The sequence below is a fragment of the Prionailurus bengalensis genome, chromosome D1 (assembly GCF_016509475.1).
Source record: "Prionailurus bengalensis isolate Pbe53 chromosome D1, Fcat_Pben_1.1_paternal_pri, whole genome shotgun sequence".
NCBI classification, from domain to species: domain Eukaryota; kingdom Metazoa; phylum Chordata; class Mammalia; order Carnivora; family Felidae; genus Prionailurus; species Prionailurus bengalensis.
The window spans coordinates 87,081,023-87,205,319 of NC_057346.1; the positions used below are offsets into that span (position 1 = coordinate 87,081,023).

The 124,297-nt window shown below is 44.1% G+C and overlaps 1 protein-coding gene and 1 long non-coding RNA gene across 7 annotated transcripts; one reads left to right on the top strand and one right to left on the bottom strand.

Annotated features, from left to right (window-relative positions):
* Positions 1-10,841: 10,841 nt before the first annotated feature.
* WT1 (WT1 transcription factor) lies at positions 10,842-60,893 on the bottom strand. 6 transcript variants are annotated; one of them, XM_043580881.1, is made up of 10 exons: positions 56,567-56,732; positions 54,668-54,790; positions 54,091-54,193; positions 43,607-43,684; positions 42,475-42,525; positions 22,233-22,329; positions 19,130-19,280; positions 15,349-15,438; positions 14,670-14,753; positions 10,842-12,214 (listed from the first exon to the last, which is right to left on the bottom strand). In XM_043580881.1, exons 1-10 carry the CDS (start codon positions 56,574-56,576, stop codon positions 12,093-12,095), a joined length of 909 nt encoding a protein of 302 aa, XP_043436816.1. In that variant the 5' UTR covers positions 56,577-56,732; the 3' UTR covers positions 10,842-12,092. The 6 variants fall into 6 exon arrangements, with proteins under 6 accessions (XP_043436816.1, XP_043436815.1, XP_043436814.1 ...); XM_043580880.1 differs by having other exon boundaries at positions 14,661-14,753; positions 56,567-56,727; XM_043580879.1 differs by lacking the exons at positions 42,475-42,525; positions 56,567-56,732 and adding an exon at positions 60,328-60,893 and having other exon boundaries at positions 14,661-14,753.
* Positions 60,894-61,325: 432 nt separating this feature from the next.
* On the top strand, positions 61,326-121,137 carry LOC122483666. Its single transcript, XR_006297436.1, has 4 exons — positions 61,326-61,465; positions 91,140-91,292; positions 109,996-110,045; positions 118,970-121,137. It is a non-coding gene; the product is annotated as an uncharacterized LOC122483666 (long non-coding RNA).
* The last annotated feature ends 3,160 nt before the right edge of the window (positions 121,138-124,297 follow it).

Consider the following 124,297-nt stretch of genomic DNA (forward strand, 5'->3'; position numbering starts at 1 on the left):
AACCTATGAGGTGAGCACTGTTGTTATCCATATTTTGCAGGTTCAGAGAGATTCAAGCGTGGAAGCAATAAAGCCACAGCCACAAGTCCTCTCCCAAGAAGGGTCACTGAGCTTTTCCTCACCTAATGAATACACTCCAAATAGGGTCCAGCTGAAGAATGTAGGGAGATCCATCATTGAGGGTTTTTTTTTTAGTCAGGATCAGACTCCACTAACCAAATGAGGATAAGGCAGTGGGTGGGAGTAGTCAGGAGTACAGTGAGAGCTGAAGCAGAGGGAAAAAGGCCTTAAACATCAAAGCCAGGCCCCTTCCACACATGGTCTAGTTGAGTTCTTATAGCAACCACGTGAGGTGAGCTTGTCCCTCCCATGACACAGATGAGGAAAATGAGTTTCTGAGAAGTGAAGTGACATGTATACACTTACCACCACTGGCCACCAGCAAAGCTGTGATCTGAACATGTCTTGTTTGATTCCTTCCATCACACTACATCGAGACGATTGATTGTGGCCAGAGATTTCGGGGCCTGAGCAACCAGATACAGATTTATCAAGGCCAAGGCTGTGTCAACAATGAAATAACTGGTTGATTTAGTGAAAAGGAAGAAAAAACAATGTTTGTTTAAAAAGTCAGTCCTTTCCTGGGCTGCCAGGGTGGCTCAGTGGGTTAAGCGTCCAACCTCAGCTCAGGTCATGATCTCATGGTTTGTGAGTTTGAGCTCCGCATCAGGCTCTGTGCTGACAGCTCAGAACCTGGAGCCTGCTTCAGATTTTGTGTCTCCCTCTCTCTCTATGCCCCTCCCCCACTTGTGTTCTGTCTGTCTCTCTCTCTCTCTCAAAAATAAAGAAACATTAAAAAAATTTTTAAAAAGTCAGTCTTTTCTTGACAATGGTGCCCAGCCGAGATCTGCATCTGAGGCCCAGTCCCCCTGCAGGAGCTCTTTCTGAACAAGAAGGAGGAAATCAGGGCCTGTGACTGATCCCAGTGGGGCTGACTTTAGGTTGGGCCCCAACGAGGCTTTAGAGCAGGCATGTGGGAGGAGGTAGAAGGATATGGTGTGAGGCAGGCACCTGGCCTGCACAAACGAAGCCGTCTTCAAAACAAAAAGAATCGGATTGTTGTTCTACTTGTCTCTTGACCCCATCTTTGAAGACCAGATGCTTAAGAAGAACCACAGCAGGGCCTTCCTGGAAAAGGGGAATAACTGACTTTGAGTATGAAGACATGTTGTGCAGTCTCTCTTGGGATGTAACTATGCACCAGAGGAGCCTACAGGAAGTGGTATGGGCCCAACTGGCTCTCCAGAAAACAAACCAACAAAAGCAGTCAGTCCCGTTTTGTAGCACTTGCCAATGTCTATGGTATAAATACTCCCCATCCAAGCTACTCAGGTTTTAGCAACTGGCTTGCAAAATTCTAACTATGTAATAACTGGCTCACAAGCGAGTGGAAGCCAGCTGCATGCACCACTGGTAACCAGATCTGAGGGCACACCATCCTGGGAAAGCAGGAGTCTTTTTGAACAATGGCCTGGTTCCCTCCTTCCCCACTATGGCTTTAGGTACAGTAAGATATTTGCCATCCTTTTCATTCTTGCAGTCCCCTCTGAATGTTCTTCCCTCCTCTTCCTTCTCAGAAACTCCTATGCATCCTTCAAGACCAGGCTGAAAAACATTCTATTATTCCCAAGCCCCTTTAAGCAAAGCTCATTCTTGATCTTTTGCCCAAGCTTGTACATCTGTTTAAGTTTTTGCCTGCCCCACGGGACTTCTGAGGCCCCAGGGGAGAAGGCCACACTTGCTTCATCTCTGAACTGGGGGTCAGACACATAGAAGGCTCACAATATGTGTTTGCTAAATAAATAAAGTTATAAGCTTACCTCTGATTTCAAACTCAGCAGTGAATAACATCACTCCTTAACCTAGATTAAATGTCTGCATCTCCAGAAGACCCATGAAGGCAGTTCTAATGGTAGTCACTGGGCAACAGTGACTGGTATTGGCCATTCTCTGGCTATGAGCAGGAACTGACCCCTGCAGGGGACAGAGCTCCTCTGGCCAATCCCAGTTCTGAAGGGATGTTCTGGGAAGACCCAGACTGCTACAGTTTACCTTAAACATTTTGGTGATAAAAAAAAAAAGTGGGGGACTTTAAGGTTGGAAGTTGGTCTTTCTCTTAAGTTCACCTCAAACCTATAAGCCTTCTACAAGGATCCACTGCAAGCAAGAAGAGAGTCCTTCAGGGTGTCCCCTCAGGACTGCCATGAAAACCCAAGCATCAGAGGGAAGGGCTATCTCAGACCGACTATCTCAAACTGGGAACTTCCAACCTGCAAGAAGAAAGTAGAAGGAAAAAATGGACAGAGAGAGAGTGATATAGAAAGGAAGAGAACAACAGTGACAAGAGAGGACGCCTGGATGGCTCAGTCGGTTAAGTGGCCAACTCTTGATTTCGGCTCAGGTCATGATATCACAGTTCGTGGGTTCGAGCCCTGCGTCAGGCTCTGTGCTGACAGCAAGGAGCCTGCTTGGGATTCTCTCTCCTTCTCTCTCTCTGTCCCTCCCTTGCACATGCACTCTTTCTCTCTCTCTTAGAATAAATAATAAGCTTTAAAAAACAACAACAGTGACAGGAGAGAGTAGCATCATTCTCTCCATGAACAGGTGATAAAAGTGGGTAACAGCAATGATAAAATTAAGAAAATAAAAACACTGCTCTGAAGATTTATTGACCAGCTAACACAGGGCTAACTCGGCAATAATTCGGGCTGATAATGTTGCAGCAGCCACATAAACATCCCATCCACTTCAATGCTTCCGTGTACCTTATGATGACTCTGTTGACACCACATGGTCCCCATGACCCCGGGCACCAGGAGTGGTGGCTAACTCAGGAGACAGGTTGTGCAGGGTTGACGCTGATGAGGAAGTTTTTCAGAAAGACAAGCTACCCTTGACTGGATACAGATGGCCCGGTGAAAAATGAAATCTGCCAGCAGAGGCTGCCTTTATCAGCTAGAGAGGTTCAGCAGGGACAGGACTTCCCCATCCCTGGCTCGCCTGAGCGAGCCTCCGGTTTCAGCACCATATCACAGACTGTCCTAATGAGTTCTTCTGACGGGTGGGAGCCTACACATATCTGCTTCTAGGAGTGCATCCTGGCAGTCCGGGGCATGGTACCGAACTCGCCTGGTGTTTGCATTCCGTCTCCTGGAATCGGTAAGGAATGCCTGCAAGCAGGAAAAGGCCCGCGACTCACCAGGACTGAATGCCCTGCCTATACCGGGCCATCTTGCCATTATCCTGGTCACCTCATTAACTTTCAGCTTGGAGACAGTGCCCAGGAAAGGCCAAGCGGTTCCCCAGGACATGCTAACCCAGATACCCGATACCCAGTGGGTATCCACAGTGTCAAAGACAAAACAACAAGAGCAAGTGTTGCTGTTTATTAACTCCCCACGATGTCCCAAGCACCGCACCAGGCGCTTTCCCCATTTAACCCGTACACCTGTTCTACGAGGTCAGTGTTATAGTCCCACCTTACAGATGAGCGAGATGAGGGTCAAGTCAACCGGTCCAGAGTCACAGGGCTGGTAAGTGGCAGATCTGGGGAATGAAACCGAGTTCCATCTATTCATAGAGACTGTGATCCTAAAAGGACAAGTGTGGGGGAAAGTAGGCAGAGTGAAATGACGTTTCTGGCGACTGGGACAGCAGATGGTCAGATAAACCAGAGAAGGTTTCTGTTTCATCCAGGTTTGGTGGCATCATGCAGATGATCATAATTGGAGAGACGAATCTACTATTATGGATTAAACACACACACGCCATAAATTCATCTCGGAACCCAGCACCAGAAGTTTTTAATCACTGCTGCTTTGGGTCGGTGGAGCCACCGTTCTGCTCGTTTTGGGGCGCCTCGCCAAGCCATGCAGCCAGCAACTTAACTCAGGAGGCAAGGTATCTGCTAACGGGCCTGCAAACTGAGACCTAACTGAGACCTGAGACCTCCTGACTCCCAAACTGGCCTGCCAACCGGGACCCGTGGAATTCCCAGTTTCCTGACACCGTCCCCCCTGCAGGCACACTCCCAGGGAAAAAGCTGCACCTGTGCCAAGTCTTCTGAATGCTTTTTCCCTCTCGTCTGGGAAGTTGGACCAGCAGGAGACACTCTGATGGGTTCAGAGAGGACCTTTACAAGAAGGAGGCCGTAGGACACCCGGTGAGGGTGGGTCCCCGCCACTCCCACCTGACAACACCCTCCTCTCTGAGGTGACTGATAGGCGGGGAAGTGACCTTGTATCCCCAGTCCCTTCAACCTACTGACTTGGGCAGGCCAAAGGAGGAAGATGGAGACAACTGTGTGACAAGAGGAGTTTGGCCAGCTTCGTCCAGTGCAACCCACCTCCTTCTGTGCCATGGGGCAGGACCCTGGTCCACCGGCAGGGGGTGGAGGGGTACCCAGAGCCTGTTGGAGGCACAGCCAGAGACCTGGCTGCCCTTGACGGAGGGTACGTGGGCTAAGCATCCCCTTCCATCTTCTGGACAAGCCCTGGAGGTGAACAATTTTGTTATGAGTGGATACTCTGAGGTTAAGGTGTTTGCTGTCTCACGGGTGTGATGGCAGGGCCTGTGCTCTTAGTGGCTATGTCACACGGCTGGGAGGTTCCTGCCTCCTGGAGGACGTGCTCACCCCATGGCCTGCTTCGACAGTCCTCATCCTTTGCTCTGGGGTTTTCTAGGCTGCTCTCGTCAGAGGGGAACGGAGGAGGGACTGGCCAGTGGCTGGATCAGCAAACAGAACCACGGTGTTGCCACTAGTGTTGGAGGTTGGAATGGGGGAATCTTTCAAAATTCACATTTCTTCAGCTGCTTCCCCTGGGGCCTGGGGGTCCCTGTCTAAAAGTGGTGGCAGCTTGTCTCCAGAGGGCAGCATCACAACACACGTTGTGTTACCCACCCACTGAATTCAAAGGCATCTTTGTCAAGAAGTCTCGGAGAAGAGGTAAATCCTGCTTCACTCAGCCTACCGCTGGGATGCAGGCAGATGCTGACCCATGCGGTCCCACGTGGTTATCTTCCCCCATGAGATCTCCGTAAGCTCTGACCAGGGATCGCCATGCCTTCCCCCTCTGCTAAAGGAACAGTTTGCGAGGGTGGGGGCTGGAAGTAAAGCTGTGCCCAAATTGAGTGACAAAGGCCACTGACATGGGTCATTATATTTTTAGACCTCAGAAAAATTGGGACAGGAGACATCTGTGACAGGCTCCCTGGCCCTCTTCACTTGGAGAGTAAGGACCCAATGACATCTTAGAAAAATGGAGGATGCCTGATGCTGAGACCAGGGGAGAGTCCTCTCTGTGGGACACATCCCCAAGATTCCCCCTCACCCACAATCACGAGACGCGACAGCTTCCTCCTCAGCCTGTTCCCTCTGACATGCAGCTCCTTGGGAAAGCAGGATGCTGCTTTTTAAAAGCACTCATTGACCTTGAACTTTAAAATGTATTTCTCAATTTTCCCCTTTTATCACTGTCCGGCTAGCATTATGCTATGTCATTTCTTAAGTTCCGGTATTTAATATAAAATACTGAATGAAAACATATTTTACAAAACAGCTCTACAATCGGATATGTGGGGAGAGAACACTTTGCCAATCGTTCCTAGCCTTTCTCTGGGCACTAGACAAACATTCCCAGTATCCAAACAAACAAGCAGGCAAGGTATTGCTGTTGTTCCTCCGGTTTGTGGGGCCAACAGGCCCTGAGGCAGGAGAATAAATATGGTACAATGCAGGCGTTAAGAGTCAGAGTTGGGGGGGACTGGGTGGTTCAGTCGGTTAAGCATCCAACTTTGGCTCAGGTCATGATCTCACGGTTTGTGAGTTCGAGCCCCACGTTGGGCTCTGTGCTGACAGCTCAGAGCCTGGAGCCTGCTTCGGATTCTGTGTCTTTCTCTCTGCCCTCCTCTGCTAATGCTTTCTCTCTCTCTCTCTCTCTCTCTCTCTCTCAAAAATGAATAAACATTAAAAAAAAAAAAAGAATCAGAATTGGGGGCGCCTGGGTGGCTCAGTCGGTTAAGCGTACAACTCTTGGTTTCAGCTCAGGCCATGATCTCATGGTTCGTGAGTTCCAGCCCTGCATCAGGCTCTGTGCTGACAGTGCATAGCCTGCTTGGGATTCTGTCTCCTCTCTCTGCCCCTTCCCTGCTCACTCTCTCTCACTCTCTCTCTCTAATGTTTCTAAACATCAGCAAAAAAATAACTTTTTTAAAAAGAGAGAGTTGGGTTAGAATCTCAACTCTGCCATATACAAGGTGTATGACCCCCAGTAACATACTTTCTAGAACCTCGGGTTCTGCATCTGTAAAATGGGAACATTCTCAATAGGAAAATGTGGACTAGTCCACACACAAAGGTCCGATAAATGGCATACATTATTAGCCCTTGCATGTTAGCACGTGAGCATCTCCCATGTGGGACAGCCTGGGTGTGTGTTAACAGAGCTGGCGTAGGTTCACATGGGGGTCAGGCCCTGTCAGACAGAAGTCCCTTCTTCCCGTCAGACCTCCCTGACATCCACACTTCATTCCTCATCTGTCTCATCTTTCTTCCCAGAGTTTTCTGCCTCCCTCTTTCCATCTCTCCTTCTTCTTTCTCCTGGAGTCCAGCTGCCTCCTCAGTGGCCCTCAGAAGCCCTGCCTTGTCAGGCAATCCTTCTTACCCAGTGTCAACATCACCAATGCTCCTGGGACGCTTCGAGGGGAAAAGCCAGCCAACCCACCCTCTGCATTTATCTCAGCCCCATCTCCCCCGGACCAGCCTTCAATCTCCCCTGCTCCACAAAAATATCTTGTTATCTCTTAAACTCGCATTTGCTAATTTCATCTGCCTTAGCTGCTTCCATCAGCAATCTCTCCGTCTGAGACTTCCACTCATACCTGGATGAGTTTCAGTCTGACACAAAAGGCACCGACTCTCCAGAGTCTTAGGTTTTCAGCAGTGTGTTCTCTTCTATTCCTGAAAACCAACCTTTTCCAGGACCTGACTACACTGGCTGGGCTGTCTGCTGGCTGTCTGCTGGCTGGGCTGGTGGGTTTTTACCCCCTTCCTGTGATGTCTGGCTCTCTCATTCCTTCTCAAGGCCAGTTCAAGAACTAACAGAGTCAGGGGGTTGCTTGAAAAATGGAGAAAAGCCCAGAGGCCTCCACTAAAGCAGCTACTTTCTCAGTGCAAGAAATCAGACCAGGTGTGCTCTTCATCATCATAATCATTTAAATGTATTTATTAAGCTTTTTGGGGCACCTGGGTGGCTCAGTCGGTTGAGCGTCCGACTTCGGCTCAGGTCATGATCTCTTGGTTTGTGAGTTTGAGCCCCGCGCCGGGTTCCGTGCTGATAGCTCAGAGCCTGGAGCCTGCTTTGGATTCTGTGTCTCCCTCTCTCTCTGCCCCTCCCCCACTCATGCTCTGTCTCTCTGTCAAAAATAAATAAACATTAAAAAAATGTATTTATTAAGCTTTATACAGACTTCAATCACCCAATATATAAAATACTCTTTAGAAGCAAAGACCTAAATGAAAAGGACCAACACCTTTATATTTTCTTAGGTATTTTGTCTGCTTTACTGGAGAAGCTTACTTTCCTTTATGCACTTACCTGTGAGAAATTCTTTTTCTTAATGTTTATTTCTTTTTGGCGCGGGGTGGGGGAGGGGCAGAGAGATTGGGAGACAGAGGAGCTGAAGCAGGCTCCACAGTGCCAGACCAGAGCCGGTTGCGGGGCTCAAACTCATGAACCCGTAAGATCATGACCTGAACCGAAGTTGGACACCTAACCAACTGAGCCACCCAGGCGCCCCTACCTGTGAGAAATTCTTAGAAGCCACCCCGTCTGCTGCGAAGCTTTGAAGAAAAACGCCCCCAGTTGAGAACCACTGTTCCCCTCACATACACACCTCTCCCTGACACACCTATTGGTCCAAGACCAGAAGTGCAAATGTCCTGCAGGGAAGATAGGGTTTTAGAAGCCACTGCCTTTGCTTGCTGGTACCCAAGATGCTAAACAAGCGGTTCCTGGTAGGAGCAGGACATGGGGAATTCCTGCCTGCCAGCGAGGCTGGCCTCTCCAAAGCCACAGAATTCCAGTTTACAAGTGTGAGGGAGGTCGAGGCCTGCTGATGGGATGGGGACTGAGCAAAGTACAAGGGCTGGATGTGCAGGTGTGACCACAGGGCACACGTCACCTCGCTGAGGGTGGCCTCCCTGCTTGTGGGAGGCCACCAACAGAAGATGGGGAGGCTGTGTTGGAAAACAAGCTTCTCCGTGAACGGATTCACCAGGGCTAACACATGCAGTTCTTCTGGCCACGTTCAGGATGAACGCCCCCGCCCTCAGCCCCATGGGCCACCGCAGCACAGCCCTGGGCCATCTTCCCTGCCTGCTCTCTCAGGGCTGGAAAGGCTCAGTGTGGTCCCACGACTGGCAGGTGCAAATCTCATCAGTCACCGTTCAGCAAGTATTCATGGAGCCCACTCTTTAGGTCCTTGCTACATAAAGGGCAGCCCACAGCCCAGCTGGGAGCTTGGGAGAAATGAAGACTCTCAGGCCCTCAGATTCCTTTCAAATCTCAGCATGCCCCTTAGCAACTCTGCAGGTAACACGTGTGGTCACTTAAGGCTGCGAAGGCCTTTATTAAGTAACATGGAAGGGGAGATTTCTTCCTCCAGAAGTTCACACTCTGGGAAGATAGAATTTATAGATAGGAAACAACGCAGCAGAGTGCAAGTCAACATCATCAAACGTGATTTGGTGGACATAAAACATCAAGTCCTGCCTCAGCCACTTGCTGTCACCCAGCCTCAGCTTCCTCGCCCATTAAGTGGCAATAATACTTGCCTCGTCTACCTTACAGATTGTCCCAGGTGGGAAAGTGCTACACCCACATGAGGTACTATTTAATGTTCCATTCTTAGAGTGCTACACAAGTTCAGAGATGAGAGCGCTGAAGATGTCTGGAACAGTCTGGGAAGATCTGGCAAAGAGGAAAGGGGCCTTTAAGACACTGAACCACATACTGAACTAGATACTACAGTAACGCAAGATGGAAAAATGCACATTGTGACAAGTGCACCTAACAGAGCCTCTAGCCTGAGCCACAGAGAGCTCCCACTGACCAACTTTCACCAGCTTTCATCCTCACAGTTGACTGACGGTCAACTCCGTGGCTCTCAGAAGCACAAAGTCAGGGCCACCCAGTGCTTTGCAAAAGACATAAAGCTAGATGTCTCTGTGGGGATGCTGGCTAGAGCCCTATTGCTGCAAATCTTAACCCTGGTTGGGAGTATATGAAAACGGATTCGTCATTTTGCAGAGCTGTGAAGATGGCTGGATAGTGTGAGAGGAAGGCCTGGGTAGGGGGAGGTAAAGGAAATTAGCAGGTGAGTGCTTGGGTAATAGTTTTCCTAGGTAATGCTTATTAAGACTTTGCTATATTGTAGATGTTTTCTTTTCTTTCTGTTTTTTAAAACAATATTTACTTATTTATTTTGAGAGAGTGCAAGCGCACAAGTGGGGGTAGGAGCAGAGAGAGAAGGAGAGAGAGAATCCCAAGCAGGCTCCACACTGTCGGTACAGAGCCCAACTCGGGGCTCAGTCTCACACACTGTGAAATCATGACCTGAGCCAAAATCAAGAGTCGGATGCCCAACCCAATGAGACACCCAGGTGCCCCTCTTCTACTTTTTAAAATTTCATCTTCACAACAATCCTATCAGGCAGGGGAATCTTTTGCCCCCATCTTACAGATGAGGAAAGCTTTCCCAGCTTTCCAAAGCCCATGACCTTAACTGCAAGCTAAACCACTAAGGGCAGTGTGAGAATCTCTGGTCTTCCTCCTGCAGTTGAAACAATGTGGCTTTGCTTTTGTTGTGAAACCTGGCTCGCTCTGACTTGCTGACGTTTGCCATGCTTGTCCTGAGCTTCTCCAGAGAAATGCTGTCTTCTGGCAGGAAAAGATAAAAACGGCTGATACAAATGAGTCACCATACTCGCTATAATTAACAGTGATGCAAGAGCCAGATGCAAACGTAGAGGGGCCTCAGGACCTGACTTTTAGGCGGCCCAAGCTTTGAGCTGCTGAAAAGTCTTCATGGCTGAGCTGCTGTCTGCTCAAGATACATTTTAAATGAAGAAATGAAACCTGGATGCATGCAAACTCCAAGCTAATGGAGGTGAGAGGGGCAGCGCCAAATTAATCTCCTTATTTACAACTGAAAAACCGTACACTAGAACCAGAAAGGGAGTTTATAGATAATGTATAATGTATAATGTGCTTTTACACTTGGCTGCCCTGGAAAGTCTAAGCAGTTTTCAACCTGCTGAACTAATTTATGGCAACTACAGCTGGAAACTCCGTTGTGCTAGGTGTCCAACCTATAGCCTCCTGGTTGCAGTATATACCAGAAAGTCCTGGAAAATTCTGGAAAATGAACTTTCCAGAAAAGGCCAGTTATCAGTAGCATCCCTCTTCTCTTTTGCTGACTTGGAATAAAAAGTGATATAATAATAGCCTGATTAAAATAAACCCTCAAACACACTTCCGACCATGCCATCCACAAACCCATCTGACTGCAGCTTGAGCATGATCACTTTATGGTGCTGGCTGCTTCCAGAATGGATAATTGCCTCCTGAGGTTTGACAGACAGAAACAGATAATAGTCAGGACCAGGATAGACTACACTAGTGCTCGTGATTGTCCATGTCAGTAGCATCTTCTTACCTGTTTAAGACCGTCTCAACTGTCCTTAAGATTTGAACACAATACAGCCGATACAATCTTGCCACTTTCCTTTCGAATAGACTTTAATTAATTGAGAGCGAAGTGAAAAATGCAGGTTACATTTTTAGTGTTATCATTGATACGTTGTAAGATCAACACCAAAACAGTGATGCATCTAACATTTATACATTTTCTAACTTCAGTTGTCAAAGAGCAAATCATTATCAGTATTTTTATTTACACAATAAGTTCAAGCAACAGTAAATAACAAACACCCTCGTTTGCACACACACACACACACACGCACACATACACACACCCAACCAACTTTAAACAATGGATTTCCTCACACAAGTCTCATTTTTTTCACATACACTGGTAGACTCAAAGTTATCAGTGGAGATCCTGGACCAGCCCTATTTTCTTTCAGAGTCACTTTAATTTTTACAACTTGAAGCCACATAACCAGCGTGGTTGGTACACTCAAAGGACACCCCAAATGATAATAATGAATTCCACTTTTTTGGTGTGAGGAAATATGTACATCTCTGAAGATGCATAGGATTACCGCTCTAAAAAGTCAAAAATAAACAAAACCAAAATCTCAGATCTTCAAGCACAGTCTCTTAACAGCATTGTGCTAATGTTAACATTGTATCAACTGAACGGAAAAATTCTTTTAGGTTTCTCTACAGAGGTACTGGTTAGTTCGGATTCTTTTTTCAGCTGCTTGAAACACACGAAATTTTTAAAGTTGCATGGTAGTCCTACATCCTGCCTTCCAGGTTAGCGGCCTGTCTAACCTCCGGAATGTCGGACGGGACTCACCCCCGGTGCCTTGCTCTCTGATTTATTTCTTGCTGTTAGTAAATGGAAACCATGACAAAGTTTACATTAGCAGACACATACACATGCCCTGGCCTATAAATATTCTATGATGGAAAATGGTACAATGACTCCATTCCTAGTGAAAAGAGCATAAAAGGAGAAGAAGAGGGCGGGGGGACATTATCAACAATGGCTCTTCTTACAGTGAAAATCCAGACCAAATGGCAGAGATGGGCTTTTAACTAACTGGACATTGTTAGCCACTTCTCCAGGGCCTTCGAGCTGACTAAAAGCAGGCAAAGCAGAGCCCAACTCCTCCGGGCAAACCTGGTAGGATCCAGTGGTACAGGCATCTTGTCTTGGAAGCTGGATGAAGATCACCTGCCATTTCCTTCTTAGGTGAGTGTGGAGGAACTTTAAAGTCAGATTGGAAAGCAGTTCACACACTGTCCTGCCTGGGCCACAGAACTGTCCCCGGGTCGGACCCCTCAAAGCGCCAGCTGGAGTTTGGTCATGTTTCTCTGGTGCATGTTGTGATGGCGGACTAGTTCGTCTGACCGGGCAAACTTTTTCTGACAACTGGGCCACCGACAGCTGAAGGGCTTTTCACCTGTTGACACAATTGCCAGTCAGAGACACTTGCAGTGGAGAGCCTGGGCACAAGTTCAACTATCAAAGGCCCGAGTTAAATTATCCCAAGACACCCACTCCCGATTCCCTCTACCTCTTTCCCTAGGCTAACAAATCGGGCTCATTTCATAGGCAGCCTTGAAACGGCAGCACCTCTGGGCCCTTAAGGATTAAAAAACTGTAAAAAATTATAAAATATTATTCAGTCAGAAGACTGGGGAAATGGCAGAGAAGGAATGAGTCTTGTTAATGAAAGTGTCTGGGCAATTCATATGTCATCAAGGGGGAGAAACATTTGTTTCAGCCTCTGCTATTAGGCCATTTTGGGAATTGTGTAAATGCTTCCCCTCCACTGCCTCTTCAGGGAATTGAGCTCATCTGGGCTGCAGGGGCTCAGGATCATTACTCTGGATACTAACGGATCGATTGCCATCCAATAACAGAGCTATGACTGTAACTTTACTGTGTCTGTCTGTGTAGATATTCTGAATGGGCTGGATATTTTAAAATAAATCCCTGACACTAGTTTGCAGGATATTTGCTTCTTTAACATTAAAGTGTTACTCAGAGTATAATCCCTATCATAGTTTTAAGATTCTTAACAAGATTGCCAAAAGATTGAGACTTTTCCATCCAAGGAGCTCTCAGAAGTTCCTTCCAAGCTTCATTCTGGATAGGGAGGATAATGAGGGCCTTAAATTAAATATGCCCAGCCTTGTGCTAGGCATCATCTATATACATTACTTCATGTATTCCTTGCAACAGCCCTGTAACAGAAGCATCGTTATCCCCACTCTAGATATGAAGCTGGACATCTGGTGAGGGCAGACCCAAGCAGGACTTAAATCCAGGTCTGTCTATTCCAAGGTTCATGCACTTAGCAGTATCCCACCTCCCGGACCTGGCCATAATGGAAATAGAGCTGTGGCTTTATCCTAAGTAAAAATACTACAGGAGCCTATCTCTGGTCCACTAGGGAGATCTTTCCAGTTTGCCTCTCCTATGAGAACTATTGTTTGGGACAAGCACCAAGAAATGTCCCAGGGGAGGCACTGTCCCAGCGTCAGGACTGGGGGCTGATCAAACACAGGGTGAAACAGGCTGCCAGAGACACAGGTCATTTTGCACACATGCAGATATGCACAGGGTTCAGTGGATGGAATGGAGAAATGGGGCAGAAGGGGCAGGGTACAAGGGACGATAAGTTTCTCACCAAATTATGAGCTTGGGACTAAAAGAAGCAATACCAAAGGCACCTGAGTAGGGCAAAAATTATGCCCATCCCACCAACTCGGGGCACAGACGCCTTGACTCTGTAAATGCAGCCTATTTGGGCTGAGAATCTGGGACTCATGATCTCACGTTTTCCTTCGCCTCCCACTCACTGTTCCTCTGCTCTTCCTGATCTAGCTCCTGCCCCTCCACCTGACCTCCAGCCAGGCTGTCAAAGGTTATCTCCTAATAGACACATCCCAACCCTTTCTCTTGTTGGTCAGTCACTCTCCTCCGTCTCTCAATGGCATTCAGCTTTGCTGACATTGACTCTCTTCCTGATTTCTATATTCCCTGGGCTGTGAGATGAACCCATGCTCTTTCTCCAACAAAGAAGGCTGTGGCATATTGTGGGACTGGGAGCAGACAGAATTGGGTTTGCTACTTACTAGCTTTGGGACTGTAAACAAGTCATTTCATGACTATGTGCCTCAGTCTCCTGATCTGGAAAATGGGGATAAAACATGCCTACCCTCCTCTTCTTACAAGGATGTTGCAAAAATACAGTGAGATAACCCTAAGCCTTGGCCCTCCTCCCAAAGTTAGAAAATACATAACAAAGATGGAGCTATTTTCATTGTGAATCACACCAGTCTTGTGGAAAAGCAAAAACTTTCAGCAGCCAGGGAATAAATGTCTTATTCCCCTCTCTATACCAGTAGAAAGGAAATAGTAGCCGTATGCTGATACAAGTCTGGCAGAAACCATGACTACTCCTGGGACATTAACTTTTAGCACAGCAAGGATTTAGGTCTCTGAAAATTGTGTCATGAAATGTGAGCTCTCCAAAGAATAAATATCTGGCTTGGAAGAATTTCTGCTGTTTTTCTGTAAAGTTGATTATCCTATCAAACTGAGTAATGCAATGTGATGTGACAGAAAACTGGCTACTTCAACTCTTCCTTTTGTTCTGGACGCTCAGTAATAAGTTCTTTTCACATCTCCCTTTTGCTAGTAGTTCCCACCCCACCTCTTCTGAAACAATGTTATTATTTAAAGACAGCCATGCATTGTTCTTCCTCTCAACTGAGTCTAAACCTGCTCAGAACTTCTCCACTAGACTTTTCCAATCTCTCTCTCATCACAACTTCATTCAACAGTATTTTTTTTTAAAAAAAATAATGAAAAATAAATGTGAAGAAAAGTTTACGCACTTGTTTTACCTGTATGAGTCCTGGTGTGGGTCTTCAGGTGGTCAGACCGGGAGAACTTTCGCTGACAAGTTTTACACTGGAATGGTTTCACACCTAAACGGACAGAGAAGGTCTAGCCGCAGCCCTAACAATGTGGGAGCATAACGAGGCCCACAAGGCCTGCTTCCTGGTGGCCCGAAGAGCCGGGCATTTCCAGCCACCTGTGATGTCTGTCTCACCCTCAGATTTCCCCAGGTCCCCAGGCCTAGCATGAAACCACCTGATTCTGCAACAGTAATCCTTGAAGACCTGCTTGGTTTTTGGGAACAACTAGTCCTTAACCACAAACGTCCAGCTTCTCACCAACGTCCCAGCTGTGTCCGAGACTGAAAAAGTGAATCACACACTATAAATTGGATTATGCTCTCCACCACCCTGCTCTTCACTGCTGTTCAACGTGTCATCAGCAGATGGCTGGTGGGATCCCACTGTTCCGCGGTTTGCTGGAGAAATGTGGGATGTTTCCTTTTCTTTCTTTCTTTTTTTTTTTTAAGAACAGGAAAATCCCCAGATATTTGAGGGGAGGGAATTATTGGAAAAACTAAACAAATGGCTAACCCTCTCCCATCCATATTCAACAACAAAGAGAATCACAAAAGCAGCTGCAACCCAGAACATACTACCAGCAAGGAGAAGTGAGCCTACAAACCTGTGTGTCTCCTTTGGTGTCTTTTGAGCTGGTCTGAACGAGAAAACCTTCGCTCACAGTCCTTGAAGTCACATTGGTATGGTTTCTCACCTTGGGGAAGACACACATTCCATTTGAAAATGACACTGGAGATGGGGATGTCATTAAAGGCTACTTCTCCTCAGGGGACTGAAGGGATCCCAAAATGCCTAAGGCACTTGATGGACCTTGCTAGGGTGGTGAGGCCAACGGCAATGTGAGGCTAAAGGCCCACCTGTACTAAGCTGGGTGTAGAATGGGGAACTGGTTGATTGAGGATGGTCCCTAACCTGCAAGTTACAAGTGGACAGGAGCTCAGGTTCTGAAGTCTGACAGTAGGGTCACATCCAGCTCTGACACTTAAAGCTCTGGGTGAGGGGCTATTTCCTTATTGAGAAATGGGGCTGATAATCTGACAGCTTCAAAGGATTTATGAACAGATTAAACAAGACCATCCACATAAAGAGCTTAGCCCAGAGTACTGCTAAAAAAAATAAAAATAAATAAATAAAAATTAAAATAAAAATTAAATTAAATTAAATACTGGTAGAGAATCTTTAGATCAATAATAAACCAAAAAAGTGTTAACTCCTAAACTGAGTTGGAGGCAGAATTCTAGAATGGATATGCCTTGGAGCTGGCCTCATGAAATAAGTGTTTTATGTTTTATGGCCTAAAGATTTGGTGCTCTCCACTACTGACTTCTCATTCCTGAATCAAGCACAAAAAGCCCCATGGTTGTGAGACACCCAAGTTAAACCAGGAGCCAAAGTATTTAGAAAGATTCTGGTATCCCTTTATCCGAGAGACATCAGTAGTGGGATTACACAACCTTCTGCCTCAGAATGCAGAAGCCCCACCCCTGTCCTTGCTAGAGAAAGTTCAGCCAAATACTGGGAACTAAGCCCCATGAGTGCACTGAGAGACCTTGGGCCTTCCCACCTTCTTATGAGAATTCTGAGTCACCAGTGTTCTGGGATGGAGAGCAAGCTATCCCAGGACCAGTCAGTCTTTCTGTTGCAGGGCAGTCCTTAGTTGCCTTTCAGGCCTCATAACTTCCTCTATTCCCCCTGATTAGTCTGCATTCCTGCTATCCCAAAGCTCACCCTTCCCCAAATCTGCCTTGCACTTTGCTGACCCCAACCGCCATTTGTCCCTATCTCCATCCATGTTCCCACCCATCAAAAAGTCTGCCGTACATCCCTCTCTAATGCCCCTTGTTTCCTCTTCAATGCCTTCTTGGAAATTTCATGTTCAGATTGAAAGCCCTTCCTTCTCGCAGTACGGAACTGATCATAGAACACCTAACGTGGGAGGCTGCGTCCAGGGCTGCCTTTCACCGTGGGCTGGAAAATCCTGAGGGCAGGGGCCCCCCGTTAACTTTGTATTTACATCTGGCCTGGTGCCTTATACTTCAACAACACTACTCAGTCTAATATCTTTTCCCTGCCTTTCTGCTTCTGCTCCTTCTTGACTTCCTCTACCGTACCCTACCAACCCTCTGATGGTTAGCTTAAGCCCTTCCTCCTTCTGGGATGACTTTAGCTCAAATCAGCAACTCTCCTCAAATTCCTCCAGCCTCTGTTCTAGTACATTATCCTATGCTCTCTTCATCTCTTTTCATTTGTGTGTAGCCTGGCTCCAAAATAGACTCTAAACTTTTGAGAAGGGAGTTTGTGACTTGGGAGTTAAAAGGCATGAGTTTGGGTCCTGCTTCCACTATATCCTACCCACCTGATAACTGTGCCGGTGTGTGAGGATTAAATGAAATAATGCATGTGGAAAGTCTGGCACATAAAAAGTATTTAATACAGAAGTACTTAACATTATTACATATAGATAAGATTGCATTCTTTCAAGAAAAGGGCTGCAGGACTGTTAAATACCAGGCTGCTGTCCTGTCTTCTGCCAAGAAGAGCTTCTTAGAGCCTCAGGTGGGTCTGAGGGTCTTGGTTAGCTTGTCCACTGCTTTCCCTTCACACAGACATCTCCCCTTTACTGCTTGCTAAGTGTCTCTTCCCCGTTAAAAGTTTCAACAACCATATTGCCTTCAATGCATTCTCTTGCATTTCTCCAGTCACAATTTTGCTCTATCATTTTCCTTATAACTTTAACAGATACTTCTCAAATGATCATATTGGGGGAAACATGTAGAAATATAACATCCCTAGTTCTCTCACCTTTAGCCCCAAAGCATGTGGTCTACTGAGTGCGAACGCACTCTCTTCTTCAGCTTCCCCAAAGCAAAATAAGCAGTAATAACAAAACAGTAAGGGTAGTTGTAACAATGAAGCTGTCCTTCCAGTTATGGGGAAAAAATGACACCAACCCCCCTGCAGGAAAGGCTGTGTTCCACACTCTTTCCCTGCAGCCGACACCCAACCACACTCCCATCCAGTGCCCACAAGGCCAACAGCAAACATCTGTGATCAATAATAAAATCACATCCAAGATGGCCAGGAACCAGACGAGGCCAATTCTCTTCCCTAGAGGGAGGCAAATCCCTTGACCTGTGGGAAAACCCAGCCTTCCTTGACACATCATCAAAAATCATGTTTGTTTGTTTTTTTAAGATTGAAAACAAAAATTAACCCTACAAATCCATTTTCCTATTCCTATCTGGTTGGTTATTACTAATCAAGCAGTTAAAAGTTTTTCTTTGGACCATCTCTCCTTAAGTCTTATGATGACCTTGCCCATCAATCCCTCAAACTGTCTTATTACCAAACTCCCAGAATAGGTCCTCTCTCTTTAGAGAGCCTAATAGAGAACCTCTCTCTTTAACAAAACAATAGTGACACTATTGTTTATTCAGGCCATTGACATAGCGTACTATACTACATGCTTCATATCTAATGCCTTTAATCCAATTTTCTTTTCTTTTTTTTTTTTTATTTTTTTTCAACGTTTATTTATTTTTGGGACAGAGAGAGACACAGCATGAACAGGGGAGGGGCAGAGAGAGAGGGAGACATAGAATCAGAAACAGGCTCCAGGCTCTGAGCCATCAGCCCAGAGCCTGACGCGGGGCTCGAACTCAAGGACCGCGAGATCGTGACCTGGCTGAAGTCGGACGCTTAACCGACTGCGCCACCCAGGCGCCCCCAATTTTATTTTCAAAGATAATCTAGTTTGGGGGCACCTGGGTAGCTCAGTTGGTTAAGCATCCGACTTCAGCTCAGGTCATGATCTCTTGGTTTGTGAGTTTGAGCCCCGCGTTGGGCTCTGTGCTGACAGCAAAGAGCCTGGAGCCTGCTTCAGATTCTGTGTCTCCCTCTCTCTCTGACCCTCCCCATCTCACACTCTGTCTCTCCTTCTCTCAAAAATAAATAAACATTACAAAAATTTTTTTAAAGTTAACCTAGTCTTAAAAATCATATAAGGTAGGCATTGTCATTTCCATCTTCCACAAGGCAAAATGAGGACCAAATGCTCAATGTCTCACCATTTGGTCGTGTAGCCTGAATTCAAAGACAAGTAAGTCTCTTTAGTTCTGTGGAATTCTCTTTCCATCACTCTGCTCAGCCCTTCCTGAAGACAGTTTACTGACTTTTTTATTAAAGGATGGACAGTCAGGATGCAAAATGCCCCTGCAACCTTTTTTTTTTTTTTATCACCTTGGCCAGACCTTTCAAAGCACTGCCTACTGTCAATCCAAGAAATCTCCTGTGTCCTTAGAGGTGTGACAGCCAGGAGGAGGAGCTCCTGAACCACCCTTGCCCAAAGGCCACCGGAAACAAGGCTGGACAGCGGACACACTTACCAGTGTGCTTCCGGCTGTGCATCTGTAAGTGTGACAACTTAAAATATCTCTTATTGCAGCCCGGGTAAGCACACATGAAGGGGCGTTTCTCACTGGTCTCTGATGCCGACCGGACAAGAGTCGGGGCAACTCCGGGCACACGTCGCACATCCTGTAGGCAGAGTGTAAGAGAAATGGAGGCTTTAAGCCACATGTGAACATTCGTGTCAGTCCTGAGGGAAAGTGAGCTTTAGATTAAACCTGAGGAAGGGATGGCAGATATTAAAACCTAAAACCACTCCCATGCATACCCCAGATACCCACAGCAAGCATCACTAATGGGTGACAGAGCAGGACATTCTACAATGCAATACTTCAACGTCATCACTATTGATCAACCAGAATCAGTACTTCATCTGTCTGTTTGGGGACGCTGATCCAGAGGATCTGGCAAAGAAATGCTGGTGCTACAAGAGCTCCCAATCCATCCCATCCCTCAGCTTCTCCACTTGAGGCAGTGAGGTCTGGAAGTCCAAAGTCCCAGGTTCTATTCTACTTCCTCCCATTTGGACACATGGCCACATGACCTCAGGCCCCACTTGCAACAGGTAGGGAAGTCCTTATTAGAGAGAAATATGGGATACTAAACGAACCCCAAGCTGACCACACTTTCCATGTGGGAGTAGATGACAAGGAAGGAGGAGCCCCTGAGATTTGAGGGTTCTCTTTGCGAAGGGGCTAAAACCACCAAAGGCCAATGGTGTAGCCAGTGTAAACATTTAGTAATACCACCAGAAAACACTGGCTGCCTTCTGTGCACTTTACATGTCCTTCATTGTTTATTCCCTTGATCTTGTGGGAGTGGGTAGGTGAATGGTCAGTCCTTCATGACAAGGTGCTAAAAGGCCACAGTGAGGCAAATTTTTCCTGCTCTCAGGATCAATGACCCTTAGACAGGAGCAGTGGGAGTGCCCCGGGGGCCACTGAATCCTCCTCACTCTCTTACAGATGTGCAAAAGTCAAGACCAAAGAACACATCTATGTTTTAAGACCTGGAACTGCCTCTGAGCTTAACCCATCCCCTGCTCTGTGCATTTTCCACACCATGCTTATGTTCTAGTTTCTATTTCACACTGCCTTGCACTGTGAGAGCTTCTTTTTTGAAGGAGAAGTACTTAGTGACATACAACTTTGCTGTTGACAGGCCACAGTGTCTCAAGGCAAATGGTGGCGTGAATTTAAATGGTGAGCCGGCTACGTTTGAACGGTAGACTCTAGGAGAAAATGAGTCGGTAGTGAAACAGCACCTGTGAGATCTGGAGTCTATCAGCAGCCATGACAGCGAGTCTGACAAACCGGGCTTTGTGGAAAGAAAGACAAATGGAGCTTCCTTCACTTCCTTTAATTCAATCTAGATGCAGCGCACACAGCACTGGGATATAAAACTGAGTTGTCAATGTCAGTCAAGGGTCCCGGTGGAGGATTCCGGTGGTATTTGTTGAAGGAGAGACTGGGATGACTCTTCCCATACTTCCATCAGATTTCCGTATTTCTGCAATCCTCGGCTTTATTCTCACCCCTGGAAGGTTTGGGCTGAGGGCACATGCTGTTCTGTCACCATGATGCTTCTGGAAACATCAGTCAGAACATCTCAGAGCTACCTGACCCACACGTCATGTGGGGACCTGGGTCACACACAACTTTTTCCTAGAGTACTGACTATGCTGGTGAAGTATAACCACAGTTACTCATGTTACAGCCACGGAGTCACAAGTGAAAGCCACACACGCAAACCCTTGGTCACTGCGTGTGGTTCTGACCTCCCCAAAGCGGCTCTGCTGAGGTGGCCTTCCATTGACTTCCCCGCATTCTCCAGAATGTTTACCTTTTTACTTTTCTTTCCTCACTCTCCTTGGAGACCCCTCTCCTCCAAACTGTTCACAGCCCCCTGTTTCCCTAAGCAATGCAACGTGGTAGTTAAAAACAGGGGCTCTGGAGTCAAGCAAAACTTGCTTTATAAGTAGTTATGTGATTGTGGACAAGCCACTTGTCTCTGGCCTTCAGTCTCCTCATCCATAAAGTGGAGATAATAATACCTACCTCATAGAGGTGCACTAAGGATTAAATGGAAAAAGAAAGTTTAAGTATAGAACCTTAAATGCCTACTGCTAAGTGGCAGAAGTGAGTCTGAACTGTGTGATTCCAACTATGTGACATTTGGGGGAAAGGTGAAACTATAGACACAATGAAAAGATCAGTGGCTGTCCGGGGGAGGGGAAGACGGGGGGACGGATGAGTAGGTAGAACATAGACATTTTTATTTTTAGGCAGTGAAACTATTCTGTGCAATAATGTAACGGTAGACCCGTGACATGACACATTTAACAAAACCCATGGAACCACACAGCACAAAAAGTCAACCCTAGTGTAAACTATGGACTTTCATTAACAATCACACACCAATACTGGCTCATCAATTGTAACAAGTGTACCACACCAATGCAAGATATTAACAATAGGGAAGACTGTGGGGGAGGGTGGGGATGAGGGAGAATATGGGAACTCTGTACTTTCTGCACAATTTTTCCTTAAACCTAAAACTGCTCCAAAAATTACGTCTATTAAGACAAAAAGCCCATTACAAAAGTCAGCACAGTGCCTGGCACATAGAAAGGGGGCAGCACCCACAGAGTGGGCGCCATTACCATCATTATGGTTAGTAGAACACTCGGCAAGGCAGAGCCTACCTTTGGGCACTTTACAATGCAGACCAATTCGAGGGTCTGACTTGGGAAGTCAGGAGTCCAGGTCATTAGTTACAAGAGCTGCAAGCCCACCTGGAGGAGTGAATTAAGCAGTGAAGGGGGAAGGGACAGGATTCTGTCAGAAGCATCTTGGTCTGAGTCAGGGAGATGACCGCGTTCACAATGACCTGTGGACAGGAGGCTGCCCTTTCTGCCCAGCGGAAGAGGAGAGGTCTTTATTGTCAGAGGAGCCTATAATTAAGAACAGACTTACCAGGGCCAAATGGCCATCAGCAAGCAAGTGAAAGGCCGTTGAGAAGGAAAAGAGGCATTGACGTCCCCTTCCAGCCAGCCCCCTTCCCCTCGACCCAAGTTCTCACCTGAATGCCCCTAAAGACGCCATGAGTGTGTATTCTGTACTGGGCACCGCAGAGGATGGGCGTGGTGTGGTTATCACTCTCATACCCTGTGCCGTGGCTGCAAACACAAAGAGGGAAGAACAAGGCTCAGGTCGGTCCACAGGCACCCTTTAGAAACGCGCGTCTGCAGCAGAAGAATGTTTTTAAAAAGCTCACAGGACAACAGCCATTGGTTTTTGCGTCTTCGCTGCTCTGGAAGCAGGGCTTTGTGAAGGGCAGGGGGCTCTTCAACCCTTGCATCACCACCACGCGGCCCTCCCTTGTGCTCAGGGAGGCCATCTGTGTCTATGCCTCTCAGACAAGCTGGGAAAAGTCACAATGGCTTTCATCCCCAGCAAGTTGTTTACCATCTAGCCAGCAGAACAGACAGCCGCGAATGTCTCCGGAATGAGCAGATACCTCAAGTTTCACATTAAGTTCAATGGATTTTTGTTGGCACCTCGTGACTCAGTTTTTACCAGATAGCCCCGAGAAAGTGATGACACAGAAGAAATGTCACATTCTCAGAAGTGGGGATTACACATCAGTGACCCTTCTCCCCTTAAGTTTTCCAGATCAACTTAACTCTTTGCAGCCAACCCGTGCCGTAAGCGGACACTGGATAATCTTCCCTAGCATTAGATTGCCTAGTCCTCTAGTTGGTGCTCAGGCTAATCCTGGCCTTCCCGCAAGGGCTGAGGGATGTGGAACATTGAAATGAACAACTTGAGAGAAGTGAATACTCTGAAAGTATTCTCTCCTTTAGGTCAAAGCTGGTATCTGTTCTGCAGTTACTGTACTTCCAAATGAGGCAGAGTAAAGATTCTTATCTACATGCAGGACATTATAATCACATCTAGAATCACCACAAGGAGCTTCTATGAAATATCTCTGTGAAATGGTGCAGCTGCTTTGGAAAACATCTGGCAGTTACTCAAAAGATTAGACATAAAGTTACAATCTGACCCAGAAATTCCACTTCTAGGTATATTCCCAGGAGACATGAAAACACGTATCTACACATAAACATGTACACATTGTGTACTAGCAGTATGATTCATAATAGCCAAAAGATGGAATCAACCCAAATGTCTCTCAGCTGATGAATGGATGAACGTAGTATATTCCTAAACTGGAATATTATTTGGCAATAAAAAGGTGGGAAGTACTGATACGTGATAATGTGGACAAGCCCTGAAAACATGCTAAGTAAAAGGAGCCAGCCACAAAGGGCACACCTATTGTGTGCATCCATTAAAATTTTTTTTAATGTTTTTGATTTATTTTTGAGACAGAGAGAGACAGAGCAGGGGAGGGGCAGAGAGAGAGGGAGACACAGAATCCGAAGCAGGCTCCAGGCTCTGAGCTGTCAGCACAGAGCCCGACACAGGGCTCAAACCCACAAACCAAGAGATCATGACCTGGGCCAAAGTTGGACGCTCAACCGACTGAGCCACCCAGGCGCCCCAGTGTGTGCATCCATTTAAACAAAATGTCCAGAATAGGCAAATTTATAGAGACAGAAAGTGGTTTGGTGATTGGCTGCCTAGGACTGGGGAAGCTGAGGGAAATGGGAGAGTGATTGCTGAAAATGTCCTAGAACTGTGGGAGCGGTTGTACAACTCTGTGAATATACTAAAAACCACTGATGTCTCTACTCCAAACTAGTGGACTGTATGGTATGTGGAATTTATAAAGCTGCTTTACAAAATTAGCTTGGGGAATAATGAGATCCATGCACAGTCTTTTTCCCCCTAAGCCGCCAGGTGTAATTAACTCGCTGTCAGGGCTGAGAGCCTCCACCCTCTGCCTGTGTTACTCTAGAGATGCCAGGGGTCCCAGTGTGGGAGGCAGGCAGCTTGGCTGATCAGCCCACTCCACCTGAGGGTGTGGGGAAAACCTGGGGCTGGCTCAACTCCCACTTCCACGGGGGAGAGAACTCCTGGAGAGAAAGGGTGTTTGCCAGGATGACTGATATGGTCCGCACATCCCACAGCCACAGCAGCTGTGGAAGTTCATGTTTCATTCTGGCTCCAAGCTTTTTAGAAAGAATTGCCTGTCTCCCTTGCATAGACAGTGAGAGCAGTTTCAGGAACTGGGTGGCAGTTTACAGTTATACTATAAAGGCAGTGGGGATGTAAGAACTGATGACAGTGGTGATGTGGTAGCAGAAAGAGGACAGGACAAGAATGATGTGGCCAGAACATTTTGCCTTGAAGGCCGTGAAGACATGCTGCCTCTGTGTGGCTTCATCCTCTGTATGGAGCCAAAATGTGACTTACACATTTTCTGGGGCTGAGGGCTCTCTAGGGACACAATAGAAATCTGAATTATTTTTAAGTTCTGCTATCAAAGAGGAAGAATTAGGAATCTGTTGTCTTAGCAGCTGATCTCTGGATGTTACTTGGGTTCCTGGAGGGTGTGAGAAATAGATTTTCCTCAAAATACTTGTTCCAGGAAATGAAGTGCTATACTACTCAAAGGTAACCTCATAGCCAGATATAAGCCAACACACCGAAGAAGCAACCAGAGAGGTGCCTGGGTGGCTCAGTCGGTAAAGTACCCAACTGTTATTTTCAGTTCAGGTCATGATCTCACGTTTGTGGATTCGAGCCCCGCCCCACATTGGGCTCCAGGCTGACAGCACAGAGCCCCTCTTGGGATTCCCTATCTCTGCCCCTCCCCCACTTGCACACTCCCTCTCTCTCTCTCTCTCTCAAAAATAAATAAATAAACTTAAGGGGGAAAAAAAAAAAAAGAAGCACCCAGAAACAAGACTCTACCTGCCAAATAAACCCCTAGGTTCTTCTATCAAGTCCATGAATAAAAACTACAGCTGGGTCTGCCTACTGGCTTTGGTGTTTCCAAAAGACAAACAACACATCAATGTAATTCCACACTGTGGAAACCCTACAAAGCTCTTCCCAGTGTGGTCTGCCCAGAACACTAAGTATAACGCACAGGTATTTACTATGGTGACAACTCTCTCTAGGTAAGTAAAGGAAATCAGGTCAGTGGTCTTGGGACTGTATACTAACAGAGGGAGAAAAGGTATCTACTCCAACCCTCATTTCAAAGCCCTTCTAGCTCATCAACAGTTGCACAACACGACTGGTGGCGAATTTTTAAAGAATCCCATTCCATTTGGGGAGTGCTTTAATTGTGAAGAAAGGCCTTTCTGAGCCAAGCAGAAATCTGCCGCCGCCTTTCTGAGCCAAGCAGAAATCTGCCGCCTCCTTTCTGTCTTCTGGAGAACCACAGAGTCTTAGTGTTTTACAGCCAACCCTGTGTGTCTCCTCTGCTCCATGGTAAACTTGGCCTTGAAAGCAGACCAGCTTGCCCCTCTCTGTATCCTCTCAGCTGGGTGACTGAAGTTAAGGCACAGAGTCCATAATGTCCCATGAGATGGACGGAATCTAACTCCTCTTCTACATGACATTCCTTCAAATATTTGAAGACAGCTTTCCAGGGTACAGAGCTGGGGTTCTCTCAATGATCATAACAAACTGGTATCCAATTCCTTTAGTGTCTGTATCATCCACCTCTTGATTCCCTTCCTTTTGTAACGTCTCTCTCAAAGCATGGGCTTAAAATGGATCCCAGTGCCCCCAGAAGAGTGGGGAAGGACCACCATCCATAAACACAAAAAGTTTAAGAATTATGAAAATAACATAAATGCGTAAGGCCAGAGAGTACATGCCTCAGCCAAAGAGATTCCATTGCAAATTTCTGAAAATCAGTATGCTAGTTAAACACAACACAATCAATGCGTTAGGCCCATAGGTTATCCGGACTCAATGAACGCATCTAAGGGGACATCGCTTCTAGCATTCAGGTCACAGTGGTCTTCCCCCCTCAAACAGAATCCTCATCGTCCACAACAGCAAGAACTGCAAGTAAGGCACATGTCTCCCACCTTGAGCTTGAAGACATGATTTTTTTAAATCCAGTTCAAAACTACAGCTATCCTTCAAATTCCATTTTATTTCTTTTAGGAAGTATTTCCAACTGTTGAAATCTTTTTGACTCAATTTGGCTTCCAAAACATTGGCTTTCCATCCCATTTCATATTTCCTCTACCTTTGAAAAATCACCTTTTCTGTGTTTCCACTTAAAAAAAAAGGATTGGGGTTCCTTGGTGGCTCAGTCAGTTAAGCATCTGACTTCGGCTCAGGTCATGATCTCACAGCTTGTGAGTTCAAGCCCCACATCAAGCTCTGAGCTGACAGCTCAGAGCCTGGAGTCTGCTTTGGATTCTTTGTCTCCCTCTCTCTGCCCCTTCCCAGCTCACACTCTGTGTTTCTCTCTCTCTCTCAAAAATAAATAAACATTAAATTATTTTTTAATTAAAAAAAAAGGATCTTCCTTATTGTTGTGGGGAACTATTATATTTACAATATATATACTATACTTGTTCTCTGGTATTCAGGAAATGATAAGATTGTAAAAGGTCTGTCCATGCAGCAACCTGAGGGAAGCCATCACAGAGAATCTAGTCATTTGGATGGGCAAATGTCATCAGTGGGAGTTAATCTGAGGCAGAAATGGAACAGTCACCACCATTAAGACCCAGCTGGTAGCTTAGATGGTCAGGTAACGCCAAGCTTTTCCCTGAGAGAATTAGCCTTAAAAAGTTCCAGTGACTAAGCCGTAAATGAACTAAATAGGAGTGAGGGTAGGGTTCTTAGAGATCTGGAGCCATAAAGTCTTCCAAGAAGAGCAAGGAGCTATCTGCCTAGTGAAGAGATTTCTGGAGCCAAAGATGCACCTTCCAAATAAAGCATTCACAAAGCCCTGGATAGTATGGGGTAAAAATTTATCGGGACTTGGAGACAAGAATGTTATCATTCATGGAGCAACTCCAGAGTGGAGAGTGAATCCCACCAGATCAAGCAATCGAGAGACCCAAATCTCTCATAGGGTAGAAATATATGCAGTGGCTAGACCTCCCCTCCAACCCAGACAGTGAGGAAGAAAGTAAGAACTCTGCTCTACCAGCCGAGGACTGGCAATCATACGAACCCAGTGTTTTCAGATATTTCCATTCTCCAGAAAGTCAGAAACCAAGATCCTCATGTGAGATCGTTTCAGTGTTAAATTCTGGCAAATAATTGAGATTTTACAGAATCACTGTCAGGTCAGACAAAAGATCTCTGGCCTCAGGGCCACCTGAGGTTTGCCACCTCAGCTTTAAAGGTTGTGCAGGAAGTTTAAGCTGCAAAATGGAAAATTCTGTCTTGATTTTGTTCTCTCCTTCCGTATGGCAACAAAGTAGGGGTGGGGATGCACCTGATTCTTGAAAGACTGAGCATTAAAACCTTCCAAACCCTTGAAAGTGTGAAAAGATGCTACACCTATACAGCAAGCTTGACCAGTGCCACGATGGCAAAATCCAGAAGCACTCGTCATCTACAGGTATCAGCGGTTTACCTCTAACCTTCACTGGCCCACTTGCAAGTAGCTTTAAGCACTGGAGCTATAGACAGAAGACTGTAAATTCTAGTGTATCAGTTTCCTACAGCTGCTGTAACAAATTATCACAAATCTGGGGTCTTGAAACACAAATTTACTCCCTTACAATTCTGCAGATCAGAAGTCTAAAATCAGCCTCGGTGTCCTAAAGGCAAGGTGTGGGCGGGGCTATTTTCTTCTAGAGGCTGAGGGGAAAAATCTCTTTCCTGGTCTTTCCTAGTTTCTAGAAATTACCTGCATTCCTTGATGTCTTCCTCACATCACTCTGACCTCTTGCTTCCTTTGTCACATCTCTAACAACTCCTCTGTAGCCAAATCTCCCTTCTGTCTTCTTCTTATAAGGACACTTAATTCCATTTGGAGCCAACCCAGATAATTCAGTATAATCTCCCCCATCTCAAGGTCCTTAACTTTATCCCACCTGCACAGTCACTTGTGCTACAAAAGGTATCATTCACAGGTTCCAGGAATCAGGACTTAGATATCTTTGGGGGTTCATTATTCAACCTACCATACCAAGGGAATCAGACTTACTCAGTTTCTTACAGATGGATACATTTGAAAGAGCTCAGTTAATCTGGATCCTTTATCTCCAGATGAATCTAGATGACTAGTCCTGAAGAAAAACATCACCTCCCCATCAGACCATTAAGGCATCAAATGAGACTAGGTAAATAAAGCACAGTGTTTGGCACATGGTATGCCCTCGGTAAATGTTTGCTATTACTTACCAGTAAGATCTGCATTTTGCAGCAAAAAATATTGAGATTTAAGAAGACATTGAATTATCTGCCCAAAGTCAGACAGATGGCAAGTGGCAGAGATGGGGCCAGAATGCAGGACAGCCCAGCTCTTCTTCCTTCAAAACTAGCTAGACAATTCTGGTGGTATAACCCCATCCTGGGTTCACGTCTATCATCATGACACTGGACTAATTCCCAGCTCTTTTCTCCAGTGGTATGAATGAAATCAGGCATGCTGAAGGCTTAAAAATGTTGTGGGAGTGGGTAAGATAAGAGAAGGGGAGTAGTGAGGAGGAACAAGTTTAAGATAGTCAGTCTTCAGTATACTCCAGCTTCTGCTCTGAGGCACTATTTTTATTATGGTATAAAGAAAGCACAAAGCTAACTACGATAGAAATGGCCTGCTTATATGTAACAGAGCAACCAAAACTGAGCACAATTGTTACAAAGAAAATTCTTTCCACATAACTGGGAAAGTACACTGAGCAGGAACAGTTATCAGTAGAGCATATACCTCGTGACTTTATTCTTGGAGGAGGTGTGGACTGTACATTTTCCTAAACAGCTTTAAAATGCATAAAAATGCATCCTGAGAAATTCTGCTTTTCCTAGACAGCTTTAAAGTATGTAAACATGTGTCCTTAGAAAGTTTACAAAAAGAGAAAAATGTCCCTCATAGAACACAAATTATGAACCCTCTTCATGCTAAAAACCTGTACGTTGAGGTTTGGCCCAGAAAAAACCGTAATGTTAGAAGAGTAGCTTCTTTAGAAATGATTAATTTTGATATTCCACAGGCACAAGAAGATTAATAAAAAGGAATAGAGGTTTTACAGATGAAGAAAACCAGAGCTGCCCTGAAATCCCTTATCAACAGAAGAGGTTTAAAAAAAAAGGGGGGGGGGGAGAAAAGAAAGAAAAGAGACTTTTGAAGGTAATTAACATTTGATATAAATATTCAAAAAGGGGAAACCTCCACCTGTGACTTCTCTCTTCCACCTCTAGTCCTTGGCCAGGTAGGCATCCCCCTATCTTCACCTCTGTCTTTGCACCTCTGCAAAGTTAATCAGGTTGAAGGAAAGCACCTGGGAAAACTTCAAACTCCTGCATATCCAGAAAATTGAATTTACCCATCAATCTCTGGTCTCTGTCCGTCCTTGATACTCAGGCTTATATACAAGATGCTTAAATGTGTGATTCTTTTTGGTGTTGAAAATAAACTTTGCTGCAAGCCTTGAGAACCATCACCCCTGTCCCATGTGCCACTTTTGAGGGAAAAGAGCACTGGAACCATGTTCAAAAAGTGTGCCTCTTTAAAGATTAGACACAAGAGATAAGGCTAAACGCACCAGTTTAAATTACTCTTGCTAAGAAAAAGAAGAAAGAAAAGAACCCAAATCTAATCAGGCCTCTAGATCTAACTACCTATTTATATAGGAAATACAGGGGATGGAGGTCTAAAGTTAAAAAACTGTAAAAGAAAGCAATCTGCTGAATCCAGGTTGTGAGATATTTTACCAGCCAACTGACCTGCTATCTCCAACATATCAATACCATGAGGAGGAAAAAAAAAAAAAAAAAAAAAAGGAGGTGGGGGTGAGAAGGACAGTTACAGCATAAAAGAAACTTAAGGGAGGACAACCAAAGAAATAAAACCAAGCCCAAAGAAACAATAAGCCTCTGCACAAATGCTCAGCATTCACAAGGACACACCATGCACAGAGATAGTTGGGACTTGAACTAGAGGACTCAAACTAGAGGACTCAGAGCTGAAAGAACAGGAACTTCACCTAGGAAGCCTAAGTGGTCACACCAGAATGCTTACGTTTAAAAGCTTCACTGATTGAAAACCTAATTTCCCTGTAGCCAGAGTAATTTCAAAATTCGCTTTCACATCCACTTATAAGATGTGACTTGAGAAGATGAATACATATTGAATTCTCTTTCTGCACATAGTCAGAGGTGGTGGCAATGAAGCACAACCACCTCTAGCTCAACGTGAGTGCTTTTTTATTCTCTGCCTGGATGTGATGTGCTAAGGGCAATATTTAAATCAAATTCTGCGCAAACATCATCAGCAATGCCATCTAGCCAATCTCTTTCTTCAAGTAATTTCACCTTTTATAGTGGGAATCTAACAAATCAATTGGTCAAAGGATTATTCTGTTCCTGCAAACATAATGGGAAAGAGCAAGCAATGCAGATTCTTTTATGAATCCAGCACAGAAAGTAGAACCTAAAAATAAAACAACTAAGTTAAAGTTGACTGAGTTTAAAAAAAAAAAGGGAATGTCCACAATCTGGTGAATCATGGGTATATAATTTCCTCTGAAGTATAATCTACAGAAAACAATCAGCTATTTTTTTTTCTTGAAAAATTTGTCCTCCTCCTCCCTTCAGGTGTTTCATTTCAGATCTCAAGAATAAGATGCAACAATAGCCAAATGATGGAAAGAGCCTAAATGTCCATCAACTGATGAATGGATAAAGAAGTTGTGGTTTATATACACAATGGAATACTACTTGGCAATGAGAAAGAATGAAATATGGCCTTTTGTAGCAACGTGGATGGAACTGGAGAGTGTGATGCTAAGTGAAATAAGTCATACAGAGAAAGACAGATACCATATGTTTTCACTCTTATGTGGATCCTGAGAAACTTGACAGAAGACCATGGGGGAGGAGGAGGGGGAGGGGAAAAAAAGGTTAGAAAGGGAGGGAGCCAAACCATAAGAGACTCTTAAAAACTGAGAACAAACTGAGGGTTGATTGGGGGTGGAAGGGAGGGGAAAGTGGGTGATGGGCACTGAGGAGGGCACCTGTTGGGATGAGCATTGGGCGTTGTATCGAAACCAATTTGACAATAAATGTCATATTAAAAAAAATAAAATATAAGTTGTATGTATCAGATACAAAAAAGAATAAGATGCATTTTTGACTTTTAATGAAAACATAATATAGTTTGTGTCACTATTTTAATGGGTTTTTTTGGGGGGTTTTTTGTTTTGTTTTGTTTTGTTTTGTTTTGAGAGAGAGTGTGAGCATGAACAGGGGAGGGGCAGAGGGGTGGGGTGGGGGGGGGTGCTGACAGCAGAGAGCCTGATGTGGGGCCCGAACTCACAAACTGTGAGATCATGAGCTGAGCTGAAGTCAGATGCTTAACCAACTAAGCCCCATAGATGCCCCTATGTGGTCTCACTTTTAGTTGGAAAGTATACTATAGTAATTCTAACTATTACACCTTTTAATGAGCACTTTTCCCATGAGCATTAGAAAGAAGGCTTCTCCTCTGCACCATCCTTCATTTTATTTTCCATCCAGGTCTCAAACATCCCTATGGTATCCAGCTCCACATGTTATCTGGAAGGGAGAAGGACTCACCCCACTTTTATTAACTTTGTTTTAATTCTCTGTTGAGTATCTCTTGTTCTGCCCACTCCACATCCATCCCGCCTTCCTCTGGAAACAGGGCCCTTTTCCTTTCTAGGAAACCATCCTTCTCTTCTAATCCTCCCCTCTGGCTCCAGGGGTGAGGACATGCTCAGGACCTGGCCAATCAGACCAGTGCATTCTCTAGCCACATGACCCAACCCAGGCCATTCAGAAACTTCCCTGGGTCTTTTGCCGGAAAAGAACCAATAGAGAGCTTTCTCCTTTTGAGGCTGTAATTGCCAAAAACCAGAGCTATTTTTGCCACAATGGAGAGAGCCTGTCTGAGAAGGCAGCCAGCACAGAAACAGTAGAGATAAGAGACAAGGAAACCATGTCCTAATGACACCATCTGAGACCCTGAATCCAGACATGGGAGTTTTAAAATACAATACAGTAAGGGGTGCCTGGGTGGCTCAGTTGGTAAAGTATCTGACTTCGACTCAGGTCATGATCTCCTGGTTCATGGGTTTGAGCCCCATGTCCATGCGGAGCCTGCTTGGGATTCTCTGTCCCTGTCTTTCTGCCCCTCCCCGGCTCTCTCTCCCTCTCTTTCAAAATAGATAAATCAACTTAAAAAAAAATAAAAATACAGGGGTGACTGGGTGGCTCAGTTGGTTAGGCAACCAACTTCGGCTCAGGTCATGATCTCACAGTTCGTGGGTTCAAGCCCTGCATCAGGCTCTGTGCTGACGGCTCAGAGCCTAGAGCCTGCTTCAGATTCTGTGTCTCCCCCTCTCTCTGCCCTTCCCCTGCTCACGCTCTGTGTCTCTCTGTCTCTCAATAATAAATAAACGTTAAAAAATAGATAAATAAAAATACAATATAGTAAGCTGCCAAATTAAAATTTTTCCTTTATTGATGCCAGTTAAAACTGGGATTCTGCCACCTGCTATAGAAAAAGTCTTGGTTTGGGGCACCTGGGTGACTCAGTCGGTTGGGCATCCGACTTTGGCTCAGGTCATGATCTCGTGGTCCGTGAGTTCAAGCCCTGCGTCGGGCTCTGTGCTGACAGCTCAGAGCCTAGAGCCTGCTTCTGATTCTGTGTCTCCCTCTCTCTGACCCTCCCCCTCTCACACTGTCTCACTCTCTCTCAAAAATAAATAAACATTAACAAAAAAAAAAGAAAAAGTCTTGATTCATACATAATCTAGCAGTTATCTAAAAGTAATTGGATTTATTTTTTCAGCAAGTTTCTCAGAACATGGTATCTATAAATGAGTAATGGTCCCTTAAAAGTGTTACCTTTTGGAAGATGCCTACTTGTTCCAAACATGTTATCATTACTAAAACCTAAGTTGTATTCCTCTTTTGAAAGTTTCTTTATAGTTCTGGCTCCTAGGTCTTCACTTCTCATGCAATCCTGTCATCAGCCGCTATTTAACAGGGGACACAGGCTGAGTGGTTAACAGCCTGACAACAACACTTGTATAAATCAGACCTTATGAACCAACAAGCTTTCCTCACCACTTGAAATGGTACACAAACTTCCTTCAACTGACCTTTTCCCTCTTATTTAACACTCAGAGCAGAGCTAAGAGATATTTTACATATTTAAATCCAGTTTCTCACAACTTTTTGGAGAGAACACAGTCCAAAAACGCCACAGTTTTACTGGGCCCTACCACTCGGAAGGGTATTTTAGGTGGGACTTACATTCCTACTTCAACACACACAAACACAGGAACTACATTTTCACAGACCACCTTATTCAGACCATATAATAAATAACCGATCTCTCCTTACGTGTGTCTGGCATCGAGGTGATCGTTCATCAGAACCCCAGTTTCATCTAACTCACTGGGTTTACCATTCTCAATGCTTTAGCTCTACGGCCAGAAATTGCCGCTAGGGTGTCCCAGATCCACACAAGAGACAAACCCAACAGGAAAAGATGGAGCAGGATCTTTTCAGCCTGGATTCCTAAAGGCTCCTACCCAGCTAGCTTACACACCCTTGAATCTGAAAAATTTACTCAACTGTGCTCAATTACTTAAAAAAAATTATCCTCCCTAAAACCCTAGGATTAAGCACAGGGCTCTTAAGACTAGATGTCCCCTGGGGTGCTTGGGTGGCTCAGTTAAGTGTCCAGCTCATGATCTCAAGGTTCATGAGTTACAGCTCACGTCAGGCTCAGCACTGACCCTCTCCCTCTGTCCTTCCCTGACGTGCACACGCCACATGCACTCTTCCCCCCCCCCCCCCACCGTCTCTCTCTCTCTTTCAAAAGCAAATAAATAAACATTAAAGAAAAAATTAGGGGCGCCTGGGTGGCTCAGTTGGTGAAGCATCCAACTTTGGCTCAGGTCATGATCTCACGGTTTGTGAGTCTGAGCCCCACGTCGGGCTCTGTGCTGACAGCTCAGAGTCTGAAGCCTGCTTCAGATTCTCTCTGTTTCCCTCTCTCTCTTCCCCTCCCCCGCTTGTGTTTTGTCTCTCTCTCTCTGTCTCTCAAAAATAAGTAAAACGCTAAAAAAAAATTTTTTTTAAGGATTAGATGTCCTCTGCTTCTCCAGTTGAAATGGAGGCTTGTAGGTGTGAAGGCTGTGTGAATAATCATCTTTTTCACAGGCCCCACTCTCCAAACAAACGTTAGTAACACAACAAAGGATTTCAAGGTGAAGAAACAAAAGAAAATCCTTGTACTATATTCATGAGTGTAATCACATTCATTCTCAAAGAGATTTCGGAGCCAAAGGCATTACTGCTAAAAGTCTTGAAAAGGAAGACATTCGGGGCGCCTGGGTGGCGCAGTCGGTTAAGCGTCCGATTTCAGCCAGGTCACGATCTCGCGGTCCGTGAGTTCGAGCCCCGCGTCGGGCTCTGAGCTGATGGCTCAGAGCCTGGAGCCTGTTTCCGATTCTGTGTCTCCCTCTCTCTCTCTGCCCCTCCCCCGTTCATGCTCTGTCTCTCTCTGTCCCAAAAATAAATAAACGTTGAAAAAAAAAAAAAAAAAAAAAAAATTTTTAAAAAAAAAGAAAAGGAAGACATTCAAAATAGAGACATCTGACACAGAACAAGACTTGAAAAAATGTTGAGGAATACCATCCACGCTCTTGCAGAAAGGGTTAGATCTTTTTCAAAAGTCAATCATCTCCAAAATTACTTTTGTTAAGTAGGCTCCACGCCCAGCACAAAGCCCAACACAGGGCTTGAACTCATGACCCTGAGATCAAGACCCAAGCTGAGATCAAGAGTCAGATGATCAACTGATTGAGTCACCAAAATTTGGGTGCCCCCAAAGTTAATTTTTAAACTATCCATTCAAAATTCTAATTAAGACTTAAAAATAAACTTGTTATTTTAGAATTTTATATTTACAAAAAATTTTCTAAGATAATACAGATAGTTGCCATATATCTCATACCCAGGTTCCTCTCTGATTCACATCTCACATTAATATAAGTGCATTTGTCACTATTAATGAACCAATATTGACAAAGACTTTGAAATTAACAAGGTAAATCTAAAATTCATCTTGAAGAATAAACAAGAAATAATAGCCAGAATTAGTTTGAAAAAAGATCTACAATGCTAGTAAACTTTTCTATCAGATATTTAAGTAGACTATAACAGTATGATAGCTTGACAAAAAGAACCAGAATGATCAAAAGAAGAGAGTAGAGTCTAGAAATGGACCCAAGGAATTTGATAGGATCCAAGGATTGATAAAAGTAATATTTGAAGTTAATGAGGAAAGACTGTATTATTCAAAATAGTTTGGGAATACTGGCTAGTCTTCTAGAAACAAATCAAGGTGGAATCAAGTTGCCAAATAAATGTAAGATGAACTAAATGTTTAAATGTAGAAAGGTAAGGAGCACCTGGGTGGCTTGGTCGGTTGAGCATTCGACTTCGGCTCAGGTCATGATCTCGCAGTTCTTGAGGTCAAGCCCCGCGTCGGGCTCTGTGATGACAGCTCAGAGCCTGGAGCCTGCTTCAGATTCTATGTCTCTCCCTCTCTCTGCCCCTCCCCTGCTCGCAATCTGTCTCTCTCAAAAATAAACAAACATTAACAAAATGTAAATGTAAAAAGGTAAATTAAAAAATAAACCAAAAAGATACTAATAAATAATTAAATTTTTAAAATCTTGAGATGGGAAAAATCTTTTAAAGAATTTTTTTAAGTTTATTTATTTTGAGAGAAAGAGAGAGAGCGCACAGGCATGTGAGTTGGGCGGGGCAGAGAGAGAGAGAAACCCAAGCAAGCTCCATGCTGTCAGCACAGAGCCCAATGCTGGGCTTGATCCCATGAACCATGAGATCAAGATCTGAGCTGAAATCAAGAGTCAGACACTTAACAGACTGAGCCACCCAGGCGCCCTGATGGGAAAAATCTTTTTAGGCATGTAAAAGCCAAAAACCTAAAGCAGTAAAACTGATAATGTTTACCATTAAACAAAAAAAATCTGCAAGGAAAAGATAAAACCATTAAAAGAATTAAAATACAAACCAGAGGAAATACCTGCAGTGCATATGACATATAAAAGGTTAATATTCTTATCAACAAAGAACCCTTGCAAATCAAGGTTACTAGATGAACTATCCCAGCTTTTAGCTAACCAGTCACCACTTTCCCATGGAGCTTCTTCTCCCTCAAGGACACTGTTCCAGCAATTCTATGCTCTCCCACCAATAACTTTTTCCCTCTTCTTGATCATTCTCATTGGTAAACAAGCATGCAGGTACTTCTCTCTAAATATAAATAAGTGAAATAAAGCAAAACAATAAGAAACCACTTTGTCCTGACATTCTATCCTCATTGAGCTATATATAACATCATTTCTTTGCTCCTTTTTGCAGCAAAACTCCACGAAGTGTCTTTGTACAAATGCCTCCAGTTTATCTCCTCCTAGAATCTCCTACACACATCTGTATCAGGCTTTCTCTCTCTCCCTCTAATCTTTCCAGATACAACTACAGTTACTAGTTCAGTAAATGTTTCCAGGAGTTTCTCTTTGCAGATACAAACACACCCTAATATGTTGAAAAGTTAGTTATCATTGGGTGGTGAGAGAAGAGATATCTTTTCTCCTCTATAATGTTTTGGTACTGGCCTGAATTTTTAAATACATAAGTAAGCCTGTGTTACTTTTACAATCAAGGGGGGAAAAGTTGTTTTCATTTTGATAAAGTACCATCTTAGCCTTAAGAACATTGTATCTGTGGCTTTGCTTTTAAAATGAAGAGTTAGAAATAAAGCTAGAATGGGATGCCTGGGTGGCTCAGTCGGTTAAGCATCCGACTTCAGCTCAGGTCATAATCTCATGGCTTGTGAATTTGAGTCCTGTGTTGGGCTCTGTGCTGACAGCTCAGAGCCTGGAGCCTGGTTTGAATTCTGTGTCTCTGTCTTTCTCTGCCCCTTCTCTGCTTGTGCTGTCTGTCTGTCTGTCTCTCTCAAAAATAAATAAACATTGGGGCGCTTGGGTGGCGCAGCCAGTTAAGCACCCAACTTTGGCTCAGATCATGATCTTGGGGTTGGGTTTGTGAGTTTGGGCCCCGCGTCGGGATCTGTACTGACAACTCTGAGGCAAAGGCCTGCTTCGGATTCTGTATCTCCCTCTCGCTCTGCCCCTCCCTGCTTGTGCTGTCTCGCTTTCAAAAGTAAATAAACATTAAAAAAATTTTCAATAAACATTTAAAATTTTTTAAGAAGAAATAAAGCTAGGATAAATGAAAATTTTCACTTTTAATAAGAAAAAAAAACCCTACTGATACATTCAACAGCCCCTCGCTTCACAGAAGCATTTATACGGATGGCCTTTTACTAGCGTAGCTTCTATGTCGATGTTTTCCTAGTTGGAGGTTATGATTTTTTTCTTGGGTAAATGATAGTATACTTCTCCCCCTCCAACACCCACCGCCCCACACACATGCATGTGCTCATGTGTGCTTGCATGCACGCACACGCTCACACACACACACACACACACCCTTATCAACAGGCTGAAATCCGACTTCATCTTCTTGTGCTGTCTATCATACTCTTCATATCCATCTCGGACCCCTTCACCACCACTTTCCTTTTCTATCATTCCTGCTTGACCTCTTTCTTCTCCTGAGCTAAACAAAACTGTCATTCTCTCTCACCTTTACAAGATGAAAATAACTCCTTGCTTAGAAATAAAATAGTTAGAAACATAGTGTGGAGAGGATGCCTATAAAGCTCAAAATATTTTTTTTTATGTTTATTTTATTTTTGAGAGATACAGTGCCAGTGGGAGAGGGGCAGAGAGAGAGGGGGCCAGAGGATCTGAAGCCGGTTCTGTGCTGACAGCAGAGAGCCCAATGTGGGGCTTGAACTCATGAACGGTGAGATCACTACCTGAGCCAAAGTCAGATGCTTAACTAACTGAACCACCCAGGCTCCCCAGCCCCAAATAGTTTTTTAAACGAAGTATTGTTTTTAACAAGTTGAGAATATTTTCAAAAACGCTCTCTTGATGATTGAAACACAGAACTTTGCAATGGCCTACAGAAGCTGAAGCCCAATCATTTGTTATAAAAAAAGAAAAGGATACAAATGTATATGTCTGCATAGAAAAAGGTCTAAAAGTGTATGCAACATAACATTAACAGTAGTTTCATCTGAAATATTGGGGGTGGGGTTAATTTCCTTCCCTGTATGGTTGTATTTTCTAAGTGTTCCATAATTTGTAACATTACTTCAATAATTTAAAAAATTAATACATTATTTGAATATATGGCCAAAGAGAAAAGGGTGGGAAAGGCGAATAACAAAGGAGGCGATGGGGAAGAAAGAAGTAGCACGGAAGTGAGAAGTGAGGGCAAAGAAGCAAGTCCACTCCAGATGCAAGGAACAAAGACACAACTCAAAATCAGTCTCCATCCCCATCCTGCTGACCCAGGAGTCCCATGTTTGTGCCGGCAGTACCACTAGGAGATCCTAGTGGAGTCCAAATCAAAGCAAAGAACCACTTTCCCTGGCGTAAAGGTAACCATTTAAAAGAAGAAATTAACAAAGTTTTGCTGGGGGTGTAGCTGGAGAATTTCACTCAAGGATGCTGATATTCACAGAACTGCTTCTCTCTACCTTCCCTCTACATCCTAAGCTCCAGGAGCCACTTAAAAGCAGGCTATCTACTTTCAAGAAGTAAATCTCTTGGACGAGTACCTTATGTTTATGAGCTGGAATGGGAAGGTGCTGGGCTGTGTATTGGAACTCCCAGCCAGAGAAGACAGTTATCTCTCTTGGCACAGGTTCTCAGGGATGAGACCATGTCTAGCGGGGATTTTCTCCAGATTCGACAGCCTTGGCCCTACCAAAATGCACAGCTTTGTTTTCACCATACATCCATCACTCATCGTGAGTCTTTCATTTTTCCTTTCAACCATCCACAGGTCAGATACTGTGTGTTCCCAACAGTCTGTGAACTTCTTGGACCAGCAAAGGGACATTCATTTTTCTCAGCACTCCTTCAACATTTCTATTGTATTCGATTTCCCACTCCCCCTGCTCAGCTCCCTGGAGAGTGACTTCTTCCTTGTTTTAATAACTTGGACCACAGTCAAGGTTGATGTGTTACTCCATTTTGTAGGATATTTTCTTCAGAAGAGACAAAACAGACTAACGGAGTAGCTGGGGCTTGTGAGCAGCTTTAGGAATTCAGCGTCCATTAGGAACACACAGGAAAGGTTTTTAAAGAAATAAAAAGTAGGCAACACAAAGGCCTCATAAACAGAATTATTCATAAAGGTAGACTAATGCTTTTCCTGGCAATTTTCTCTCCCAGTGACCCGCTTTAAAAAAAGTCTAATTTCATTTGTGAGTGACGAAAAGGGTCAGAGTTAAGAAAGTGGGTTCATAAAGTACCTTCTCTGACTTAAATTGAAATACAATACTCTCCCATTTGAAGTCATAAAAGTAGTTCTGATCTCAATGGGCACACAGATATAAGAAAATGAATAGAGAGAGGAAGAGAGAGGAGTAAATCAGGGTCAGGAGTATCCCTTCCTCCCCATTATATCATCTTTTCATCTCATCTTGCCCATACTCTCCCTAAAATCCCATCCCCAACCATTGTAATAACACGGCTCCCTGACATCTAATGAAAGATGTCTCCAAGGAACTGGTTAGGACACAGGGAAAAGCCCTGTTCTTTTTTTTTTTTTTTTAAGTAAAATTTTCAAGGAAAAAAAGACATGAACAAATATTTAATGGGGGTTATTCTGAAGTCCACATCTTTTTAATAAAAAATTTGATAACACTTCATTTTTATGAGTGATATGGAAATTATCTTTTTTTCTCCAAAACAGGAGTCAAACCTCCAGTTTTTTCTGTTATATATCTATTGTGTCACCATGATTCTTCTTACCATTGATTTCAAACAGCGGCAAGACACTAGCTGTGAGTTTAAATAAAAAATAGTTATTTATCTTTCTTCATGGAATATCTTTATTCAAATGTGTTTTCCATATTAACAGTGGTTTCGTACCGTGACAAAAGTAAGTGAATATGGCATCAGAAAGAAGAATGACACCAACCCAGATTGTGTCTCCCCCGGACAAAAGCCCAATTTTCTACTGGAATAACAGATTCAACTGAATTCAGTTCTTGGCAATTCATGGGCTTGGAGGGTAGAACTAAGGAGTAGCCATTTTTAAGAGCCATAAGAGAGGCAAACTGTGGGTCATGACACATCAGTGGGTTGTAAAATCAATCTACACATCACAAGAAGCATTTTTAAAAATGAAATTGAATACAGTAGAGAACATCAGCATGCACAGCTTGGAGTAAGGGTAAGCACTGTTTTATGAAAATGTATGTGTATGTGTGTGTGCATGTGTGTATACTGGATCTTGGTGTAAAAGGTTTTTTAAGTGTCACTATCTAAAAAGTTTAAGACACTCTGATCAAGGACTCAGACCCTGGACTCAGAGAGAAGTGGATTCCAACATGGCTCTGCCACTTACTTGCTGTGTGAACTTGGATTACCTGGCTTAGTCTCTCCACCCGCCTCATCTGAAAGATGGACATACCATAGAATATTAGGATTGTCATGAGATCAAAAGACCTTTACACAGGGCCCAATAATGTTAACATCCACATAAGGCACAAATCACAAATGGAAACAGGCATTGGTTGACTTACAATATGTTCTAAAGGGATAAATCCAGTGTGAAAGAAGATGTTAGTAAGTTAGACAATTGAAACTTTTTTTGCTCTTCAAAGAGTTGCTCCTCTGTAGGACTGACTACCTATAGGAGATATCTTATCCTTTTCATTCAGCTTTCTGAATAAAAATAGTATTCAAGAAATATATTTTGGTTTCAGAACTCCTTTTCCAAAATGCAAGCACCAGACAAACAAAAACTCTTCTAGTTTTTTTTTTTTCTTAAATGGGGTTGAACAAAACAAACTTCACTTTGTGCTTCATCCTTACCATATAGCTTCTGATTCCCCAGCAAGTGACTAATATCATGTGTTTAAAGACCTTAAAAGGTATCAAAATTATCTCTACTATGGAAAGACCCAGAGTTAAACACATGCCAAGATTCCTTATCTGTCATTTTTGTAATCAACAAACAAGCAAACAAACAAACCCTGTACTCCAGCACAAAGAATTTTAAAAACTGAAACATACTGCTCACTTCACAATCATGTTCTGACTATTCTTGGCATTTAATTCGGGGACAGTTTCTGAATTCTGAGAATGGGAGAGAGAAAAAAAGGAAAGGGTCCAGAAAGAAAGGGGGAGAGCAAGAAGCCAAGGGACATCAGACAAGCTAAAGGACAAAATGCTGAAATTGTCAGCAGCCCCTTGGATGGAAGTGTGGAGATGAAAGTTTCAAGTCAATGGGCTTTTTTACTTTTGGGTCTAGACAGAGAAAGGTGAGATTTGGATAAAATAGAAAAATTGGGGGGGGGCGTGGGGAGAAGGATCTAACAGTAACTCCTGGAAGACTCAAAAACAACTCTGCTGATCATTGAAGGGTGACTCAAAAGCCAGGACTGAGTAAACAAAAGAAAGAAGGATTAAGAAGAGGGAGACCGGTGCCAGGGTTCCAGAAAATAAAATCAAAAGAAAGAGCTACGGGAATGTCCCAGGGTGCAGGTTATAGCGCTGGGAAGTCACAGATGTTGAGAATGAAAAAAGTTTTTGCAAGAATTCTGGCAGACTTGGGGTAAAAATTAAGTTCTCCCTGAGAGATTTAAAAGCAAATAAAGAAAAAGAAAGTTATGTATGCCTGAAAGATCTGACTGATCTAACAGGAATATGTATAATACCCCAAATTTAGTATTTAGTAAAACATTCCAGAGGAAATGAACAGGGTTCCTGCTGCATCATTGTAAAAATTGCTTTCTAGGAGTATGTTGATGAGAATTGTCACCACCTCCATTTTTGCCCTCAATATGTCAATGATAAATAAGAGGGAGAAAGGGAGGAAGAGAGGGAGGGAGGGAAAGAGAGAGAGAGAGAGGGAGAGAGATTCTTCCCATCCCATTACACCAACGCTACCCTGATTACCCACTGTCAATCCTAACTCCTGCATCACCCCAGGCGCCAGTCAACAAGGCCTACATCATTGGCTTTGCCATCATCGCATCATCCACTCACTTGCTCTGCCCTTCTGTCCATTTCACTGAGCTGGAGCTCCCAGCAGCAACTCTAGAAGAGAAGAAGAGGTGGGGAATGGGGAATGGAGCATGCATGGCTCTAGCAAGCCCCCCCAGATCCCAGAATCCAATGAAAAGTCACTAATACACAGAGATGTGAAACTAGTTGTCTAGTCCAGAGTGTTGAGCTTAATCCCCAGTGCCACTTGGGTTGCTGGTGGGGTGGAAGGCAGCACATTGAGGCTGGAAAGAGCCTCTGCTTTGGAATTAGATCCAGACTTGGAATCCCAGCTGTACGACTTAACATGATGTGAACATGGGAAATGATGTACATCTCTGAGCTTGATTCACTTATTTGGAAAACAGGGCGACAATACCTAAGCCCTACAATGTTGTCAGGAAGATTAAGTGAGGTGACCTAGAAGAGCACCTACTGCATCACAGGGATGTCACTAGAGTCACTAGTGTCATATCCTAATGTCATATCATATCTTCACTAGAGTCCTATCCTAATGCCGTCAACTTAGACTTGTTAGAAAATGAAAAGTGAATCCTTGTGCTGTTGGAAGCAAGTCCCACCTGTTTGCCTTTTTAAATATTCAGGTGCAAAGCATTTCCCATGCCTATGCTGTGTTCTCCCTATTGTGACTGTATATCAAACAGGAAGAAACCCTTTTGGTACAACCAGGTGTGAGCACATCTTACTCTATAGTGTCCAAATCTTCATCGCTCAAATACGAATTTGGATCCTGGGCATTATAAACTGAAAGGATGTCTCAATAAGATAACGTAATAGTTAACATCTGTGATATCATTAACAAAACAAACATTAAATGAGGTTGAATTGACACAATTGTGAAGAATTCTAAAACATTCAATAAGTAAAGGACACATTGCGTTTTTCTCAATATTCTCAATCCCTTGTTCTAGACACATACAAAAATCCCCTCTTTATGTTCCTGAAAATTTAATACTGTCCACAAGCCACCAACCGGGGGAGGGAGGAAAGTATTTTAATCCTACAGAGAGCCATGACTATTCTAAAGCTGCACTTTCTTCATGAGTTATAAGTGCCTTTAAAATGGTTCAAGCAGGTGTACTTTTTAAGGGCCACGGAACAGAGAAAACCTTACCCCTTTAAGGTGGCTCCTAAGTTCATCTGATTCCAGGTCATGCATTCAAGCTGGGAGGTCATTTGGTATAAATTGTCACTGTTAGAAAAACATCCAGAGTTAAAAACACATAATTACAAAAAGATATACAGCTATTTCTTCAAAAATCAATGGAGGTTTACCTTTATTTTGCAACAAAAGCCTTCACGTTTTCCAAAATGACAGAATATGGGAGTCTGAAACGATTTTCACCTCACCCCACTGATTCCTGCACAGTTATTCACTTCACACACAGCAGAAAGGATGTGAGAGTAATCTGGAAGCCTTTTAAAAACCTGAGTACAGCAAACACAAGTTTCTAAAGAGGTATTAAACCTTTCAGGGGAAGAGGCTAAAGGGAGTAGAACTCTTGAAAGGCAACACAGGCTGGATAACTCAACATTAAAGTTAAAAGCCTGGAGCTGAAAGTAAAAAGATGGCAGATTAATTATTCGTGAAAAGGCCATTAAGTTGTTTTAATCAAAAGGATAAGTATCATGTGGATTATGAGGGTCTAAAAAGTCAAAGAGTGATGTGTGGTGGATGGTCTAATACTCAAGGATGTGACAAGCAAAAGGAAGAGGATGATAAAGTCTATGCACAACTGAAGGAATCACTCTCTAGAAATTTTATCACCCTAGTACAAGTTGAATGGAGTTAAAAAAAAAAAAAAAGGCCCCAGCCCTTGTTCTAGAAAGTTCTAAGAAGGAAAACAATCTCTGATCGTTTACATTAAGACTCCACAGGAGAAAGTACACTCTCATGTAAACCAACCAAAAATTGTTCTCTCCTCTCCTCTTATAGTTATCTCACTCCTAGAAAACCGGCACATAAATCAATGAGCAGAAATCTCCTTAATTACCTGTGATAGGAATACATTTAGTCCTGAACCGACATGGTCAATTACGAAATTTGAGACCTAGAGATGAATGGGTTGTCTGCGAACGCTTGGTCTAAACACATTACAGAGGAATACCTTCATTCTACCTTCACGGCAAAGAGAGAGAAGCTTTCAATATCTACTCTGCGGTATCAGACCCCAAACCTAGACAATCTCTGTCTTGTCATGGCATGCCTTTGGGTTGCTTCATTGGGCAGGGGCAACACCAAATTTTAATTAAGAGAAGGTATTGTCAGGCTAGCCAAACTGGGAACTTGTGGAGGGGGTAAGGGAGATTGCAGCAACTTGGAATAAATGGACACCGTGCTCCCTCTAGGCATAGCTTGATAAATCATGGCCCAGTCCCTCTGCCGTTCACATAATCACTCTGAAAATGATTTGGAACTCCTTCGTGGCGGGCACACAGGATAAGGGGAAAATCAGATTCCAGGAGGGAATTTTACATATGAAACGTGAAGTGACTTCAAACTCGAACTATGTGTCCTTTCATTAGTCAGTGTCTATCTGGACCCCATCATTCATCCTCGTGTCTGACTGGCTATTATGCTACTACAATATCCTACATATCAATGAAAAAACATGATTAGTTTCTCCTGCAGCTTCTCCATTTGCAGTAGCGGCCCGTGCTGGTCTGTGCCACTACCGTTTCGCAATTCCACAAATTCTTGCTGTAAGGCTGGTGTAATTAATTCCTGAAGGACCCCAATTTTTATTAGAAGTGCCAGCCCTGCTGCATTTAACACAGAAGAGTTTCGTGAACTTTCTTTGGGCTGACAGCTCATTAATAAGCAGCCTCCTCCACAATCTCTACTGGTTTTTGTTCTCTTGCGCCTTTTCATCAAGCAATCCATTTATTAATCTCGCCATTAATCTCAGCCAACAGGCATTGTATTCCCCAGGCAGCTCTGTATTTTTGTCACTGATTTTTAAAAAATTGTTCACCAACTAAAATCACTCAGCTCCGGTTGACAATTTTCCTAGGCCCTATTGGGATGTGGGGTCTTTCTGAAATTATTTCATCCTTGCATAAGACTAAGACCATAATTTTCAAGAGAGCTGGGAAGCAAGACAAGGGACAGAAGTTTATGCACACGGGTTAATGAGTCCCAAATATCTAACTTTATGATTTAGGAATTTTCTCACAGACTTAAAGAGTAGTCCAGTAGATTCCTAAGGGTCTCTATCAGCAAGTACCCCAAAGAGAAAATATTTTTAAGGCCATTTTCTCAGCCCCCAGAAAGCAAATTTTCTCAAATATTCGGTCTATGTCTTCCATGTATGTATTGTCCTAGTGTGTGCTTAATAAATATTCCATACTGCCCTAATAAGATAGTTACTAGTCAGACAAGGCTATATTGAGCACTTGAAATGTGGCTAGTGCTACACATTGAAATAAGATTTTGACTATTTTGAGTTAAATACAATGTATTAAAAATTAATTTCACTGTTTTATTTTTGTAATGCAGCTACTAAAAAATTCCAAATTATAAATATGGTTTGCATTGGTTTTATTGGACAGTGTTGCTCTGTAAGTTTTAAGACCTTGAGCCAATCAGTTCAGCTCACTGCACCTCAGTTTCTGCATCTGCCAAATGGAAATATTAATCTCAATCATTCTAACTTTACAGGGATGTTGTAAAGCCCTAAAAATGGCTCTTTGAAGACTATACAGATCATAAATTTTAATTTTTCCTAATCTATCAAATTTTTCACAGTACTTTTCACACATTCCCCAATATGCCCCACAACTTTGTGAGGCAGGTACAGTGATGATCCCCATTTATCAGAGAAAGAGTGAGGCTCAGAGACATGCCTGATGCTGGCCTGCCTGATGCTCCCACCTCACCTGCCGCATCCCTTTGAAGGCATCCTGGCATTATTTGGCCTCTAAGCTCATCGTCTACCATTTAAATAATAGTAATCATTATACAATAATAATACAGACAAGTCTGGAGGTGAAAGAGAACATGTTCCAGGAAGCATTGTGACTTTCTCTGTCTCCAGAAAAGTTAAAACATGCAAGATGCCCAACATGTCCTTTTCAGCTAAGAATCCTATGCCAAGATTGCAGGAGGAGCCCCACTTCTTGTTTGAGTGGTCCTGATAGCTCAGCTTGCAAATCCTCTTGAAGGGAGAGAAGATGGGATAGGGCAATAGGGGAGAAGGACTTTTAGAAACCCCCCAACCTACTAATAGGTTTCCTGAGTCCAGTGATAGGATCAGAGCACAATTTTAACCACATCCTGCCTTCTGCTGGCTGAAGTTCCTCAGTGGTTCCGTCCGTCAGCTTTGGCTGGCACCACCTTTTTACTGGAAGTCAATGACAGCAATGACAATAACTCCTCTGCTGGGGAGGAGACAGAATGTGAACCCGAGCTAAAAATACTGGACCCAAGCATGCTCCAGCTCTGATCTCTTTGGGCAATCGGTCAACACCCAGCTTTCATCATGAAAACCCACAGAAAGAGGCAGCGCTGGTCAAGGAATATATGGCCTCTGACAAATAAAGCATCTAATTATTAAATAACCACTGTAGGTGTTGACCACCTCATTCCCAGAGGAGATCAGATAAGCAGGTGGTTTGGCTCAAAGCAACCACAGTGGTCACGTAGGCATTTCAGCTCGCCATCTAACCCTGTTCGGAAGTGAACTCTGCAATTGCAGGCTGCCAAAATATATTCCAAAAGTCATGGTATCCTTTATATTTTTTTAAGTAGACTTTTTTTTAAAGCCCCTTGTTTCCTATGTAAGAAATGTTTGAAGTTGGAAGCAAGGGAGAGAGGAAAAAACCTTCTGTAACTGGGATTAATGCAAGTTGGAGTAAAATAAAAGGAAGTCAGTCCTAGCAAAAAGAGGAACTTAAAAGGAAATCGGTAGTAGATCATATAGAGTTTGTTTTGGCCTGGACTCCAGTATTACTGAGTTCTCGACCTCCACACAAAAAGAAAGGAGGAAAGAAAGCCCTCAGCTAGTATCTGGGCTGGGACTCCTCCGCTCTTCAAATGTGTGTGTAATTCAAGTACATTTTCATCTTTAAGAGCGTTTACTATATATTCAGCAGAACAAGGTAGAAAAATTCATGTCACCAGTAGAATGGAGCTGACGAACCTGCTTAAGACCAGCGTTTCCTCTGCCAGATGGTTGCCAGCTGGCAAAGTAGCACCTTGGTGGAAGTAAAGAGTTTCCCCCAGAAGACTGACGGAAAAAATGAATGAATGGATGGATGAATGAGAAAAGAAAACACCAACCAAGAAAAATGCAGATATAACTGCCATCTGTGATCAGAATTCATGATGTCCAGCTTTTGCTGCAATAGCCCTGTCCCGCACCAACAGAGAGGCCCCTGTGGGTTCACCTCTCTACCTGATAACCACGGCTCAGGAAAAGAGGCTGCAGCCAGACCTCCACACTGCCCTTTTCCTGCGTTCTTCCCCCCAAGGCGCCATAGAGGCTGCCTGTTGAGAAATTTCTGCCCAGCAGGCCCTGGTGAATAATTATTTTACAGTCAATCTCTTGGTATTGTTATTTCTCTCCAGCTCACCAGTTCACCAAAGAAAAACCCACTGGGGATTCAATTTCTATTAATAAACACTTGGTCAGCACAAGAGTTGCAGGAATATTTGAAAGTAGATTTTTCCCCCTCCCTGGAGACAAGTCCATTTCAAGTCTTTGGTTTTGATACTGCCCACCCCTGGAAACCATTTCACCTTTCTGTCTTCATGACTACCTATGTGGGAAACAAGTATCAGTATTGTCTTAAGTGAAACTTGTACACCATGTAAATGTACATATGTTCGCAAGTGAAAAGAAGTGTTATTGAATATAATATTATTTCCTTGGGCATGAGCTGTCCTCTGGCGCATGTCTATGTTGAAAGCCCACCTAACTAGTATATAGTGCACTTCGCAAAGACCTGGCTTCCCCAGAAACTCTATGCCTGCTATGGAAGTCTCTCTCACATGAAAAACAATCTGCTGGTAAAAGCCTCCACTGTCAACTTCGTCGCTCATGAATCAACATTCAAGCATTTAAATTTTTTTTTACTTTTTAAAAATTTTGTTTATCAGTTTTGAAAGACAGAGAGAGTGTGAACGGGGGAGGGGCAGAGAGAGAGAGAGAGAGAGAGAGAGAGAGAATCCAGAGCAGGTTCCAGGCTCTCAGGTGTCAGCACAGAGCCCCATGTGGGGCTCGAGCTCAATGAACTGTGAGGTCATGACCCCAGCTGGAGTCAGACACTTTACCTGACTGAGCCACCCAGGCGCCCCTGAATTGTTAACATTCAATTAAAAATATCTGAATCAGTAATTATTGCTTCCCAAATTGGGAGCAGTTTTACCTAGTAAGGGGCAAAAGGAAATATCCTCATTTAAATTGGTAGCAGATTTGCTAAAGAAGGCTATGCAGGAGCGCCTGGGTGGCTCAGTCAGTTGAGCTTCCCACTTGGACTTCGGCTCAGGTCATGATCTTGCAGTTTCAGTGTTCAAGCCCCGCATGGGGCTCTCTGCTGTCAGCAAAGAACTCGCTTTGGATCTTCTGTCCCTCTCTCTCTCTCTGTCTCTCCCCCACTCATTCTCTCTGTCTCTGTCAAAATAAATAAATAAACTTCCAGGAAAAAAAATAAGGATGTGCAAACCTAAGAAAAGAGCAAGAAGAAAGGGAAAGGACTAGAATATCTTTTAAAAAATAGTGTGGAGAGGAGGATTTTTCAAACACAGGGCACAGAACTCCTTTTCACAAGTAGCTGTGAAAATCAACCCATGAACTGGGCATAGTCAGAGATCGGGGGCTCAACTGAGGTCAGCCAGCAGAGGAGGCAGAAGGCCTTATGGAAGAAGATTCAAAGGACGTGAGCAGAGAAGGCCCAGCTAGCTTCCTGTTTTAGGCAGAAATCAGGGAAAGTTTTTGTGCTTAGTGAGTGTGAATTTTACTACTGTCTCCCCTCAGGAGAGCATGGAGTCCAATCACTCCTGGAACATTGCCTGTGAGCAAGCACAATCACAGTGGCCCTACAAGCGGTCATTCCTCCTAGGTCTGGAGGGATGGGGAGAAAGGTCTTTAGGTGCCTTGACTGAACTTCACCCCCAGCAGTTCACCCCAGCAGTAAAGGCTAAGCTAGAGGTGTCTGAAGTATGAAAGGCAGACTTTGTTGAATGAGGGCTTCAGGAGAAAGTCTGTTTCTGACAACACTCACCAGGGAGAAAACTGCCCCGAATCCATTAAGGGCTTTCTATTGAAAGTTATGGGTAGAACTAATGGATAATGGGATTTCTTTCATTACTGGAAAATAAAGACCTTTCTCTACTGAGGCCCCGGACAGATGCCACCTTTGGAAAGAAAATGGCACTTATTCATCAAGAGAGATAGCAGGGTGCACTGGGTAAGAGGATGGATTCTGAAACCTCACTACCTGAAATCAGGGACCTTACTGTGTCATACTGGGCAAATTCACCTCCCAGGACTTCCTCTATAAAATGGGGACGATAACCTATTACCTGGCTCAAAAAGTCATCATCTGGATTAAAGAAGTCAATCCTGATACAGTGTTTAGAATGGTGTCTGGATGAAGTTAAGTCTATATAAGCATTTGCTCTTCACGCTTATCAGCAACAGTGTTGGCACAGATTGCATAAGGGGAGTATTCCAGGTGGAGGATGCTGGTGGTCTGGAATCCCTCAGTGATTCAGAGCACAGATGGGTTTTGAAGTCAGAGAGACTGAGGATCAAGTCCTGGTCTTGATTCTGACTCGCTGTGTGACCAAAGCAAGTTACTTTGCGTCTCTGAATCTATTTCCTCTTCAGTAGGATAAAGATTAGAGTACCTACCTCACAAAGTCATCAGAAGAAGTTAAATGAGTAAACTGAGTGACGCACTTAGCACAGTGCCCAGCAACACACAGTCAGCATGCAATAAATCCTCATCATTATGTTAAAAGGACTCATGCATGGTTCACCCAGCTGTGATCACGGCCCCTACGGAGAAGCCAAAATCTGTAACCTTTGGACAGAACTCTACCCACCTTCATATGGGGGCAGAGAGGATGGGAAAAACCATCTCCTATCACCTCCCGTAAGTTAACTGTGAGCATTTTCTATTCACTACTGTTCACATCTACACACAAATGTTCACACATAACTCCCCAGATCTGTTCCCTGAGAGAGGAAAAAGACTTGTATAACAAGGAGAGAATTTTGAGAATTTCCTCAAAGCAAATACATATTGTGCACTGCTTATTTAATATTAGTGTATGTACCATTACCTTGATTTTACTCTGGGAAGGGAGACTACATTAAAGACTGGAGAGACAGAAGCTTTGGAAAGCAAGTGCTTTCCCCAAGGGGTCAAGTGCAAGGAGGCTAACAAAATACAAGCAAGCCTTTCCCAGGAGGTCCCAATTTTAGATGGAAGGGAATGGAGCCAGGGGCCAATAGAGGCACCACTAAATATCTAAAACCCAAAAGTTAAGCCACTAAGTGATTAAAATTTAGTCTTGTTTCCTATGCTTTTTCAAACACTGCATTCACAAAAGCATTTAGGTACCCTCTCAAACCTTTTTTTAGGAGTAAGAAAAAAGGAAATGACGTAACTGCAGTAATTGCATATGACCAGTTTTAAAATATCCTATACCTGTCTGTTCTATCATTATTACTGTATCTGATCTTTGAAAAGTGATTGAAAATGTTATGAATGTAGGGTGAATGGAATTTCAAAGACAGTACAAAATTCAAGGGAGCAGACTTTTTTCCTACAGGGGTCACAAATCCTTTTTTAGGAGATTTATTGCTTAGAAATCTTCTCTAACATGGGGCACCTGGGTGGCTCAGTCGGGAAAGCCTCCGACTTAGGCTCAGGTTATGATCTCATGGTTCATGAATTTGAGCCCCATGACGGGCTCTGTGCTGACAGCTCAGAGCCTGGAGCCTGCTTCGGATTTTGTGTCTCCCTCTCTTTCCACCCCTCCCCTGCTCTCTCTCTCTCTCGCTCTCTCTCTCTCTCTCTCTCTCAAAAATAAGTAAACATTAAAAAAAAAAGAAATTTTCTCTAACAGAAGAAAATGGTATATTTGTGACATAAATATAAAAATGAAAACCAAAAAAGGATCCAAGGCGCCTGGGTGGCTCAGTCTGTTGAGTGTCAGACTTGGGCTCAGTTCATGATGTCATGGTTCATGAGTTCAAGCCCCGCATCGGGCTCTGTGATGACAGTCTGGTCTCCCTCTCTCTCTGCCCCTACCCTGCTTGTGCTCTGTCTCTCAAAAATGGATAAATGGCAAAAAAAGAAAAGAAAAGAAAAGAAAAAGATCCAATGGATAAGCAAAGATTTCCAAAAGATGAACCTAACAAAATTGCTTTATACAGTGGCCGATCAAAAGCTGGATTAGAAAATGTGAGAGTTTCACCTATAAAATGCAACCCAAGTGACTTTTCCTACATCCAAGACAACCACAATTTCAGCACTAATTCAGAATCCACCACAGGGGCAGAGAATTATGAAACCAGTGGCTGTGATCACTTCATCCCCACCTTCTTCACTTTCTAGGTTGCTCAGCCCCTCTGATGGTCCCCTTCCAACATCTCCCAGTCCCCAAGCCCCACGGAGGTATCCCAGTGCAGCTAAACGACACTCACTCCAGCAGCATCAAGGTCTTTCTCTCTGCCTGGGATAAGACACCAACCAGGAACCACGGAGGGAGGAGTGGGCTAAAGTCATTCCACGGGGAACCATTCCAACTGCGCCCCCAATGGCTACCAGAATAACAGCAATGCCACCCTGGCAACCGGCAGGAGCAGCTCCTCAAAGATGACGATGACCCTGCCACCACAATTTTGCTGGGGTGGGAGTAGGGGTGTCCACAACAGAGAATGGTTGTGAGTTCTACACCCATTCCAGTGACTGACGCCACCAAGGGGAAGCACAGAAACAGAGAGCTTGGGGCTGAACACTGGGCCCGCCGTGCCAAAGAATAGAACTAGATTCTAGCTAGTGAGAATGAAAAGGAAGACGACAAGGTGTGGTCATTCTACCTCTCTCTGTACAACCTTTGTGCATTTCTTTGCTTCCTCTCACTCAAAGAAAGAAAGAAAGACGAAAGAAGGGAAGGGGAAGGGGAAGGGGAAGGGGAAGGGGAAGGGGAAGGGGAAGGAAAGGAAAGGAAAGGAAAGGAAAGGAAAGGAAAGGAAAGGAAAGGAAAGGAAAGGAAAGGAAAGGAAAAAAAAAAGAGTGATCTCGAATCCAAGATCCGATTAGGTATGCCGGATTTTCCCATCAAACGGAAAGGTTTCCGAAGTCCGTGGGTCTCAAGCATACATAATAGAAGGGGCTCGACCCTGTACTTCCACCGGATAGGGGAATCAGACCAGTTCCAGGCTCAAGTTCATAAGCACACCCGGCCTTTGGGATGCGCCGCCCGCTCGGGAGCGAAGATTCCTTCCCCTCCTCCACCTGTGGGACTAAGAAGTCCCCCAGGCGCGGCCATTCCCCCCACCCAATCTCCCAGGGCAGGCGCTTTTCCTTCCTTCATTACCTCACTACCTCCTTCCCTTGACGTCAGCCCCGGGTCCTCGAGCAGAGGGGGAGGATGGAGATGCATTTGGGGGCAGTCGGTATCAGGATCCCCGTAGCACCGGGGTGGGAGGGAGGGGGAGGGGCGGAATATGAGGTAATGCGCGCCCAATCCCCCGCCTCGAAGGCCGAGAGCGGCCACTTCCCTCCCCCCGCTCCACCTTCCAGCCCCGCGCGCGCCGGTGTGTGCACCAGTTACTAGGCAACGCTATCGGAGAAGCGGGATGCCGGCCAAGTTCACCCAAAGTTGAAGAATAAATTTGGGGGAGAGAAGGTGGAGGGTGGAGGGAGAGCCGGGAGAACGCACAAGGGACGGGGAAAAAAGCTTGGAAGGAAAAAAAAAGCTGGTCTTCTGCCTCCCAGGAACAGGAAGGAGGGCGGGCGCGGGCTGGAGCCGTGTCCCCGGAGGACGCTGCTGCGACCCGACCGCAGCCCGGCACACAGTCCGGGTCCGGTCCCTGAACGGAGCCTGGAGCTGGGAACCACGCCCACCGAGCGCCGCCGCAGCGGGACACTCTGGGGCACAGGGGTAGGGAGAAGGCTGCGGTCAGAGTGTACGCGCCCTCGAATTACTCCCAGAGAAGGCCGGCCCGCGTGGCTAGTGGGCGAGGAGGGGGCTGAGACGGGAGAAGACCGGAGTGCGAGTCGAGTCCATGTTTAATCTTTGGTCTCGAGCGAGTTCAAGTCCTTTAAAAAGGACTTTAAAAAAATAAGGAGCCCTTTAAAAAATAACTTCTTGAAGCCCCACTCTTCTTCAGCTCAAACAGTAATGGTCCTCATTTATATTTAAAAAAAAAAACAAAAACAAAAACAAGAACACCAGGAGACGAGGAAACCTACTTCTTTCAAATCAGAGCCTGGAGATCTGCTTTAATTTGCTTTAAGTAGCTAAAGGTGTCCTTTGCCTCCAGGACCCTGCTTGCCCGCGGTCGGGGCTGCCCGCGTCGGACGTTCCCGCTCCCGCCGGCTCGCGCGCCCCAGACATCGTGGCGAGCGCCTTCCTACCTGCTGTAGGGCGTCCTCAGCAGAAGGGCCTGGCTGCCAGTGCAGCTGTCGGTGGGGGTGTGGCAGCCATAGACGGGGGGCGGCACAGAGTACTGCTGCTCGCCTGCGGAGAGCCGAGGAGAGCGGGGTGAGCGCGCCCCAAGGGCTCGGGGTGGGAGTGGGGACGCGCGGGGCGAGGCCGAGGGCAGGGGCTGGGACAGAGAGCATCCCCAGCTAGTCTCCTCGGCTAAACTGGGGGCAAGGGGTCTGGATGCCGGCGCGTGCCGAGAGAGGGCGTGCAGATCGTAAGGAGCTCATCAGCTTCTCACTGCACAGTCCTTTATTAGCCACTTCGTAGAACACGTAGACATATTCGTAGGCTTGTTTGAGTGGAGCTGTCCCTAACATACTTGGGGGGGGGGGCGGGACAAAACTCAATCTTTTCTTTTAAACTGAGTGAGATTGGGCTGATTATTTCTAAAAATCCCTTTAGATGTCCTCTTCTCCCTTTCCCGATTTGCTGTGGTTTGGAAATTATGGGGACGGGAGTGGCATGGAAGAAAGAGAGAAGGACCCCACCTCATTCCCGCCTGCTTACCCAGAGAGCCCTGCTGGCCCATGGGGTCCTCGTGCTTGAAAGAGTGGTTAGGGAACTGCGCCGCGTGGTGCGAGGGCGTGTGACCGTAGCTGGGCGTCCCGTCGAAGGTGACTGTGCTGTATCCTGCGAGCGCGGCGGAGAGAAGCACAGCGTCAGGGGTGAGACTGGGTCGGTGATTCTGAAGCAGAACCGGGGTAGAGAAGCGCCTGGCCCCCGTACTCGAAACCCCAGCATAGGGTGATGCCACCCCACCGGTCTCCAGAACTTTCGGCGGGGAGCCTGGTCCGAGCCCAAATGTGTGACCTCGGAGCGGCTCCCCGCCTTTTCTCAAGAAAAACTCTGACCTCCCCGCCTTTTCCAATTCATTTACGCCCTTGTCTTCTTCCACCTTGCCTTCTGCTTCTGAGCCGAACCTCGGACAAGTGAAGTATGAAAACCGCCAACCGCTCGCCAGAGAAAGTTCTCCTTCAAAAACAAACACCGCGGCTCTTGCTCCGGGGCAGCGCGGGCGAGCGAAATGAATCTGTTCGGCTGACCCCGAGCTGACTCGGAGCCGTAAATCAGGGGACCGCGCACCAACTTTCATTAATTACTCGGAGCCAGTTAAACGGCATGGGCTTTAAATGGGAAGAGTAATTACCGAGTAATGTTATCTGAAGCTGAGCGACCCTACACCACGACACCCACGGCCCTCAGGAAAGCTGGTGAGGCCCTTCCAGATGGCCCCGCCGGCCTCTGTCCTATGCCCTCCTCCTTACCCCCTCGGACCCAACTCGCACCCAGTGCGTCCCTAACTCTAGCACTGTGGGGGCCACGTTCCTTGCGCTCCAGGCGGGGAAGGGCGCTTGTTTTAGAGTGTGCCGGACTGTACCTCCATTTCCCTTCATGGCAGTGCCCGGCCCCCGGCTACAGTTTCCCTGCGGAAAAACTAAGGGCAACTGTGTTCTTCCCCAACTCCCCGAAGGCTGGGTTAAAAAAAAAAAAAAAAAAGTCTTGATTAGTGTCTTGATTGAAAAATGTAATCTCTTTCTGTAATTGTTATTAAATTGCTTTAAATCTATTCCTCGCCAGCTTTTGGGAAACTGTTGCCATCTCTGGGGAAAAAGCATCCTCCAGCTAAGATAAAGATCAGTCCGGGAACCCTGAACAGACTGACTAGTGGGATTCCCTCCTTCTATATAGGCAGTCCCCAAGAGTCTCAGGACTGAGGGTCCAGGACAGGAGGTGAATGAGATCTGCCCTGACGCTCACACAGCCTTCATGCAGGGCCACAGTGCCAGCCCACCCCCACCCAGTCCCTGCACTGGATCTCCAAACTCCATTCAATTTCGGGGGAGTGGGTGGGTGAAAAGGCCCCTCACCCCCTACTCTTGCCCCAGGCGTGACAGAGGCTCTGTGACAAGTGTCTGTGAAGACTTAGAATGGAAAGAGGAAGGAGACCATTACCCCAATCTTTGAAACATAACCCCCCAAAGAAAAACAAAAACCCAGCCTCTCCTACCCACACCAGGCAGTGTTACGTGTTGGAGTGGAGTGGGGAAGAGGGTGGGTACAGGTCCCAATTACCGGATTGTACTAGGCAGGCCAAGTCTCGCACACTGCTTGGTGCCACAAGTTGACAACTTAAGAAGCTTTTATAATTTGCATGACCCCAGAGTCCTCAATCTATCGCCTGCTAAGTAGGCAAAGATAACCCCCCTGCCCCATTAGCTGTCAGGGCTGGGTGAGAACCTTGGGCCTCCTTTTGGGAGCAAAGGCACAGCCCTGATTGAGGCCTGTCAGCTTACGAACGAAATTTGGCTCTCAGTGCCACATGTTGCAGAAAAAAGGCCGAGTTTTGAAAGAAGTTTTTTTAAACAGGAGAAACAGAAGCCGCAAAGAAATTGTCCCTAGACAAACCCTTCTCCATTTCTGAACTGATGAGTAGAAGCTGTGGCCCAGGGCACGGTGCTGTTCTTGAAGGGAGGCTCCGCCAACTGTGGGATTGCAGGCTGCAGTTCCCGCACCCGCCGCGTCGGCTCCGCGTCCAGCGAGGTTCCCAAGGCCCCCCGCCTTACAGGACACGAAGACCCGGGGACAAAGGCCAGCCTCCAACCCCCTCCCTCAATACCCCCCCCCCCAGGGGCCGAGGCGAAAGCGTCAGCGGAGGGGAGGGAGGGCTCTTTTAATTAGAAGCTTATCCGACGCGGGACTGATTAGATCGCGCTGTCCTGGGGCCTCGTGCTGGTCTAGGCGTTGAGAGCATGGGGGCGGGGACCTAGGGAGGGACAGTTGTTGGCGAAAAGAGCAGCGTATTCAAAGGCTCCTTGTACAAGCCCGAGAGGGAGAGGCTCTAATCGGCCAAGGTAGCGCTTTTCCCACGGTTAGTCCGTGCTAGGGAATGGAGTGCAACCTTGACCGCAAGGAGAGGCGAGACACGCTCTGCGTGTCTTTTCCCCGCTCGAGGCATTGGAGGAACCCAGGAACCGCCTGGCCGCGGGGCCTCCTGAGAGCTGAGGGGTAGAATGGAGGCTCAGTTAGGAAGGGGGTCAGAAGGCTGGAAATGATGACTCCACAGCTGTGGCAGAATAGGGGAAAATCTGTCCCCCAACGAAATACTCAAGTGACTCCAAGAGAAGTAAGTGCCCTTGGCCCTTCTCTAGAGCTGGTCTCTGCACTGACCCTAAGGTGGCTTGGTGATGCCCCCTGCGCATTAAGTCTGAGACTACCCCAGTCCTCACTCCACTACTGACTGCCCTTACAAACCATGAGCCCTCACGCCCAGACCACTATTAATTAATTCAGTGCCCATCCAACGGAGCAAAGGAAATCCATCTCAACAGAGGGGCCAAGATCCCTGGAAAAGGAGGTAGAAGTAACCTAATATAGTCTGGGTTCGAGTCCCAGCTCTGCCACAGAGGGACCTCTTGCACACATAATCTCTTAGAGCCTAGATTTTGTCATCCAGAAATAAGCAACTTCTCCGTCAGGCTGTGAGATATTTAAAAGATGCACTCTGTCTTAATACTTCCCAGTGCCTTGCACAGAGTAGAGGCTCAACAAATGTTTGCCGAGTTAATGTTTATGATATTAGGAAACCACCTATACTATTTAAGAAATTATAAAAAAATGGGGAGGTGATGGTATGATCCCTTGGAGGGGGGGCGGGAGAGGGTGCCAATTGTCCTCTCGTGTGGGCCACGGCAAGGCTGCCTTGCCTAGGAACGGGGATTCAGAGTCTTGACTCCTCTCTGCTGGAGTTTGGCCTGGGTCTGCTGATGGCCATTCCCATACTTTAGGGAAGGAGCTGATGCCCCTGATTCTCCCAACACACACACACACACCGCTAGGCCCTGCATTCCTGGGGGGAGCCACAGGAACACTAGAAATCAAGAGGATAAATCTAGAATCTCAGGGTTCCCGAGGCCAGGGCTGAGCAGCTTCTGACATTCCCACCCCACCTCCCAGCTGCCCAGTAAGTCCCAACAGCCAGGCAAGCATGACCCGTTTTACATTTTCAGTGCAAGAAAAACCTAAATTCACAGACAGGAACCTCCTTACAGGTTGTGGTACATGTCTGGGGCTGGCTCTCCACTGGGTTTTCCCAGAGTCGAGAAGAGAACTCCACCTGCCAATCCTGGTCCCAACTCCCAAGACTTTTATCTCTTCAGCGGCTGGGCCTACCTACTAGACAGGAATTCAGACGTTTCCCTTAAATGTAGTGCCTGATGGTTAAGAAGCCCACAGTCTCACCGCCCCCCAACCCTATGCTAACCTGATGGGATCCCAGGCACCAGACCTGCCTATAGAAGGGGTCCAAACAAAGTGAGAGAGCCCTGGTTCCAAAAGTCATCACAGAATCTAGATGAACTCAAATAAATGATAACAGCATGGTAGTATTTTGAGCCCCAGAAATAGACCAAATGGCTTCTCAGACTCTGCAAAGAGCACACATCCACACACAGACTCACATCACACCCCTGCCTGCCAGTCTTGTGGGTTTCTGGTCCAGTCAATTTTAGGTGGTCTCCTGCCTTCTGAATTTAGAACCCCAAGTCAGAGGAAAGTTGGATTTCTGCTCCAGTGGCACAGAACTTCAGGTAAGGCCCAGCCCCCAAGTTGCCCATTTCAGCTTTCCTCTTACAGATGGGGAAACTGAGACCTGGAGGTTTGCAAACTGTAACAACCTGCTAATTAGAGGTGACACGATCAGAGAACACAAGCCTCTGAATCGACACCGACTTGTTCCAACATCCCTTGGGGCGAATCAAGAACTTCACTTAGAAAGACCTTGAGTGGAGGGGCCCCCGTGAGCCTGCCTGCGGTTGCTCCTCAAAACACAGATCCCAGATTCCCTGAACGAAGAGGGGAAGACGGTTTCGATTTCACCAGGGCTTCTGGCGAGCCAGGTGCTCCAGGCTGGGTTAAGTTAGGAACCGCCTGAAGACACTCCTTTAGAAGTTGCAGGAATCTTCGGGAAGCATAGAGCCCTTCAGTGCCTTGGAAGCCCTGGCACCTCTTGCAAACTGTCCACACTCTACTTCTCCCATCCCACGCATTCCAGAAGCATCCCAGTCCCTAAGCTAGCGGGAAATTTTGTTCCAGCAAAACCCTCCGCCATTGAATTCGCAAGGCGTTTCCTAAAATAGTGAATCAACTCAAATTGATATAGTTTCTCACACAGCACAGAAGTCCAATTAGGATAAATTTGTAAAACAAACTACAGGGGCTCTGCACGATTTGTTCCAGCTAGTTCCTGAGGGGAGTAGGTGTGCGGTCGCCAGAGAGGGATGAGAAAACTATTGGCTGTGTCCCTATGTGTACACCGACTGAAGTGGGCAAGTAAATAGTTCTTGTTCTAACTCCCATGCTTTGCAAAAATCTTTCCTCATCTGAGCCCCGAGTTTAAGGCAAGAAGGAGGCAAGGCGCGCTGAAAGGAGGGCCTGTGCTTGGGCCCTACGGTAGGGAGGACCCGGTCCCACACAGCTTGAAATAGGATAAACAGAGTTCTCTTCCAGCCCTGGAGCCCTCATGGACGCCGCCTGAGCTGGACGCCAGGAGACATCCGCTTCTTATACTACCATAGGGACACGGTTCCAGGAAAGCCACTGTTTACTTGCTAGCGGGTTCCTTGCCTCGTTCTTTGCTCCGTGATACTTATCACACGTCTAATGTGTGCCATCACCGTATTAGGGGCTGGAGCGGCTCGTGACATTTTGGCTCAGGGTAGGAACACCGGCTGCACACCCGGTGCTGGTCCCTCAATTTAAAAGCTAAAAAGGTCCATTGCCTCCTAACAGTTTGGTGGTGACTTGAATCACAAAACACCTTCCTGAGACGAGACAGCGCCAGACACCACACCCGTTCCCCCTTCCCACTCCCACAGAGACTCTAAGTCCCGGAATCTCCCGGGGTGCAAAGGGCTCCAGATGACCCCCGGGCTCTCGAGAACCAGTCCGGCTCCTGGTTCAGGAGGATGTCGGGGGCCTATGCCGGCACGTACTCCCTCTCCCGGGCCTCCTCTCCCTTAGCCGCTGCTTCCGCTATCCACACAGTCCTTGGGGAGGCAGCCGGGTAAGCGCTGGGGTCAGGGAAGGGGTAGGACAGGGGAGTGCCAGCGCGGGACGGTAGCCCCGGCGCCACCACCCCGCGTATAGGGGGCGCTCCCTGGCCTGCTTACCCTGGTTGCGAATAGCCGGCTGGCTCTCGAGGCAGCTGGGCAGGTAGGGCGCATTGGGGAACATCCTGGCCTGGCTGGAGGACGCCTGGCTGGGCGGAGGAGGACCGAAGGGCCCGTAGCGACAGGCTCCAGCTGTGCCGGTGAACTGGCCGGAGAAATGCACGGTGAAGGCGCTCAAGCACTGCTCCTCATGCGGCTCCGCGCCGCCCCAGCTCGGCTCTTGTTTGATGAAGGAGTGAGGCGGCGGCGGCGGCGGGGGTGGCGGCGGCGCCGGCGGCGGCGCGGGTCCGCCCAAGGAACCGTAAGCCGAGGCGCCCGGGGGTGCAAAATCCAGCACTGGCGCCCACTGCGCGGCGCCGCTCACGGGCAGGGCGCAGCCACCCCCGCCACCCAGCGAGGGTACCGCTGGCAGCAGTGCATTCAGGTCCCGCACGTCAGAGCCCATTTGCTGCGGCTCAGCCCCGGACGCCCCGCCGCTCCTTCGGCCTTGCAGATGCTGGGCACTGGACTCGGCCGCTCCTAACTTGCCCCAGATGCCACCCGGGCCCCGGAGCCCCGGCTGTTCGGGCTGCGGAAAGCACCCTGGCCCGGAGCGGAGCGAGTGAGAAGACGCCGGCTCCGGGGCACACGTGGAAGCCGGTTCCTGCGGCAGAAGGAAGTCCAGGATCGCGGCAAGGAGGCAGCGGGGCCCCGGCTCCTGGGCTGCCGTCCCGGCTCTGGGTGGGTGGGTGACTGAATGAGTGGGAGGGAGGGCGGGAAAGGGGGAGCGGACTGGCGGTCGGGTTGCGGAGAGCCCCCGGGTGTGGGCGCTGCCTTGAACTCCTTACCCCAGCTGCCTGGCTGCCTCCAGCTTCCCAAAGCTCAAATAAGAGGGGCCGGCGGCGGGGGAGGAGGAGGAGCCAGGAGCCTCGGCAGTTCCATTCACACCGCAGCCCCAGCCTGGCCGGGCGGCGCGCGCGGCTCGGCGGGGGCGCCCTCGCGGCGGGGGTGGGGGCGGGCCTGAGGGAGCCTACCTCTAGGAAACACCCTCCTCTCCTACCCGCTACGCGCTCCCATCTGGCCTGTGGGACACAGCCCTCCCCCCACCTCCCCTTCTCGGCCTTCTCAAGTGTGGGCGCCTCTGGGAGAGCCTCTCCAGGTGAGCAGTGAATGTCCCCACTAGTCCATTTGTGATGGGGGGGGGGGGCGGGAACAGGTTGTTAATGTGAGAGGGCGGGCTCAAGGGAGGGGCAGGTGAGCTCCCAGACGGCGGGAACTTCAGGAAAGCATGGAAAACTTTCCCGGGCTTCAGAGAGGCGAATTCCTTCGTTCTGCACCCGCAAGCCCGGCTCTTGCTTCGTTTCTAGAGCCGCCGGGCAGGAGTGGTGGCCGTAATCTCAGGTTCACTGGGGTGGGGGTGACACCTTGTGGGTTCCAGAGGCCAGACTCAAGGTGAACGTGGGTGACTTGGGGGGCGGGGTGCATCAGCTGTGATAAACGGCATGTTTCGATCGTTTGGTAGTTGGTTAACTTGGTGACATTTGCGCCCAGAGGAGGGCAGTTGCCGCCTGCCTAAAAATCGGTGCCAGCGGCACTTAATCTTCCTTTCCAGTGAACAGCGGCTAGTCTGGGAGGGAAGAATACCCTTAGGGAAACACCCAGAGCCTGCACATATTCTGACTGGAGAATCTCAGAGCCCGTTTTGGAGGGTAAGGGGTGGAAAGGATTCGAAGACAAGCACACGGGGAGACGTTGGATCCTAGAGTTAATCCCACCTAGCTCGGCCTCTGCTCACGGTCAAGAGTACCATTCTGGATAAGCAGTAACTGATAAGAAGGCGCAAACCGGCTAGGAGGACCACGAAGGAAAGCACACAGTGGCCCACAGTCGGTGGCAGCGTTCGCGTGGTTTGGAGCTCTGAGATCTGGGCATCGCCGCAACAGACTCCTCCCTCCAACTAGCCACTCTTTGGGAGCCCCGCGCCTCAGGGCAGGTGTTTGGGGTTTGGTTTTTTTTTTTTTTTTTTTTTTTTTTTTTTTTTTGTTCTTCCAGAACAGTCAGGATTTAAGGGGATGCAGACCCTAAGCAAGGGGAAGCGCTGGGAACCCGGGTTGGAGTGCGTTTCGGGGCACGTGGAAAAGCCCGGGAGAGGCAGGGGGTAGCGGCGACGGCGCAACCTGGAACCGCCTGGAGCGCGGGCGGGCAGCGGCCGGTTGCCGCCAGGCCTCTTATTCCAGGCTGGCCGCGGATGGGGCCCGCAGCTCCAGCGAAGCGACAACCAAGGTAGCCGCAGTTTTACAAAGAAACAGAACGTTTTAAAAAGCTTTGACTTACTCTCCATTTCTTGCTCTTTGCTTTCAAGCTGCACTGAGTAAAACGAAGGAAGTGGGAGTTGCGTTAGCACGCTCAGGGCCCACACGCCAAACAAAATTCCCTCCTCTTGGGGTCGCTAGTCCTAGAGGCACAGGAGACGGTGAGGGCAAAGGTCGGGCACAGGCGCTACCGGGTTGTTCCCCAGGCCGCCTACGAGGTCCTGCACCCCTCTCTGCGCTACTTTGGTGCTTGACTGTGCTTGTTTCCACTCAGAAGCTTTATATATTTTTAAAGAAATGAGAAGGCTCTGGAGACCATCTCTTCCTCCCCCTACACTCTGTGGATTGTCCACCACGCTCCCACAAGTGCCATCTCTAAACCTGCAGCCGGGCTGAGGGCTAGGCAGAGGGCAAGGACGTTTGGTCCTTTTGGTGCAGAAAGGCCCCGCGAGACGAAACTTCTCAGGCCATTTTGCCCTTAGAATGCCCCAGACCCCTGTCTCATACTTCCCACTTTTATTTCTACTTCGAAGGAATTTTTCTCAACTAGGACTCAACTCAGGCGCCACGAGGGAAGGAAAGCCCTTTATGAAAAGTCAGGGATTTTCATTTGCAAACGAAAAGATCCAGGTTGTTTCTCTTTCACCCAACATTGCAAAGTTTTTTGGTGGGTATTTGGGGGGGGAGGTGGTTTGAACGGAAGATTTTGTGGTTTTGAATCCCAGATAGGGCAGAAGTGCTTAATTCCCTGCCTTTATGTTTTACAGAAGAAGTTCACCGGTGGGGTGGGGTGGAGAGGAAAGGGGGGGGGCCGAGAAAATTTAGGACTCCTCTCTCCACCGCCATTTGTTGTCTGAGAATCCTAGAGGGAGAGAGGAACCGTAGTGCGATCCCCGCTTCAATCCTGGGGTGCCTCCTCACCCCGATTTAGTAGTCCGAAGGAGTAGGAGGAGTTCCCTGCAACCCGCGGGGTCAAGAAGTAAGTGCTGTGCGTCCGGAGCCGCTCGAAGTCGGAGGGCCTCACCCTAGAGGGCCTCACTCGAATGCCCCCTGCCCATCCCCACGCCCGGAAGCCCTGGAGCGCCTGAGCCACCTCCGGGGAACCAGCCAACTGAGGTCCCACTTCCTCCGTTGGGTAACGTTCTCTGCGGGAGCTCGGCGGTTAACCGCGCAGCCGCGCCCGCTACGCTGGCCTCGGCACCCTGAGCCTGCCGGAGGGAGAGACAGACAGTCCGGCCGCGAGGAAGGTCCACTCTGTAGCCTGCCCCCGCATGTAGGCGCTGTCCTGCACCTCCGGAGCTCGAGGCCCAAGGAAATGAGGGCTGCGTAGACCTGGCCGCGCACTTCTCTCATCCACGTTCCCACTCCACATCAGCGCTGAGACCTGTGGCACAGAGGAGCTGGTCTGAATCACCGTTTGGCAGAGATGGAAGTTCAACTCCCCGTCTACAGAGAAGTAAACTGAGGCCCAGGCAGCGGAGGAAAGGCAGCTGTGGAGCTCAGTGGTTAAGAGCAAGGAACTGGTGGTCGGAGAACGGAACCTCAGGTCCACCAGGTAACAGCTGTGTAACCCTGGATGAGTTCCATAGCCTCTCTGAGGCTTAGTTTTCTTATTGATCAAAGGGGATAGTGGAATCCTAGCGTCCACCTCATGGGGTCATAAGGATTAGACAGGAGGATAGTGTTGGTTTATGCGTCCAATAAACGTTACAATTTTGTCACTATTCTTGTTTAAGGATGCGTAGCAAGATAGTGGCAAAGCCGAGCTGAAACCCAGGTCTCTCAACGTCTAGCTCGGGGCTTTACCCCCAACACCCCTCTGCCTCCCTAGAGCAAATGGAATGAGGAGTAAAGAAAGGAGGGGGAGAGAGAAGCTGACAATCCATATGGCTTGGGTACGTTGGTAAAACGCATCCTGGCCTGGAAAGTGCTTAATTATCGCAAGATCAAAAAAATCGCTGCTGAGTGGGAGGGGGTACTGAGGACCTCTAAACCCCCCACTTTGACCTCGGCTCTGACCAAGAGCCGGGCCCGGCGGAGCAGCCGCGGCCCCAGGGGGCAGCGCATACTCCCAGGCTGCGCTCCGGGCGTCACCCCGCGGCCGCCGACAACTGAATAAACATACCGAAGCACTGCGATCTGTCAAGGGCTGGGGCCGCAGACGCCGAAGAGGAGTGGCTCGACCGCCAGCGGCCCCGAGGAACTGGCGCTGGGTTAGCAGCTCGCGCAGGAGCTAGAGCCGGGAGCTCCGAGCGCAGGACGGGCAGCCTACCGGCTGCTCCTCTCCACCCTGAAGACTCCCAACTCTTAGGTATCTGCTTACCCCCGGCCTCCCGGCAGGCGCTTAAGCCCGTTTCCAGCCCGGTGCTGGCGGTAGAAACCCCAGCTTCATTTCTTTAAACTAAAAAAAAAAGTCAAGGGGGGACTTTTGTCGGAGTCCACCTTCCCCTTGCCCTCCACCCTGGTTTCCTCTGCTCCTTTGAAAAACTAACCCGACGTTTTTGAACAACCACTCGTCTACAGTTCAGACTCCGTTCTCTGACCCAGTTTGGGGTTCAGGACCGGCGAGAACCACCACCTGGGCCTTGCAAAAATATCCCCTCTCCCCCAGCGTGCAGTTCTTGGAATCGCCAGTTACCCGTCTGTTCTGATGCCACCGCGAGATGATGGTCCCCAAGCTCCCAGAGTCCCCATTGGAAGGATTCCGCAGCGCTGCCTCTATTATTATACCGTAAATCTTTTTAAATTCTGGAACTAATTATATAGAGGATATGTCTCAATTTGTTCTGCATTAATGCCACAGTGGGGATGGAGGCCGGGCCGTGGCCAGAGCAGATACGTAGGCCCATGAAATTGATGAACTGAGAGTTGCTCGCAGTCCTCAGCGCACCATCTGGAATTCTAGTCTGAGGTTACAATTAGAACTCCTGACCCCAGATTCAACTTTGCAAACAACAGGGGAAAAAAGGGGGAAAAGAAAAAAAAAAAACAAAAACCAACTTATTCTGCACCTGTAAAAAAAAAAAAAATCTCCACACAATCTTAAAATCTTCCCAGCTTAGAAGATTCTTTCCAAGTATTCTTTTGTGTTTTTTTTTAACCTATAAAAGATAATGGAATATATTTTATAGACTGGATTTTATCTTATCCCTTTCCCTCTCCCGGCTGCACTCAGTTTAATAGTTGTCAGGGCTTTTTTTCCCCCGTGTTTTTCCTAAGTGTTGGATTTAATTATATGGGACCAAAATATATACCTCAGTAAATTAGCTTGCTAAATATTCTGTCATTTTGTGATTCTGCCTTTGAGAAGCAGCTTAATTACAGAAATCTATCTGGATCTAGGAACTTGACTTGCTCCAGCTAAACTGTAATCAGAGATTTTATTTGCGTTTAATTTTATTTGTGTTCTAAATCGGTTAGGCCAATTTCTTCCTTCTTTCTTTAGTAACATGCTGCTTTATTTTCCTCTCGCTTTGACCCTCTGAAGAAAATGAAGGACCAGGCAGTACTGGGGAATCTGTTAAATTTATTAGCATAAATGCTTAGACAAAATGAGATATAAATCATTCAGATGTATTAAGCCATAAAGTATCCCAATGAAGTCAGTGCCTCACAAGGGTCCTGGTGTATAAATGTTCATATAAAACAAAGTATCAGTATTATCTTTCAAACTGAATATATGCCGTAAAAATATCCAAATGTTGAGTAAGGAATATGGGGGCAATGGCAGGGCAGGAAGGGTATGTTCTTCAGAGCAGCCTGTTAGCGCTGTGGTGGCTAGAAAAGTGAGGCAGAAAGGAAAAAATCTCCACAGTCTGCATTAGTAATACTCAGTAGACAATTTTTGAAGAAAGGTATGCAGGATAGATTTGAAGAGAAGACAAGAAATAAGGAAAGAAGAGATGACTAGAGAGCAAAACATTGCTATCTGTAGAATGCTTCCCCACCCCCCCCCAAAGGTCAATTTAGCTTTAAAAAAAAATCTACTCAGAAAAGGCACTGACTCTTCATACAGATAACGGATGAGCCATTAGTGAAGAGCCACCTGGGCCTTCGTCTGTGAACCCGGATATGTAGCTGGTCGGCAGGAGAAGGATGTGTATTCACTAGAGGTGGACTGGGAGAAGAGGGGTGGAGGGGTGAGGAAGGGGAGTTGTCAGAATTCCTAGCAGAGGTTTACCAAGACAAAAAAAATCTGACAATGTTTAAGGAGCAATGGCTTGCAAAGCTCATAATCACAGCTCTCTGTAAATTTTGGCAAACCAAGGCTTTCTTTGCCTTTTAGAAATGATTGTTCCAAAGCTTTCTCTCTCTCTCTCTCTCTCTCTCTCTCTCTCTCTCTCAATCTCTCTCTCTCTCTCTCCCTCTCTCTCTCTCTCTAATCAAGGAGTTTACCAGAGAAAGGGAATAGTCCCCCTTTTTTCAGCAGGGACATCTCAGCTTTTGCGCGCTATCAGTTCATTCACTATGGGGCAAACTATTTACTGGCACTTCCGTTGTGCCAAGCATTGTGGCAGGGACCGGAAAGACAGGAGAAGGGGACAGGCTCTACTCTGCTCACACAGAGGTTACATTCCAGTAGGGATGACAGAAAAATTACACGCAAACAAGGCAGATGCTTTCAGATAGGGATAACTGCTACGAAGGAACAAGGAGATTTTCTAGACTAGAGGACTAAAAGTAAGACAGGGATGGGAACAAATATACTCCCGCTTCTTCCCATCTTTTACCTGCACTGCCCTATCTTAATGTGTTTGTTAGTATCCTACCTTACTGTCGGGGGGCGGGGGGGCAAGAAGGGCTTGAAGGATTTGGAATGTTTGCTCTGGACAGATCTCTGCCTATCAGGGGGCTGGACTTATGGAATCAGGAGGGTGGCAGTTTCTATAGGGCTGGATTAAAATCACCACCACCAGCTGAGTGTGAAAGTTACCTGTGCAACACTCCATCTTCTCCTCTTCAAGATAAAAACAACAGCACCTATTCAAGTTGAGAGAACTGGATGAGGAAAGGCATGTAAATTTCCTAGTTCATGGAGAGCACTCTATAAATGGTGACTGTTACTTGTATTCATAGAGACTCTGTTTTCCTTTGCTTCTAATTAGTTGATAAGTTCTACACTTAGTATCAATATTGGTGTGGGTTAAGAAAATCTGCACTGTTGTTGGATCAGGGAGAAGGGCAGGAAGAGAAGCCCTTTGCCAACAAGTCTGACCTTAAGCAAAGTGGTTGCCACCTTAAAGTGAATCGAAATCATTCTGTCCTACAGCCAGGCCTGAAAAGGAAATATATGGCTTCTGCTTCAAAATCAAGCTTAGATTCTTTCCTTTCAGTACAGAAGGCTATATAGGTCAGCATCAGCTTGAAAAGTTTAGGATTGTACTATTCCTTACAGCCACATTTCAGATATGCAGTGTGGTCCAGAATAAAGAATCCTGGGCTAGGTATAAAATTACCTTGGCTTGGGGTGCCTGGGTGGCTCCATTGGTTGAACATCTGACTCTTGATTTCCTCTCAGGTCATGATCCCAGGGTCGTGGGATTGAGCCCTGTGTAGGGCTCCATGCTGAGTGTGGAACCTGCTTAGGATTCTCTCTCTCTTTCCTTCTGCCTCACTCTCAAATTAAAAACAAACAAACAAACACCTGGGCTCAAATCCTGTTTCTGCCAATAACCCAATGGCCATGGCCTTGGGGAAATAGCTTAAGCTCTTGATTTTTTCAATATCCTTATCTGTAAAATGAGGATGATCGTAAGAATGAAATAAAGCAAACAGAGTGATTTAAAAACTGCAAAATGCTAAGCAACACACACAGAGAAACATCAAGACCACTTGTAACATGGGAACTAACCAGGGCAAGAAATGCTACAGGGCGCTGAAGAGTATATCACTTTCTCTCCTGTTTCTCTGTTTGTAAAGTGGGCATAGTACCTTTCTCACAGGACTGTTGCAAGAGTTAAATGAGACATATGTAACTACCTGGCATAGAGTGCTTGCTACCTAAATGCTGCTGTTACTATTATTGTTATCTTTCTCTGGCCATTCTCCTTGCTCCCAGAGCTGAGCTTTACGTTTTCACACTGATAGTTTTTTTTTTACTGTGGCAGTATGAAATAGTATAAAGAGCAGGGCTTAGAGATCAGATGGCTCTGATCGTCTCTTTATTCTTTGTTGTCCCTGAGGCTTAGGGTTCATAACTGTAAAAATGGAGCTAATGATACATTCATTTCACAGAGCTGTTTTGAGAACAGATTAACACAATGCTTGTCAAGTGCCTGCATGGTGCTTGGCATGTAGTCAGAAATCAATAAATGGTAGTTCTTAAATTTTCAGTTTGTTTAATCAGAGAATATTAATTTACTTCAAAAAACAGATCAGCCACCAAGAACTTGAATTACAGCATGATTCTGAGCACACACAGAAAAAAAGTCCCATCTTCTTTTAAATTCACCTGTACCACATTGAAATCTCACTCCACATAGGAAAGACTTTGCAGTCAAGGCATTGGCAATGACTTTCCTTTTTGACTATGAGTCCTTTAGGTAATAAGTTAGAATCCCATTTATTTTCTCTGAGTTTCTTTGCAGAATGTCCAGCATATATCAAGAACTTTAGTGATCTCATGTTTTTCAAAATAAGCAGAAAACTGTTTCTAGCCAATGAAGAGAAAAAAAAATGGTTTGACTCTCTTCCTGGAGTTGCCACATAGCTTTTATTAATAGCTCTGTAAACAGGCTTGAACATAGTATCAGCTGTCCGCTTAAGATATTACAAAAGTTTATGAGAAGTTGCTTAGGAAAAACAAGATAGAGTCATTAGAAATCTGATACTGGTCAATAGTGCCTTTATTCCAAGTCTCCATAAATCACACACAAATGAAACTTCTATTGTGATCACTGTTCCAGATCTAAAGGATCTCCCTCTCCCTTTTAGTAGAAATTAAATACATTTAAGAAAGCCCAAGATTTTTTTCTCTCCCGATACAGTGGCTAATTACAAAATTTCCTAAGAGGTAATAAATATTAAACTCTAATCAACAGTTGTGACACACAATGAATGATAAACACATAACTTTGATTCTCTATTTAGGGCATATGTTTATCTTTAATTATCCCCAACCTGAGAATGGAATAACTGTTGTTCTCTGTTATGTTTATTATTTATTTCTAGAGTGACACCACATTTTTATCTTACCCCAAAGAGTCTCAGGTTAAGCTGTTGTCCAGCTTAATCATTAATTGCTCTCTTTTTACTTCCCAAAGTGTCCTGGTTGGTAAGGACTCCACTTGCTTAAAATTTTATTTTATAAAAAAGACAGATTCAAGAAAGCAATCAGAACAAAAGTGAAGGACAAGAGTTAATTGTGGCTAGTGAGGAGAACAAAAAGTTGGATTAATATTAGAAATCAAAGGATGAAGATAATTACCGTAATTGAGCATAAAACTTAGTTCTGAGCTTCCCAACAGCCAAGTCAAAAAAGGAAAATAAAACTAGTGACACATCTCCCATTATGAAATAGTAAGAAGAAACTCAGTTTTTTCAGAAAAGATAAAATTTTCTAGTACTAAACTCTGACAGAAACTTAGCTTACTGGCCTTTCTCTAAGGGTCATCAGATAATGGTTAGTGACTTCAACAATAACGTTTCAAAAGATGCAGAGACGTTCTCTGGTGGCTTCTCATTTCAATCCAATGGTGCAGTAACAAAATTATAGTTCTTTAAAAAATCAAACAAACAAAAAACCCCAAGCTTTTTCTAAAAAGAAAGAGGCAGTAATGTAATTCCTTTTTATAGTTTTCTGAGTCTGGCCTGATTCAAACTAACCTAATGCATTAATTTTCAGAAACTGCCAACTGATAATTAAAGAAAAAAAAACACCTTTTGTTCATTAATCATCAAATAAATTTCAATGTGAACCAAAACACTGCTAGGAACCTGACCCTTGTTCTCTTTGTGATCTGATTTGCGGAGAGCCCTAGGGCAGTAGTAGCTCTTAACTGGGGTGATTTTCTACCTCCCCCTGCGCAGGGCATCTGGCAAAGTCTGGAGACACTGTGATTGTCTCAACTTGGTGGAGGTAGGAGGGCGGATGTTACTGGCATCTAGAGGCCAGGGGTGCTGCTAACCACTCTAAACAGTCCCCCCCACCATAAAGAATTATCGTGCCTGAAATGTCAGCAGTGCTGAGGTTGAGGAAGCCTGCTTGAGAAGAGACCATCATTTCTAGCTGGGGTAAAAAGAAGCTTCATGGAGGAGGGACCCTTGAGCTAGGTTCTCCCACCCCATTCCAGTGGAGCTGGAGGGTGCCTCTCCCCAGCCTCAATAAATGGTGAGAACAAAAACAGGCAGGTGAGAAAAGGCAAGGCATGTTGTAGGGATGCCTTCCACAAAGGCAACTGTGGGTTAACTAATTTAGCCAGAAAAGAGGGAGAATCTATGTGAAGCAATAAGAGAGAAAGCCAGAGAGTACACGTGAATTTAGGGCAAAGAGTTTCTGTTCTGATGTTAATGCTCCAAGATCCCTAAACATTGCTAGTGTTATTGTGTTTTTTTTTTAAACTACACAAATCAAAAGCAGCATAAACTTTTATGTTCACAAAGATCATCTTTGGAATACCGACTTGTGCTGTATATATATGGATAAGTACATGTTTTTTTCTACTCCCCTACATCATTTTTCACCACTTACATAGTAGGGATTCCTTCGAACTCCGTTTTATATCACATTAAATTAAAAAAAAAATTAGTGCCTACTTAAAAATACAACCTACCAAGGCACAGAAAATTCTGAACCACTGCTGTAATTAATAGAACATTGTAGGAATCACCATTAAGAAATATTATTCTGACCTAGTTCTCCATGTCACGCTGCAGACTGCCCTTTTCTTGAATCATGGAATGCTTTGTGAGAAAGGACGGCAAAGCTGGGTCCCTCGGTATTAGCCATCTCACCGCTCAAAGTTCAGCCAGAAGTGGGACAAAACCCTCTTCACCATGTTGACATGTTTACTTCTGGGGGAGGAACATATTACTGTTGCCCAATTCGGCTTTCCATTCCATTCACTTGCCTGGGAACATATGTTTTATTCTTTCCTTTGATGATTTACAAATAAATTAGCATGATCCACTAAGGTCTGCCAACATATATGCGTTACTGGAGAAATCTGAGATGTTGAAAAATGACTGTAATTTATTGTATCCCGATACTTTCTTCTTACAGACCAAATAAATAGCATCAGTTAGTTTATATACCTGACATATTTATTGCAGTAGTCCCGCGAGCACTTCCCATAGTCATGTGTTCTCACACATTGTTTTCACGAATTGTGTTTTGAAAGAAGTCTAGGGAAATTCAGGCCAGAGAAACAAGATGTTATCTTTTGGAAAGGATGAGCCCACTCTTGGAAGAGGATAATCCATTCAGAGCTTTCGAAAGCCGATGTCCTCCAGTGGGTGTGATAAATCCACAGGATCTGAATCCAGGATTTTGCACTAGGACCTTGAAATCAGCAGGAACAATTTAGTTGTGCTCCAGATAAACACAGTGTGTTGTTGTTGTTGTTGTTGTTGTTGTTATTATTATTATTATTAGATAAACACGAACATCTGTTAGGCCAATTTTGCCCTATTTCCGTAAGGCAATTGCATTCACTGAACACAGTTCTAGTTATGTCTATCTTAACTGGATCTGAGATGAGTGCAAAATGCCAAAGCTGCTCCTTGATCATCTGTCTCTGTGTTTGAAATACAGATATAAAAAATAGAAAAATTCACCTGTCATCTCAGATGGGTCACGTGCTTGGAGACCCCCACGGAGACTAGAGTTCCCTCCTGAATTCCATCAATAGAACCATTTTCAAAAGACAAGTATATTTGAGATAGCTGGGCTTCTTCACTTTTAAATAAATGTTGGACATGCTTTAAGTAATTTGGGGGAGGTGGAGCAGCAAGAGGATTCTAAATAGTTTTCTAAGAAATTCTCGATCATCTCCTTTTCCTAATTCAATATGCTACCTTCCCAGGTAACATTCACTTCACACAGGATATGTAAGGTAATTTTTCTCTGGGTTGAAACAGCAGGGGTGCCTGGCTGAGTGTCTGACTTCGGCCTCAGGTCATGATCTCATGGTTTGTGGTTTCGAGCCCCGTGTCAGGCTGTGTGCTGACAGCTTGGAGCCTGGAGCCTGCTTCACATTCTGTGTGTCCCTCTCTCTCTGCCCCTCTCCCACTTGTGCTCTGTCTCTATCTCAAAAATAAATAAAATGATTTTTTAATTAAAAAAAAAAAAGAAACAGCAGTTTGCAGCAGGTTACAACTGCAAGGCACTTTAAAGAGCATCTAGCCCTCATTTTTCAGGTAAAACATTATATGACTTGCCCCAGATTGCCCTGCTAGTTAGTGGCAGAGCTCTCCCTAAGGTCAGGCCCATGGGAGGCAAGATCCATCCTTCTGTCACAGCATTCATTGTTCACACTTACGGAGTACATATCGCAGTCCCAATAATCAAACAGGAGGCACCCAGTCCTTGCTCTCAACTTGCTCTGTCTGGCTGTGCTGTAGGACTTGGTCACTATTGAAACAGGGTGTGGAAGCTCCACTGTAAGAAATATCCTTGTTACAACCCTCCCTCGTACCAGGTCCAAGAATTCTCTTCAGTTCTCCCCTGTGGGAATCAGGGAGACTAAAGGCCACTTCATTAAGTTTTAGAGAGAGGGCCTATGGTGGGCCTGTAAATAACTACCTAATCACAATATTGTTAAAATTAAGAAAGCATCATTGTAACTTATGGAGGACCTGACATCCAGGGATATCTCACACACTGACAACCATCTTTTTTGTTTGAATTAGTAAATGATGCCTTGCAGACGTTTAGCAACAAGGATGCCCCAAGGGGGAGCTCTTCTGGTTTGGAACTGAATTGAAGCGAGTGGCTCATCAAACCCAAAGCACCACAAGCCTTTCCAAACTGCATTTAGTAGCATAATCAAAGGAAGATAACCAGAAAGCCACAAAGAAACCGTTAATCCTCTCTACCCTGTATTTTTTGTTGCCTGTTTAAGGCTGATGAAATCCTGACAGCATGGCGGGGGGTGGGGGGGGAGTGTTACACAACGTGCAAGCATCACAGACATTTATCAAAGATCAAGTTCCAAGATGTAAAACAAAATAAAACAAAGATTTTCTCCTAATTTGACTCCCAAAGGACTCAAAAAGCATTTCAAACGTGTCCAGTAAGGCATTAAAAATAATTATCCCATAGAGTAATTTCTCCCTTGGTTGTTTTAATATATTTTTGTCTACAAACAAGTGAAGTTTTCTAAACTGCTCCCTTGGCTTACTTTGAAAGGTCTCTAGAACAAAAGTACTTTGGGTGACCCCAGGATACCTGGCAACAGTAACCAAGGATGTGGATGAGGCTGAGAAAGATAAAAACAGACGATGCACTTTTTGATGTCAGACCTAAAATATTGTATACTTAAAACAGAATAAAATGTTGGAAGCCTAGAAACAAAGAATAATCCCATCAGGAAAATTAGTGAGCTTATTTAAGAGAATGTTAAGTAAAATTTCTCAAAGTGTACTATAAAATCACTCTTATGCTACCCAGATGGCCCTGTGGGGTGACTTCTTTATGTAATTAGAATTGGCTTTCCTCCCCTTTTCCTCCTTCTTGCCTCCTCCTTCTCCTTCTCTTCTTTTCGTAATAATAGTTATTATTATTATTGGCCATCATTTACTGAGTGGCTGGTCTCTCTCATACATTCTCTCTACTTCTCATAACAACCATTTTAATTAACGGTTATGATCCCCATTTCTGAGATGAGGAAATAGATGCTGAGAGGTTGGAACTGCCCACTATTAACCACTGAGGATGTAATGCAGCCAGAACAACAGTCAATGCTCTGTGTGGTGTAGCATCCGAATTCTGGAAGGAAGTGAAGTAGATAAACTTCGGGGATCCACTTCTGCAGAAGCCCTTGGCCTAGCTTATTCTCAGATTCATACTTAGGGTCCAGCCTAATTATGACAAGATCCACAGACCCAATTAAAATTAAATTGCTTTTATCACAGAAACTGTTTCCAACCACACGGTGTCAACTAAAGTCTACCCACCCGCTTCCTGTTTGTATCAAATTCTGGCATGCCCTACTTCATACAATGGCTGTGTCCCTGAAATTAATTTTTTTTTTGTTAAATAGTGAATAACAGTATTACTGCACTGTGGGGGAGTTATAGAAAGAACTTACTATTTCAAGGAATCCCAAGGCAATTTTTTTCCCTTTCTAAATGATTCCCCCCTCTCTCTTTCTCTGCCTCTCTTCAGACCTGAATTTTCATGTGCAGGATTGAATCGAGAGGAGGAGTGGCATGTATGAGTACACCAATATTGTGTTTAGATAAACTAGGAGGAAACTCTATTGAAGGGTCCACGTAGGCTTCCAACAAGGTGGCTCACAAAAGATCTCAGGGCTAGCCGTTTTCTGATGGTCACAGGAAGAGGAAAATGCACCTTTGTAAACCCAGAGCTCACATGTACTAGAGATGTTCACCTGTGCATGCACACACACACACACACACAACAGTTCCTGACATTTACTGAGCTGAGCCTTCTCAATTTTTCTTCTTACAAGGGCAGCTTCTGTTTACATGTGTCTCCCCTCCTCACTCCCACTTGCACAAACAATCCTGAAGTTGTGAGCTAAAGGGATATTACCAATTTAAAAAGGAAAATGGCTTCATAGGGGCAAATTGGCACCTTCTGGTTATATGAAAAGACAAGACTCCATTACAGTTGACTTTCTGGAACTTCTCATACAGTTGGTAGGAGAGATGGGTTAAATATCCCAGGGAGGGAGTCCCAGACTCAAAAGTTGAGACAGCTCTGGCTGGCTGAGTGTCTTAGGAAGACAGCTGTGGGTCCTCAGTCAGGTATTTGGGACCACCACTCTTCTCAGAAATGCATCTTGGTTCCAGTTTCCCCTTTATCTCTGGCAGTAAGCACTGTGATAATGAACTGAAGACTGTGGGTGGAACTTGGAGCCAGCTGCTGAAGGATGCCCCACCCTGCTGGGGTCCAACCCAGAAAGCAAGAGCAGCTCTCTTAGCCTAAGCCATGCTTCAAAGGCTGGGCATGAAACTTCTTGGTTCAGTTTTTTGTTGTTATTGTTTTGTTTTGCTTTGTTTTGTTTTGTTTTGTTTTGTTTGCAACCTTTCAGGATTCACAAATGAAGCTTTAAAGCTTATAAGGGTGGCATTCCCGCCATGTTGGTCATTTGGCTTCTTTGAAGAGTGGACAGGTCTGGGAAGGCTAGCAGTGGCACAAGGATAGGAATAACAATAAATAATAATGGCTACCTTTTATTGGGTGTTTGTTGAATGACTGGCACTATGCTACCTATTTTCTTAGATTATTTCATTTTATCCCTACAGAAACTCTGAGGAAAAGTCATATAAACATCCCCATTATATATATGAGGCATAGAAAGCTTGTCATTTGTCCGAAGTCCCACAGATGGAAAATGGCAGACTCCCTCCAAACTCTGCCAGTATTTCCCATTAGCCAAATCCTACTGGAAGTGGAAGGCAAGAAAGCCCATCATGGCAATCTATACAGGTCAGCCTCTAGTGGCCCAGAGCAAGGTGAAGAAAGGTGGACATGGACTCAGAGGGGGCTTGTAGGCCTGAGAATGACCTTATCCCAACCTTCACTTGATTCCTATTTGGCCGACTATATAATGATATATTAGAAATAATTCTCTCTTGGAATTTTGAAGACATTGCTCTTTGCCTTTCCGCTTCTAGCATTGCTTTTGGGAAATCCAAAGCCATTCTGGTTTCTGAGCCCATATATAAATTAACTTTTTCTTCCTGAAAGTTTCTAGGATCTTCAGGAGTCCCCTAAAATGCCCAATTCAACTCCCAATCGATCTATTAAATAAATTATCCCAACAGCTATTTTGAAAAACAATTTACAGAGACAGGAAAAGGAATTACTTATCCATTTTTGGAGAAATCATTTTTCCCTTAAGCAACATTTAGAGGCCAGTCTAATAGAGGTATTGAATTTTGAATTTTGTTTAAAATACATCTTCCAGGGAAAATCATGTCAGAGATGGGGAGGAAAAAAATCACGATAGTGGGAGTATCCAAAATTATAGTATTTCTACTCAACATCTAAAAATGTCTGTTATCCTGTCCTCACATGAAATCGCTGTTGAGTAAGATCAACCTAGGTTACCACTAAACAGCGTGTGTCTTTTCAATAGCCTGGGGCCGCAGACTCTTCAAAAAGCAGATTTATAAAACATTAATCTTAGAAAAATGGTAAGATTTGGTGCACGGTGCGCCTGGGTGGCTCAGTCAGTTGAGTGTCCAACTTCAGCTTAGGTCATGATCTCGCAGTTCGTGAAATCGAGCCCCTCATCGGGCTCACTGCTGTCAGCACAGACCCCACTTTGGATCCTTTGTCCCCCTTTCCCTCCACCCCTCGCCCCCCAAAAAATAAATTTGAAAGAAAAAGACAAATGATAAGCTTTATTTTTAATAAGGTTATTATTTTACATGAGATATCATAACTGGGAGATTACCCTGTTGTAGAAACCAGAATCCAATAAGTTACCCCAGCACAGAACAATGTGGGTGACAGAAATTCTTTTGTAGGTTGTCGTCTCCCAATGGAGCCAAAGTTGCTTGGCCCGAGATTATTTCCATGGTCTGTTGGACACCAAAGATGAGGCTGGCTCTTGGCCACGAGCTAGGCTGCCCAGTCAATAAGACCTGCTTTCAACAACCCAAGGCTGCACTGACTTCTGATTTTTTTTCTTTTAACAATAGAAATGAAACTGCCACAGGGAAGAGAGAGAACAATGGTGTTTTGACAAATGGAACAAAGATCTAGCTTGACTGACAATTCAGGTCAGAAAGAAAAAGAAGGCACAGGAAGACTGGTGTGGGTCCTCCCTCTTGCCAAGAAGCAAGCACTCTGTGGGAGGTTTCCACCGACATGACGAACTGGCTCAGCAGTGGCCATTTGGGTTGAGCAATTGTGTTGGGTGTTTTCTGGCAAAAGGGTGCTTTTTCTAGGACTTCAAATATAATTAGAGTAAAAACTGCGCAATCAACACGTACAGCCAGAGTATCTTTGAAACCTAAGGAAGGAAGAACCAGTGAGAACTTGTGAGATTCCCTGAAAAATGTTATTGTCCTGTTTCTTTGGAGATCTGCTAGAATAGGTCAGATGGAGTTCTGGCCTGTGGATGGGGCTTGGCTAAGAAACCTCTAGCTGCCCTTTCGAGACTTGTAATCCTCTAAAAATGGAAATTAGGAAGCATTCATTCATGACCTTGAAAAAAATGTTTATAAAAGTATATTATAATGTATCAGTGAAACGAGCTGGGAAAAGGGTTTATGTGAAAGTTCATGTGAGAAATGCAGCTATTAGCACGCATGCCATTCCCCACCTTGACCCCAGCAGGAATGTGTAAATTGTAACATATGGAATGTAAGCGTCTGTTGAGATGTTTCATAAATCTGCCTGGCAATGAGCATCACAAGGCCCTGCGTGAGAACGGGCCCCAGAAAGGGAGAGACGGTGAATGTCACATCTAACTCTAGGCTGCTAATCAGCCCAGAATCTGACAATCAAAAATGTGCAGACAATGTTCTTTAATAATATCGGTTACTTTCTGACAAAGTGAGCTTTTTTTTTTATGGGACCCGGCCTAGGAATAGGAAATACATTCATCCATTCACTCAAGAAATGTTTATCAAGAGCCTGTAACATGGCAGGCAGTGTGCTGGGCACCACAAGTACAGTGGGAACCAGAGAGAGAGACGCTGCCTTGCTGCCTTACAACCTGAGGTGTGTAGAAAAACAGATGTTAAACAAGTAATAACAAAAATAATTTTATAATTACAATTTGGATAACTGCTAGAAAGGAAAACAATAGCTTATGCCAATAGTACACCCCCTTGTCCAAACTAGATTTCTACGTGGATTATCCCATTTAATCCTCATATATCCTCCTGTGGTAGATGCTATTATTTGCCCCGTTTTATTTATGTTTGTTTATTTTTGAGAATGAGAGAGATAGAATGCGAGTGGGGGAGGCACAGAGAGAGAGAGAGAGAGAGAGAGAGAGAGAGACAGAATCTGAAGCAGGCTCCAGGCTCTGAGCTGTCAGCACAGAGCCCGACGCGGGGCTCGAACTCATGGACAGTGAGATCATGACCTCAGCCGAAAGTTGGATACCCAACCGACTGAGCCACCCAGGTACCCCTAGCTCCATTTTAAAGATGAAGAAATAGGGGCACCTGGGTGGCTCAATCTGTTGGGTGTCTGACTTTTGGTTTCTGCTCAGGTCATGATCTCACGGTTTGTCAGATGGAGCCCTGCATCAGGCTCCCTGCTGATAGTGCGGAGCCTGCTTGAGATTCTCTCTCTCTCTCTCTCTGCTCCTCCACCACTTGTGTGCATGCACACGTGCATGCTCTCTCTCTCAAAATAAATAAATATCAAAAAAATAAAGATAAAGAAATAAAGTCATGAAGGTCTGCACATCTTGCCACACAGCTAATGAGTGGTGGGCTCAGAATATAGTGTCAGTCAGCGTGAGTCCAGGCCCCCAGTTCCTGACTCTATGCCATTTTTTTTAATGACCTTTTAATGAGGAAAGAGCACTGATTTAGATTTGCAGGTTAAAGAAAATGTCTCTCAGGATATGATTTTAGGCCAAGCCCAAAGATAAGTAGGAATTAATTGGTTAGAAGAAGTATTTCAAAATTGGTGAAATAGCACGTCAAAAGGTCCTGCAGCAGAAGGAGTTGGCTTTGGAGGCTGGCGTAACTGGGGTGTGGGGGGGTGAAGGCAAGGCTGGAAGGTAGGCAAGGGTCAGAGCAGGTGGGACCTTGTAAATCCTGCTAAGAGTCTTGAGCTAAATCCTGGTTAGCGTGGAGCTCCTGAACAACCACACTTTGTCTGGGCCTCAGTGGAGTTACCCCAGGCACAACTGCTACAGCTAGGAGAGGAGACGCATTCTTCCCATGGAGGATAGAGGCTGCTGCTGAGCTAGGAACTCAACCCTCCTTCCCACTGTCTCCTGCAGAAGAAAGAGGATTCTACATAGTTCTGTTCTTATCAGCTCTCTGTCCTCTGCTGTAGTTAGAAGATGGCGATGTTCAGAAGAGACTGATGTTATGTGCTGAATGTTTATGTCCCCCCCCCCCCCCGAATTCATATGTTGAAATCCTGATCCTCAATGTCATGGTATTAGGAGCTGGGGCCTTTGGGAGGTAATCAGGTCATGAGGGCAGAGTTCTCGAAGATGGGATTAGTGCCCTCATAAGAAGAGACAGAGGGGGTGCCCGGGTGGCTCAGTCGGTTAAGCATCTGACTTCGGCTCAGGTCATGATCTCGCAGCTTGTGAGTTCAAGCTCCACGTTGGGCTCTGTGCTGACAGCTCAGAGCCTGGAGCCTGCTTCAGATTCTGTGTCTCCCTCTTTCTGCCCCTCCCCTGCTCACGCTCTGTCTCTCTCTCTAAAAAATAAAATATTTTTAAAAATTAAAAAAAAGAGGGGCGCCTGGGTGGCGCAGTTGGTTAAGTGTCCGACTTCAGCCAGGTCACGATCTCGCAGTCCGTGAGTTCGAGCCCCGCGTCAGGCTCTGGGCTGATGGCTCAGAGCCTGGGGCCTGTTTCCGATTCTGTGTCTCCCTCTCTCTCTGCCCCTCCCCCGTTCATGCTCTGTCTCTCTCTGTCCCAAAAATAAATAAACGTTGAAAAAAAAAAATTTTTTTTTTAATTTAAAAAAAGAAAGGGAAGAGACAGAGAACTAGCTCCCTGTGAGGATAAAATGAGGCGTTGGCCATTTGCAAGCAGGAAGAGGGCTCTCCCAGAATATGACCGTGCTGGCACCCTGATCTTACACTTCCATCCTCCAGAAATGTGAGAAATTTCTGTTGTTTATAAGCCACCCAGTGTATGGTAATCAGTGATAGCAGCCCAAACTGACTAAGACAACTGGAAAACGTGGGCACTTCAGTGGCTCAGTCTATCAAGCTAACCAAGAGTCTGACCAAGCTGACCAAGAGTCTGTCAACCTAAACTCTTGGTTTAGGCTCAAGTCACGATCTCACTCACGGTTCGGGAGTTTAAGCCTCACATCGGGTTCTGTGCTGGCAGCACAGAGCCTACTTAGGATTCTCTCTCTCTTCCTCTCTCTGTGCCTCTCCCCTGTTTGTGCACTCTCCCTCCCTCAAAACAAATAAATATTAAATTTTTTTTTAAAAAGACAACTGGCAAATCAAGAATTCATTCAGCACTACCTAATATTAACCTCAGGCACCACCATTAATTTTGGCATTGTCCAAACCACAGGAATTAAGATTAAGAAAACTATCCCCCCCGCTCCAAATTTCCAAGTTAAAAATGTCAGTATTTCCTTACACTCCTGAGACAGACACTCTGTTATTCTAGGGTGTTTCTTGAAATCAATTCTTTCATTTATTCATTCATCAAAGGTTTATGTACCTATTGTGTGGCAGACATGAAGGATAGGAAAGCAAGTAAGACTCAAGCCCCTGTGGGAGGCAGAATAATGCATCCTCAAAATGTCCTGGAACCTGTGAACATATTACCTTATGTGGCTGAAGAGTGTTTTGCAGATGTGTATGAGTTAAGGACCTTGAGTGGGGAGATCATCCTGGATTAGGCAGGTGGCCCCATATAATCAGAAGAGTCCATTTAAGAGTGAAAGAGGGAGACAGGAGGGTCGGAGTCAGAGAAGCAGTTGTAAGGGCTGAGGGAGAGTAAGCGATGCATTTCCTGGGTTGGGGCCACAAGCCAAGGAACAAGGGCAGCCTCTGGAAGCTGGAAAAGGCGAGGATTGGATCCTCCACTGGAGCCACCAGAAAGGGATGGAGCCCTCCTAGCCTACCTTGCTTTTTAGCCCAGTAAGACCCTCTTGGGATTTCTCATCTTCATAACCATAAGATAACAAGTTTGTATTGTTTCAGACCACTAAATTTGTGATCATTTTTACACCAGCAGTAGGAAACAAATGCACTCCCCGTTCCAGCCAGAACCTGGCCCAGGACAGACATTTTAATCCCTCAGTTTCCCACTAGTGCCCAGATGCAGCCTCGTAGTCTCCCAACTCAGCAGTCCAGGGGGGGCACTCACTTACATCCTGCGGGGTGGATGCAACTCAGGGGTCTGTGCAACCACTTACCCCTGAGTGTGACCCCACCGGCATTGCTGTATACCCAAATATTAATTATGTGGATATTTCTTAATAATTCTTCTAGAGTGGGGTTTCTAAATTGGTTCTGCCCCCTGATTGCTGTGTCTCCTCGGGCAAATTACCTACATTCATTCCCGGGCTTCAATTTCATTACCTTTAAGATAATAATATCTACGTCCAGGATTGTGAAGCCTAGGTGACTTTGGTATTAAAGCATTAAAAATCATAACCTGGCACACAGGATGTGCTCAACAAATTTTAACATGGTCATGATGACTGCTATGATTATTCCCTACAGTGCTTAACATGAGGCTTAAAAGTCCTTTGGGGGCATGCCGTTTACAGTGTGGGACACACACTGGACGGGCAAGAGTGGGTGTCAGTGGACAAGGGCTAATCGGGGGGAGATTGAATTAGGGTGAGAGGGTCAAAATGGAATGAAGTGGGTGGGCTTGACAGATACGGCAGAAGTAAAACCACCAGACCGGTTGGTGAGTGGCATTTGGGGGTGGAGATGTGCCAGGAACGACAAAGTCAGAAGCCTTATGATGATGTGCTAATACGGCATGGAATGAATCCTTATTTTGCTTTTGTGCTCTCCTGCTCCCTGGGTTTTTCCTACTGCGGTCCTCTTTCCTGTCTTCCCATAATAAAGAAACATACAAATTTAAAAAAAAAAAAAGAGCAAAAGGAGGCACCAGGTATAAAAATGTAAACTATTTGGCAACATGTAGCAAAATAAGAGACTTCTTGTACCTGGATTTGGGCTTTTTCTTGCCACTATGTGGAGGAGGCATCATAATTGGGAGGAAAGAGGGAGTATAAGGCAAAAGAGGAAGAAAAAAATAAATAGAATTAAAATGTAGGAATTGATTTTTAGAAAAATAAATTAATGAGTAGCATAAGAAAGAGGTTTGTTTTTGTTTTTTTTCAACGTTTATTTATTTTTGGGACAGAGAGAGACAGAGCATGAACGGGGGAGGGGCAGAGAGAGAGGGAGACACAGAATCGGAAACAGGCTCCAGGCTCTGAGCCATCAGCCCAGAACCTGACGCGGGGCTCGAACTCCCGGACCACGAGATCGTGACCTGGCTGAAGTCGGACGCCTAACTGACTGCGCCACCCAGGCGCCCCAAGGTTTTTTATTTTTAATGCCTGTAATGAGTTTGGGCTGGAGGTGTAGGCAGCAGGTAGCAGAGAAACCAAGCCCTCTGTGCCTGTGCAGGGTATGGATGGGGACAGGGACTGACTGATGGGGAAGAGGGAAATGTTTTGGAGACAGAGGAGAGCTGGTTTCCAGGCCCCACTTTGCCACCAATGAGCATTTGAGCACGGAGTTTACCCGCAAGGATTCCACGAGGTAGCTCTTGTGTTCGTGGGATCTATAAAGTTCCAGGGAGCTGAAGGGAGGGGTACAGTCCCCAGAGGAGCCCATCTCGCTGGCATGTGAGTTGCCGCTAATATCTCACAGGCCTCACCAGCTGGAGGGTAGCTAAAGGGAACCACCTTCTCCCAAAAGGATGTACATGCCCTTCTGCCTCTGTCCTCCCAAAGTGACTCCTATGAAAGCTGGAATGTGTCTGAGCTGGCCTGCCAGGAATTGCTGAATGGCGGAGTTTATTTCTGCATGAAACAAAACACCTATTTTTCCCCCCTTCTGCCTGGGTCCATGATTTGGCTGTATTTAGCAGAAGAAAGGCAGGGAAAAGGCACACTTTGAAATTGTAGCAAGCATTTGAGCAGATTGAATTTAATTTTGGATACAAATGTCCAGGAAAAGTCTCCCTTGGCTTCCGCTTGTGGTTCACTGAGGCGTAAGGTGATGCTCCATTGAAAGGCCTGCTGATCTCAGCCAGTGCCAGCTGATAATGACAAAGTGCAGGAGGAGGGGGCGGTAGGCTGAGCCCAAGGAGGGATGCTCTTCCCCAGGATGCTTCCAAAGACTCTGCCCAGCTCCACCGTGCATGGTGGGACAGAGGGCAAGAACCTGAGAGCTGCTCGAGTCCCAGCTTGGCGATAAACATGCTGCATAGCCTTTTCCCACAGCTTAGGTTTGATTTTCCTGGTCCATGAAATAAAGGGACTGGAATAGATGAGCTATAAGATCTTTTCTTCCTGATGTTTTAGGATTCTGACATTTGGAGCATCTATAGATGCTGGAAAGGAATGTCAGCCAAACGTGTAGGTTAAAATTTGGCACAACTATTTGGGAGGGCATTAGCTTCCAAATGTTTTAAGGTACATGCCCTTGGCCAGGTGTCAATTCTTGGGATGTATCCTGTGGAAATACTAGCATAAGTATGCAAGCATGGATGCTTATAACTGCAAAACATAAAAAACAACTTTTGTGTCTACTAGTAGGGAAGTGGCTAAATAAATCTACGATACAACCACAATAAAGAATGCACATCCATATGTACTAAAAAATAAAAATATCCCAAATATAACTTTAAATGAAAAAAATTAAATTGCTGAGTAAAAATTATATATAGTGTGATTACATTTTTCTGAAATGAAATCCAGGTATGTGTAATGCATATTATATTTAGTTATATATTTATATGCATATGCCTAGAGAAAAAGTTTCACACCAAAAGTAATGTGGCTTCCTGTGGGGCTGCACAGTTCAGTATAGTAGCCACATGTAACTACTAAGTTCAAAATATAGCTGGTGTAACTAGGAACTGGATTTTAAAATTTTATTTAATTTTGGGATGCCTGGGTGGCTCAGTCAGTTAAGCTTCCGACTCTTGATTTTGGCTTAGGTCACGATCTCATGGTTCATGAGTTCGAACCCTGCATTGGGCTCTGCGCTGGCAGCATGGAGCCTGCTTGGGATTCTCTCTCCTCTCTCTCTGCCTCTCTCTCTCTCTCTCTCTCTCTCTCTCTCTCTCTTTCAAAAATAAATAAATAAACTTTAAAAATAAAGTTTAATTTAATTTTAACTACTTCATATTTAATTTAAAAACGGGTACTTCAACTGTATGTTTTGTGAAATCTAAATACAAATCAAGTATTTTCAATAAAAGTTTAGCATCCAAATTGAGATGTAAGTGAAAAGTACACACCAGATTTAGAAGACTTAGTACCAAAAGTAGTAAATATCTCCATAATAATTGTATATTTTATGAATAATTTGTTAATGTTGATTATATGTTGAAGTAGTAATATTTGGGATACATTACTTTAAATAAAATATATCATTGAAATTAATTACACCTGTTCCTTTTTACTTTTTTAATGTGGCTACTAGAAAACTTTAAATTACATATATGGCTCACATTATATTTCTACTGAGTACTGCTGCTTTGGGAAGTGGAATAGCAGAGAAGCTAGACTAACTTTTTATTTATATACTTTCATATTGTTTCATATTGTTACAGTATTGTTACAGCTTTGCCATCACGTTATTATAAAGTGGAACTCTCATTGTGGTATCTCTGTGATTTTCCAGCATCTTCTGATTGCTTGACCCTTTTTTGGATGACTGCTATCCTCAGCAAGGATACCTCTGCCTGACAACCATCCCAGCTGTGTTGGAAAAGGGTTGTTTCTCAGAGAGTAGGAGTTAAGCCCAAGAGAGGGAAAAAAAAGAGAAATAATCCTTAAAGAAATCTCCCCTGTTCTCTCCTGCTCCCTCCTTCTCCTGTATCAAGATTCCCCAAAGCTTTAGGGGATCTTTAGTCCTACGCTGAACTTCCTACCTCACTAAATGACAAGGCCAGGATGTTAATGTTCCCCACACAGACACGTCTGCATTATACATAAAGATGTCTGTGTTACACATAAACACATTATGGCTGTAACAATATCACTTTCAAAGGAGCACTAATCCGCTGAAGTCATCGAGTCAGAAAACATTTGTTTCTCCATGTCTTGTGTCTGAGCTGTGTGTGAGAGAGAATAGTAGGAAGGAGGGAAGGAGGAAGGATGGAGGGAAGGACAAAAAGCGACAGAGTGCACTTAATAAAACCCTTCTTTGCAGAGGCAGCTTTTCAAATTGTGCCTCTGGTTTCTTATTTGTTTGCTATGGTGTCACTCCCCTATACAATTTTCTGTTTAAAAACATTGATTATAATATTTTCTTTTTTTTTAATCTTTATTTATTTTTGAGAGAGAGACAGAGCGTGAGCAGGGGAGAAACAGAGAGAGGGAGACATAGAGTCTGAAACAGGCTCCAGGCTCTGAGCTGTTAGCACAGAGCCCGACTCGAGGCTTGAACTCATGAACCGTGAGATCATGACCTGAGCTGAAGTCGGCCCCTTAACAACTGAGCCACCCAGGCGCCCCTGATTATAATCTTTTCTATACATACTGACAGATATACAGATGACCCTAGTCATAATTTTGGGTATGACGTTGGGTTTGAATGGATGTCGTAGGGTGATGGTGGAGAAAAACTCAGCTGTGGTTCTCAAGGTCCAGGAAATAGCTCCATGCTCCCCCCAAACCCCAATTACCCATATCTCCCTAGATCATGTCTCCCTAGATCATATTCACTTGTTTCTATTTGTCTTCCTTGCTAGGCACCTCTGTTCCCAGTACTTAGCACAGAGTCTTACAAAGAGTAGGCTTTTAATAAAAGTTTGTTGGTTGAATGAATGGAAGAATGAATGAAGAAATAAACAGCCCTACCCGTCAAGGGTCAGTCTTATCTAAAACATTAATGAAATTAGAGTTTCATCTCAAGAATGGACTTTTAAAATTTTCCATCTTGTTTACACTGTGTTTATTAAATACCTATTATGGGCTAAAAGCTTGCTAAACAAAGCCATATTTTACCCACACACACACATACACACATACACACAAGGTCCCTGCCCTTATGAAGTTTACAGTCTGGGGAGAGAGGGAAGGCAGAGGTCAGGCATAAATACACAAAATTAAAAATTACAAATGGTAATAAGTGTTCCCAAAGATATGATCAGGGATGATGACAGAGAATAAAGGAAGGGGCTATGCCAGTTTAGCCAAGCCAGTTTTTCTCTTCTCTGAAAAAGTGACATTTAAGCCAAAGCACTGAGGATTGGGAGTCAACTATTGAATAAACAAGTTAGGGTTGGGAGGGGTACAGAAGACAGGAAGAGTCTTCCACACACCCAGGAGCAACACTTGCTGCTTCTGTGACTTGCCATCCAAATGTGCTCTGTAATTCGAACGTGACTTGATTCATGTGGGTGTTAGGGCCCATACTAATTTGCATGCCTGGCTAGGTGTGGGAGTCTGTTGGGACCCACATGCTCAGAGTGTAAAGAGGCTGATTTCCCTTATTAGAAGGGCCATGTGATTGTAAGGGGGGGGGTGTTCTGGCAGTGGGCTGAGGAGTGGTTGGCATTAGGCTGGTAATTTCATTCCCTTGTTTTCAAGGTTGTCTCATACTTCTTTAACATTAGCTTCTGCTTTTCAGATCTCTCACTAATCAAGTTTTATTTTATTTATTTATTAAAAAATTTTTTAATGTTTATTTATTTTTGAGAGAGAGAGAGAGAGACAGAGCATGAGTGGGAGAGAGGGAGACACAGAGTCTGAAGCAGGCTCCAGGCTCTGAGTTGTCAGCACAGAGCCTGATGCGGGGTTTGAACCCATGAGCTGTAAGATCATGACCTGAGCCGAAGTCAGACGCTTAACCGACTGAGCCTCCCAGGTGCTCCAAGTTTTATTTTAAATATGTATATTCCTGTTGTCAGTAGTTAAATTGGATTCATAAGAGAGAGAATTCTTACTTTTCACCTTATACTCCTTATCCCTTTTGACTACTTTAAGATAGGAGTTTTTATAACTTATAAAACTAGTAATACATACAATTGTAAGCTATATATACAGTTGTTTAACATGTAGCCCTATGACTATGGATGGGAACTGGTTTTCTTCTGATTATTAATGCAATATAAGCTCAATGAATTTAGATTTGGAAAACTCAGAAAAAAATAAAAAATAAAGTAAAATTCTCCATAACTTCATCATGTAAAGATTACCACTGATAATGTCTTGTTATATTCTTTCCCAATGCCTTTTTAGAAATAGGATCAAATTCTACTTGTTAATTTCTAAAGCTGGCTTTTAAAAACTCAATATATGTAGAAACCTTTCCATGACAATAAATGCTGAGCTTTTGTATGGATATATCGTCATTTAAGTTAATGGACATTTAGGTTGCAATTTTTACCACACAATTAACTTTTAATCTAAATTTTTATGAAATTTTATGTGTCTGTCACCATCCAGAGGTTTTGCCTGATTCCTCACTATTCAGCAAACAAAAGTGATTCTTACTTGGCAATCAAAAAATAGGATTTTCTTTGCAAGTACATAATTAAGTACTTCAGGTAAGTTCCAATGAGTGCAAACTAGATGTTTGAAAATCTAGATCAAATTCAGGACTGTTTCCTAACCAAATCAAATTCAGGACTGTTTCCTAACATCGCTAAGCAATTTAAACTGCAAGTTTCACCCTTTCAAAATTCCCTTCAAGTTTCCCTAAAAATGCCCTTTCTTAAAATATCAACTTCTCAGAAGGTTGGTGGTGAGGGGTAGAAAACCATGCCCCCTGAAGTATCTAATGCTTTAAGACTAGCTCATGTCTGTTGCTTGGAGGTGGTGGGGTGAGGCGGGGGGATGAGTACTCCCCCAGAGTCCATTGCTCTCATCACAGCTGTTACCCTGTGACCAACATGTCAGGCAGGTGAGGAGGGCAGGACAAGAGGCAAATTTCCACATGCCTAGGAATCAGAAGTGTGTAGGTTGGAAGGATTCTAGTCGTTGAAAGCCCCCACATGGCAGGACTCGAAAAAGAGAACCTCAACCAGTCTCTCCAGCAAAACAGAACATCAGCCAGGGCTGGGATCTTGCAAGATCTTCATGCAAGATCAGCCTGCCTCAAGCCAGGGAATACACAACGATCCGCCCCACCTTCAAACCTGATGTTCCCCTTAGTTACAATCCTGTGATTTCCAAAAGACTATTTTCTGTTTCTTTTCAGCTATAGCAACCTGCTCTCTTAAATAGCTTCTTTATCTAGTGGGGCAATTACAGTCTGTGACTAACAGCTGTGGTTCATAAACATGAGTTTCACTGTTTGGGTCAGTAGTTCTTAGCCTTTTCCGAACGGCAACTCCCCCAGCTGATCTTGGCATTAAGAGAAGCACCTCTCCCTCAGCACTCTGATGGGTACTCAATAGTGCAGTTTACTGGTGGAGGGTTCTGTTTTCCCATTATAAAGGAGGTGACATTTTTATTAAGTTGCAAGTCCTGGCATCTAATGCCAAACATATTTCTGGATGTTGGTTTTATTAGTGGTTTTAACTTTCCCCATTGAGTTTTTCTTTGTATTCCAAATAGCCATGTCTTTCTTTTAGAAAAAAAGGTCCTTTCAAAAAGTAGTTCTTCACTGTAAAATTTGAAGGAGAAAATCTGCAAGATCTAAGGCTTGATGGTGAGTTCTTAGACCTGACACCAAAAGCACATTCCATAAAAGAAAATAAAAAGATAAATCACACTTCTAAAGAATTAAAAGCTTTTGCTGTGTGAAAGACTATGTAAAGAGGAGGAAAAGACAAGCTTCAGACTAGGAGAAAATATTATTTGCAAACCACACATCTGACTAAGGATTTGTATCAAGAATATATAAAGAACTCTCAAATTTCAACAGGAAAAACAAACAACCTAATTAGAAAATGGACAACAGAAGAGCCATAGCATCAAAGAGGGTATACAGACAGCAAATGAGCACATGAAAAGTTGTTCACCATCACTAGCCATTAATGAAATGCATTTGACCATGATGAGATACTACTACACATCTATTAAGGTAGCTAAAGTAAAAAAAATAACGACAATGCCAATGCCAAATGCTGACAGGGAATCAGAGAAATTGGATCTCTCATACATGCCTGGTGGGAACGTAAAATGGTACATTGACTCTGGAGAATAGGTTGGCAGTTTCTTAAAAAAACTAAACATAGGGGCGCCTGGCTGGCTGAGTCAGTGGAGCATGTGACTCTTGATCTCGGGGTCATGAGTTTGAGCCCCACATTGGGTGTAGAGATTACTTATATAAATAAAAACTTAAAAAACCTAAACATAGACTTTCCATATGACCCAGCAAATTATCCCTGGGCAGTTACGGAGAGAAATGAAAAAAAAACCTGAACACAAATATTCATAGCAGCTTTATTGGCGATAGCCAAAATGCGCAAAATGCTAAAACATCCATCAATAAATAGTTAAACTATGGTCCACCATACCACGGAATCAAACTCAACAACAACAAAAAAGCCAACTATTGATATATGCAACAACCTGGAAGGACCTCGAGGGCATTATGCTGAGTGAAAAAAGCAAATCTCCAAAGGTCACATACTGTATGATTCCATTTATATCACATTTGTGAAATTATAGAGATGGAATTCTAGAGATGAGCAGGCGGTGGGAAGGAGGAAGCTTAGTGTGGCTATAAAGGGTAGTATGAGGGAGATCTTTGTAGTGGTAGAATGGTTCTGCATCTATATTGCAGTGGTGCTCACACAAATCAACACATGTAATAAAATCACACACACACACACACACACACACACACACTGTACCAATGTCGATTTCCTGGCTTTCATATTGTACTATAGTTAAATAAGATGTAACTACAGAGGGAAATGGGTAAGGGTATCCAGGACCATTCTGTGCTATCTTTGCAACTTTCTGACTCTGGAATTGTTTCAAAATAAAAATTTTTCTTTAAAGAAATTCATGCTTAGTGTAGAAAATTTAGAAGGTGTAGGAAAAAATATGAAGAAAACGGTTTTAAAATTCATACCCTTTTGATGTATGTATTTGTTTTAGAATGTTAGAGTTTATTGCTTAATTTTTGATTTGAGATAAAAGTCACTTAACATAAAATGTCATTTTAACTTTTTTAAGTGTACGATTCAATGGTGGTTTTGGTTTATTCACCATATTGTGCAACCATCACCATTGCACAATTCCAAACATTTCCATGAGCCAAAAGGAAACTCCATATCCATTAGGCCCTTTTCCCTCCCCTGCAATAACTAATCTACTTTCCACATCCCGTATGATTTTACATTTACAAAGTGTGCCTATACGTGGAATCATACAACATATGGTCCTTTGTGACTGGCTTCTTTCACTAAGCATAATATTTTCAAGGTTCATCCATGTAGTAGCCTGTATAAGTACTCCATTGCCTTTTGTGGTTGAATGATATTCCACTGTATGGATATATTTAATTTTTATTTTTGATAAAATTTTTTCTTTGTTCCTTTACTTCAGGATCTGTTTTAGATAGTTTAGTGAACTCTCTCCAGCCTGGACTGCTGACCTGTGACCTCCCATTATTCAAACCAAGGCTGACACATGTGGGCATCTGGAACTTTGTTCCCTCACTTCTCAGCCTCACCTCCTAAAATAAAGATGCTCCATCAGGTAAGTTGTTAACTGGGACTCACAAGGTCTATGCAGGGGAGGATGTCCTTGTGGCCCATCAGAGATGATAAGCCAAGTCAAATGAATGGTGTCAGGGCGGGAGGGATGGGAGACAGCCAGCCTGTCTATGAACAGCAGAGCAACTTTAGTAGCTCCTGGTCACAGGCTTGACCCACCTCTCTAGAACAAGGAGCACTAAATATTTTTCCCAAAGCAATATTTTGCTAGCCTGTTTTGGAAAAACAAACGTGTTGCCAGAGTGTCCCAGCTCTCCACATTGTGCTCCTGAGTCTAGAGCTGTCTGTCCTACAGTGTTGCGGTCACCTGCTCTCTATTAAGCATTCTTTCCTTCTGTCACTGGTGTCAGAACTGGGCTGAGTTGACTGTGCCCATAGTACACTGGTGTCTTAATGAATGTGAAGCCTATTTACTGAGCCCTTTCAATGCGCAGGCCCTGGACTGAGCCCCTTTTTAAAATTTTTTCAATGTTTATTATTTTTGAAAGACTGAGCGTGAGTGGGGGAGGGGCAGAGAGAGAGGGAGACACAAAATCCGAAGCAGGCTCCAGGCTCTGAGCTGTCAGCACAGAGCCCAACATGGGGCTCGAACTCACAAACAATGAGATCATGACCTGAGCCAAAGTTGGATGCTTCCCCAACTGAGCCACCCAGATGCCCCTGAACTGAGCCGTTTACATTTATCATCTTGGTTTAGTCTCACAGCAATTCCATCAACCAGGAGCTGTTCTTATTCCCATGGTAAGATTCAGAGACAGGGGCTTAAAGAGTTTTAGGGTCCAGTCCAAGATCATCTCACCACTGAGTGGCTTGGCTAGGATGCAACAGTGTCCTATTAATCATCCAAGTGTGCTGAGAGCATAGATCCTGGAGCCAGTTCAAATCCTTGCTCCCTGTTCATTAGCTATTTGGATTTGCCTCCATTTCCCTATCTGTAAAATGGGACTAATAATAATACCTACCTCATAGCGTTGTAAAAATTAACTGCATGTATCTGTGTACAGTCTGAGAGCTATGTGCCATGTGAGTGATCACTGTTGTCATAGTCGTTGTTAATATTACAGTGACTCTTAAAAATAGGAGAATGAGGCAGGAAACAAACAGATGACCCAAATAGACACCATTTCGTGTTGCTTCATGAGATTTCTCCTGGCCAAGTAACACAAGATGTGCTGCCTCCAGACTGCTGCTCCCAAACCCAGGGGCTTTCAGCAACCAGCAAAGTGAAGCCAGCCATTTGCAAAGCCAAATTCTTTAGGTCAGCGATGAGTCTATTAACAGGAAAGGGGACTAAGTGGGGATAACTCTTTCTCATGAGAGCCAGCAATGGATTTCCTTTGAAAAAGTATATTATGTGGCCACCCAGAACCTTGCCTTTTGTATATATTTGCTTAGGAGCATCCAGTGCTCGTATTTTGTGTATCTCTATTATCACAACACACCATGGATTATCAGTGCTACAGGAAATACAGCCATTAGTGCCTTTAAATCTAACCAGATTAGAGAACCAATTCCAGAAACTCTACAACCAATACAGAAAATTCATCTTTAAGATTTGGTTCTTCTAGAGGCACCTGGGTGGCTTAGTTGGTTAAGCATCTGACTCTTAATTTCAGCTCGGGTCATGATCTCACAGTTCGTGAGTTCGAGCCTCACATTGGGCTGTGTGCTGATAATGCAGAGGCTGCTTGGGATTCTCTCTCCCTCTCTCCTTCTCTCTGCCCCTCCCCGACTTGTGTGCTCTCTCTCCTCTCTCTCTCTCTCTCTCTCTCTTTCTCAAAATAAATAAGTAAATAATTTTTTAAAAGATTTTTAAATCTAGATAGAGCAGCTCTAGATATCTATAGGTTCAAAAGGATAACATGAGACATTACCTGCCTCACAGTGGGTTAGTTGCAAAGATTAAGAGCCCTGGTGTTGGTTGAGCCTTTCCTAACTCCTCTAAATTGGCAGTTATCAAGCAAATGATCGTTTCAGTCAGGGCCCAAATTGGGTTCAATCTGAAATGCCGTCAACGGCCCTGTGAAGGACTTCTTTTTGAGAGGCCCTAACTTGGCTGAAAGAAGATAGGCCAGGCTTAGCTGAACCAGATGGGCCTCACTGAACTCAGGGAGCTACAAAGAAAGGACTTTTCGGGCAAGCTTCAGACTAGGGTCTTACATACAGTAAGAATGTCCTGCCGACATAGGGCCATGTGCCATCTTTATAGCACTGAGTCCCTCCCTGCACAAACTCCAGGCTCCCATGGCCTTCAGGAAGGACAGGGTTTACAGCTGATCTCGTTTAGGAAAGAGAGGCTCTTACCAGAATCCCTGAGTACAAGCAATGCCTGGTTTTTGTGGGAGGGGAGAGGCAAATATACACTTAGGACTGGTGTCCAAGAGAAGTGCTCTTAGAATTCTCAGGATCTTTTTTTTTTTTTTTCATCTCTATTAAGAACGAGATGTCTTTAAGATTTTGGAAAGTTGTCTTTATGTGGTTCTTATCCGTATTCCCATTCCATGTACGAGTAGAAGATACTAATTGAACTCTTTTATCTTATGATGAAGAAGCTGAGGCCCAGTGTCAGACAGCCATACAGTAATGAAGGCCCAGAACCCAAGACTGCTGACCTCAGTCCAGTTTTCAACCCTCAGAGCCACACTGCTGAAAGATGATTCTAAAAAGCCCTTCTACGTAGTTTGTTCCTCCTCTCTGCCAAGGCTGGTGGGTGCCCTCCTGGCAGATAATTTTATCCACACACTGTTCAGAGTGCTCTGTAGCATGTTCCACCACAAACTAGAGCTTCTGCCCAGATGGGGAGGGAGTAACTCAAGGTCGGTATGAGAACCGAAGTGATTAAAAGCCTCAACAGAGCAATCCTGCTGATTCAGAATGACTAGAGAATGGTCTTTCTGATTATCTAATGTTTCCACTCATGTTTGTTCAATGAATGAATATATGGGATGTTGAAATATAAAACCAGCAATGCTACTGAATTTAATTCGATCTTTCTTCCCGTCGTGTGTCAAGGTCATCATGATGAGTATGGGTTTACTGTTCTGGAGAATTCAACCAATAGAGAACAGGGTTGCCCATTTTAGGTAATTTTAGGTAATTTGCTAACCCTGTTGTAGAAGGTGAGGGTGACCAAGCTTGTTCTTCTCTCTCTCTTTTAAAAAGTGAATCCTTGGGGGGTGCCTGGGTGGCTCAGTCGTTAAGCCTCCGACTTCGACTCGGGTCATGATCTCACGGTTTGTGAGTTCGAGCCCCGCATCCGGCTCTGTGCTGACAGCTCAGAGCCTGGAGGCTGCTTCGGATTCTGTGTCTCCTCTTCTCACTGCCCCTCCCCCACTTGTGCTCTGTCTCCCTCTGTCTCTCAGTAATAAATAAACGTTAAAAAAAATTTTTTTTTAAAAAGTGAATCCTCAGACTAACTAACTTGGATGTAAATTAAAAATAAAACAAACAAAAAAGACATAGAGGTCTTAAAAGAAAAATATGTAAATAAGTAAATAAAATAAAATACCCCCAAAGATTCAAAAAAAAAAAAAGTGAATCCTTGGAGCACCAGGGTGGCTCAGTTGGTTAAATGCCCAACTCTTGATTTCAACTCAGGTCATGCTCTCATGGTTCATGGGATTGAGCCTCAAGTTGGGCACTGTGCTGACAGTGAGAATCCTGCTTAGGATTCTCTCTCTCCCTTTCTCTCTGCCCCTCCCTTGATCACACTCTCGTGCTCTCTCTCTCTCTCTCTCTCTCTTAAAAAAGCGAATCCTCATATCAGTCCACTTATCTTCCACTCATCCTGTTCTTCATAATAACATCTTAAGGAATGTACACACACACACACACACACACACACACACACACACGCCTAGTATCTGAGCCTTTAGTTGATTGGACCATAGTTAGCCAGTTGTTAGGACCATCACACAGAGGATTACGTCTTAAACTTTCCCCCTGAATTCTCTATTTACAAGACGGGAGACATGCCATGGGTCATGCAATTCTTTTTACTCCGTTTAGGAACATGAACCTTGAAGCCAAGAGGCAGAAACCAGCCCACTGACACAACTGATGACTACACACAGAGCCACTTGGTGATGGCTTCAAGAAAATGATGTCAGTTTTTAAAAATAATTTTTTAAAATTCCAATGACCAGTTAGTTACAGCTTAAATTTTTACATGTTTTTTTGAGCAGGCAATGAATTAAGCACAAGGAAGAGTAAGCAAAGAAATATGTTCAGTAAATTAAATAATAGAGGCTTTTACTGACACCATTCTTTTAACTTACTGCTTTTCAACTTAAGCTAAATGTTTTAAACTTTTTAAAATAATTTTTATACAAATCGAGATTTTATCTACATTCAGGTAGATTCTCCTGGCTTATGTCCAAAAGACTTGGTCCTTTTGAAAGTAGGATTCTTTGCTTTTCTTCGAGTACTTATTAGCATCTTTTGCTTGTCAGGAATTATGGCAAGTATCGAGGCTGCAAAGGAGTAAGACACAGTCCCTGTCCTATGGGGACTGACATGGAAACTAAATGCTCAAACTAGGGGTGCCTGGGTGGCTCCGTTGGTTAAGCGTCTGACTTTGGCTCAGGTCATGATCTTAAGGTTTGTGGGTTCGAGCCTCACGTCGGGCTCTGCTTTGACAGCAAGGAGACTGCTTAGGATTCTCTCTCTTTCTCTCTCTCTCTCTCCCTCCCTGTCCCTCCCCTGTTCAAACACTTGTTCTCTCTCTCAAAATAAATAAACAAACTTAAAAAAAAAACAGTGACAGGAGAAAGTAGCATCGTTCTCTACATGAACGTTGGGCTCTGTGCTGACAGCCTGGAGCCTGCTTCACATTCTGTGTCTCCCTCTTTCTCGGCCCCTCCTCCACTCACACTCTGCCTCTCTCTCGCGTGCTCTCTCTCTCTCTCTCTCTCTCTCTCTCTCAAAAATAGATAAACATTAAAAAAAAATTAAATGCTGAAACATTTTCTCACTGTCACATCATTTTCCTTCTTCGTCTTCAATCTACGCTTTATAATCTTCCTTACACGTCCTACGGTTTCTCTACAGGGTTTATACATACTTTCTCTACTTGGTTCTCTTTAGGATGTACATGTCATTCAATTTGACCAACTTTGGTTAACCAATTTAACCAAAAATGCTGCTGTGCATTTTTTCTTTCTTTAACTTTTTTTTTTTCCTCCTGGAGTCTTTCTTTGGCCCTAGCTAGCAATCTGAAATATTGAGGAGCTAAACTGAGAAGGGTCTGCTTGTCACAGGTGTCCCACACAGGTCTCACTGGTAAGGGTTTTATTATATCTTTCTTTCCCAAGTTTGTTCTAGGCTACTTATCCCTAAATTGTCTTCTTTCATATTAATGAACCATCATTCTTATCCACAAAGCATTATTCATAATAGTTAAGAAAAAAAAACCAGAAGTAACCTGTATCTTCATCTGTAGGGAGGTAGTTAAATAAACTATGGCATATCCATGCAATAGAGCCCACTTGATGCTTTAAAAAGAATGAGAGGTCCCTAAAACTGTGGAACACGTAAAAAGCAGAGGTTAAAATGGTGGTTGTTGGAGGCTGGGGCTTGGAGGAAAGGGGGAGATGTTGGTCAAAGTGTACATAGGTTTATGTGGGATGAGTGAGTTCTGGAGATCTAATGGACAGCATGTTGACTATAGTTAATACTGTATTGCATCTTGAAATTGGTAAGAGTGGATATCACCACGTGCAAAAAATGGTAACCATATGAGATGATTGATATGTTAATCAGCTTGATTGTGGTCATCATTTCACAATGTACACATAAACCAAAACAACATGTTGAACACCTCACGTATATGCGATTTTTATTTGTCAAGCATAGCTCAATAAAACTGGGTGGAGGGGGAAATGAGAGGTCTGTATGACCAGGTATCTGTGATACATTGTAACATTTTTAAAAAGCAAGTTATAGAACAATATGGGTTGTATGACCCATTTAAAAATACATATGTGAAACTGTATAAAGTGTATCTGAATGCCCGCATATGTACACACACACACACACACACACACACACAGTATTTGAATGAGAAAATTCTAGGAGATAAACAGATGTAACAGTGGGGAGTCTAGCAAGCGAAGTAGGTGAGGAACAGATGAAGGAGGGATGCACTTTTTAATAATGCACTTTTGTATTCATTCTTTTAACAATGAATAGATATAGTTGTTATAAGTAAATAAATAAAAAGAAGAATATAGCATTTTCCTAGGTATTTCAAAACTATGTATTCTTCTAGGCTTGCACAGCTGGTTTAGTTTTCATTTACTTTGATCATACACTTACCTCCTCTCTTATAGCTGGAGGGCATTAAGGCTCCCAGACTGACAACTGTGTCCCCACCTTCCCCTCTGCTGCCTCTCCAGATTCCCCGTCCCTTGGGATAATGCAGAATATGTTTCGTTCGGACTCATTGTCTGAACTGTACATTGTTCTTGGAAATCTTGGTCACGTGATAGATGGACTTGTCCTGGAAGATCTATCCTCCAGTCCCTGAAAGGAAGCCAGAGTGGTATTGTTCTCATCTCACAGATCAAGAAACTGAGGCACAGAAAGTTGATGGGGGCTACGGGCTACCTAGGCCACATGAGAAGTTAAAAGTAATGGGATGTTGTGGAAAAGGTGTTGGGTTCAAAGCCTGGAGTCCCAAGTTAAAGTTCTTGACATACTACATTTTATTTAAGCAAAATTTTGACTCCCTAAGCCCCAGTTTTCTTGTTGGTGAAATGATTATAATACCTGCCTCCCAGAGTAGTATTATTACATGAGAGTATTTAAATTTTTTTTTTTGCATATGGTAAAGCACCGTATGTATCATAGAAGGACCAACCACAGGAAATTAGTTATGAGTAAGTCAGACCACTGTAGTTGCATATACAACTAGGCTTTTGTTTGTTTGATTTTCTTACACTCGAAACACAAATTTAAAAATGTCTTTCAAGAATCTTAGAAATCTTTTTCCTTTAAACTCAAGCTTTATTTTTTCCCCACCCCAAATATTTCTCCTCGTGCCTTTTAAAAGAGGCACAAAAGTATCAGTTCCACAAGGAAGGCAACAATGCTCTGCTAGAATGCCATACCAAATTGGATAGAAGTCTAAAAGCAGATTAAAGTTGTTTCAAATGCTTCAAAGAGGAGGAAAAATCTAATCCCCCAAGCCTTCTTTAAATCCATATTCCTTAATATCAGAAAATTTCCCAAGTCTTTTAAAAGGCCCAAATATCATTTTACAGTTTGGAGTAGTAATGGAAAACACTTCCCCATTTTTAAGAACATTCTTCCTTCCTTAAAAAAGGGCTCAGTAAAGCTGGGTCCCCCTCATGGAGGAACTGGGCCCACGAGTTGCCTGCCTTAGCAGGGAGTGGGGCAGCCATCCCCAGGGCCCTGAGCCTGGAGCTGAGGGCTAATTACTACCTGGAGAATTCCTTCAAGAAGCAGTGTCAGGCATTTCCCTGTTATTTCTGGGCGAGATCTGCGTGTCTGTCATTGTGTGGAAGAACGCCCAGTCCCTCCACTATGTAACACTGAAGGAAAGAAAGTTTCCAAATGAGAAGAAAAACAAGGCTTGTTAAGACAGAAGCAAGTAGGACCATTCTCACTGCTTTAGAAAATTTCTTCTTAAGCTGTCTTCACCTGCCCAGAGAGGCCAACTCTTTTCCTGAAACACTTTTCCACCAGGAAAAGAATCATCTTCCCTTGCTGACCTATGGAAACAATTCTAAGAGCCCCAATTATAACAATGAATATTGATTGAGATTAACCAGGTATCAAACACTTTGCCAAAGGTTTTACATGCTGTATCTCATTCAATCCACTCAATAGCCTTGAGACAGGTAACGATTATTAGCCCCATTCTAGAGATGAAAAAGTTGAGGTCTAAAAGGCTAATGCAGCAGCCAAGTGACAAATAGCTACTTAAGTGATTGAGCAGGTGCACAAGCCTAGATCTTTCTGACTCTGAAGTCTATGCTAAAACAACAATGCACTGCCTAAATACAGCTCCCAGGCAAGTATGGAGAGGGCCCATATCGAACACTTCTGTTCTACGTTCTAGCTGAAATTTTACTACAATTAACAATAGCAGCCTGTGTCCCTGGTAAGCGTGCTGAGTGATTTACATGCCTGGTCTCATTTAATGCTTTCCAGCAGGTTTAAGTGGAATAAATAGGCTACCCTGACGCTAGAAATACTTTCTGCCTCTTCTTCAGAATTTTCTTTTCTCCTTTTCTCCTGTCTTTTTCCTTCTCTCTCTCTCTTCATCTCTGAGATGTCGAGTGCATTCTGGTTGCATTTTGACCTTGCCTCCAGCCTGGCCTAAATTGCAAACCTTGTCATGAAGAAGATAGTGAAGGGAAACATCTTTTCAGGTATCTTCTACTTTAGTAGAAGAAGTTTGGGGGAGGGGGGCGTGGGGGGAGGGGTTACAAGCGTCCCTCTCTGCTCTCCGTCTTCAGGACACCTCCCTGTGGACGGTGCCAGAACGGTGACCTCAGACCACAGCCTGAACGCTGATTACAAGTAATCCAGCTCCCGAGGTGATAGAGTGTCCTTTCTTAAAAAAGGAGATAAAAATAGCTAAGAAACAACACTTTCCTTAGTTCTCTGAAAGGTTGGCATCCTTCCAGGATAGACTTATGTACTTTTTGTACTTGGAGGAAAAAAAGAGATGGGATTTGATCCAAGAATGGTCCTACAAACGAGAGAAATATGGAGCGAGCAGCTGGAGCTGGGCAGCCAAGTGGTACCACCAGCTGCAGGCCCATTAATTAACATTCCCTGGTATGTAGCATCTCCAGTGACCTTGATCCTTGTTGAATTCACAGAGATAATTTTTACAGAGCCTCTACTTTTCTCGCTGCGGTGTATTTATCCAAGGAGTACCTTGCATTTTTCCCCCCATATCTCCCAGCAGTAAATTTATTCTAATTGCAAAGAGATATAGCAAAAGCCTGATTGAACACTTGGCAGTTTATAGAGATTTATTTCTGAGGCTTAAGGGGGGTTTTTAGAGTGTGTGACTAGAGCAGGATTGAGGGGAGCTAGGGAAAGGAGCCCAAGAGAAAATGTAGATTTAATGGATCTATAAAATGACCCCTCTAGATGAATGCTTGTTCCAAAGATGCTTAAACAGCCTGACCCAAACCGGGGTCTGTGACAGCCAGTCTGACATGAGGTGTCTGAAGCATCACATATTTCTCTATGGGTTTTCAGGTTTCCATATGAAATTTGTTATTCCCCAGGCAGAGGTGGGAGAGGGGTGAATCTGTTTTCCAGAGGGAAGAAGTATATTTAACTAAAAATTTCCAAGTACTAAAGACTATGAAAAGAGGCAAAAATAAACTTCCAGCACCTGCCCTTAAAATCGCTCTGCTTGTGTCTGTCTAAGCTGCATTCCGAATTTTAAACGTAGGATCCTAGAAGGCAAATCACGAGAGCCTAGCAGGGGTTCTGTACTAGAAAGGACAGCCTTCGGAAACTTCCAGCCCGTAATGAGATGGGCGGACACTCTATCCTCTAATGGGGCCTTATGCTCACAATAGACTTTGCATGCACACACTACTGAACTTTTCCACGAAACCCTTCTAGGCTTTTGATCCCACGGGTGGCATTCATCTTTTTTTGCAGCTGCTTTGCAAGTTTTGCTGAGGATGAATTTTAGGACTTTCAACTGTTAGATTTGTTATATTATAAATCTACTCACTGTACTAAAATGGAGACATTTGTTCTGGAGGAAGAGGCAAGACAGGAAAGGGTACAAAGTAGACACTAGTGAGGAAGAAGGCTGGAAAGTCGGTGACTGGACACTTTAGCCAGAGTCTAAATGAGGAGTGGGTCAGAGGTTTGTGATGTCCCCTGCATGTTTGCTTTTCTTTCTTTTTTTCCTTCAGGAATTGGCATAAGGAGACCTTGGGAACATCTTTTTTAAGTTTCTGATTGTCAAATTTAACGCACAGGGGAAAAAAGCCATTTAACAAGTTGTTTTAAAGTCAATACCCAGAAGCACCTGGGTGGCTCAGTCAGTTAAGGGTCCAACTTTGACTCAGGTCATCATGATCTCATGGTTCATGGGTTCAAGCCCTGATTCGGGCTCTGTGCTGATAGCTCAGAGCCTAGAGCCTGCTTCGGATTCGGTGTCTCCCTCGCTATCTGCCCCTCCCCCGCTCTCTCTCTCTCTCTCTCTCTCTCTCAAAAATAAATAAACACTAAAAATTTTAAAAAATAAAGTTAACACCCAAGTCAAGATGTATATACTATTGCTAACTTTCCCCCGTAACCCTTCTCATGCTCTTAGAGATAACCACTATTGTGGCACTCATGGGGACCACTTCTTTGCTTTTTTAAGCAAAACACCAAGTGTGCATCTATATAGAATATAGTTTACTTTTATATCTTGGAAATTTATATAAATGGAATTAATGTATTGTTCTTTTGTATCTGGCTTCTTTTGCTCCATTATGTTTGTAAGAGTACCTTGTGTTGTATGGAGCTCTAGTCCATATTCATCATGGCATGATCATTGTGACACAATATTTTTTATTTACTGAACTGTTACATGTATTGCTGATGGACAATGGGGTTATTTCCACTCTGGGGATGTTGCTAACAAAGCGGCTGGGAGGGTTCATGTGCGTGTTTTCAGGCGCACTTGAGAATTTGCTCGGCCTGCCTGGCTAATGTCAAAACAATCCAAGCTTGAATCGAGATTAGTCCTAGGTGTAATGGCAAAATGGACAGAATTTGTCATTTGTTCATTCATTCCATAAGCATGAACTAAAAACTTCTATTGATGGAATAGCAAATAGATGACACAGACTATCTCTCCTCCCTTCTATGCTCAGAGCAGATGTTACTAGTTCACCGGGGTGTTCTTTCCTATTGAGTCTGAAGTGGCTTCAGAATCATTTGCAACGTGGTCCTCAAGGCAGCCACTGTTAAGGATCAGAGATGGGGGTGTGATGTTTAATTTTTTGTCTCAACCCAACTATGTGGCCAAACATTATTCCAGATGTTTCTGTGAAGGTTTTTTTTTTTTTTTGGTTGAGATTATCTTTTTAGTTGAGATTTACTCAGTCAGTAGACTTTGTTTAGTCTTTTTATTCAGTAGACTTTGAGTGAAGTAGATTACCCTCCATAATGTAGGTGGGCCTCATCCAATCAGTTGAAGCCCTTATAGAAAGAAGACTGATTTCTCCTGAGGAAGAAGGAATTCTGCCAGAACGCTGCCTTTGGATTCAAACTGCTCTTCTTCCCTGGGTCTCCCACCAATGGGTTACCCCTGCAGATTTTGGACTTGTTATTCTCTGCAATCAAGTGAGCCAATTCCTTAAAAATATAAAAATCTCTCTCCGTCTCCCTCTCTCTCTGTCTCTCCCTCCCTCCCTCCTATTGGTTCTGTTTCTCTGAAGAACCCTGACTAATACAGGTGGCATGATATTGACATAGGATGGTCTGATGGGAAAGGAACAGAAAGCCTCTCAAACTAATTTAAGTAAAAGGGATTTATTGTTGATAGAATAGAACCCCTTAGAATTAAGCATCAGGGAATACTTTTAATATTTAGGATTATCCTCCTCAATATCAAATAATAATTGCACTATTTTTATCTGAGATATTTTCCAAAATAAAAATGTGAGTGTAGGGGCACCTGACTGGCTCAGTCAGTAAAACATGTAACTCTTGATCTCAGGGTCATGAGATCAAGCCCCACATTGGGTGCAGAGATTACTTAAATAAATAAAACTTTTTTTAAAAAAACATGGTGAGTGTATATACAGTTTCTCCCCAGTCTCTGAGTGTCATCAGATGCTCTCAGCCAATGAGATCTAGAGTAAAGAAACCATTCTGACTTTTCTCAGCCAGTGAGCATTAATTAGTACTGTGGCTGCTTCCAGCCAATAAGCTGAACTCCTTACTACACTACCAGAGTTAGATGTGTCCTGTGATGTATACTGTTTTTTCTGCCCTGGCCTCCCTTTGTGCCATCACTTTTGTATTCTGGCAAACAACTTTGACCCAGGATGGCTGACCCAAAGGGTCTAGGTAATAATACGGGACCTACTGCAAAGGAATAAAAAGGAGAGTGTTGTGTTAGATGTTAGAATACAGGTTTTCCAGAGGCTGTAGACCCCCAAGTCATTGGATAAAGAAGCAGAGAGTTTAGCTCAGCAGATAAATAGGGATATAGATAGGAGTCCTTTGACTCATGACAGGTCAGCGAAGCTCAGAAGGATGGGCCAACAAATACACGAATAGGAGCAGGGAGAAATTATGGAAGAGAGGATGATGGAAGACTGATGGCCAGCTGCAAAGCCTGTGTCATATCTCTATGGGGACTGTGCCACGTGGGCCTCTTCAGGCTGATGCTAAATAGAAAGGGTGACGGCCAGACCTCTGCTCTGTGTCTGTGACTGTGCTGTCTGTGCTCTCTGCTTCTCTTCCTTCTCTGCCAGCTTCCCTACCATTCTCCTCTCTGGGGATCAGCCCCCTCTGTAAGGCTCTTGGCTCCCACTGCTCCATCACTTACGCTTGGTTTGGCTTTGGGTGACTGTAGCAGGTGTTGCTGATGCACTGCCCAGGTTCTCTGGCCCATTCTGGCCCTGTTCACCTGCAGTAGTGGTAGACCATCTTTCATGGACTGGCAACTCCCCACCTCAAGCATCCACATCTCTATGCTCCTCAAAGAGTGGTTTTCTTGTACCAGGAAGCTTGCTGGGCTGCAGGAATGTGCAACCCCAAACAGTAGACATCAGGAGTCACTGCAGAAATGCCCCAGCCTTCTGGTTCTCCAGTGGGGCAGTTCTGAGGTGTGTCCCTCACTGTTTCTCAGGGCATCTCAAGCAGGATTAAACCACAATTTCCCATGGTCACAACCTGCATGTTAATACACCTTATATGGGCTTTTCTCCCTTCTCTGGTTCACTTTCCCCACCCTCATTTGTACTTCCTTGAATAACCTCCCAGATAAACTTCCTGCACCAAAGTTCTTGTGTCAAGGTTGAATTTTGGAGGTCAGAGTTTTATGAGACCTTCCAGTGCCAAACTTTCTGACTCCTAGCCCTAACTCTTATTTTCTTGTTGTTGTTGTTTGTTTGTTTTTTAAAGCAAGCTTCATGCCCAGCATGGAGCCAAACACAGGACTTGATTAATTACCTTGAGGGCAAGACCTGAACTGCGATCAAGAGTTGGACACTTAGGGGTGTCTGGGGAGCTCAGTCAGTTGTGGGTCCAACTCTTGATTTTGGCTCAGGTCATGCATGGTATCTCGGTTCTTGGAATCTAGCCCCTCGTCAGGCTCTGCACTGACAGTATGGAGCCTGCTGGAGATTCTCTCTCTCCCTCTCTCTGCCCCTCCCCCACTCTCTCCCTTTCTCAAAATAATAAATAAACTTAAAAGAAAAGTCAGATGCTTAGCTAACTGAGCCACCCAGGCACCCCTCTTATACTCTTTAGTTCAAAATTTTGTAAGCAAATCTGGCTTGTCCAGATCAAGGGCGACACATGTGTTCCTGGTTCGCTTAGCTACGGGATAGGTGACGAGGCAGTGAGCTTAGTGTTATTTAGGACATGAATGACATTTCTTGCACATCTGACTTATCCATGCCGCGTGTTGTGCTGGACAATGGGACACAGAGAACAAAACCCAATCTCTGTCCTTAAAGAGTTCTAGTTGGGAAGTAGACTTATAAATAATACTTATATCACCAAATGGTAAGTTCTATAACAGTGGGGAGGGGGGGAGTAACAAGTGTTATGGAAGTAAAATAGTTACGGGTTGGGGCATTGAAGGATGGGTTGAAGGTCATCAGGAGAAAGGGTTTAGAGAGGATGTTCTGGGTAGAGGGCAGGTATGGAGCAATGAGAACACAGACTGCTCCCTGGCTGCTAGACAGTATCTTACCTTAGCAACTTCTCTTTGTGTTTTGTTTTCTTCCTGAGAAGAATGATGAGGCTTCATGGGACAACCCCAGATGCTCTAAGTTTAAGCCTTCTTTTATTTTCCACATCAACGGGGAAGGTGTCCACGTGTCTTGAAGTCAGGGAACATATCACTTTACAGTAGAGGGAGAAAAGTATTAGAGGATGGTGGAAAATGGAAAATTGGAGCATAGAGCCAGTGATAAGCAGTTAGCTTTATATGGTTCATAGTAACTGTTCCTGGAGTCATCAGGAGTAATATTTATAATCAGATAAGTTGATGCTTTCTTAAAATTTTTTATGTTTATTTATGTTTGATAGAGACAGAGTGTGAGTTGGGGAGGGGCAGAGAGAGAGGGAGACAGAATCTGAAGCAGGCTCCAGGCTCTGAGCTGTCAGCACGGAGCCTGACACGAGGCTCAAACCCATAAACTGTGAAATTGTGACCTAAGCCGAAGTTGGACACTTAACCAACTGAGCCACCCAGGCGCCCCTATAATCAGATAAGTTGATGCTTTGGATGAGTGTCTATGGCTCTCCTGCTTCTGGAAAGCCAAATTACCTGTCTTCTGCAGACCTGTAAGAGACTGTCTTCACATGGAAGAGACCTGACAGTGAGGATGACATTGAAAATATTTAACCACCATATTGTAGATGCTAAATCAGTCAGAAGACACAGTTCCATAGACATCGGGATGGTTGGACAAAGTGTGTGCGGGCTGAACCCCAGCCCTATCTTGGGGACCATCAAACCTGACACTTGTTTGGCAGAAGAGGTTAAAGGGCTTACCCGAGACCATGTGTTGACAGGGCTAGGAGTGGGACCCAGGTCTCCTGCATTTACCCTCCAACCCTCTCCACTGCAGCCCCTGACCTCAAGGCCTAGGGGAGACAGGTGGAGGCCCTACTGGTTTATCCTAGACTTGACTCATACCCATGGCTGTCCATGGGCAGGATGTCTGATTCTCTAGAGATCCCAAGTGGAAAAAGCTTTTGTACCTCCACTCTGAGAATTACAGCTCTTACACTGTTTATGCTAGTGTTGAAAATTCTTTATCCACTGGTAAATGAACATCTACCATTTATGTAATTGAAGCATAGTTTATTTGCAAATAAAATATGTTACATAACATATGGCAAAGGATGCAGGGAAATAGCTTTTTTTTTAAATATTTATTTGTTTTTGAGAGAGAGAGAGAAAGAGCACAAGCAGGGGAGAGGCAGAAAGAGAAGGGGACAGACAGAGGATCCAAAGCGGGTTTTGTGCTGATAGCAGAGAACCCAATGCAGGGCTCAAACCCATGAACCACAAGATCATGACTTGAGCTGAAGTCAGACACGACTGACTGAGCCACCCAGGCACTCCTGGGAAATAGTATTTTTTAAAGTTGCCTATCAGACTTGTTATGATGAGCACCAGGTGCTGTATGTAAGCGGTGAATCATGGGAATCTACCCCCAAAACCAAGAGCACGCTGTATACACTGTAGGATAGCCAACTTGACAATAAATTATATTAAAAATAAATAATAAATAAACATTGCCTATCAGATGTGCAATATGTCACTATTATTTTCCTTAAATCCACCTAATTCTGACTCCAAGTCCCCCTCCTGCCAGACTTGTGAGAAAGGTAACTATCCATCTGCCTCTTTCCAATCCACAGGCTTGTACAGAAGTCCAGGGGTCTTATGTAACACCAGGGCTCGGCCTTATCATTATTATTAATTTGTTCAACAAATATTTATTGAACACATACCATGTGCCAAGCCTGACTTGGGGCTGATAAGTAGTGATGTACAAAAGAGATTAAATCATTGCCCTCTCTGTTCCAGGCTGAGTAGTACTCTGTTCCTCACCTGGGGCCCAGGAGGCACTCATTGGCCATGCTGGGATTGGGCCTTGCTCATGTAGCCTCTCCCCACTGGATGCTGCCTATCTAGACACTGCCAAGAAGCAGGGAGAAGACACCCATCTTAGATGATTCTGCACTTTTTCCTGAAGGGGACCTCTTCTCCTAGACTCATCACTTCTCAAAGGCATCCTCCCTCAGCCCTCCCTCTCCAGACCACCCTTCATGGTGCTTCAAGGCACAAACATTTTTTTTTTAAGATCATAAATGTTACATTTATTTCTTGTTGTAATACACATGTATCAGAATTCTCAGAACAAAATTTACCATCTTAACCATTTTTTGTGTTCTATGGCTCTCCTGCTTAGTACCAAAGTGCATTTTACCTGAAGAGGCTGCATCCAATTTTGAGCTCGGCTCAAATTTTCCAGGCAAAGCATTGCAAATCCTGGAAGTCAGTTTGAATGAAGGGAAAGGGAACCAATGTAATATTTCAGGCAACCAACCTGACATATAAACATCCCAACTGTCAAACCAAGCTACAGTGCTGACTTGTCCATGCTGAACTTTATACCACATTCTCATATGTACATTTGGCCAACAACATGTGTGTGTGTGTGTGTGTGTGTGTGTGTGTGTGTGTGTGACTGTGTGTGCACATGCATGTGTCCCACAGCTGGGTCTCAAAAGACTCTTGAAGGACTCATGGGTTTGGTCTAATACCAGATCACTTTCCATTCAGATTCCTGCTGCCTCTTCCTGATCTCCTGAGTAGGAGATCAACCTCCACAGCACTTCAAACTAATGCCCACTGTCAGCTGGGAAAGTCCATGATAAACCCATGCTGGGTAAAGTATTTTCTGATCAACTCCTAAGGATCATTAGGGGATATCGACATTGTAACTGGGGACACTGAAAACTAAAAAGCTCCCAAGACACGGAAGAATGGATCCGTAAGGATGCAATTTCATTCATTGTGACAGGACAAGATTTTTGGATGGAGGAATAGTTTTGTGTTTCACTCTCTTATGAGGATAATCTTGTGATTTTCACATGTTTATCCAGCATTAAAAAGGGAGGGGTGTTTTGCAGTGCTCTTCCTTGGCAATTTCATCTTCTGCAAATGGTATAAGCCATGGGCTCTGATTTCCAATTTCTCCCTGAGTTCTGTTTTCATAAATCAAACTTCCATCAGGATATACTCATGGAATCTCAAATTCAATATGTATACTACCAAAACAACTCTTCCTGGTGTTTCTAGTTCTATTAATGGGGTTTTTCTCCCTGTCCTTTGTGTTTACAATCTTCAAATGATCTCTGGGTCTTTCCTTTCCTTGCTTCCCATATCTAGGTAATTAGAATATTATACAGATGTGCTCTCCATAAGATCTCTCAATGTATTCCTTTCCATCTCCTCCTCCATCAACCTCCTCATCCTGGATCTCCTGAGCTTTTACCTGGACGATTGCAGTAATTTCGAAGTTGGTTTCTTCACATTGGTGTCTGGTCACTCCTATGATGGTCTCGATTAATCTTCCTAGTTATGTTTTCAATCATATTACTAGATGGTGAGGACTGCATTTTATTCCTTTTTATATCTCAGTGCCTTTACATAGTAGGTGCCCAATAAAGGCTGGATTGAACTTATGTTGTTTCCAGTGGCTTTCAATTCCCTCTATTTAACAGAAGGGGTTATCATTTAACTAAGCTAACTGCTTTTCTGCAAATATTCACTATACTCTAATACCCACACTTTTGGTACTTTCTTTTCCATTTGGAATGTACATCTATTAAAATTCTGGTCATTCTTCTTTATCTTTTAAAAAAATGTTTTTAATGTGTACTTATTTTTGAGAGAGACAGAGACAGAATGCGAGTGGGTTAGGAGCAGAGAGAGAGGGAGACACAGAATCCGAAGCAAGGTCTAGGCTCTGAGCTGTCAGCACAGAGCCCGATGTGGGCTTGAACTCACAAGCTGTGATAGTATGTTTGAAATATTTCATGATAAAATGTATTTGAATCCTCCCCATCTAGACTATTATTTAGACATTTAAAATTGTAGTTATGGGGTTTATTATTGTTTTCTTTTTTAAGTTTATTTATTTTTAATTTTTTTGATGTTTATTTTTGAGAGAGAGAGAGAGAGCATGGGGGGGGGGAGGGCAGAGAGAGAGGGAGATACAGAATCTGAAGCAGGCTCCGGGCTCTGAGCTGTCAGCACAGAGCCCAAAGTGGAGCTCAAACCCATGAACTGTGAGATCATGACCTGAGCTGAAGTTGAACACTCAACCGACTAAGACACCCAGCACCCCAGTTTATTTATTTATTTTGAGAGAAAGCAAGCATGAATGGGAGACGGACAGAGAGAGAATCAAAAGCAGGCTCCATGCACTGTCAGTGTGGAGCCTGATGTGGGGCTTGATCTCATGAGCTGAAATCAAGAGTCTACACTTAACTGACTAAACCACTCTGGTACCCCTATATGCTACTATTTTTTACATTTTTTTGCATTTGAGATTTTCATAATAAAAAGTTTAAAGATAGTTACCAAGTCTGTATAAGAACATAAGAATATTTATAATTTTAGGTGGAAAAAAGAAGCATGTAGTAATTGTTAGTGATGGTCACTGATAGTTCCCATTCTCCTTCCTAAGCACTTCCTTGGAGTTATGTGTGGTCCTTCGTGCTTCACTCTCTTATAAGGATAATCTTGTGATTTTCACATGTTTATCCAGCATTAAAAAGGGGGGAGGGTGTTTTGCAGCACTTGCTGCAAGCAAGTGTGACTTGCTTTGGTCAAGTAAGTGTGATGGGAATACTGTGTATAACTTCTAGATGGAAGCCCTGAACAGCCACAGTATGACCATCATATTTATTTTCCCCTGTTACAGGTTCTGACAATGTGCCAGATGGTCAAAACTCCATTAGCCTGAGTCCCTGAGTAAGTATGACATGGAGCAGAGGCTCTGCTGACCTAAGATGGATGTGTAGTGTAAGTGGGAAAGAAACTTTTGTTCTTCTAAGCCACTGATGTTTGGGGGTTGTTTATTGCTGCAGCATAAGCTAGCCAATTCTGACTGATACGAAGCAGGAGGTAGCTTCAGGCATTGTAGATAACCAGGTACTCTGAAGGCCTTATAACCACAAAAGAACTGAATCATGTTTTTTAATGTCCATTTATTTTTGAGAGAAAGGGACAGAGTATGAGCGGGGGAGGGGCAGAGAGAGAGGGAGACACAGAATCTGAAGCAGGCTCCAGGCCCTAAGCTGTCAGCACAGAGCCTGACATGGGGCTCAAACCCACGAACTGTGAGATCATGACCTGAGTTGAAGTTGATCACTCAACTGCCTGAGCCACCCAAGCACCCCAGAATTGAATCATTTTTTAAATACATTGCTGGGCATGTCAGTAGTGAGGGAATTGTCTAAGGACAGCTCTTCTCCCCAAAAATGCTTTGAAACCAGAACTCGGAGTCAGAGTGCTAGGAAAATAAGAAAATTGGGTTGTCCTGAGAGCCAGTGCAAATTAGTAGCAATGTTAGAAGCTCTAAAGCATCACAAGATGGGGAAGCCAAGAATCTGAGACTTCTGCATTAGGCCAGGACACCCCATAAGGGGCAGAAGGTCTCAGGTTGGTATTTTCCCTCTACCCCCCCCCAAAAAGCAGAAACAAATCCTCACAATAGGAAGGCCATTAAGATCCATGTTTGAGTTCAAATCTGAGATCACCAAGCCCAGAAAGAGGCAGTCCACTGAGAGAGAGAGAGTTGGCAGAAAAACAAACATCCAGTCTGACCCCAAGAACTTCAAATACTGGAATTCTCAGATATAGGATATATTTTTTAATTTACAAAAATGGCCAAAGCAATGATTTAAGTGCTAAGCACCACTGCAAAAATGTTTTTAATTTTAACTTATTTACTTGTCATAACAATTCTATGAAGCAAGTATTATTATTATCATCCCCATTTTATTTTATTTTTTTAAGAATAATACTTATTTTATTAGGTAGGTTTATTTATTTATTTATTTATTTATTTATTTATTTATTTTTGAGAGAGACACAAAGAGAGCACAGGGGAGGGGCAGAGAGAGAGGGTGACAGAGGATGCGAAATGGGCTCTGTGCTGACAGCAGAGGGCCCTATATGGGGCTCAAACTCCCGAGCTGTGAGATCATAACCTGAGCCAAAGTCAGGTGCTTAAGGAACTGAGCCACCCAGGCACCCTAGTCACCCCCATTTTATAAATGAAAAAGCTGAGGCACAGAGAGATTAAGTAAATTGTCCCAGGTCAACATTTCTTAAGTGGTAATGCTACGATTTGGATTTAGGTAGTTTGATTCTAGAGTCTGCAGTCTTCACCACTACGTTTTGCTGCCTTTCTAACATAGAATTGGAGCATACGAAGAATTTAAAGAAATAAGGGGTGGGGGGAGGGGAATACCAAAGATAAGCAAGCAACAAAGGACCCTCAGGGATGACCAGGTAGATCTGAAGAAGAATAAAAGAACCCGTAGAAATGAAAATAAAATGGTTGAAAGTAAACATTTGATGAACATGTTAAATGTCTGAAGAGGTAATTAGTGAATTGAAGAACTGTCTGCAGAAAATATCCAGAAGGTGGCATGGGAAAGAAGGGAATGGAAAGTATGAACGGGAAGGTTAAAGATATGGAAGATAAAATGGGAATGTCTAATACATATTTAATTGGAGTTTTGGAAGAAGAGGATAGAGAAAATGGAAAGCCTAATATGTGAAGTAATAGTAGCTGAGAATTTTTCAGAACTGATGAAAAGACCTAAATCCACAGATATAGGAAATAGCATATCCCTAGCATGATAAATTAAGAAGAAGTTTATGTCTTAAACATGTTTGTAGGGAAACTGGAGAACACCAAAGACAATGAGAAAATCTCCAAAGCAGCTTGGGAGAAAAGAAACAATCACCTACAAAGGACTGAAACAGACTGTTAGTGGACTTACCAATAACAACAGTAAATGCAAGGAGACAGTGGAATAATATATTCAAAGTGTTGAAAGGAAGTAACTGTCCACTGTATATCCGGAAAAGCTAAGGTTCATGAATGAGAATAAAATGAAGACATTTTCAGATGAACAAAATCTAGCAGAACTTTACTAAAAGAACTCACCTCATACCCATCCTTTAAGATTCATCTCAAATGTTATTTGTTCCATTGGTGGTATAGCAGTGAGCACAGCAGCTGCCTTTCAAATGTTATTTCTTCCATGGAGCTCTGGCCTAATTCCCCTCTTTTGAATTTTAGTAGCATTTTATTTGATCCTTTCTCATGATGCTTATCAAATTCACAGACGGAGATTATACGTGCCTGTTCTTAAGAGCTCCCCCCGCCACCCCCACCACTGCTCTTACCCTCTCTCGTTAAAGGCCCCTGGAACACTTTGATGTCTAACTCACCTTAACTTTTTGTATAGTTCCTATCATAACACATGCATGTAATAGGTGTTTAATAAGTATTTGTTGAGGCCCACTGGTCAGTCTTTTCCAGTGTTTCATAAACTACCAGTTTACAAAGATATTCCCTTCCAAGGGGGTGTTATGGTCAAACCCTCTTCAAAAATGCTGCATAGAGGACCATATCTCCCTCCTGGAGATCCATGGTTTAATTTGTTTTATTCACCAGTTCCTCAAATCATTTGATTATAGAACAACTTCTTCTACTCTTTACTCCATGAATATTGCAAGAGACTGGTGTTTTTAAGAACACATTTACTACAGAAGACAATGACTTATTTGACTGTCCAAGCCAGAGAGTCAACATTTTGGATCCTAGCTCTATTAACAACTAACCACATAATTAGGTTTTTAAAAGATATTTTATTTATTTTTGAGAGCTCGAGTGGGGAAGGGACAGTAAGAGGGGAACAGAGGTCTGAAGGGGGCTCTGTGTTGACAGCAGCAAGCCCAATGTGGGGCTCAGACTCACAAACCATGAGATCATGACCTGAGCCAGAGTTAGATGCTCAACTGACTAAGCCACCCAGGTGCCCACCACATAATTAGTTTTAAGTCATGTGTCCCCTGGCTCCTTATTTGTGACACATCATAAGCAGGCGGCCCCTTCAAACTCTCAAGTTCCATGAATTAAAGGGCATTGTGTCTTCCAGTCAATCAGTCAGTCATTCTACACATATTAAATTCCTCCTGTGTGGCAGTGTGCAAAATACTGTGCATATAATGGTGAGTAGATTGGCATGCTTTCATTTTGCTACCAGTGGAGAATGATTTTCTAGAGCAATTGGAACATTGTTCTTTGACTTCCAGAGTCAAATTTCTTCTTGTTAAAAATTGAGCATTTACCATCTCATTTATTATGTGTGTCAGGTTGTGGAATGAATGTTTAGAATCTAAATTTATGGTCTATCTAGGCTTATGATTCTATTTTACCCAAGAGCTACATTGTAAGAATCAAAAATTTAACATCATCGGAGTGCTTGGGTGGGTCAGTCAGTTGAGCATCGGCTCAGGTCATGATCTCATGGTTCGTGGGTTTGAGCCCCACATCGGGCTCACTGCTGTCAGCGTGTAGCCCGCTTTGGATCCTCTGTCCCCCACTCCCCGGCTATCTCTGCCCCTCCCCTGAGCACTCTCTCTCTTTCTCTGTCTTTCAAAAATAAATAAACTTAAAAAAAATTCAACATGATCACTTAAGTGATCTTTACATTTTCGTCTGTAACTCTAAGTTTGCATCTTTAACTGTCTTTGTAAAAGTACAGTCCTCTGTAGTTTAAAAGGGAAATTCTAGGGGCACCTGGGTGGCTCAATCGGTTAAGCGTCCGACTTCAGCTCAGGTCATGATCTCACGGTCCGTGAGTTCGAGCCCCGCATCAGGCTCTGTGCTGACAGCTCGGAGCCTGGAGCCTGCTTCGGATTCTGTGTCTCCCTCTCTCTCTGCCCCTCCCCTGCTCATGCTCTCTCTCTGTCTCAAAACTAAATAAAAACATTTAAAAATAGGGGCGCCTGGGTGGCGCAGTGGGTTAAGCGTCTGACTTCAGCCAGGTCACGATCTCGCGGCCCGTGAGTTCGAGCCCCGCGTCAGGCTCTGGGCTGATGGTTCAGAGCCTGGAGCCTGTTTCCGATTCTGTGTCTCCCTCTCTCTCTGCCCCTCCCCCGTTCATGCTCTGTCTCTCTCTGTCCCAAAAATAAATAAATGTTGAAAAAAAAAATTTAAAGAAAAAAAAACATTTAAAAATAAATAAATAAATAAAAATAAAAGGGAAATTCTAGTGATATGGCAGCTACTGAACACTATTTTGTTCTAAGCATTCACATGTATTATCTCATTTAATCCTTACAACAACCACAAGACCCAAGTGCCAGTACTATTCCCATCTTACAGAGGTTCAATAACTTGCTCAAAGTCATACAGCTGGCAAAACTGCATTTTGACCCAATGCAATATGGATCTTGAGTCTGTGCTCTGAACTCTAATATTAAACTACCACTATTCTTCAGATATTGTCCAGAAGGTTTTCTGCTGGAAATTTAAGGGTTAGCATCTCTGAAAGGCTGAACAATCATATGAGATTTTTAAATGTCTAACTCCAGCCAGGTAGTATAGTGAAGAGGTAATGAAAAATTAAAAGCTTTTTCTTTTCTTGGCTAGGCACTAATCTTTGTGGTTATGAATATATCCATGTGCCAGAGAATTGCACTTTAGATAATAAGTTAACATAAAATTGTTGGTACAGTTCAAACCTGACAGCTCTGTGTGTCTGATGTGTTCTCTGAAAGTAACTTTAAAGATAAGACTTTACTCTCAAATCTGAAATAGGTTCTTTAAACATTTCCAACACCATATGGTATTTATGGAATTGTTTCAATTATATGGAGAAAAACTATAGTGCTAGGAGTAGAGGAATACTTTAATCATAAAATATTGTATTGTCAGAAAAGAAGCAAAATATAATCAAAGAAATGTGAACCAAGCACTGTCAGTGAGAATTCTTGGCATTTAGTTTTAGAAGCCATCTTGCATGGAAATGAATAAAATATAAACACAGTACTTTATCTAGGATATGGCAAGAAACTTCAAGATTGTAATGTGCATTAAGATAACATTCCAAACGTATCCTTTCAAGTTTTCAGCCAAGAATTTGTTTTTATAATTTCTTTGCAGTTGGTAAATGGCTAGACTCTACTTGAGATATCAGTTTTCATGCTTATGGTCTCAATCCCATTGTGTGTAACTATTAACTTACTGTATGACCTTGACAAACTCACTCTCCTCTACCCCAACCCAGATGAAGGAGGTGGATCTCTTAGGCCCCTTCTGATTTTAAAATTCTGTGGCTCTAGCCTATGGATTATGACATAAACAACATAAAAAGTGCTTGCTAAAGGGATTGGATTTTAAAAATGTGGGCTACTTAAGCATCTTTAAGTGATCGACCTTAGAGCCAGTTACAAAGAGAGTATAAACCATGGCAGCCAGTGCCTATCAGTGATTTACTTGGTTCTTGTGCTGGTTAGCAGCTACTGTGCTTGTTTCAAAACACCACGCACCTTCTGTGGTTCATAGAGACAGTCTGTTCATGTGCTTCCTTGGCTCCTCAACATGAATGGGGTCTGAGAGAGTCTGGGCAAAAGAAGAAGTGATCACAATTGCCATGGTCCATGAGATGACCTTTAACACTCTCCTAGGCTGCAGGAAGGTGTGGACCCTGTGGTACACTGCCAAGATTCTCCCTGGAGACTGAGCTGCGTACCCCCCCCTAGCTACTTTGAGTGTTGACAAAGCTGCTGACAGTTCTTTAGCTCAGACCCTCTCAGGAGATAGCCTTTGGATGAAGAGAGCTGCTTTGCCCAAAGCCACCCCACTTCGGGCCAACCTACATCTAAAGACTGCAGATTCCATGAAGAGGCTGGTTAACCGCGAACCCTCTGCCCCAGTGAGGTCCAACTCTTAAGGAGCCATGTCAGAGCCTGAGCTCCCACAGTGTGGGCTGAGGTTTTTATTGCAACATCGGGGGCACGATAGTGCAGCTTCTCCTGTGGCCCACAGATGTCGCCCCTGAGCACTCTTCAGTTAACTTCCTGCCCCAGATAACTCTTTCTCAGAGTCCACTTCTGGGGATCCAGACCTGCCACAGAAACTTATGGACCTGAGTTCAAACTGGGGCTCTGCTTATTTCAACGCTGTGTCTAGGGGAAAATGTCCTTTTTAGTAAAATGGACATAATAATAACTATTTCACAGCATTGCTTATTCTAAGGAAATGAGGAAATGCACAAATGAGTCTAAAGCACATAGGAAATGATTAGTACCAATAATTAAACATTTATTGAGCCCTTATATGTCATGGTATGTACTTCACCACCACAAACTCCATGAGAATAATATCCCTATTTTACAAATGAGAAAACTGAGGTACAAAAAAGTTAAACAATGTCTCCAACATCACACAGCTAATAAAACAGTCAAGAATTCAAGTCCAGGCAGCTGGACTGTAGAACCAGCACTCATAGATAAAACCCTACAGCTTCCCATTGCTAAACGAAAAATTTTAAAGTATTTGGGTGATGACAAAAAAAAGCCCAATAATGTCACCTGATTCCAGAGGACCTTTAAAGCAAGGCAATTGTAAAAGAAAAATTTTACAAATAATTTTGGTATCCCTATTGTTTATATTTTTGTGTTGCTATAGATTATGCTTATTTATGCTTCAGACCAACCCTTTTTCATCAGGAGAGTAAATGGAACAGTTGGAAGGTAGGGGCTCCTACCCTGTGATGTGATGGTAGTTGATCTGTGAGATCATTTATTTTTGTTGTTTGTTTCTATTTAATGAAATGTGAATTGAATTTCTATTTTACTGAAAATATACTAAGTACAAGGTGAAAAAATAAATGAAGCAATGACATGTTTCACTATTAGGTAGTAATTTGGTATACTAATAGGGTTTTTGTTATATCATATTACCTAGGATTTTAAGTATCTCCCTCCCTGTGTCATTGGGAAGTACATTGTAATGGGGGAGGGGGCACTCTGGCAAAGGCCTCTGCCATGCCCTTCCTGACCCCTCATTTACAGTCTACCCTTGTGTTCACTTCAGACTAGTCTGTTATTATCCAATGGAAGGCCTTTGTTTCACATTTCACTTCTAACCTAAACACATTTATGCCATAATTTTTATCTTAGGGGATAATGTGTTACCAATGCTTGTTTGGACCCCTGTTATACTTTTAAGGTCAGGGATGTCTGTTTTACTCTTTAAGGCACAATCTGTTAAAGATTTTATGATTTGCAAACAAAGTGGTTTTTCATCTTCTGCTTTTAGATAACTAAGGTATAAGAGAGATCCTTCTACACCAGATACATTAAACATCTAAATAATTTATAGCTCCAGGTATGTTTGCCAGACTAGCATAACTGAATAAAGTCAACAGATTAAATGTTCCCTTGGCAATCAGTAAGGGTATGAGATACAGCACCTGGGCTGCCCCATTGGGTCTCGTTATTAAATCACAAGCAAGAGCTCAGTATCCCAGGGTCCCAGGTGACAGGTAGGAGCTGACTTTGGAGGATGGAGTCATCGCAGTCATTAACCATGACTTAGGAAGAGGGACTCTCTTAGAACAATTGAGATAGAGAAAGAGAAGGAGGGGGGGGGAGGAGGAGGAAAGACAGACAAAGAGAGGGGTGTTGGGGAGAGACTATATGTTTCAGTGAGGAATATTCTAGTTCTTTATATGTCACTAAATTGGGAATTCATCAACATAATAGTGTGTATTTGTGCAATCTCAGAGAAAAAGTTAAAAAGAGTTAGGGAATATTTTGTATATGTAACCACTATCACTATCAAGGTCAGAACAAGAACTTGCTAGAAAAATAGACAATATTTCCCTCTTTCTAATTTTTTAGAAAGGTTTTGACCAGCACCTGGACAAACGTCTCTTTGCCTAGAGAAGGGACGTTTGGTCTACAGAGCTGATGGCAGCAAGAGAAACATCAGAGCACAGGATCCGGGGAGTTACATGTAATCTCCAGTCTAATTCTTGAGGGTTTTAAGTGTCAGAGACCAGTCATCTCATCTTTAACAAAGGGAATTTATTAACCAAAATATATTTTTAAATTTGCACATCTAATGATGGGAGAGTTCAGATGATCTGTGAAAAGTTGGGGTGAGGGAGTAGCAAGCATACATTTAGTCAGTGGAAATCCAATTTTTAGATCATATTCATTGCACCCAGTGGACAAAAAGGGTCCCATTCAAAAATAAATAAATAAATACCTCTCTCCTCTCTCTAAATGTCTCATGGGAATTGTATGTGCTATAAGGAAAATATGAAAGCCAGAACTGTGCTTATACTTTCTTTTAATGTTTATTTACTTTTGAGAGATAGCATGACAGTGAGGTAGGGGCAGAGGGAGAGGAAAGAGAGGATCCAAAGCGGGCTCTGTGCTGACAGCAGCAAGCCGATGCAGGGCTTGAGCCCACAAACCGCAAGATTGTGACCTGAGTTGAAGTCAGACACTTAACTGACTGAGGGACCCAGGTGCCCCTATGCTTATACTTCTTAACTATTGTCAGCACAGCTTATCTGGAGATGAATGGGATAAGAAAAAGAAAAAAACAAAACATTCCAGGTGTATTGTATACTGTTGGCTTTAGTAATCACTAGACTTCTGGTTCTATGATAGCTCCTTTGGGGTGGTGTAAGAATTGGAAGGAGAGGGGAGAAGGGTGTGTGTGTGTGTGTGTGTGTGTGTGTGATGATTTAGAGCTCCTAACCTACAAAATATCTGAATTTAAGGTAAAACCATTAAATCAGGTTCATTGCTGAATCCTCACAGGGCACACTAACCTTTTCATTTTCATTTAGGAAGAAAGGGTGGAAGAGAAGCTTCCCATGCCTGGTATATAAATATGGCCTTGAAAATGTCCACAGACGTGTTGTTGTCTTGTTGAGTCTGCAGCCAGGAAGGCAGAAATCTCTGCAGCAAAGCAGGTGTGAACGTCCCCCTATTTCAGAGGCAGCTCTCTTTGAAGCTGGAAAATCAAGGACGCTGGTACCTTCAAGGAAACAAGGATATAATTATCACAACCCCCAACTGGCCGGTGACCTTCCATTCCTCAGGCCACCCTACTCCCTTCACTGGCCCCGGCCCAGGTCCTCACAGACTCAGAGCTCTGTGTCCCAGACCGCTAAGACCGAGGAACAACCCCCTCACGCACCCTTTGAAAGCATTCTTAATCTCTCTCTACTGCACTGCTCTTTCAGACATAAATCCGCCAGCCCAGGGGGCCTCTGAACCCCCCACGGAGGGAGGCCCATTCAGGCCCAGTGGAGTCTGAACAGCTTAGGGGTAGAATTTATGCTTCCTCTCACCTGTGCCATCTGTCTGTGGCCCCTACTCTAGTCTGCTTTTGAAGGTTTGAACATGACCCCCCAGCTTTTTGCCAAGTCTCCCATCATCACCTCAGTCACAGAAGCAGACTTCTCAAGGCCATTGGAAGCTAATAACAGTGACTCTGAACTTCATTATTATACTTGAAATGTTGAAAGCAGAAGCCTAATAAAATGAGCTCAGAGAAAACAAACCAAGCTATAAATTATCATGTGAAAAGAGTGGCTGAAGAACTCATCTCCTCGGAATACCTAAGGACTGTTTCTCAGCTACAGCAACAATCTGGTATTTGGTTTTCTTCCCTTCACTGTGCAAAAGCCTTGGCTGTGTTCTCTTAGCACAGATTCTTTTCTGCTTCTATGAGTCGACTGTCCAGAATCAGGAGTTACACAACACTCCCCACCCAACTCCTTCACACACACACACACACACACACACTCCCTACCCAGCCTTGGTCCACTGAATTGTAATAATTCTTTTTGACCATAAGGAATTTATCCTACATTATCACCAATCAGTACTCATTGTGATTATTTATTTTAAGATAAGAGTAAAAGTCCACTTCCTTAACTTCATAAAGACTATTTATGCTAAACTGATGTATTTAATGAAAAAACACCAGAAGCATTATTCCCTGTAAAATTAGAAGCAACTTAGGGATGCCCCTATCACTGTTACTATTATACAATGTTTTGGAAATTCTAGACCTTTTCAGGGGATATTTAGCAATATCTGGAACCATTTTGTCATCACAACTTTGGGAACTGGAGTGCTATTGGCATCTGGTGGGTAGAGGGGAGGAATGATGCTAAATATTCTGCAAGGCCCAGGAAAGCCCCCACAACAGAGAATTCTCCAGCCCAAAGTGTCAATAGTGCTGAGGGTAAGGGACCTTGCTCTATACAATACAACAAAACGTGAAACATAAATAAGAGAAAAAAGTTTAAAAAATAACTAATTTTTATTATCATTAATTGCAAAGAACATGTATCACCTAGAAAAGCAAACCAAAAATACTGAACTATGCATTATTAAAGTTCATAAAATAGTAAATAATGCAGCTGGCTAAAATTTTTTTCAATTCTGTGAGAGACTGAAGAGTCTTTCATTTTCCTGCAGGTTTATTTATCTGTTCTACAAAAATTTCCTGAGAACAAAAGGGTTGGTTTTATAAAAGAACACTTAAGAGATATAAGATGACTTTTACACTTTAAAACATGGAAGAGACTAAGAAATTTTAAAAACCAAGTCTATTAATACTATAAGACAATATTATAGGAAACCCAAGTGGACATGTCTTCCCAAACTATAAGCTAGACTGGAGACGTTTTAAAAAAGATTGTTTAAAGTATGAAAACATTATTTGGGGGTAGTAAACACACACACACACACACACACACACACACACACAAATACTCCTTTTAGCAGATAAAAACTTCCTCAGTATTTTTTAATGAGGATAGTAATCTAATGCATCATTGGAAATCTAAATAGTCCATCACAATACATAATTACGGTCCAGTAGATGAAGCTTCTTGAGGGGACAGCCCATATCTTATTCATCTTTCTATCTCCATAATTGACACATACCAAGAACCCAATGTTTATGAATTAATGAAATAAATAAAAACATTAACAGTGAGAGATGGTCTTTGAACTCACTATTCAAAAAGTTAACATAGAGCTACTGCAATTGTAATTAAGGATCTAAGAACCCACATCTGAAAGGCTGAATGAATGCTCAAGATTTTAATAGGAACTTTTTGCCTCATGTTGCAATTATAAAAAAGTACAGGCTAAAAATAGGATGAGTGAAGTGGAATCAACCAGCAATGTTTTACTAAGAACAGTAAACTCCATTTTTAAATGTTGAAGACTTGAAAGAACCTATTAATATCTATATGCACATAACCTAAGTCTCAGTGATTTCCTTGATCTTTTGTTCATTTTCATGACAAGCCTTCAGAACTTGAGAGGAAGGGAGGGAGGAGAGAAATAAAGGAAGGCCAGGTGGAAAGTCACAATCAGGAAATAATCAAAAGCTTTTGCTTTATCCCTTCCATCCAATCTCACAGGCTCTCCTGAGAACCTTTCCTCCTGAATGTTTAATAACATTAATTCCACAGTTTCAAAGGATTGAAAACCCAACAATCCAGTTTAATATAAGGTCATCCAAAATGCTCTATTGGGATAGATTCAGGGTCCAGGAAGCCTCGGACAAGTTCACCAGAGAACATATTCCAGTATGTTCTCTTGTTCTGTTTGATATAAATTTCAAAGGTTAGGGATGAGAAAAATCACAGTTACTATTCAATGAGCACTTGCTATGTGCCAGACATCTTCCTAAAGAACTTTTCATACATCTTCCTGGCCAACCCTCACTACAGCCCTCCAGATGAGAAGACTGATGTAGTGGAGATAAGACAAGAGGGCCAGGCCACCCATAAGCTGGCAAAGTCAGCTGCACCTGCCAGCCCCCAAATCTAGACTTATAAGTACCACACTGCAGGTATCTCCAGAACATGATATTTCTCTCAATTGCCCTTTTTTCGTGGATTAGTCATAAAATTTTCAGGTCAGCAAGCATTAGTGGGAAAGTATTAGCACACAAAGGGAGACAGGGAACATAAAGGGAGTACATGAAACAGTCTTTGTCTAGAGGACATGCTATCTTCTTGGAGAGACATGATAGGGAGCAGGCAGTGAATAATACTATCTGTAGAGAATGCTAACGGACAGTTCAAACACGGGTCAGAGTGGATGGTATAGCCAATAAACACGAGGATGATCGAGAAGCGGAAAAAGAAAACACCAAATGGCATTGTTAGGGAAAGTCTTATTGAAGCCCTGAGGATTTGATAGGACTCTCCCAGGATTTGGACAGGTTGCTCAGGTCAGTTTCTGCCCACCTAGGCTGCCAGACCAATGGTGGCCAGGCATGGGTCTGTTCAGGATGCAGATCATGGAGCAGAGCTTGACCAAGAGACAGGACCCAGGGTAGCCCCCAAACCAGAAGCCAGGAAGACCATCCTGAAGTGGAAGCACTAGGCCAAAGGCAGGAAGCAGGAGCAAGGCAAAAGGGAGGAACTAGAGAGCTCAGACCAAAGTCAGGGACTTGGGGAGAAAGGCAGAAATGAAATCTGGAGAGCCTTCCTAAGCTTCTTCATCCCAAAGGCAGACACTCCTAATGGGACGGAGACCCCCAGCTATGAGTGGGGAGCATGCTGTGAAGGATGCTGAGGAGGGCTGGAGAGGAATGAGTGTGTGAGTATGGTCTGGGGGATTAAGAAAGAGCCAGCCAGTCTAGAATGGAGGGTGCATTTGTGGGGAGTAGTATCAATGGGATAGGCAAGATGAGACCAGCTGAGAGACGAGAGGACCAAGGGCAAGAGCTTATCAAGATACATAGGCAGATCTACAATTCGATGGACAAGTATACATTCACATGATCAATATGAATGTTTGGGGCTGGTTAAGTCCTATTTCTTATTCCATCACCTGCCAGATTGTGAATCTCAGCTCTGCCACTTACCAGCGGTATGACCTTGGGGAAATTACCTAACTTCCCCGTGCCTCCATGTTCTCATCTTTAAGATGAGCATAATAATAGTGTCTACCTTCTAGGGTCATTGTGAGGACTGAACAGGTTCATATATGTCACCTGTACAGCACGGGGCCTGGCATGTGCAAGTGTAATGTGAGGGATTGCTGTCTATCATTCCTTCCCCATATTCACCATTGTAGATTGAGGACTCACAATAGAGGGGGGCATAGAGGGAATGGGGGGAGGATATCTCACAGTCATATCTTCTCTTAATCACATGAATTATAAATGCATCTTTTGGAAAGTGCTCAGCTCCTTAATATCTTCCCTGTGTCCAGAATAGTACAGAGAAAGCCATCATGTTTGCTATAAAGACTGTACCTTGAGGGACACTTGGGTGGCTCAGTTGGTTGAGTGTCTGACTCTTGATTTTTGCTCAGGTCATGATCCCAGGGTTGTAGGATTGAGCCCCGAATCAGGTTCTGCGATGAGGTTGGAGCCTGCTTGGGAGTCTCTCTCTCTGTCTCTTTCTCTCTGCCCCTCCCCCTGCTCTCTCTCTCTCTCTTAAAAAAAAAAAAAAGACTGTACCTTTATAACAGCTTTGGATTTCAGTATCCCTGCCTGGCCTTCCCCCTCACCGTCAGTGGTATTCTGGGCTGATGTCTAAGTGAGCAAGTTCCTTTCTGAAATTCTAACAATTACAAGTGCTGGCTCAGGGCCTCCACCATGCTTTCCATGTGATGCACATATTTCAGTGTTATTTGTGCATTATTGTAAGAACAATGAAGACAAGGAATAAAAAGAAGATGAAAGAGAAGGAAAGAGAAATAAAGCAAGAGAAATTATTTCCTTGTACTTGACTGTCCTTTTCTAGCATCTCAAGGCTTTCTGCCATTACTCGAATTAGAAAAAGGCCAAGGGAAGAAACATTTATTGAAATCAGCTGCAAGCCCAGCACAGTCCTGTGTATTTCACACACTCCAAAAGGTTAAGCCTCTTGCTTGTACTCACTCAACTATGAAGTGGGAGAGCCTGGCTCTAGATCAGGTCCACATTTAATTCATGGAGCAGCTGTATAGGCAGACTCTGTCCTAGGAACTAGGTATACTACAGTGAAGAAAATGGACAAAAATCCCTGCTCTTGTGGAACTTAAAGTCTAGTGGGGAGACGTGATAAACCAGATAAGTAAAATATAAAGTGTTTTAGAGGCGCCTTGGTGGCTCAGACAGTTAAGCGTCTGACTTCGGCTCAGGCCAT

Coding starts and splice junctions, on each gene's coding strand:
- WT1 (XM_043580879.1), bottom strand. CDS start 60,772: ATGGGCTCTGACGTGCGGGACCTGAATGCACTGCTGCCAGCGGTACCC. Junction 54,791..60,327: donor GCCGGCTATTCGCAACCAGG/GTAAGCAGGCCA, acceptor CCGCGCTCGCAG/GATACAGCACAGTCACCTTC. Junction 54,194..54,667: donor GGGCCAGCAGGGCTCTCTGG/GTAAGCAGGCGG, acceptor GGCTCTCCGCAG/GCGAGCAGCAGTACTCTGTG.